The sequence below is a fragment of the Pipistrellus kuhlii genome, unplaced genomic scaffold, assembly GCF_014108245.1.
Source record: "Pipistrellus kuhlii isolate mPipKuh1 unplaced genomic scaffold, mPipKuh1.p scaffold_m20_p_2, whole genome shotgun sequence".
Taxonomy (NCBI): Eukaryota; Metazoa; Chordata; class Mammalia; order Chiroptera; family Vespertilionidae; genus Pipistrellus; species Pipistrellus kuhlii.
In genome coordinates, this window is record NW_023425515.1 from 173,606,569 (window position 1) to 173,722,279 (window position 115,711).

Sequence of the window (115,711 nt, forward strand, 5' to 3'; positions counted from 1 at the left end):
AGCTGCGATCGCTGGTCTCTCTCTCTCCCCCACGCCCCCTGGCCTCCCTGCGACCACCATCTGAGGCCTGAGCCCCTTCTCTCACTTCCTGTCCTCCCAGTGCCCTGTGGCAGCCCAGCCACCCAGCAGTCAGTGTGCCTTTAAAGGGATTATTTCCTTCTCCTCTACTCACACCCCCCTGATGGCCTCTGACCCGGGCCACCCAGAGACCTGTCTGAGGCTTAGACAGCTCTGCACCACCAGGCTCTAACCTGGCCTCCTCCCTAACTTCTCAGCCCCTCACGCCCCACCCCCCACCCGAGACCCAGCCGCAAGGGCCTTCTGGCTGATTCTGACCAAGCCAAGCCCCGCTTCCACCACAAGGCCTTTCATTGGCTCTTCTCTCTGGAAGGCTCTTCCCTGAGATTTGCATGGCCCCTCCCTCACTTCCCTCTGCTCAAAATGTCAACTCCTCAGAGATTTTGGTGGGAGGTCAGGGGTTGAGAGAGCTACACCTGGTCTGTAGCCCTTTATCCTCCTTCACTCTTCTTTGTGCTCAGCACAGCCCAACATTCTATCACCTATTCGACTAGTGAGTGCATGTCTCCCGGGCTCCAATGCTGAGCTCCCGGCAGGCAGGAATCTCCTCTGTGTGTCCATGTGGGGCTGGGGATTTGGGGGGCTGGCTGTCACTGTGACTTGGGGAGGGGGAGGTTGCCACTGGCATTGAGAGGATGGGGGCCAGGGACTCCAGACAACCCTACAAGAAAGGCAGATTCTACCTCCTGCACAACATGGGTGAAGACTTGTTTATAATCTCCAGAGCCAAGAATCTAACTCCTCTTTACACATAAACACACAAAGGCCTCGTGTGTACATAGCGTACACTGAGTTCTCGAGGAATGCAACTACTGGACAGAGTGGAAGAAGTCTGTACTTCTTGTTGTTCAGAATTTTACCAAGAATTCTTCACCGTTCCGACACTACCACCTCCACAGCAGCCCAGTGGGAGTGACTCTACACTCAGAGCTGCCGCCTTCGCAGATACGTATTGTTATCCTGTATTTCTTTTGTATCATGACATGCATGCGTGTGCATTTTAAAATTAGATGTGGATTCCGAAACCAGTTTGGCTCAGTGGATAGAGTTTTAGCCTATGGACTGAAAAGTCCCAGGTTCAATTCCAGCCAAGGGCATGTACCTTGGTTGCGGGCACATTCCAAGTGGGGGGGGTGCAGGAGGCAGCTGGTCGATGTTTCTCTCTCATCGATATTTCTAACTTCCTATCCCTCTCCCTTCCTCTCTGTGAAAAATAAATAAGGTATATTTTTTTAAAATAAATAAATTAGATGTAGAGGTGGGTATATCAGTCATACGTTTCATTCAGGAGCATAAAAGGGGCAGCACAAAGGATCATGACAAGGCAGCACTGGGGCTGACAGGGGAGAACCGTGACCTGTGAAGATGGTTGGGAACAGGGCTCTGAGGTTCGAAGTAAGGCCCCCCACCTCTGACACCCATGTGACTGCACAAATAAGACTCAACCTCTCTGAACCCCACTATCCTCGTCTGTAAAATGGAGTCACCCTACAAACTACCTGGTTCCTGGGAGGTTGTGAGGGGTTGGCAGCGCAGCCGTTAGCAGAGTGTCAGGTGCCGAGAGTGTCCTCAGTAGCCATTACTATTCTTCATTCTGTAAACTCTCAGACTGCCCTCCTCCCAGCAGCTGTCCTGGGTGCTGGGGCAGCAGTTAGAGGTCAGGCTGGGTGTAGGAGCCCTTGAATGAGTCCCTTTCTCTCTCCATCGAAGACCTAGGCAGCCTCTGACCCCTCCCCCCTACCCCCAGTGGGGTGAGGCCCCAGTGTCAAGAGCAGAGCAGCGGGGCCAGCCCCAGGTTGGCTGCTGGGGAGGGGAGCAGTCGGCTTGGCATTAGGCCCTGAATATGCCAGTCCCCGTAGGCCCCACCCAGAGACTCCGGCTCTCTCAACCCCTGACCTCCCACCAAGAACTGTCTTTCCCATGGTTCATCTGAGGATCACTCTGTGCCTCCCAAGGTGACAGATCTCTATCTCACACCAACAGGGGGGCAGAGAGGCGGCCAGCATGTGGGCAGCAGCAGGTCAGCCACAGGCCAGCAGACAGGACAATCAGCAGGCAGATAGAGGGGATGCGAGCCAGGCAGGCAAGGACAGACACGCAGAGATCAGAGAGGTCCCGGTCAGTCCCGGGAAAGCAGGTGGCTGAGCAGACAGGCCGGCGGGCAGGGAGAGGCAGGCAGAAAAGCAGATAGGCAGGTGGCCAGGAGGACACGTGGGCTGTGTAGATCGCCACACAGGCCAGAACCTGTGGGCATCTCCCCCTGGGTCCCAGGAGCAGCCCACAGCTTCTTCCAACCCTCCAGGGCAAGGCGGTCACTCCTCCCCCGGCCTGGCTTGGTCACATGCATCCCCTGCCATGTGTCACTTCCTGAAGGGACTGGCCACCATCTCAGCCCCCCTCTGCTCCAGCGTGGCCACACGCCTCACCCGGACTGAGTGAGACCACGCCAAACACAGGCCACCACCAAACAGACACAGCTTTGTCTGTGGACAGTGATTCCTAGGGATCTGCATAGCACAGGGATACATGGAAACAGCTTAGCACAAACATACCCAAATCTCACAGCTGCCCCTCACAGAGGGGCGCAGACACACATGGAGACAGGCACATGTATGTGCCACGCAAAGGCACATCCTCCCCCTCCCCCCAACACCCAGGCACGGCCAAAACACATTAATCTTCGCATGGATGGTAGGCACTCAGTGCATTGGTACAACCATGGACACCCACCAATATCCCCGCCAGGGGCCAGATCCTGGCCTCGCCTTCGCCTCGCGGCCCAGGTTGACGTGGTTGATGGCGTACTGGTCCTGGTCAGGTCTTCCTCCCCCGTCACTCGTCTCTCCTGCCTGACACCTCCTCCCCAGGACCCCTCAAGGCTGGAGCTTCCAGGGTTCGGGCTGCAGACCCTTTTTCTTCTCACCCCCTCAACGGTGTTCAGTCCATCTTGGGTGCCAAGCTCGCAAGCACATTTCCAGCCCAGACATAGGGCTTCACCTCCCTGCCTCCCCCGGCATCTACTGGGCACGTCAAATCTATCTGAAAAGAAACTCAGATGGCCCCAAACTTGCCCGCCTAGACTCCCCTCAGGTGTGTGGGCCCAGTACCAAGCAGCTGTCCTGTATTTCTCTCGCCTTGGCGTCCACATCCCAGGCAGGACGTCCTGTGGACACTCCCTTCAAAACGCCGCCTGAATGGATCCTGTCTCCCTCCTCCCCAGCCCAGCCCGGTCCAAGCCCGCACCCACGCTGAGCCCCCACAGGGATCTCTCCAACGCGTGTCACCAAAGTCTCCTGACTCCAGGGGCTCCATGACACGCACACCTAGCTCCTCCACTGGGTGCAGGGACCCTAAGACGGCCCTCGCCCTCCTTCCTGCCCCACACTCCGCCCAGATCCTGCATGGCTGCCCCCGCAGGATATAGCTCTCACCTCAGATGCCGCCTGGAGAGCCGCCCAGGAGTTCCCCATCACATGGCCCTGTGCCAGCCTCCTCCGAGCACTCGGCCGCTCTCCTTCACGTTCGTCTGTCTGTCCGCCTCAGGGTCAGCTCCATGAGACAAAGATTCGTGTCTGTCTGTCCACCGCTGACCCCCCCATTGCTAGGAGATGCTAACAGGGCGCTCAGTTGGCCTCTGTTGACTAGAGGCTGTACGGGTTTCTACACAGACATGCCCACCCCCACAAAAACGCTCACGCAGACACATTGAAAATAGATGCCCCAATATACACATACGGGCAGAAATAGTGCCGCATGCTCACAAAACAGACTACACGGTCAGAGACGCCCAGGGGTCCCTCTCCCACCCCCGGGGGAGCCAGTCCTAGTCCTTTCTCCACTTGATCTGCCCTCTGCATGAACCCAGGCTCAGGACTTGGAGTGGGGGGTCTTCAGCCTGGAGGGAGAGAGGGGGGTCACTGGCCCACAGGCCTCAGGCAGCGCCTTCAGCTATGTCTGCAATTTCCTCTCCCCCCTTCCTTCCCTCCTCCTCTCTGAGGCTCCCGCCAAGAAGGCCTCCCCCTCACCCCAGCCCCAGCACAGGAAGGGGGGCCCCCGGAGGGGGGGCTGGGAGTCTGGGCAGGAAGAAGACCTGGGCCCACACACTGATCACACCACACACTGCATGCACAGGCCCTGAGCTCGTGTGGAAACGCATGTGCACAGGCAGGCGTTGCCAGAAGGAAAAGGCATTTTCGCCACACACTCCGGTGCGGGCCATGGGGCCCTCGGAGGCCCCAGGCTGGGTTCTGCAAGGCTGGCCTTGCAGCCTGGCTCGCAGCCTGAGTCCAGCACTCATTAACCCTGCTGACCGCGCTCAGCCAGCCGGACACCCTCACCGCTGGGCCCTGGGAAAGGGGGAAGGGAGTCCCTTCCCTCGGCGTGGCTTGAGGGTCTGGGGGAGCTGACAAAGCAGGCGGTCCTGCCTGGGAGAGGCAACCTCCTGGGAGGAAGAGCTGGGCAGAGGGACAGGGTCAGGAGCCAGGCTCTAGGTCAGAGAACAGCGGGTTCAAATCCTGCCAGTTCGGTAGTTTTTCAATCCGTGACTCAGTTTACTTATCTGCCAAGTGGGGGTGACACGCAATACAGGATTATTAAGGATTAAATAACTTTGAAAAGGTTTTATTTAGCTCATTGCCTGGCACCTAGTCAGAACTCCATCCTCCTCGATATTATTATTGTTGTTATTAGTAGCCTGGGGGCGGGCCCCTGGACCCCGCCTCCCCTGCGGTTTCCTGCGGGGGTGGGGGGACCAGGCGCCCCGCCGGCCTCGCTCCCCCTCCTCTCCCCTTCCTCTGCCGGCCGTTCCCTCCCCGCCTCCCCCGCCGCCCCGCCCCGTCCCTCCTCTTTCCTCGGAGGAAACTCTCCGCGGCTGGTCCATCGCCGTGTCCGGCCCGCGCTGCGCGGCCTGGGAGCCCGCGGACCGGACCGGACGGGGCGGGAGCGCCGGGCCGGTGTGGGCGCCGCGGGCGCGGGGCCGGGCGCGGAGGGAGAGACGGCGCTCAGGGCCGGTGAGTGAGCCGGACGGCGGCCCCGGGGCGGGCGGGCGGGATGGGGAGGGAGTCGGCCTCCCCTCCGGGAACTCGCCCTGGGAGGCGGAAGGCACCGCGCTCCTCCTCCATCTCGCTCTCGGGACAGCGAACCCGGGCCTCTTTTGGGGGTTGGGAGGGGGTGAGGGGGGGGCCTCCGGCGGCCCACTCCCGGACCCCGGGTTGGCGGGGTGTCGGGGCGCGGGGAGTGGGGGGAGGATCCCCGGACCCGGCCCAAGTCTTCGAGGAAGTCGGGACGCCGCGCTCTCCGGGGTGGAACCCAGGGCCGCTCCTCCCGGGAGAGGACAGAGCGGGGTCAGGGGCGGCTGGCGAGCAGGATCTGATCAAACTCACTCGCAGGCTGGCAGGGGAGCAGCCCCCGGAGCAGCATGGATGCCCCCCGAAGAGACATGGAATTGCTCAGCAATAGCCTGGCGGCCTACGCTCACATCCGCGGTGAGGGCGCACCTCTCCCTGCCCCTGAGGCCCCACTGCACCCCTTCCCCCCTTTCCTCATACTCACCCCGCCCCCCCATAGCTAGCCCGTTACCACCAATTACCCACCTCGCTGTCCCATTGCCCGATGGCCTAATGTCCTTCCAACAGGAGGCACTGTCTTCGCCCCCAAACTTTAAACCCGGAGCCTTTTCCAGATGGAGTGACTCCCATCCGCGGGGCCCCTCCGTGACTTCTGCCCTCTGCCTCCAGCCAACCCGGAGAGCTTCGGCCTCTACTTCGTGCTGGGCGTCTGCTTCGGGCTGCTGCTCACGCTGTGCCTGCTGGTCCTCACCATCTCCTGCGCGCCCCGCCCGCGGCCAAGGCCCCCCGCGCGGCGCCGGGACCCGCGGGGCGCCCCGGAGGAGGACGACGACGAGGAGGACGAGGAGGAGGACACGGTGACGCGGCTGGGCCCCGACGACACCCTGCCCGGCCCGGAGCTGTGCGCCGAGCCCGACGGCACCGTGAACGTGAACGTGTTCACGTCGGCGGAGGAGCTGGAGCGCGCGCAGCGGCTGGAGGAGCGGGAGCGCATCCTGCGGGAGATCTGGCGCACCGGGCAGCCCGACCTGCTGGGCGCCGGCACGCTGGGGCCCGGGCCCGCGGCCACGGGCACGCTGGGCCGCGTGCACTACTACTGAGCCGCCCGGCCCGGCCACGGGCGCTCTGGTGCTGGATGTGCACCCGGGCTCACGGCGGACCGGGACCTCCGGCAGCGCTGCCCGCCCGCCCCCCGGCTCCCACGGTGCTACTGGGCGTGAACCCCCACCTCCGGGAGGCGCCCTTCCCCGTCCTGCCTGGAGACCCTGGGGGGAGGGCAGGACACAGGGTCCCCACCCTCGCTCTAGGGGACGGTAGAGCGGTGAAGTGACCAATGAAAGCTGCATCTGTTACTCCAGAGTCTCCCTCTGTTACTCCAGCGTCTCCCTCTGTTACTCCAGCGGCCCATCCTGCAGAGGGCCCCAGGGCTGAGGGCCGTCCCCGCCACTCCGTCCTCAGCACACTTGACTGACGGCAAAAACACTCTCTACCACGGCACCAGGCTCACCCAGAACAAGCATCACTCGACTTCCTTACTCACAAACGCACGCCTTACGCGCATGCTCCCGGGCACACGTCACCCCTGTCCCTCCACAAGCCCAGGCTCCACGCATCGCTGCGGCCACACAAACACCAGGCCCGGGCGCCCGGCTGTGACGCGAAGGTGCCCCCGTGCAGCCACGCGTGCCCGCGCTGGGCCGTGGAGTCCGTGTGGGAGCGGAGGGAGGTGTGTGTCTGTGACTCCTTCGGGACGGCCAGCGGGGAGGAGTCTGGGGTTGGAGAGCAGGGCTGCTGGCGCACAGCTGGATTCCGGAATCCGGCCGCAGGCAAAGCCTGACCCCGCCGGGCCTGGGCCCCTCCTGTTCGCTGGCGTCCGAAGGAGACGCCCCTCCAACCGCGCCCCCCCCCGCCCCCCGCCCGCCATCCGGTGGGTAAAAATAGCCGCGCACAAGCCTTGGGAACAGTAATGAGAGCCACATGTTGGCCAGATGTGCCAGGAAGAGACGGGCCCGGAATGCGGAGCGCCGGCCCCGCCGCGAGGGCCCGCCCCCCAAGGACCAGGCAGGCGGGGAGCGAACACAGCAAAGTTTACTTTCTCTCTAGGCTTTCCCAAAGTGGTGTGCCAGGACGTGGGTGCCCGGAGGCCGCCTTCCCTCCAGGCTCCACCTTACTGCGACTGCGAGGGGCTGGGGCTCGGGGTCAGGAATTCCGCGGCGGTCCTCTGGTTCACCTGAACCTGGTGGGGAGAACCTGGCGTCAGGGAGGGCCCGCCCCAGCCCCCTTCCTGCCGGGATCCGGGGGTTCGCACAGCACCCACCTCCAGCACCCGGCGCCTCTCCCTCTCGCTCTTCAGTTCCTCCCAGAGGTCCAGGAGCTTACTTCTGCAGAACAGAGAAGGAGGGGAAGGAGTGGGCCCGCCCTGCCCTTCTCCTTCCCACCCTCCGAATCCTCCCCCGACTTACTCCAGATGCTCCCCTATCCGCTCCAGGTCCTTCCTCAGGGACTCCACCTCCTCCTGTAGCCTCGTCACCTCCTCGTGTAGCCTCGTCATCTCCTCCTTGTCAGTTTTGCTGAGCCTGGGACTTAGTGAGAGCCGGGAAGGAAGGGTGGGAGTGCCTTGAGGGGCTGGAGCCGGCTTGGTGGGATGTGGATGCTTTTGAGCAGAGGCTACCTTTTTGGGGGAGGCCTCCTCTTTGGGGGTCGTTTCCTCCTTCGAAGGAATCTTCTCCTGGAGGGTGTGGGGCTCTTCCAAGGGTTGGGCCGGATTCTCGAGGGGCCCTGACCTAGCCTCCAACGGGAGCGCAGAGCTGTCCTTCTTATCGAGGAGGGATACCTCTGACTTATGGGCCACACACTTGGTCTTGGACTTGGACTTGGACGGGGCTGCTTCCGGAAAGGGACGGATCTGAGTGTTGTCCCCAGAAGAGGTCTCTTCAGAGAGCATCTGCTCAAAGGTCAAGGCCTTTTCCACGGACGAAGCCTCGTCTCCAGAAGAAACGAGCTTTGAGGAAAGGGCTTCGTCTTCAGGTAAGACAACTAGAGCAGGGACCTCGTACGCAGGAAAGTCCCCTTCTGGGCTGGGGGCCTTGCGTGCAGGCGGGGTCTTCTTTGGGGCGAGTGTCTTGCCCGGTGTAGCCGTTTTGTTCCCAGGGGGGGCCTTTGCTCGGCTTTTCCGCTCTTCCTCCTGTGGGGATGGGGATCAGGTCTCGGCTGAGGGCTCTCCTCGGCCTGGGATCCTTCACCTGCACATGCCGTGCCCCTGGGAAGCAGACTGCTCAGCCTCCCGCTCTGCCATGTTGCGGGCCTCTCACCTGAGTGTTTGCAGGTCGCTGCCGGGAAGCCTGGGTTCTGGATCGCTTTCTGCCAATTTGGGATGGAACCCCACCCAAGTGGCTGCTACTGGTGGCTATGAGAGCAGAATGTCAGGGGTCCGGGCGTAGTAGGATGCCAAGTCTCTTCCCATCGTCACCCAGTCCTCACCCAACTGAGAGAGGCAGCCAGACTTACCCAAGTCTCGGGTGGGGCGCTTCTGACCATCTCCACCAGGGGGCCTGCAACATATCCCCATCAGGCCCAGGGGTGCCACAGGCACAGCACTTCCTCTGCACCCTCATCCTTCCCCCAACCCCTCCCTGCTCCTTACCTGGCTTTGCTGGGCCCAGGCAGCTTCTTGACTGCAGGGAGGGCTGTTCTGGGCATCATCTTTCTTGATTCCTTAATAAGAGCTGGGAGGGAAGAGGTGAGTGCAGTATTTGTTCTCACTTACCCACCCGCCTCGGCCCTGCCCTGTGATGTGCACAGGGGTCAGGGACAGGTGGTGAGTCATGTGACTCTGCCTCTTGGGAGCTCTGGGGAAGCTGACCACCTTCATGCCACAGGAGCATAGGGAACTGGGGGACCACCCTAAAGGCTTCGTGGGGGAGATGGCTCCAAATACTAGCAGTTTTTCAATCCATGCTTTTCTAAGCCCTGTCCCTGCTTAGTGTCATGACTGGTTCAGACTTCATTTCTGTCCTGGACCATGGCAAGACCTTCTAGTTCACCCTCCCTTCATCTTCTTCGTCTTTCCATCTCATTTACTCCCTAAGAAATCCCACCCAGCCCTAGCTGGTTTGGCTCGGTGGATAGCGTCCGCATGCGGACGTAAGGGTCCCGGGTTCAATTCCGGTCAGGGGCACATGCCCCGGATGCAGGCTCAGTCCCCGGTGGGGGATGTGCAAGAGGCAGCCAATGAATTATTCTCTCTCATCATTGATGTTTCTATCTCTCTCCCTCTTCCTTCCTCTCTGAAATCAATAAGAATATATATTAAAAAAGAAAAAAGAAATCCCATCCAGTCTCACGGGCTTAATTATCAGCAATAACCCAAGGACTCCAACATTTCCATTTCTAGTTCCTTCCTCTTCCCGGAACTCCACACTCAGATCTGACTGTCCTCCCGTGATTTGCACTTGGGAGAGCTAACTGGCCTCACACACTTAACATGTTCAAAACCTATCTCTTGCTCCCCAAACTCCTGGTTCCCTGAATCTGCCCCTTTCCCAGTGTTCCCCATCTCACCCAATCGCCCACTGCTCATACGACCAAGTGAGGAGTGACCCTTGACCTCTTCTATACCTTTATGCTGCACACATCCAGCTCTTCAGTAAGTCCTGTCTGCTCTGTCTTTAAAGCATGTCCCCCCCCCACCTCTTTTCACTCCTAATCAAGTCACCACCATCTTCACCTGGACTAGCCCAACGGCCTCCACCCTGGGCTTTGGCTGTACTCACCCTGCCTCTGGCTTATTCTTTCCGCAGCAGCTTGAGTGAGCTCATGTTCTAGTGGGGAAGCAGGCACAAACAGAGAAGGGAAACACGCAGCGTGTTAGAGAGCAGGACACGTTGTTGACGAAGGATAAGAATCACTTTAAACGGGGTGGTCAGAAAAGGCCACACGGAGGCGACATCGGCGTGAACACCGGGAGGCCGTCACACACATGGACAGTCACACCCATAGGCACGCACGCAGCCACCTGAAACGTTACCCACGCACACGTCATCACACAGACACACGCACAAATCCCCGGACAATGGGCAAGAGCATGGGTTCTATAACCGGACACCAGGCTTTGAATTCTTGCTCCATGTCTTGCCAGTTAGGAGAAAACCTGGGTAGGTAAGTTAACCTGCGGCCCAGTGTCCTCATCCATAAAACACGGATGAGCACAGGACACATCTTGTAGGGTTATTGTGAAGTCTGAGGGACTTAATCCATATGAAGTACTGTGGATTAGTAGAAGAGTGTTTGGCATAGAGTCAAAGCTCATAAAAACGTGTTGTTTTTTAGCCCTCGCTGGTTTGGCTCAGTGGATAGAGCGTTGGCCTGCGGACTGAAGGGTTTGATTCTGATCAAAGGCACATGCCTGGGTTGCAGGCTTGATCCCCAGTAGGGGGCATGCAGGAGGCAGCCAATTGATGATTCTCTCTCATCCTTCATGGTTGTTTCTCTCCCCCCCCCCCCCCTTCCTCTCTGAAATCAATAAAAATATATTAAAATATATATATTAAAAATGTGGATGTTTTTTTAATCAGGGTGACATTGGTTAATAAAATTATATAGGTTTCAGGTGTCCAATGCTATAATACATCATCTGTATATCACCCGGTGTGCTCACCATCCCAAGTCAAGTCTCCTTCCATTAAAATGGTAACTTTGAAAAATAAATAAATAATAAAATAAAGTAAAATGGAAACTTTGACTTCTGCTTCCTGTAGAATGACTAATGAGGTGCCTTGTGGGGCTTCTCCACTAGATATAATTGCTATTATACCCTGCTTAGGATACAATTTGGGGACACTGTTGGACTTAAAAGAGGTAGGAGAGGTGCAGAGAAAGGGAGAAACGGGGGCCAGACATAGAAGGCAGTCCTCGCTGAAAGAAGTCTTTCCAGCCACGGCGTGCAAGACGCCCACAGACTGAGAGCAAGTCACGTGCCCCACACAACCATCATAACATAAAGACAGGCCAGTGAGAGCAGAGTGGGCAGACACAGCACACAACACACCTGGAATTGTCAGGTGGAAAATACAGCACAACCCTCTGTAACATATTGAAAGAAATACAGGATGAGCCTGCAACAAATGAGCCATCAGGAGTAAGCAGGCAGATATAAGGAAAGGGGAACAAAAGAAAGTAGAAAGCTAAACTACCAGAGGTGAAAACAGCACTCCGAAATAAAATACAATGTATAAATTAAACAGCAGATCAAACATAACCAAAAAGCTAGAGAGAGAATTACTAAACTAGGAGTACAGTGAGACAAGAAGTGAAAAACTTGAAAGCAATGTTTAAAAAAATGGGGAGTAGAAACAGGGATTGACTATGGCTGTTAGTGGACAAATCTGCACCCACACAGCTATAAAACTGGACAAAAATGACAAAGCAACCATTTCAGTGCTCTGGAAACTGACCGAAGGCTGAAATAATCTGAGAAGCATTCATGCTTGGTGGGTTCTTGCTCACTCCTCCCCTCCGCCACACTCCTCCCCGTCCCCCAGCCCACACTGACTTTTGAGTGCGGGGCAGGTTGAGGATCGGAAAGTTCACTGTCATGGATGAAGGGAACTCAATCAATTTGAGGTGTAACATTGGACTTGGCATGGTTTCATAGATATGATACCAAAACCACAAGCAACCAAAGAAAAAAATAGATAAATGGGACTTCATCAAAATTAAAAATTTTTGTGCATTAAAGGATGCTATCGAAAAAGTAAAAAGTTACCCTGGCCGGTGGCTCAGTTGATTGGAACATCATCCCATGTACCAAAGGTTGCAGATTTGATTCCTGGTCAGGGCACATACTTAGGTTGCAGGGTCCATCACTGGTCAGAGCGCATACAGGAGGCAATAGATCAATATTAATGTTTCTCTTTCTCTCTCTCTCTCTCTCTCTCTCTCAAGTCAATTAAAATATAAGTAAATAAAAATGCTAAAGGGACTGCTGTAATGAGAAGAAGAAATAGAGAGAGAAACCTAGGCATACAGAATTAAAATAAGTACCTATCAATAATAACTCTAAAAAAAATAATAACTCTAAATGTAAATGCATTAAATGTCCCAATCAAAAAGCATAGGGTAGCTAAATGGATACGAAAATATGACCCAACAATATGCTGTCTACAAGAGACCCACTTCAGAAGACACACACAGGATAAGAATGAAGGGATGGAAAAAATGTTTCATGCAAACGAAAAAGAAAAAAAAAGCTGGAGTAGCAATACTCATATCTGACAAAATAATTTCAAAATGAAGGCCATTATAAGAGATAACAAAGGTCACTACATAATATTAAAGGGATCGATCCAACAAGAGGATATAACCCTGGTAAACATATATGTACCCAATATAGGAACACCTAAATATATTTTTTTTTTTAACTTAGAGATCAACAACAATACAGTCACAGTAGGGGAGTTGAACACCCCACTGACTTCACTGGACAGATCCTCCAGACAAAACCTTAACAAGGAAACAGTGACTCTAAAGGACACACTGGACCAAATGGGTTTAACTGACCTTTATAGGACATTTCACCCCAAAGCTGCAGAATATACATTCTTCTCAAGTGCACATGGATCATTCACAAAGATAGACCACATATTAGGACACAAAACAAGTCTTACAAGTTCAAGAAGATTGAAAGCATATCAAGCATCTTCTCAGATAACAGTGGAATGAAATTAGATACCAACTATACTTGTCCTAGCTGGTTTGTCTTAGTGGATAGAGCAGCAGCATATGAACCTAAGGGACCTGGGTTTGATTGAGGTCAAGGCACATACCTTGGTTGCAGGCTCCTCCCCAGTCCAGGGTCTGGTCAGGACTTGTGCAAGAGGCAACCAATCGATGTGTTTCTCTCACATCAATGTTTCTCTCTATCTTTCCCTCTCTCTTCCACTCTCCCTAAAAAATCAATTGGGAGGTGGGGGTGAATATCCTTGGGTGAGGATTAACAACAACAACAAAAAAGAAATCAGCTACAATAAAAACATCCAAAAACATTCAAACACATGGAGGTTAAATTGCATGCTATTAAACACTGACAGCTACATTCTCAAGACATACAGAGAAACATGAACATATTGATACATACAAACATTGGTCTGCATACATTCCTATCAGATCCTTAACTCGGGAGGATGGAGCTCCCAAGTGGGAGTACTAGAGCACTGGGGAACTGTGGGCGTGTATGGACTGCTGGCCTCCCAGACAATGCCCCTCCAATCCCGGCCTCCAGGGCACCCACCTGAATCTTGCGATACCATTTTTCGTGGGAGCAGCTTCTTGATCTGTGCAAAAAAGAAGTATCAGAATCTGAAGAGAAGCCCCCACATTTCTAGGTCCACTCTCATTTAGGGGTGACCCTACAGCTGTATCCAATGAGCATCATGACCCCCAACTTTGTCCGGAGTAGCTTGCCTGCCCCCTGTCTCCGTCCCTCCACACACACACACACACCAGAGTGTCCAGCTCTGTACTCACTGGGGGGGGTGGGAGCACAAAGTTGTCTGGGAAAACTCCTCTTTTGCCTTGAGACTCTCCTTCCCACCAGCCCTCATCGTCTGTGACCTGGAGAGAAAAGATGCTGGGGAGAGGTGTGCCAGGTCCTCCAGCTCCTTCCTCCCCAGGCCTCACCCCTTCTCAGCAGGCCCTTCCCTACACCCTCCCCTGCCTGGGCCTCTCATACCTTCCTCAGCACCTTCACCTCGTCCCCCCTCCGCAGTGCCAACTCATCTGGGGCCTCCGGCTGGTAGTCAAACAGGGCCCTATAGGTCTCAGGGTAGAAGACTGAGGGGAGGTCAGTCCTCTGAAGCCAAATCCCCGCCCCAAATCAAGTCTTCAGATCCCTCCTCCATCAGCCTAGCGGGACCCTCACTTTCCGAAGTGAAAGTGCTTTGGGAAGGGGCTACCCAAGGGATTATCTGGCTGGGTGCTCACCTGACCGAAGGAAGTCTGGAGGGTTGTCACAGGTCAGGCTGTTCATCTAGTGAGAGCAGGGAGAGGGAGGAACAAGCTGAACCTCCAATCCCCACTCCTAACCCTCGCCAGTGCCCCATGAGGAACTCCCCACCTCTTTACCCACAATTTACCTTGGGCGGTTGCTTGGGATCAAGGAAGATTGAAGGCATGCCTGGGTTATCAAGGCCTGGTGAAGGAAAGGGAGGTTAGGGGTGTGTGTGTGTTAATTCATAGGTTAGGTCACAGAAGAGGTCAAAGGGGTCACAAAGTCAAGATGTGTGGATCAGCCACTGGGAAGGTCATGGGAGACTGCAGTCTGGTCACAGGGCTTCACGGGGTCATTGGGTCCAGTTCTCACTTGGGGGCCCACTGTCCTCCAGCAACTCCACGAAGTTGGATGGAAAGGCTCCCAGCTGCCCATTCTTCTTTCCCAGCCACCAGCCGTCCTCAATCTGGGGAGGGAGAGGACGCAGAGGTTTCTGGTTCTGCCCTGGAATCTTTCTAGACATCGCTCTTGGTTCTGCCCTGGTTCTGCCCGATGAGCCCCTCCATCCTTGGTCCCTCACCATTCCCATCACTTCACCCACTTCCCCTCACCCGTGGGTGTGCTTCATCCTCTCTCTCCCTCAAGTCCTCTCATCACCTTATCTTCTCACCTCCTTAATCACTTCCACAATCTCCCCAGCTTGCAACTTCAGCTCGTCTGCCTGCTCCGGGCTGTAGCTGAAGTTCACTTTGCACCATTTTTGGGAGCTCCGAGATTTGGCGGGGCGACCTGGGGTGGGAGGTGAATGAGAACGCGGAGGCAGAGCGGAGCTGGGGGAAGTGCGTGCCTCCACCCCCGCTCGGGGCGGGGCATTGTGCCTGAGAACCAATCACAGGCCGCAGAGCGGCCAGGCAGCCCCGCCCACAGAGACGCCCGCGGGGCCAGAGTGGGCCGCCGAGCAGCGATGGCTCCGCGCCCGGCCCGGCTCTTACCTCGGCTGCGCGCACGGCGTGGTCTCGGCGCCTCTCCCGCGCCGCGCAGAGCCTCCGGGATCTCCTGGAAATGAGGGCCCGGGAGAGGGGGCGCTCAGCTCCCCAGGCGGAGGGCTAGGACGCCCCGCCAAGTAGACCCCCCAGGGCTCACCTGCACCAGGCGCTCCGGGAAGAAGCCGCAGTGGCCCCCCAGCTCCCCGCGCAGCCAGCCCCGCGCGGGGCCCTGGCACACCTGCCGGACCACGTCCCCCGGCGCCAGGCTCAGCTCACCCTCCTTCTGCGCGCGGTACCCGGCCAGCACCAGCACCTCTGCGGGCGGAAGCGCGGCTCAGGAGGGCCCAGGCAAGGCCCCCCTGGCCCGGCGCGAGTCCGGGCCCCGCGTTGGGGAGAGCGGGTGGCGGTGGAGGTTTTTGTTGCCATTTCCACACGGTTGTGTAGAGGACCCACCCCAAGCCTTCCGCACATACCCATCGCTTCCGGGACGCCCTCCGGACCCGGGCAGGGAGGACAGAGCGATCCCGCGGGCGGCAGAGTACTGGGCTGGGTAGGCTGGGACGAGCTGCGAGACTGAAGCAAAAGAGGCGGAGACACAGGCGGATAGGATAGGTCCCGCTCCAGGTGCTGAGAGTGGGTGTGCGAGAGGGGGCGGCCCGGCTCAGCAGGTTTGACCCCCAACCCAGGGGTGAGGAATCCAAGGTCTCCGGCCGGCGCTGAGGTTACAGCTCCCAGGTCACAGCTCCCCCATTTGCTCTTGCCTGCCCACGCGCCTCAACTTTCAGTCCAGCTTCCTCCGGTCCTCCTAACCTTAGCCCCGAGGCTCCCACCCACCTCTGGCAGAGCCTCCCTGGCCTGTCCTCTCCCTGCTGGCAAGCCTTTAGCTGCAGGGGAATAAGTGGGGAGAGGCACATACCTGGGCGGGGCCCCCCTGCAGGCAGGAGCCGCTCCTTGGCAGGAGCCGAGTGGAAGAGGTGGTTGTTCTAGTGCCCACAAAGCTACTGCTGGTGCGCTCTGCTTTCCCTGGGAGGGAGGGCTCCCGGCTAGTGCAGAGGAGGAAGAGCGACTCTTCCTTTGGTTTCAGAAAACACCTCCAGATTCTTTCAGTGCTTCTGCTGGTTACAGCCAGCCCAGAGCTGGCCAGGGCTGAAACATAGGGTCCACCTAGTACCCATCCCATGTGGGCTAGGCTCACTTTCACGTAATATTTTCAATGTATTTTTATTCATTTCAGAGAGGGAGAGGGATAAAAACATCGGAGGGAATCATTGACTGCCTCCTGGATGCCCCCCCCTCCCCTTTTCTGGGGATAGAGCCAAACCAGGCATGTGCTCTGTGCTCTGACCGGGGTTCCAACTGTGACCACCTGGTTCATAGGTCGACACTCAACCACTGAGCCACGCCAGCCAGGTGCCTTCACGTAACCTCGCTGCTCAGAGGAAAACACACAAGGCCGCGTCTGTTATCCACACCCCTTGGCCTCCGCCCCAGCACCTTGGAAGCCAAAGTCCTTGCTCATGCATGTCACACCACAGTGAAAAAATCTGGTTCTCCTGGGGTGTCCAAGACACAGAATAAAGTAAAACCATTGGGATGAGAATGCAGTCATAAACTCCTCCCCAGGATGAGTGTGAGACTGGTGAGGTTCGGGCTGGGCAAGTTTGAGTCCAGCCCCCACAGACATTTTCTCTTCCGGATTCCCTATAGGAGATATCCGCCCCCACGAACATGCGACACACCCCCCCCCCTCCCCAATAATCAGAGTCCATTTACACCTGCCACTTCATTTATTTATTTTTATTTGCAGGAGGAGTTGAAACAAATCTTTAAGGGGGGGTTTCCCCTTAAACATGAATCAAGTAAAACCAACTTAACTATAGAAATGTAGCAAAGTAAGGGTAAAAGTAGCACAACCCAAGAGGCAAAGGTTGGGGGGACGGGGGGAGGTGGGTGCAGTCCCCATATACCATATGCGTAAGTGCCATATGATTCACCTGCTCAGGACCGCCTCCCCGGAAGGCAAGCACAAGGACCCATTTTAAGAGGATGTTTCCCCCCCCAAATATCTGAGAATGCTTCAACTTAAAGCTTAAGGTTAAAAAGGGAAAAAAAAAAAAAAGGAAAAAAAAAGAACCCCACAAACCACCCAGCCATACCACCTTCCTTAATCAATCATAGGAGTTTCTTTTCATTTTATAAAAAGATTAATAAAAAATATTGAAAAAATTATTTTCTCATCTTATATTTGTAAAGACAATAGAATCCAGAGTTTCTTAGAAAACAGACCAGAAACCGTCACCCAGTGCCCACCACTGCTGCGGAGGTCAGCGGGGCTGGAACACTGGGACGCCGGAGCTGCTGGTGGAGAATGGGAAGCCCGCCCAGAAGAAATCAGACAATATTGGGGAGGGGCGAGTGGGGTGTGGTTAGGAGCAATACCATGTGATACATGGCTACGCAGAAAAGGGGAACACAAGGTGGTCAGAAAGGCCTTGAACTCCTCCTCTACATACAAAACCAATTTTTATAAAGATCCAAGCAGTTGGTCCCAAACTGAGATGAACATTTCAATGTTTATTCACATGCTTTGTTTTCTCTTTTAAGAATCAGGATCAAAAGTTGTCCAAATTAAATCTTTCTGCTAATGTTACTACAATATATGCCTTAAAAAAAAGAAAAAAAAAAAAAGAGGGCTTTAAAAACCAGGAAAAGAAATTAAAAATCATCAAATTAGTCCTCTTAGCTCCAAATGAAATGAAATTAAGAAAACTGGTTTCTAATAGGAAACAAACCAAAATCCAAGTATCGCTCTCCCCTCCCTGCCCAGTCCCCACCCCACACACCAACAACAAATGAGAAACACAGCGAAAGCCCAATGTGCTGTGTTCTGCTCAAAAACTGGGCCTGACCAGGCTCCATGGCCAGCCGCCTCCGTCCAGTGGGACCTGCGCCAGGAGTGCTTTCAGCTGCAGCAGCTTTCTGCATGGCTGGTGGGGGTTTTCAGAATCTTCTTGGGGCTTCTGTTTAGTTCTCCAGCCATTTCCTAGCGCCTGTCCCCCCTGGGTAGGAGCTTCGATCACAACGGCCCCTACTCAGTGGTGGGCTGTAAATTGTCCTTCTCTTCTCGGTTCTCTGTCCCACTCTCGTCGTCTTCTATCTCCCCTTCTTCCCCACTGAACTTGTCGTGGGCCCATTTGGGGCTGGTGCTGGATTTCCGGAACATGAACCGGCCCCGACCTCGGGGGAAGGCTCCTCGGCCGCGGCCCCGGCCCCCCCACTTCTCACTGCCTTCGCCTTCACGGTCGTCATGCTAAAAGGAAAGAAAACTGCCATCAATACCAGAGTTAACAAGTAGCTAGAACCGTCCTCTGTACCTACCCCCAAATGTCCTTCTCAAACGATCCTATGTCCAGACCTCCCTTTGCTCCTTCTCCGTCCTCCTCCTCTTCCCCACTCCAAAGACACTACTGATTCAGATCCAACAGAACATTCAGGTGGTACGCTGGGAATGCTAAGGCAGTAGCTTGGGCTTTATAATAATAATGATAATGATAAAATCTTCACTGAGCTTTCAGAAAGACCTGTACATACATTATCTCATTTAACCCTTACATCTACCCTATCATTATCACCCTCCACTATGCAAATGAGTAAACAGGCTTAGGAACTTTAACTCATTATTTACTTAGTACACCACCTCGCAAAGGATGAATTTGAGAATGCCAATCACACCAAAATATGAAACTGTCTGATCTAGGTTGTCAGGTAGCTCACAGAAGCAATCCTCAAATACACATAGCTCCGCTACAGTTCTTCCCACCCAACCCCAGCCTCAGCCCAGAACAGACAGCAAAATCAAGAGTAAATTTGTTGCCCATGGTCTCAGACTTAGTGGCCAAGTCAGGACCAGAACGCAGTCTCCTGCCTTGTATCGCCCATCATCTTTAGTTTTATGTAAGGAGGAGGTGTAGCAAAGTAGGAAAAACACAACCTACATCTCTAACAACCCCACTCTGACCATTTCACCAGAAAGGAGGCAGCCAATGAAAAAATGAACGAGAATTTTGAAAAGTAGGAGTCATTGCTAAGTCATCAGCCCCATGGCTTCAACCACCCACCCATGCATTAGGGGAAGGCTCTTGGGGGTCAGCCAGGGAAAGGGCCAGCTGCTTCCTACCAGGGTTGCTTGTTTACCTGGCTAAATGCATCAGGTGGGTGATGCTCCCTTAGGTGGCAAGCAGGAGCAGGAAAAAGGGCTCCCCCTATAGCAATCCCACTCTAGGACCTATCCTGGACCCAGTCAACATTTCCCTAAATCCAAACTCAAGGGTTCTTGAGGAATCTCAAAGCAGCTCCCAGCAGCCCTAGAAAAGGGAAGGAGGCTGTGCAGAGCCATCTACACAACAGCCTGTTTCCTAGTTATGCAAATGACATCTCAGACCCATGCCAGCCCTTCTGCTAGACGATGAAGACTCAGCTCCAGGTTTACCTTCATCACAACACTCAAAGGTACATCTCTCTGTTTGGATTTAAGCCTGCTATTGACATACCAAGGCCAAGAGACTGGACTCACTAGCAGGTAATTCAGCCTAGAAGAGCCCTAACCTGAGGGAGGGGCGCGAAGTCCAGAGGTGCCTGGTACCTGACCCGGACCAACAGCTTAGACGAGAGAAGCCCCAGTGGCATTCCATTTTGGAGACAGAGATCCTGAGCTATCTTCCCTGTCAATCTTGCATTGGCAAGTGACTGAGTGGAACTGTGGCTTAAGGTAAGGATTATAGCTTTATTCCTGAGTAGAGACTGAAGGGAGGCAGAGATTGGGATGGGCGAGTAATAAAACAAGTCACAAACTAAAAAGGGAAAAGCAACCCTTCTTGTTTACCCTAGAATCCATGTATGTCTCAGGTGATAAACCCTTGAGGCCAGGGCTGCCTCTCTTAGAGAATACTCATCTTGCCAGCACTCTCTGCCCCCCAAGGACACATCCCGCCCAGTACAAGATGCCTCCACACGTAATCAGTTCTGAACAGACCGAACATACCAACCAAAGCCTTGGTATCAGCTATTATGTATGCCAAAGGCCCTGGCCCTTCCTGGTTATCCCGACACATACCAGGTAATACTTCTTGCTCTTGGGCGTGTACTCAGGGTCCCACTCCTCTTCTCGGCTTCTCTTTTGAAAATCATTGTTGCTGTTATTGTTGTTGTTTCCAGAGTAGCTGCCTCTGCCCCAGCCTCTACCTCTGGCTCGAAATTGCTGTGGCATAAAGAGGGAAAGGGAACACAGGACCATGTCAGGAACGGAGAAAATCAGTGCCCTGCATTCTGTTCAAGCACATTTCTGGCACGGAATACTGTTGTCCTGCAGTCAATATGCTGGTCCACTGGTTTCTAGCCAATTCCTTTCTGTTCACTTAAGGTGTACAGCCTAGAAAGAGGACAATATGGCACCACGGCCTCTGGGCACAGCAGAAGTCAAGATAAGTTGGGAAGTTCTGAGACTAAAAGCCCTAAGAGGCTTTCTAGTGTCTAGCTCAGCAATTATGACCAGTAAAATACAAGTAGAAAGCCTAGGTAACGGGGAACCACATTCTGATGGTTCTGGAGACTGGATTCCTTATATTAAGGGCAACAAACTGGTATTCTGATAAACACATAATTCGAATTGGTGGGAGCAGGTGGTGAGAGAGAAGGGGTGACAGCAGGGTCTTACAAAGGTCCCTCGAGCTCTGCCTCCTCTTTCATTTGGACCCACGAAGTCTTTGGTCCCCAGTCTTGATTTGTCAAAGCCAGTGGTGCTCTCCTCTCTCTCCTCAGTTTCTTCAGTGTACTCCTCCACTTTGTAGGAGTGGGATGAGTGGGAGGAAGAGGATGATGATCTGGACCGGTCTCGTGTTCTCCGGTGCTTCCTAAGAAAACAGAAGACCCAGGAAAGAGCAATAAACCTCTTGGCTAGGGCCTCCTGGCTAAGAAGCACAGGGCAATCAGGAATGTGTCTGTGATGAAGGCATTGAAAATGAGTAACCTAAAAACCTCAATTCATCCCACCTTACCCACCCGGGATACCTAGGGAGATCCTAATTCTGTCAGTCGTGTTCACTAACACATCCTCGCCTGAGCCTGTGATGAATACAGGACACATACATAAGAAACAAAACAATCCATGGCCTCTGGCAGTTCAGTTTAATGCATGTGCACGAAATAGAAAAGCAGAAGAAAGCTTACCCTGTGCTGAGAGTCCCATGTACATGGCACTGGGACAGAGGCTTCATCTAGCTGTGCTTTCTAGGACTTTATTTCTCATAGGAAGAACACTACCTACATCTCTTGTGGTTGCTCTGAAGACCGAACACTTTACACTGACATAGCAAGCACAAAGTAAATGGCAACTCTGATTATTCAGTAGCATTCCATTTTCCAGGTGACAGAGCTGAGCAGAACCTGGATTCAAACCTACTTCTAATTATACTACTGTTCCACATGCCACCTCACTCTGAGCTCAAATAGGGTGTTATTAAGCACAAAATCTGGCAGAACCCTTCCCAGTGATTTCCCTACCTTCCCTTCATCTGGTGGAAATTACAGACTACAGCAAAGGAGACTACTGCGATGAGTCACTGTCTACGTACTAAAGGTCAGGGCCAGCCCTGCGTCTAGGGGAGGTTGCCTCTAAGGTGGCAGAAAAGCCAGGCTCCCAGGGGTGGAAAAGGAGTTACAGGGAGAAGCCAAGCAAGTGTCAGTGGCCTATCACTCTCCTTCCTTCCCTCACCCTCCTCCATTAGGAAAAGCACATTGCCCGCTCCCACAATTTCTCTCTCTTACTCTCTGAAATCAATAAAGAAATATATTAAATTTAGCCAAAACCGGTTTGGCTCAATGGATAGAGCGTCGGCTTGGGGACTGAAGGGCCCCGGGTTCGATTCCAGTCAAGGGCATGTACCTTGGTTGCGGGCATATCCCCAGTAGGGGGTGTGCAAGAGGCAGCTGATCGATGACGATGTTTCTACTCTATCTCTCTCCCTTCCTCTCTGTATAAAATCAATAAAATATATTTAAAAAAAAAAAAAAAAAAAGAAAAAGAAAAAAAAAGAAATATATTAAATTAAAAAAAATTTTTTTTAAATAACTTCTCTGGTTTGGCTCAGTGGAGTGTCACCTGAGGACTGAAGGGTCCCAGCTTTGATATCCAGTAAGGGCGTGCAGAAGGCAGTGATTCTTTCTCATCATTGATGTTTCTATCTCTTTCTCTCCCTCTCCTTCCTCTCAGAAATCAATAAAAATATATTTTAAATAATAATAAAATAAAAGCTTATCATTTTCAAAAAAGAAAGGAAACAAATAATCTCTCTTGGAAATGTCCGCTAACTTAGTTTAAAAAGCACTAAGATCTACAATCTTGTCCTATCTAGTCCCACAGCTTGTTTGACCAGTGTTACCACCTGATGACTTTAAGCCATTTCTAAAACATAACCTCCGCATGAATATTTGTGATGAGAAAGAACATCTAAAACAGCTACAAAACGAATCCCCAAATGATTTCCCACCTCCCGTAGCCGAACTAGCTGGCCATCTCCCAGCAGCAGGCCTTCTTTGGAGAAGGTTCACACCCACTTTAATAGGTTTGGTGTAGAGCCTAAAGGGGGGCAGATGAGACTCCAGGAATCTGAATGAGGTGACAGGGGCTCACGTACTTCTGCTTCTTTGATCCTTTATGGGTTTTCTCTGTTTTCTCGGCTGATCTTTCCCTTGAGTGGCTTGAGTCTCGGGAATCCACTGATTCTCTTGATTTACCTCGTTTAAGATCTCTCTCCTTATGTTTTTTACGACGTTCAATATCAAGGCGGAGATCTACAGGATCATCTTTGTACTTCCCCTCAGCCTGGCAAAAGAAAATCAAAATGAAGGTTTCTGGGGTTCAGGGCTGCCAACTCAACCACCCCATAAACTGTGGTTACTACTCCAATGGAGTGGTGCAGAGGGAGAAATGGGAGTGTGAGGCACCTCACCCAAGCTTGGGAAGGATGCAGATGTCCCAAGAAGTCCCAACAAGTCACTTCATAAGGATCCCTCCCGCAGATCCCAAATCAGTTCTCCAAAGTAATAATGGCAGCCTTCTAAACATGCTTTATACTTGGGGGGATAAGGACATATAAGTAATACCTTAATCAATAAAGAATCTTTAAAAAAAAAATAAATCTAAATATGCTCTATATTGATCTTGCTTCATTTCCTCCGCAGCCTCGTAATGACCTGGCTAGCCTACAAGTTGAGAAGGCCAAATCAGTTCTAGAAAGTGGTTGGCTAAGGCTGACTCCTGCTTATTCACCAGCAAAAGTAGAAAGGCATGTGTTACCCTTTTCCTACCTTCAATGTAGCAGCCATCCCACACTTATCCTAGACTTGGAATCATGTCTAAGTACTGAGTCCAAAGACAGAGAATGGGAGCCTTAAACAGCCTGCCTAACTGGTTGATTATACTGAGAATTTCTCTAGAGAAGAAGTATCAATAATGTAGGGTGTACCATAATTTCATAAAGTGGCAAAATCAGGTCAAAGTTTTTTTGGGTTTTTTTTTAAGGAAAAAGAAGAAAAAATCTTCTTCTAGGAAGTGTAACCACCAGGCCAGGGGAGTTGCAGACAATATGACCAGCCCTGCAGGGGTCCCACAGTTCTTGGGGAAACTTAGTGAGAGCAGAGATGCAAGGTGATTTCAAGAACATTATACACTAAGCCTTGTCTCCTGGGACTAACACCTCCCTAAAAGAGCAAGAACTGGGCAGTTCACTCTGTATTATAAATATTTCACTTATACTAAGCTTTTTGTTAAATAAAAGTTTAACAGGAGTGGTAGGTATTAAGTTTATTTTATTTCCATTGTTTTTGAGGGGGGAATCTCTGCACCCTCCAAAGACTAAAGAAACACAAGACAAAAGCAGACGCTGCTCCCTCAGGCGGTGCACATATCATCTCTAATGAGCTGGCTTTGTGAGGCAGAGATGAGGTGTCTTCTGGGTTTCAAAACCTTGCTTTTCACATGTTAGTGTCAATCTGGTGGACACTTCAAGAAAAAGAAAAAGGGATGGGAGAGAAGAGAGATTGTGCAAGAGTGCCTCTCATCACATTAGACCAAAAAGACAAATTTGTTTAGAAAACTTGAAAAGTAATTAAAATTTTTAGAAAGGTTTCAGCAGCATTGAAAGAGCCAACTTTGAATTTTAAATTTCAACTGCATATGTGAATGAAGGTCAATAAATACTAAGATTTTTTTAAAGCACCAGATCTAGTATTTCACATTAAAAAAGTGTATATAAGCTTTAATCTCTTAAGAGTTTTTACGTGCACATCATTGCAAATGTAGCTGGGCTATCAAAGTAATGTTTAGCTTCAAAGTAACAGTAACCAACAGATGATAGATATGGTACAATGTTAGAAAAAACTGGACTAGCTGTTTAAAACAGTCTAATAAGTTAAGATATGAATATTTCACTCTCCTCTGACATGCATGTCTTTTTTAAATCATGGTTGGAAATAGTGCATGTATATAGTTGATTTGATAATACTTACAAGCAGAAAAATATCACAAAAAGTTTCTTCTCTCATCATGGGCACTTGTTCCAAAACTCCTTTTTTTTTCTCAAGCTCACCTCAATAGACTTTGGGGTCATTTACCATATTCTAACCACTTCACAAAGGTTGTTGATACATTTAATAAAAATTAACCCTTTGTAGTTCATTTTTAGAATTATGCCCATCCTTAAAAGAAAAACACAAACTTAAGTAGAGAGTAATTTAAACAAACACATTTCTGTCAAGTTCATGCCCAACGCACTCATTTTGTCGGAATTACTGATCAAAGCAACAGTTCACCTTGTAGCCAGGTTCCCGGGGACTTTTCATTTCATCATGAGCCAATCCATGTTTCCTGAACGTACTGGGGGAAATGTCTATCCTCCTACAAGTGAAAACACAAAAAAATTAATATCCACAGTGTGACTATAATACAGGTAATATTTTAGTTTAGAAGTTGGTAATGGAGTCATAGGCATTCCTTTTTATGTTTCATAACTTACATATTACTTATATTCTTTGCATTCTTACCCTCTCCCATAGGTGTGCACAAAGCACACAAAATCTAAAACTTCTCAAACTCAAACAGTAATGTTACATCCAGGAAGGCAGACTCACAGACAAACTTATGATTTCAAGTTCATGTCAAGATTATCTCTAGAATCCTGACCCGGAAGCTCAATTAGTTAGAGCCGTGGTCTGCAAACTGCGGCTCACGAGCCACATGCGGCTCTTTGGCCCCTCAAGTGTGGCTCTTCCACAAAATACCACAGCCTGGGCAAGTCTATTTTAAAGAAGTGGCATTAGAAAAAGTTTAAGTTTAAAAAATTTGACTCTCAAAAGAAATTTCAATTGCTGACTAATGAGTTTGCCCATCACTGAATTAGTGCATCGTCCTGATAAGCCAAGGTTGTGAGTTTGATCCCCGGTCAGGGCATATACAACCAACTTAATGCATAAATAAGTGAAAAAAACAAATCAATGTTTCTCCCTACCCACACACTAAAACCAACCAATCAATCAATAAGTTGGGTGTTTTTTTTTTAAGGACTATCTATATGTTCTATTAACGAGTTTCACGTTGGAAATTAGAATGGCCCATTATTCACCAATGAGATAGGTCTAGAGGAGAAACATTTGCCCAGCATAACCCTAAATCCAAGACTACTGTACAAACGTGGTCCTACCAACTATAGGTAGCTCCATTCACAACTACAAACATCCACTTCTTTCCTATAATCTGCAGGGTGTTACCTTAAATTCTACTGCTAATGTGGCAAAGATAGTTTAATATCTGATGATAAGTCTTTTTTTAAAATATGTTTTATTGATTTTTTAGAGAGGAAAGGGGAGAGAGAGAGAGCCAGAAACATTGATGAGAGAGAAACATCGATCAGCTACCTCCTGCACACCCCCCACTGGCGATGTGCCCCCAACCAAGGTACATGCCCTTGACTGAAATCGAACCTGGGACCTTTCAGTCCGCAGGCCGACGCTCTATCCACTGAACCAAACCGGTTTTGGCTTGATGATCAGTCTTTTATGACCACCTCCAATGTAGGGTTGAGGTCCTCACCTGTGTATCTCTGGGCTTTTCTTGTTCTTAGCTGCCTCTTGCTCAGTTCCTCTCTTTAGGTACTTAGTAAAGCGTTCATGCAATGTCATTCCCGAGGACCCAAAGTGATGTTCTGTGGGGATTCGAAGACAAACACATTATGCCATCAAAGGCAGACATAAGATTCATAATACTCAACTCTTTTATATGAAGCTGCAGCTACAGAGATGTGACTAAAATTTGCAAATCTACATAACAAACATACTGAAAAGAGAAAGGAAAAAAGGATGGTTTGCACAATCCAATGTTGGGCACTAGAATACCACTGTAGCTCCCTTATCTTAAGACATGGATACAAAGAAACCTGAGCTTACTATCATTTGCATCACACCACCAACTCCTGCTTAAGTTTAAATTTCAGATGGAACCTATAACTGGCACAACCGAGCTTCTATATCATCTCTCTGTCATTCCCCAACCCGCCTACCTCTATTTGCGCCCTTATGGTGGAGGAAAAAATTCACACACAGCATAAAGACAACAAGAGGCTTCTTCTTAGTGGACAAGAGAAGACAGAGGTTTGGGTAAAACCACTTTTCATACTTGCTTTTACAAGCATTTTAAGCCTTCATGTGGAAGATTTTACCTATTCTTATCAAAGAAGACAACTAACAATTCAAAATGTTCAGCTCTGTAATTAAAAAATGGAAGCTCCTTGCTGAAATGGATTTCTTACAGCCAGTCCCTTACTTCAAAGGCCCTTTAATAAGATAAAGGGCCTGATAAAGCTCCCTTATTCACCCACTCATCCTTCTGCTTGCAATAGAGGAAGCTAAGCTGTGGAAAGGGATCCTGATCAGACTGGGGTTGGGACTTACCTTTAACGTGGTGAACAATGGTCACAATGTGCTGGGCAAACAGTTCTGAGGGGCTCCGCTGAGACTGAGCTGACTGTATGTGCTGGAAAATGGAACGGAATTCTTGTTCCTTTTTGTTGCTATGAACTAGATCCCGAGAAAGCTTGCGCTCCTGAGCCAGTAATCCACTGGGTCTGTTGGGGGGAGAAAACACAAGGGGGTTCCATTTAACAAGATATACAGAAAGTCAATGAATATGTATACAATGCCTTTGTTCAAAGCGTTTTAATTTTATCCACAAAGTTCTGTTTTAAATTCAAAGTAATCTCAATGCACAGCTATGGAAAAAGGCATCCAAAATCTATCGCTTCCCTTTTTTTCACTGGTACTTTTTAATAGAAAGGGTTAATCCTCAGTGATTCTGTTTTTGGCATCACTGCTGGCTTTACCATACACAGCAAATGAGAATGTATTTAAAAGATCGACTAGACTGGCCAGCCAGAGCTATTCAGTGAGTTAACACAATGAAGCAGGAGTGAAATGTGGCTCCTGCTGACTTCCAATAGGCTGCAGAGTTTTTACATTACCCCAAGTTAAAAATAGCTTGGCCTCACCCTAGCTGGTTTTGCTCAGTGGGTAGAGCATCGGCTGCAAACTGAAAGATCCTAGGTTCAATTCTGGTCAAGGGCACATACCAGGGTTGTGAGCTCAATCCCCAGTGGGGGATTTGCAGGAGGCAGCTGATCCATGATTCTCTCTCGTCATGGATGTTTCTCTTCTCTCCCACTCTTCCTTCCTCTCTGAAAAGAAAGGGGGAAAAAAGAAAAGAAAAAAAAGGCCTGGCCTCTTCCTCCTCCAGAATGCAGCCAGAGGTAACCTCTGAAAATGGTTGCTATTCACTTGACCCAGAAACCCCCTACAAAAATCATTCAAATCATGAGGTTCAAATCTTTGTGTTCACTTTAAGAACACTTGTGAAACTGCCAGGTCATCAAGAGTACACATGTCCAAAAAACCACCAAGGATCTGAAGGATGTCACTTTCCAGAAGCAATGTGTGTCATCCCGTTGTTACACTGTAGAGCTGGTAGGTGTGCCCAGGTGAAACAGTGGGGCTGGACACAGGGTCGGTGGCCCAAAGAGTGCTGAATGATTGCTGCACGTGCTAAACAACACAGAAAACCTCTAATGCTGAGTTTAAGGGTTTAGGATGTAGAGTCTCTGGTCATTGAGCACATCCAGGTGCTCAAGATGTGTTGTGGAACATACAGAGCTCATGGGCATATTAACCCATACATGAGCTCCCCTTGCCTCATTGAGAGGATCCTTAGGGAAAACATGCAGATTGTTTCAAAACCACAAGAAGAGGTTGCACAGAAGAAAAAGATATCCCAGAAGAAACCAAAGAAACAAAACTCATGGCCGGGGAGTAAGTTCAACATAAATATTAATAAAAATAAACAACAAAACCAGTCTTGCCATCACCACACTAAAAAAAACTAACACAAATTAAAAATTTTTTTAGAAAGTCCTAAAGTACTACTCCTACTCACAGCCCCAACTCAAAACTGTCACATTATTTCTTGGTGAAGGCCTATAATAATAGGCTCTAGGAGCCTACTAAAAATGGAAAAATAGATCTTGGATGGCTGTACAGGCCAAAGGCACCTTAAGCAAATTCGGGGCGGGGGGGGGGGGGGGGGGGAAGGAGGGGCTAGGGGCTGGATAGAGGGCCGGAAAACAGCAGAGGGGACCCAACACCAAAACCAGTCACTGAAGAAACACCCTTCACCATCCCTGTGATACTGACTTCAACAGGTAATATTGGGTCGGCAACTAAGTAATTGCGGGTTTCACACATATATGGCTTCAGTTGAATTTTTAGGTTTGCAGACGTAGTACAAATGTAAAACACATTTTGTTATTTGATAGTTGGCTATTCAGCTGTTAATCAGTAAAAAAAGTTTTTTTTATCTGTTTTGTAGTTTTCGTTTGGCATTCATTGAAAAATGGAAAATCAAAAGGAACATTTTCGTCATATTTTGCTTTTTTATTTCCGCAAAGGGAAAAACGCATCGCAAGCTCATAAAAAGTTATGTGCTGTTTATGGTGATGAAGCCTTAAAAGAACGGCAGTGTCAAAATTGGTTTGCCAAATTTCGTTCTGGTGATTTTTCACTCAAAGATGAAAAACGCTCTGGTCGTCCAGTTGAAGTTGATGACGCACTAATCAAAGCAATAATCAATTCGGACTGTCACAGTACAACACGTGAGATTGCAGAGAAGCTTCATGTATCACATACATGCATTGAAAATCACTTAAAACAACTTGGCTATGTTCAAAAACTCGATACATGGGTTCCTCACGAACTGAAAGAATCACAGTTAACGCAACGCATTAGCAGCTGCGATTTGCTAAAGAAACGTAATGAAAATGATCCATTTTTAAAACGACTGATAACTGGCGATGAAAAATGGGTTGTTTACAACAATATCAAGCGGAAAAGATCGTGAGCAGGCCAGGTGAACCAACTCAAACACCATCAAAAGCTGATATTCATCAAAAGAAGGTTTTGTTATCAGTTTGGTGGGATTACAAAGGAATTGTCTACTTTGAACTCTTACCACCCAACCGAACGATCAATTCTGATGTCTACATTGAACAACTAACGAAATTAAACAATGCAGTTGAAGAAAAGCGGCCCGAATTGACAAATCGAAAAGGTGTTGTATTCCATCATGACAATGCAAGGCCACACACATCTTTGGTCACTCGGCAAAAATTAATGGAGCTTGGTTGGGATGTTTTGCCATATCCACCATATAGTCCTGACCTTGCACCATCTGATTACTTTTTGTTTCAATCTTTACAAAACTCCTTGAATGGTAAAAATTTCAATAATGATGATGATGTCAAATCGTACCTGATTCAGTTTTTTGCTAATAAAAACCAGAAGTTTTTTGAACGTGGGATTATGATGCTGCCTGAAAGATGGCAAAAGGTCATTGATCAAAATGGGCAATACATTACAGAATAAAATTATTTAGTTCCATGAAAGTTTTAAAATCCGCAATTACTTAGTTGCCGACACAATAGCTTAGTGACACACACTCCCCACTGACAGGTGTGGACCCGAGGGTATCTATCAGCTGTGAAACTTGGGACAGTGGGAAAATACAAGAGGGGCCTGTCTCGGTTCCAGAATGTTCTCAGGAACAGAGGATAGGAGGCACCATTTAGGCCACTGATCAAGGACTAAACCTCACCTTGCAAGGTCCTCATCAAAAGAGTCCATCCGGACATTGACCTGGGCCTCTCGAGTAATAGAAAAGGAAGACTTCCCTGTGGAAAAGTCTCCTTTGGCTCCTAGTTTCTCCCGGCTCTCAGAGGTCTTCCTTGGGGGAGGTGATGAGCTTTTCTCCTGGACCGCTTTGTAAGCAGTCACTCGGAAATTCTTTTCAGGAACAAACCCCCTGTGCCCACTTTCGGTTCTCTTGACTCCTCCCCGATCCTCCTTTTTGGATCTCTCTGAGAAAGAATCTTCCTCCAACTCCTCTGTTTTCCTTTGCTTTTCCTTCCCTGAAGGTGCATACACTTCCCATTTGCCTGACTTCTCATCCTCCTGGTTTTTGTTTGCACCGGCTATGACTTTCGACATAAATTTGGGTTCATCATCAAACTCAGATTCCTTCCTTCCTTTGGCTTTGTCCTTATCTTGGTCATCCATGTCTTCCTTGTGGAAATCAGCCATCTTCTTCTCAAAGTCATCTCGGAGCTTGTATCTTTTAGGGGACTGGCTACCCCGAAAAGGCTTGTCAGAATCAGTTTTGGGAGCAAACATATCAGATTTTATTTTCGAATCACTCAAGCCTGTGTCAGAGAAGCTCCCTTTCTCTTTCATTTTCTCTTTATCAGTATTTGTTTGTTTCTGTTCCTTATCTTTTCCATTCTCTGTCTTCTGCTCATCTAGATACCTGGTTATAAAAACAAAAGGGCGACACACAAGAGGCTTCTTAAGCAACCTGATCTAAAACAGCACCACTGGTCTTGGGTTTTTGAATCTCTAAATAAGCATGTCTCGTGGATTCCAGTGTTACCACCAGACTTTCTCCTTGGCTACTTTCTAGTAATTTAAGAGAAAAATACATAGTCCATGGAGTTGTGTCTTACAAAAGCAACCAAAAAGAAAATAACAAAGGTAATTTTTAGGATACTAAAAAACAAAAACCTACTTACCTGTATGTAGTCTAGGAAAAAAAAAAAAATAAGGTCTTATCCAACCTTCAGTCACTTATAATCTGCTTTCAGCAAAATTAACATAGAATGTTCAACCTTGGATTGTTTTGCTTTTATATAACTCACATTTGGAAATACAAGTCTCAAAAGAGACTTCAAATTTGCTTCAAGTCACCTAGAAGATCTAAATATGAAATATACTGCAAAAACAAATAAAAACAAAACATGTGTTAATTGAGAGCAGGGGGGGATCATCCTACTCTTTCTTATGGAAAGGCAGAGCTCATACCCAAGTCTTCTAAAGACATTCACAGTTCTGGCAAGGAACCAACCTTACATTTTAAAGTAGACTTACTTAAGGCTAGAAAGTAGATTCTCAACATCTCATTTGTACCATTAATGGATAATATGGTAAAACAGAATCAAAGGACAGCAGGATATCAAAGAATAATGGGAGAAAAGAAAAAGGGAAAAATACCCCTTGCTCAGTAAATCCCTCTTGACAACTGGTTCCAAGCCAACATCCCTGTTATGTCTCTGCTGTCCCAATCCATACAATCACACAAAGATTCAGGTTCCAACTCACCATGTCCCCTAGGGTATAAAGATGAAAGCATTGTCCCATCCTCTCCTAACATGCAGCCCAGTTGGCTTCTCCTGGGAATACACCCACCTTGTGATTTTAAAACAAGGCCTTCCTGGACTAAGCCTCGGACTTTCCCATTCTGCACAGTCTCCTCAACTGGAGGGTGTGAGGGTGCAGCTCTTCACCACGAGGGGCTGATGCAGATCAATCACAGTAGATGGTGGTTCTTAGCGGGTCTAACAGCTCCAATAGCCATTCATTTTGGCAAAGATCATATTTTTTGATAGCTGACCCACAAATCTCTACTGTTCTCTGGCTTACATTGGTAGAATCCAAGGCAAATTTTTAAATGTGAAAACATCATTTCAGAGTAGTTTAAAGAAACTTTATGCTGCAATACAAATTCAGGAAGGTAGGAAAGCTAGAGTTAAGCTTAAGATGTCCTTAGGTGATGCTTTTTAATTTTGCTAATGAAAAGTTTAGGAATGGGGATTAACTTTTTACCATTAATCACAGCTCTTAGATTACATTACAATCAAACTGCCAGCTGGTGAAATAAAAACATAACCAGGACAGGCAAACAAGATACTTGCCTCTTTGAATAGGCTGCTCCTCCTGAAGCAGCCTCCTCCTTCTGAGACGAGCCATATGTGGAGCCAGTGGCTGGTGGACTCTTACCCACAGGGCTCTTCTTGGATGGACTCAAGGACCCAGAGCCATGGTCAAACTGACCTTGGTGTGTCCCAGCTTGGTACCCAGAACCACTCTGCAGACCTGAGCCCATCTGGGATGTGCTGGAAAGTGGAGGGCTAGGCTTTGGCACAGGGCTGGGACGGGGAGATCGCCGCCTCACTACCACAGATTGGAGGGGGCTTTTAAGAGCAGGGCTCCGCTCCCGGGGACTCAGCTCAGAAACCGATGCCCGTGATGCAGAACCAGCACTGTATGTGCTGCCATCTGCCCATGGCTTTGAGCTCTCAGATGCTTTTGTATCTTGAGAGGTGCCTCCAGAGAAACTCTGCTCCTTGGCCTCTTCTCCTTGGTTATCTCCAGCAGACTGAGATGGACGGCTATCCTTGGAAGAGGACTTTTTCTCCTTTGCAGACTTGCGCTTGGAAGATTCAACTCGGCTGTGGTTGGAGGAAGAACGAGAGGATGATGAGCGCCTTGACCTGTCAGAGGAAGACTTATCGGAGTTTCTAGAATGGCTCCTGGATCTTGGTGAAGGAGACCTTCTCTTTGGGGACCGGGATCGGGACCGGCCCCGTCGAGGACTGTATGCCTGTCGATAATTCTGCCAATTTGAGCGGTAGTTTCCATAGCCTCCTCGGTTATACTGGCCCCATGGATAAAAGCCTCTGTTGCGCCCACGGAAATAATAGGGCCTTCTATAGCCTCTGTTGTGACCTCGGAAATCCCGATTCTGATAGACTCTTGGGTGATTCCTCTCTCTGTTATGAGCTGGAGAATATGATCTGGAACGAGACCTAGAACTGAAAAGGGGATGAAGGGAGAAGAAATGTTAGAATTTTGACATAAACATATTTATTCTTGAAAAACCTGTCAAGAAAAAGTAACGTTTTGAAATTCCTGCTCATAGGGAGCACACTTAAATATTTAATCCCACTGCTTATGAATCATATTAAGTAAAAAATAAATAAATAAAAAAGACAAATAAGAATCATTTTAACAAATGAGCTGCCAAGAATGTTTATTATTGAACATTTTATTTTTATAAGTCTTTATTACTGAATGTATTATATATGCCCCCTTTTTTCTTTTTCTTTTTTCTTAAAATATATTTTATTGACTTTTTACAGAGAAGAAGAGAGGGATAGAGAGTTAGAAACATCAATGAGAAAGAAGCATCGATCAGCTGCCTCTTGCATACTCCCCACCAGGGATGTGCCCGCAACGAAGGTACATGCCCTTGACGGGATTGGAATCTGGGACCCTTCAGTCCGCAGGCTGACGCTCTATCCACTGAGCCAAACCTGTTTCAGCTGTCCCCTTTTTTCTTCCATTGACCCCTCATAGTCTGCCCCTGTCCCTCACTCCAGGTATAACACATTTAAGTAAGTAAAGCTATATTTCTGCAGTGAAAGAATAGCAAAATGTTCTTAATGCAATAAACTAAACAAAGGCTATCTAGTGTACTAATTGCTTAGGGTTTCACACCACAGGGATTTTACAAGAGCCTACATCACTGGAAGCAAGGAAGAACTACAAGCTACGACATCCAGTTAACTGTTCAGGTCCTTTGGCCCCAATACTGTTATAACACTCTACTGCCCATCCTATTCACCTCTATCTGTGCAGGGCCAATTTCTTAGATTCCACTAATGCCAGGTCTAAATTAAAGCCACTTAACTAAGGACTTAGAAAAGCTTTGAACACAAAGTTTAAAAGATTTTTAACTGAAATCATTATCAGCAAGACATACAAGTATTAGTTTTTTACTGGGGACCTGGAAATGGTCTCACTATTTAGGTCAGTAACTGTGGCTGAACTACAGGAGATTAACTGGGTGCCACAAGAGGGCACTACTGACTGTAAGACACACAAGCGCACTGGAGATCAGCAGAGAAACTATAAAACAACCCTTCCTTACCATGTACATCTTTCAAGTCAACCTAAAGCCTAAGATGTGTTCTTTATTGTTTAAAAATATATTATAGAACTCTAGCCGAGGCCGGTTTGGCTCAGTGGTGGAGCGTCGGTCTGCGGACTGGGGGGTCCCAGGTTCGATTCCGGTTAAGGGCATGTATAATACATTGGTTGCAGGCACATCCCAGGTGGGGGTTGTGCAGGAGGCAGCTGGTCAATGTTTCTCTCTCATCAACGTTTCTAGCTCTATATCTCTCTCCCTTCCTCTCTGTAAGAATCAATAAAACATATTTTTTAATATATCTATCTATCTATCTCTAACTTGGCAAAGGTACATTTCCAGAATCATAAGTACTCAATAGTAACCTAGCTTTGTAAAAAAATTTATGTCCATGAATACTAGGCTTATCAATGACAGGGAGCTTCATTGATCAAAAAGCTAAAAACTGTATTTGTTGGTGTAAAAATCCACTGGGGTTTTTAGATAACACCTGTCTTGTCAACTAAAATACAGATCATTAACCACTACTCATAAGTAGTTAGTAGAAATATGTAGAATTGCTACAAAATGCTTTCCAAAAATATTTCTTTACATAAAGAATAAAAACCCTTCAGCAGGCCTCATAGCAGGTCTGACTGCAAACCGGTTGTTTTATAAATAACTCCATTTAGCAAATGTGACAGGACTTAACAAAAAGACATTTAAAAAAAAAAATTACACTATTTTAACCTAAAGACAAAGTGGGTTTGGTTTTCTATTATTACCTGCTGTGCTCAGGTTCTTTATCTATCCCAAGAACAAGAGCAACTGGCAAGATGCATAACACTGGTCATTAATGGTTGCTATTTAAGTCCAATTAAAAAACAAAACAAAAAACTTACCTTCCACACTTTTCATTCGAAAATAGCACAATATTAAGAAAAGGAGGAGGAAGAGGTAGATGCAGGCTATGCAACTGAATGTGACCGGATTAAGTGGCTACACTTGAGGGAGGTGCTGTACCACCAAACTAAGGAGGGTTTAATTCATGTTGCCATCCTCAGAGGCTACTGTTGCTTCTGTCACCAATTACTAGTGAGGGCCCTGTGGCATAGTGCATCCAAAACCCGCAGTCACTGCAGATGCAGGAACATGATTCTCTGCAGATTGCAAATGAAGTTATTTACAAAAAGTCACTTTAAAGGATACAATCTGTGAAATACAAGGAAACAAGCAATTTTCTCCATGAAACAGATAAGCCTGAACTGAATATCCATGGCAAATTTATCTGTTTCTAAAAGAGAAGTCACACTAGAATAAAGTCTAAAAATATGTTTTCTAGTGGAGAAATTCTAGGTATAAGGTAACAATAAAGGGGCTCTAGACCTACTCCAGCACATACTGCCTGCCTATATTTTTTTCCTCATTTGCCAAGATGATGACCATGCCAATGATTTGTAGAATAAGCAGAAGAGATCTGTTCAGACAGATCCTCCCAGTTCTATTTATCACAAATACCTCAGAGGTAGTTAACATTTTTCAATTTGGCTTGTGTCAGTTCTATTTTGTCTTTGAGTTTTGGTTGTATAGCCTCTTATTTTTTAACCAATTACTTAGTTTCCATTTACTAAAGTTCTAAATTAAAAATATTACCTTTCAGAACCAAATAGGCTAAAACAGATTTAATCAGCCCAAATAAAGAACTCTGGGTGCTAGGTAGGAGTTACTAAGTCTTTTGCACAGTCCTAAGTCCTTGATGGTAACTTCCCAAGGTAGATATAAATTTACTTAGTGGGTTTTCTCTTCTTTTTCGGAGGGGTTGAGAAGGTGGGATAGAATTTTATTCATATTAGACTGACATGATTGGGCAACAGACAGACACTATTTAGTCTAGGCCTGGAGGAGGTGGGGTGGAGGGGGGTATGAATGCATGCCCCAAAAACATGAGAGGAAGAAAAGCTAAGAGTTGTTACTTTCAAGGTGTAATGTTATCTTTAAAAAGAAGGGAAAAAACCTAGTATTTATTTTGTTTGAGGGGAAAACTACAGATTTATAACTTCCTGTTCTATATTGTATTGAAGTCTTCAATACTTATGCACACTTACTTTTTGTTCATCCTCTGATCTAGAACTAATTTTTAGGTAGGCTTCTCACGGATTCCATTTAAGAAATTAACTTGTTCTTTGGGGGGGAGAGGTATCCCACCAACTCTTTTAGAAGTACTATGAAGCCATCAAAAAATAAACCTTTTAATAGCACTTTTTCCTGAGGTTTATTTTAAATTTCATAATCAATTCATTTAAAAGAAAAGGATTATAAAGACTTATCAGAAATGACAGCAAGAGTACCAAGTGGAAAAATTGATAAATTATCTCCTTGCCTAATGTAATTCTGACAAAAAATGTAATTGTGCAAAAATCCCCCTTTTGGTTTAAATACATCAGTATTTTCCTAATGCACATACAGAAACGTGTATCTACTGAGAGATTCTTATCTATTCACAAAAGAAAACTAAAACAGTTTTAAAGTCTGAAAAACCCAATTCACAACACATTAAGTGGAAAAGATGCCGGAAGTTTGGCATCCCATTTCAGGATATAACTGAAATAGGGAAATCCCACTCAAAGGTGTGAAAACTGAATGAACTAAAGAATATTGGTAATAAAATTGAAAGAATTACTTGCACATTTAGTAAGATCAGGTGATGTCTACATAGTTATTTGTAGATTAGGTTTAAGATGTATTTACTAAAAAGATACAGTTTATTAGTAATTGGCACATCAGTGTATACAAATGACTCCTGATACTTTTTTAAGGTCTATTTAGTGAGTTAAGGCTTCTTTTCCTTGCATGTTGATCATACTATTAATCCTCTTAGCTATCTTTTCTTTCACGATGAAAATAAACTTTGTTCCAAAACTCCAAAATCAGTTCAATGAAAAATCATCAGATGTAGAGATTTAAAGTAAGCAGCTTAAATAAATATAAAATGCTCTTTCTTCCAAAGTAGATGAGAAATAGTATGTTCTGGCAGAGGAGAAAAGGAATTAGGCAAACAATATGGCAAGAGGAGCTGATTTAAATTTGTAGCATTTAAAGAAACCTGAAATTACTTACAGCTCAACCTCCCTTCACTCAAGCCAAACCCTGCCCCCTCCCCACCCTACCACCACCATCTGACATTCACAGAAAGAAACTAACAAAAGATCTTCAAAAACCCATCTGGCCTGATACAACTATTATCTCAAAAGACAATCACACTCGCTTACCTCAGCCTTCGTTTCCTGGAACGAGAGACTGATCGACTTCGGGATCGAGACTTCGAAAATGACCGAGAACGAGATCTTGATGCAGATCTTGAGCGAGAAGAACGAGATCCAGACTTGGATTTGTTTGTTTTTGACATCTTTGAAGGAGGATCAGTCACTTTTCAATGCACCTAATGTAACAAAAGAGATTCAAATAAATTTTGTGCCTTTGCAAACCTGAACTTCTCTTAGAAACAGGTTTGGTTTTTTGTTGTTTTTTTTTAATGCAGATGAAATAACTGGTGTGTGCCCCCCCCCCTCCACTTTCCTTAAGAATCTGTGGTTTAAGCAGTACAATCCAAACAGACCCAAGCTACAACAGCAGATGGAAAACCTGACATATGATGCAAACTGGGTAAAGCTATAAAATACTGGCAAAAACAAGGAGTGCTAACAATATTTGGTGCAGTCTTTTCGCAGTAAGCAAACAAGCTTTGCCAACTAAGATAGCTAACCTGAAATGAATGACCTGAGACAGGATTCCCAGTTCTAACAGAAGAAACCATATGCAATGATATCTTGGTTATGGCCTATCTTGGAAATGGTACACATCTGACCATTTCTCTAACCCCCAGACCTTGAAATCATGAAGCATAGCCTTAATATTTATCTCCAAGGAAAAGGTTTTAAAAGTTCAAATATTTTAATACCACAACATATAAGTACTGTATCTTATAAAAATACAGGATATTAATCCATATACATGGGACTAAAGTAATTTATAAAGTGAAGATCCATTACTTTCTTCTAGCTAGTTAGTATCACCTTTTTTTATGGTCGTTTTCTCTCATTAAAACACACACACACACACACACACACACACACACACACACCAAAATTATCTTTTTCCTTCTCTTTCTCCTCTACAGGAATGAATAGAGAACTTCAAAGTTGCTACTGGGTTTGGTCAGTAAAGTGCACTGTCAAGCTAACTCACTTATTCTCTTTATATCCTACTAGAACTTTGGGCATCTTCCAAGTAGCAAAACATTGCAGTGCTAAAGCATGTGTCTACCAAAGACCAGGAAGAATAAGGGATCTGTCAAAGATCACAAAGCTAGTAAAGAGCCAAACCAGGCCAAAATGCCAGGGCTTTTCCCACCACACCTTGCCACCTCAATGCTTAGCAAAAGCTTCTAAGTGATGCTACTCCCAGCTTCTAAGGGAAAAATAATAATAAATATTTCACCCTCCCCTACTCACATATTTTGTTATTCAGATCTCAGCTCAAAAGCTATCTGCTCAGAGGTTTTGCCCTGGCCACCCAATCAAAAGTTGCCACCAGTCATTCTATAGGATCTAATCCCATATTCCTTGGGGATTTTTTCCTTCTGAGAACTCAATTCAGTACTTGAAAAATATCTTGCTTACTTTTTTGTTTTCTATCTTTACCCAACAAGAAGGTAAGCTTTCCACCAGCAGAAATCTCATCTTTCTTATATACTTCATGCCCAGAAGAGACCAGCTTTGAAATTTCTTTAAGCAGACAAAACCAGTTCAGTCAAACAAATAAAGCTTAATATAGTATTTTGCAAGTCTATCTTGACAGGTGCATTTCTTGCTTATGCCTCTGGAAAATCACAAACAAAAACGAACTGTTTCCCAAGGTTAATAGGAAGTATCACTGAACATTCTATTATAGCCAAACACTGCAAATCACAGTCACTGCTTTCTCACTATATAATAAGCTGTTTTATGATAACATAGACCTGAGCCTCCCTCCATGTTTTGGTTTGAATTCTCCCAGCTTATGAACTGTGTTTTTGGTGTGTGTACAAGAAACTTTTACTAATAACTGCTTTGGTAATTCACTGGTTTTATTTCTGCTATTTATGAACTTCTAGAGGCCCAATGCACAAAATTCACGCAAGCATAGACCCTTACAGCCTTGGCTTTGTCCGGAAGGTCGTTCTGCCATTCGGTCTAATTAGTATATTAGCTCTTTAATATATTTGTGAACAAATTAGAGGATATTTTCCCCATTGATTTTATTATTTTTTTTAAAATATATTTTATTGATTTTTCACAGAGAGGAATAGTTAGAAACATCGATGAGAGAGAATCATCGATCAGCTGCCTCTTGCACACCCCCTACTGGAGATGTGCCCGCAACCAAAGTACATGCCCTTGCCCGGAATCAAACCCGGGACCTTTCAGTCCGCAAGCCGACGCTCTATCCACTGAGCCAAACCAGTCCCGGCTGATTTTATTATTTATTTATGTATTTATTTATTATATTGTTATTGATTTCAGAGAGGAGGAAAGAGGGAGAGATAGAAACATCAATGATGAAAGTCATGGATAGGCTGTCTCCTGCACGCCCTCACTGGGGATCAAGCCTGTAATCCAGGCATGTGCCCTTCACCAGAATTGAACCCAGGATTCTTCAGTCAACAGACTGATGCTCTATCCACTAAGCCAAACCAGCTAGGGCCCATTGATTTTTAGAGAGTAGAAGGGAAGGAGAGAAGAGAAGGGAGGGAGGGAGAGTGAGAGAGAAAAACATCAGTGTGAGAGAGACACATTGTCTAGTTGCATCCCTGCAAACCAGGTGCCCTTGACAGGGAATTGAACTTGAGAATATTTTGGTTCATGGGCCGGCGCTCTAACCATTGAGTAATACCAGCCAGGGCACAAAGAGGACATTATAATGTCCCATTTTACAGATTTAAATCCAGCCAACCAGGCTTCAAACCAGTATTGGTTTTTTGTTTTTGTTTTAAAGCCAGTGTTTTCAACCATTATTATTCCATCTCTGTAGAGCAATGTCTGGCACACAGAAGTCATTCATAGATCTAAGTCTTTTCTCCGCTCTTACCAAGTTTAGGATCTGGTAAAGGGGCAAGAGTTAGGCAAACTGAAAGATCATATTTGGTTCTAATTACTACATTCATAATTTTAGTAACTTCTGGAAAGGCAAAAGTCCAGGAAGCTACTATAACTCAAGTTCATAGGAAATAATCATAATCTCACAGTCATAATTTAGAGGTCTGAGAAAGTGCCAAAAAGCCAGAGACAAAGGGTGATGAGTAAGAGATTGCATAAAGAGGACACCAAAGACCTACAGTCTAGATCCTGCCAAAGGATCAAACTGTTATGTACTCTACCAAGGTCAAAGATACTTCAATTTGGAACTGACTTTTGGCAACAGTATCGTTATACAAAGCCAGGATAGAGGAATAAGTTACTTGGGGATAGAAAGTAGAGATGCACACGAACAATTTATAGAAACTGAATACTGAAAATACATTTTGTTTTGCTAGTTGGCCTTCAGCATATTTTGGGATTTTCTCTCTGGGTTCACTCTTACTGAATGGCTTTCTTCTGTTACAAGTTTAGGGATAGTCTTGCCTAGCAACATCTCTGCCCAACCTTCAATTTTAGCTTGGGCCAGAAATAAAAATCCTTTTAGATCATTTACACAACAGGTGGACAATATCAGACTTTAGAAGAAAAAAAACAGGCAACAGTTAGTGAAAAAGAAACACTCATTACAACCACCAGAAATTAGAAAATTAAGAAGCTCATTCTCATTCAGAGAAAAGGTTGTCAATTAAAAACATACAGACCCAAAGTTAACACATCTACATATATTAAACTTAATAGAATTGACAAGTATACTGAAGAGTGGCAATACTGTGATACCATCCCCAATCCTACTCCTGGAATTTCTTTAATGTGAATTGAAACTAACAGTAAAAACATCACTATACCTTGAGTATTACGTGGAATAACTTTGGATGAAACAACTCTCAATTCTATTTTGAAGACCTACAAACTTCATATACATACAGCTTTTCCTATTTCTAACATTTCTTCATTGTTGGTGCTCTAAAAATATAATGGAAGTGAGATAAACAAATACTACCTTGGAAATCAATTTAGTACCTCTTATGTTACAAGTACGTGTTATTTAGTTTCCGTTCGAACTATCATTTCCCCTAAAAGTTTTGCTTCTTCAACAATGATGTTTGCTTCTCCCTGGCTGACCATGCTGTTTCATTTAGAATATTATGAAAAAGCGCAGTCCCTACAGAACTATGGCATAATATGACAGCTCATGGCTATATGTGCCTGGGGTAAAAACATGTCTCCTCAAACACTATTTTGGACAAAAAGATTCTCACACTTAAGATAAGATAGCTATGTTCCTACATCAGGATTATGAAAGAATCCACCAAGTAACCAATACTGTCTATTTGATAGGAATGATCAATAAATAATATCTATTGATAATAATAATCAATACTTACTATTTATTATGTAAGGATGCAGAAATATAATAAGAACTAGTTCCTGAACTCACCATTAAGGGCCTGTTATTATCCAAATATCCTCAACTTTCCAACATTCTTCAGATGTCATGGTTTCATCTCTCACATTATTACCCTCTTTGCCATGGAATCAATTTCTGTTTGTTCTCTTTCATTAGGATACACTTAATGTGATTCTCAAAATGTGACCTAATATAGTACTACTAGAGGCCCAATGCATGAAAATTCATGTAGGAGTGTGTGTGTGGGGTATCCCTCAGCCTGGCCTGCCCCCTCTCACAGTCTGGGAGCCCTCAGGGGTGGAAGGCCACCCAGCGATCAGAGGAAGGCAACACCCCCATCACACCTCTGCTGCTGCCACTGCCAACAGAGCAAAGCCTCAGCTGGCCGCCCTGGGCAGCTGGGGGGCTGAAGGCAGGTCCGGCTGGACAGTGCACCTCCCCTCCCCCCACTCCCCTCCACACACACACCAGTGGGGCTGAAAGGACTGGGGGACTCTGGTGGGGCTGAGGGAACTGTGAACCACCATCTTGTAGCTATGGGTGCTGCCATCTTTGTGACAGAGTGATGGCCAATTTGCATATGCCCTCTTAATTAAATACCGTAAACTTTAGATTTTTCTTTCTGGCAGGCACACTACATGTTGACTCAAAGTGAGCTCTGAGTCACTAAACCCTGAAGTCTTTTTTCATAAACCCTTCTTCAGTTGCAAGATGTCCTTCTCCTCCATCTTATATTTATACAACTGTTGTTTTATCCCTCACCTTTTTTATTTAAAATCCAAGTGTAGCCTACTGAAATCATTTCAGATACAATTTAGTCACTTGGAGCAAGGGCTCGTTTTCAAACTATTCTGCAGAGCCACTTGAGAGGAGTTTCCCAACCCATCACCTTTCAAAGACCAGCCCTCTCCACCTAAACCACTTGTCTAATTACCAAGCACATCAAGGGTCCTTGAAAGAACATAGCTCTTGGGAGAACAGATGTATTTTACTTACAACAAAACACAACAAAGGTACTACGATATATAATTACTTGGCTTTAATATCACTAAAAACACATCTTATTTTTCAACAAGTAAAAGGAATATTGGCAGAGAAAGCCAAAGAAGTTTCTCTAAATCAAAACCCTCAAATATAAGAATTAAATTACTCCTCTCCCCTCTCACTCCAGATTAAGTTTCTTCTTAGTGTCCCTAGTGTTATGCCAGCATTGTGCTTGGCACATGGTAGATGTCTGTTGAATTCACCAGAACAAACATTTTAGGGGTATTTACTACAGTTTGCCCCATGTTTGGAACCCTGTGGGTTACACTGGTAGGACACGGGGTTCCTAAAACTAAGTTATTGCCAAATAAAACCTCTGAATTGACCACCCAGGAGTTCCAACTGTCGCTAGGTTATAGAAACTACACAAGTATCCTTCAATACCTAAATATTAGGCTCATATTCTAAAAGTTCTCAGAAAATACCTAACTGCATTTAAAAAAAAAGTTTTTATTGACTCTAGAGTGAGGAAGGGAGAAGGATAGAAATATAAATATCAAGGAGAGAATAACATTGATTGGCTGTCTCATGAATGCATGCCACAGCGGATTGAGCCCACACCCAGGCATGTACCCTGACCAGGAATCAAACCAGTGACCTTTTGGCTCCTGAGTCAATGTTTAACCACTGACCACACCCAGCTGGGCTACCTATTTATTTTTATAGAAAGACTAGAGGCCCGATGTATGAAATTCATGCAAAAGTAGGCCCTTCTTCCTCCCGGCTGCTGGCACTGGCTTCCCTCTGGCACTCGGGACCTGGACTTCCCTCACAGTCCCGGCATCACCTGGAAAGTCTGGGTGACTTTGAATTTTCATTGGAAATTGATTCCCTGACACTTGATCAATAACAATTCTAACATTAAGATGTGACAGACAAGGAGCTACATACCATCAGCATTACATCATTTATATACACAAACTTCATTAAGTACTATGTTCTGTACCTGTTCTACAAAAGAGGAAATGGGATTTAGAGTTGTTAACTTGCCTCAAAGTTCTACAGCTGGTTAAGTTCAGAATTCATACATAGACATTATGGCAGAGTAGCCATTACCTTATGGGCTACCCCTATGGTATACCCCACCCATCAGTCTCTTGTGAATTTGATCAGTTAAAAATAAAAATCAGCCCTAACCAGTTTGGCTCAATGGGTAGTGTGTCGGTCTGCGGACTCAAGGGTCCCAGGTTCGATTCTGGTCAAGGGCATGTACCTTGGTTGCGGGCACATCCCCTACTGGGGATGGCAGCTGATTGATGTTTCTAACTTTCTATCCCTCTCCCTTCCTCTCTGTAAAAAAATCAATAAAACATATTTTTTAAAAATAAAAATCAATCTCAGAAGCATAATTATCTTGAACCAGGAGAGTTCAGATGCTTAACTAAAGCAGCCAGTATCTCTCTTCCCTAACCCCTAACCTGTAACTCATAACATACACAAAAACTGAAAGCAGGCTCTGCCTGAAATGTTTGAGAACTTTAAGTGCAAAACACATCCCTTGCCAAAGATAGAAGGGATGTTTCTGCTAGAGAAGATTTTAGAGCCTAAACTAAGTATGCTACAGCCAATTGTAGAGAACAAAGAGCTTTGTGTAACAAGAGACTAATAACAAGAAACATGAACATAACCACAAGGGTAATAAAATGGATCTTGCGTGCCTATGATACCAGGTTTTTCAGTGCAGCATTGCTCTCAAGATAAATCAGAAGAGAGCAGAAAAATAGTGTGAAAAATTAAAATAGTAAACCTGGTTTCCATGCACACCATCTTCCCCCAGTGCTAGGCAACCATGTTGTCTTTACGTATTTGCCTTTGCCTGATACTTCAGGGGTTTTGTGACTAGCCTCTTTCACTTAGCATGTTCTCAAGATTCATCCATGTTGTAGCATGTTATCAGAATATTCCTTTTTCATACCACAATATAACCCACTTTATTTATTCCTTTATCAGCTGATGGGCATTGGGATTGTTGCCATTTTTTTTTTTTTTTGCTATTATGCATAATGCTGCTATAAACATTCATGTACATGTTTTTGTGCAGAGATGTTTTTCCCTCTTGGGTACATACCTGGGTGTGGTACTGCTGTCATATGGTAACTCTACGCCTAACTTTGTGAGGAACTGCCAGACTATTATTCCCAAGCAGCTATACAAGGTTCCTAAATCTCTGCATCCCCCAATACTTGTCAGCCTTTTTTTTTTTTTAAACAGCACTTTTCTTTTTCTTTTCTTTTTTTAATATATTTTATTGATTTTTTACAGAGGAAGAGAGAAAAATAGAGCTAGAAACGTCGATGAGAGAGAAACATCCACCAGCTGCCTCTTGCACACCTTCTACCGGGGATGTGCCCGCAACCAATGTACATGCCCTTGACCGGAATCGAACCTGGGACCTTTCAGTCTGCAGACCGACGCTCTACCACTGAGCCAAACTGGCTTTGGCTGTCAGCTTTTTATTATAGCCATCTTAGTAGGTGTAAAGTGATATCTTACTGAGGTTTTTATTTTTATTTCTCTAATGACTAGAGATTTTGAGCATCTTTTCGTGTGTGTTGGCCAATTGTGCAAACTACTTTTGGATCCTTCATTTTTAAATTGAATTATTGGATTATTTGTCCTTCTATTGAGCTATAAAGTTCTTTATAAATTTGACATAAGTTCCTTATTACATACATGCTTTGCAAAGTCTCTCCCATTCTTGGCATTTTCTTTCTTTCTTTTATTTTTTTAGTTACTTTGTAGAGAGGAAGGGAGAGGGAAAAAGCGAAACATGGATGTAAGAGTGAAACATTTGATTGGCTGCCTCCTGCACACACCTCTACTGGGGATCCAGCACAAGTGTGCCCTAACACAGAGCTGAACCAGCAACCTTTCAGTGCATAATCAGCCAGGCCTATTTTTTCATTTTCTTGATGTTTACCTTTGAAACAAGTGTTTTTAAATTTTATTTTATGAAGTCCAATTTATCTTACTTTTTCTTTTTTGTATATGATGTCATGTCTAAGCAGGGTTTACACAAAGTCACAGAGATTTACTCTTTGTTGAAAACTAAGAACTTTTCACTTTTAGCTCTTATATTTAGATCCATGATCCATTTTGACTTAAATTTTGTTATAATGATGTGTAATACCGGGTCAACCTCATTGTTTTGGATGTCCATATGTCCCAGTACCATTTGTTGAAAAGACTGTTTTTTCCCTACTGAAATGTCGACACGTTTGTCAAAAATCAGCTGACTAGCCGAAACCGGTTTGGCTCAGTGGTAGAGCTTTGGTCTGCAGACTGAAAGGTCCCAGGTTCGATTCCGGTCAAGGGCATGTACGTTGGTTGCGGGCACATCCCTGGTGGGAGGTGTGCAGGAGGCGGCTGGTCGATGTTTCTCATCAATGTTTCTAACTCTCTATCTAAAAAAAATAAATAAATATATATATATATATATTTTTTAATCAGCTGACTACAAATGTGAGGGTTTATTTCTGCATTCTCATTTTATCCCATTGATTTGTCATGTACAGTCTTAATTAGCATAGGTTTATAGTACATTTTGAATCAGAAAGTGTGGGTTCTCCAACTTCCTCCTTTTTCAAGACAGTTTTGGCTATGCTAGTTCCCTTAGAAATCTTGTGGTGAAAAGACACAAATGACTAAGATAAAGAAAAATTAGGTGCACAAATTTACCAAGAAAGAAATTCACTATTCATAAAGGATTATAGACAAAGCAGTGGGCCCAATTTGTGCTCTGTAAGCATCTAGGTAGCTGGGGAGGAGGGGCAGGGGAGGAGAGCTCAGGTGAAATATTAAACATGTTTATTGTTTCATGCTTTTCTCAGATTACCCTCTCCTGTGTAATAGGAAGAGAAAACAGAATTAACAACTGTGCATATCTCTAGCATTAAAAAATTATGCAACTTAGAACTAAAATACTCAAACTTTAAAAACTGAATTAGCTCTAGCCAGGTAGTTCAGTTTGCTAGTGTCATCCCGATATGCCAAGGTAGCAGGTTTGATCCCTAGTAAGGGCACATACAAATATCAACAAATGAATGCATAAATAAGTGGGACAACAAATCAATGTTTCTCTCTTCCTCTCTAAAATAAAATTTTAAACAACAAATAATTAGATATTGAATTATATGGAATTTGGTAGAACTTGATTTAAATATGTAACATGTAGGGATATATATGAATGATTCCGTTTTGTTCCTTTTAAAAAATATATGCATATAAGTTACCTTAGGAAATAGACACTTCCCTAGATATTGGAGAGAAGGGTCTGGAGTGCACATAGATTTAAAATGCTGACTATGCTATGCAGTTCATTCTGTTTCTTCAATGATGCAAGTTTAATTGCATAGATCCTGAGCAAAGCAGACCTCCATTGAGCAAATTCTCAGAGGATACAAGTTACTTGCACTGGGGATATTGTGATGAATGTCTTCCAACTGAATGGCCCCTCAGGTTGCTGTTGATTTCCCTGCTAACATCCAGCAGCAAAGGGATTTATTCTCCAAAGGTCATGACCTCAGAATATGCCCTTCTCTTGCTTCTATACACCTCTTCAGTGTAGCACATGCCAACTTAGCCAGTAAAGGTATAAAACACTTTATTCTGTGTAGGAAGATCTGATTACTTATTACTAATATTAGGAAAATGGAATCAGTGGTAAAATCTGCTCTCATAGAAGCTCAATCTCACTCTGCTGTTATAGCTAACATAGCTTATGGAGTTCACCTACTGTATGCCAGGCAGTTTACATACACTTACTAATTTAATTGCCAGGCTGGTCTTGTGAGGTATAGGTCCCTTTTTTGTAAGACTGAGAGAGTATCTTCTTCAGTTAATGAATGGAAGAGCCAAATTTGAACCCAGTTCTTTTTTGGTGGCAAAGCCACTACTATTTACAGAACCAATATTATAAAGTGACTCAAGGGTTCTGTCTATTTGGAACAGGGCATTTTAGGTTGAGTATTTGCTTCAGCATATTCCTTCACTTATACCCACTTTTATGCTCACATCTTGAAGTAACATATTATGGAAAACTCTGAATGAAAACTGAATTCTAGTCCTAGCTTCATTGCTTATTGTGTGTTGGGATTTTGGGTTCCCTTCCAGCAAGCAGGGATTTACCAGTTATCTGTCTACCTTGGTCTTCAAATCTGTGAGATATGGACACCATTAATCCTTTTTTTAAAAATAACCTTTTAGGCCCTGGTGCTGTGGCTATGTGATTAAGTGTCGACCTATGAACCAGGAAGTCACCAGTTCTATTCTCGGCCAGGGCACATGCCTAGGTTTTGGGCTCAATACCTAGTAGGAAACATGTAGGAGGTTGCCTCAATGATTCTCTCTCATCATTGATGTGTTTATATCTCTCTCTACCTCTCTAAAATTAATAAAAATATATTTTAAAAAATAATGAACTTTTTGTGTGAGAATAGTGTCAGATTTACAAAAAATTGCAAGGATAGTATAAAATTCCTATATCAGTCTGCTAGGACTGCTGTAACAAAGAACCACAAACTAGGTGGCTTAGGCAATAGCAATTTATTGATCCACTGATCTGGAGGATAGAAATTTTTAAAAAATCAAGGCATTGGCAGAACTGGTTCCTTCTGAGACCTGTGAGTTCCAGCTTTCTCTTTTGCCTTACAGTCATCTTTTCCCTACGTCTCTTCACATCGTCTTCCCTCCACATATCTCTATGTCCAGATTTCCCTTTTTATAGGGGTACCAGTCCTATCTGTGAAGAGACTCTATCTCCAAGTGATAGCACACTCTAAGGTACTTACTTGGGTTAGGAACTTGGCGTACAAATTTTGGGAGTGGGCCACACAATTTAAACATAATCTATATTCCTTAGCCTGATTTCCCCTATTAACATGTTACATGCTATGGCACACAATGATCCAATATTAATACATAATTAACTAAATTACCTTATTTCTAACATACATAAGAAAATTTCAGTTCGAAGAGGGGATGTGACTTAGAAAATTCTCACTACTTTCTGACTTTACTCTCTGTAAAGCAAAAGAAAACTTCCAAAGTCACATGAACCTGAAGAGATAATAAGATAATTTTCTACCTATAATTACATTTACAGTTTCAGCATCTTATACTTACCATTGTTTCCACATAAACATTCTTTTTTATTTTTTTAAATATATTTTATTGATTTTGTACAGAGAGGAAGGGAGAGAGAGAGTTAGAAACATCAATGAGAGTCATCAGCCAGCTGCCTCTTGCACACCCCCTATTGAGGATGTACCCGCAACCAAGGTACATGCCCTTGACCGGAATCGAACCCGGGACCTTTCAGTCCCCAAGCCGACGCTCTATCCATTGAGCCAAACCGGTTTCGGCTCTACATAAACATTTTCTACAGCCTCTAGCATGGGGCTCCTTTCTCAGCCTTCAGAACTCAGCTCAACAACTACTTGAAAGGTCTTCCTTTAATACAATATATTATCTAGTGAAACCTCACTGCTGCCTCACTCCCAAGTTATCTTGTGGGCCTATTTCTTTCCTAGCATCTAGGAAAATCTGAAAGTACCTTCCCTGCCTTCCCAAACTAGAAAGCAAGCTCCTAAGAACAGGGGTACTGTCTCGCTCACAGAGAACAAGCATAGTAACAAGTGCTCAAGTATCTACTAATTGAATCAAAAAACAAAAGCAGCCTTGAAAGACAAAGATAAGAACCTTAAGTGGTTAAAACCCAGTATTATGTTAACTTATTTCCTATGTAATGGTCCTCCTAATCTTTGTTTTTAAACTAGAGGCCCAATGTAAGAAATTTGTGTACGGGGTGAGGGGAGATGTCCCTCAGCCCAGCCTGCACGCTCTCCAATCTGGGACAACCCTCTCACAATGCACTGCTCGCCTGCCTGCCTTCCTGAGTGCCCCTAACCACTTCTGCCTGCCAGCCTGCTCACCCCCTAACCACTCCCATGCCAGCCTGATTGATGTCTAACTGCTCCCTTGCCAGCCTGTGTGCAACCCTAACTGCCCTCCCCTGCAGGGTTGATCGCCTCTAACTGCCCTCCCTTGCAGACCTGGTCTCTCCCAACTGCCCTCCCCTACTGGCCATCTTGTGTCCAAATAGGGGCAGGATCTTTGACCACAGATTCTCTCTCATCATTGATGTTTCTATCTCTCTCCCTTTCTCTCTGAAATCAATAAAAATATATTTTAAAAAATAATAAAAATAAATTAATAAAAGTGGCCGCCAGGTGGCTCCTGACAACTGGAGCAATGTCAGCAGGATGGATCCAGATCCCGGGCCAGCAAGGGCATCCTGGCAGCCCCCAACATCCCTTTCAGGACCCCACCCATGCATAAATTCATGCACCAAGCCTCTAGTTATTAATAACGAACTACAGCATTTGTTAATGACTGATTACTATAGTCATGTTGCGTTCATTTCCCTTGAGCACAGTCACACCATGTCTCTCCACTAATATGACCAGTGAATATTCTAGCAGCCAATTTCCACGTCATTAGTCTTGGACTGACTTGTTTGGTGTGGGCAACAGAAAATTTTTTGCTTTCAGAGAACAAGAAAAATAAGTTTATTTGTGTTATGCATATTAATTTGTGTGGTTATTCAGTGTCCAGTAAGTAACTGTTCAAGAAAAAATATTACCAATTGGTTTGGTTTGGCTCAGTGGATAGAGCATGAGCCTGCGAACTGAAGGGTCCCTGGTTCAATTTCGGTCAAGGGCATGTACCTTGGTTTTCTGCACATCTCCAGTAGGGGGTGTGCAGGAGGCGGCTGATCAATGTTTCTCTGACATTGATGTTTCTAACTCTCTATCCCTCTCCCTTCCTCTCTGTAAAAAACATCAAAAAATATATTTTTTAAAAATATTAGTTTTTATTAAAATGTTCTATTATTTTGTTAATAATTACTCTTTTATTTCAGCCCTTTGTATTCAGCATCTCTCTACTGAAATAAACCTACATTTCTTTTTTTTTTTTAATATATTTTATTGATTTTTTATAGAGAGGAGGAGCGAGCTTGAAGCGTCGATGAGAGAAACATCGACCAGCTCACTCTTGCACACCCCCCACCGGGGATGTGCCTACAACCAATGTACATGCCCTTGACCGGAATTGAACCCGGGACCCTTCAGTCCGCAGACCGACCCTCTATCCACTGAGCCAAACAGGTTTTGGCAAAGGTTTATAGTTTTGAGCAAGCATGTCAAACTCAGAGGCAAACCCAGGCCAAATAAAAAAGATTTAAGTTTATGTGGGCTGCAAAACAAAAGCTTCAATTTTCATAGAAATGTAGGTTTAGCCGAAACCGGTTTGGCTCAGTGGTAGAGCGTCGGTCTGAGGACTAAAGGGTCCCGGGTTCAATTCCGGTCAAGGGCATGTACATTGGTTGCGGGCACATCTCCAGTAGGGGGTGTGCAAGAGGCAGCTGATTGATGATTCTCTCTCATTGATGTTTCTAACTCTCTATCCCTCTCCCTTCCTCTCTGTAAAAAAAATCAATAAAATATATATATTTTTTAAAACTATAAACCTTCTTTTGCCTTCCTTTATATATGAATTTATTTATATCCACCACATAGTTATCTAAGACAGGGGAAAATGATAGAGAAGCTTAAATATCTACCAAAAAGAACTAATTAAAATTATATAGCACATCAATGATGAAATGCCACTTGGCCCTGGCCAGGTTGCTTGTGCAGCTGGAGCATCATCCTATACACAAAAAGGTTGCAGGTTCAATTCCAGGACAGTGCAATCCCAATCTTGATTAAACACACACATATCCAAGTACCATATGCATGAAAAGAGGATACACCAAAACATTAACCATAATTACATACATCAAGTTTATAGATGACCTTTCTTCAATATTTCCAAATTAATAAATGTATAAAGAACTGAAAAGTTAAAATTAAAAAGTAACTGCATGGACTGGGAGAGGCCAATGGGAGGGGTGGAGGGAGACATATGTATTCCTTTCAAAAATAAAGAATTAAAAAAAAAAAAAAGTAACTACTGTCCAGTCAGGGCACATACTGGGGTTGCAGGCTAGATCCCCATTATGGGGCATGCAGGAGGAAGCCAGTGGATGATTCTCTCTCAACACTGATATTTTTTTTTCTCTCTCTCTCCTTTCCTCTCTGAAATCAATAAAATATATATGTATATTAAAAAAAAAAAAAAAAAAGTATTGGTAAGCTGTTGGTTGAGCGTCTTCCCATGCACTGAAAGGTCAAGATCAGGACACATGCTGATTCTACAATTTAGAAAGGAATCAAAGAAGAGAGCTGGCTACTTTACCACCTTATTTCAGTTGGTTAAACTGGCAAACACTGCTTAATAAAGTCCTATTAAGGACTCTTATGAATATACAACTCTTAAATGATATGACTGGCTTTAGAAGTCAGTCAAGTTACTAGTTTCTTTTACCACCATGCATTTACCTTATATGAACAATAATTCGACTTGCAATGGAATCCCAGACAGACACTTCCTCAAACAAACACGGCAATGCTGCTGGCTTCTCCAATGTACAAAGTCAAGATATGACTCTGGAAGGAGAGGAAATAAGCAGTGATAAAATAGCTACATAATCCTTGCAGATTGCATCTTAAAATTCAAACACTTGAAATCTATAAGCAAAAATTCTATTGTAGCCCTGAATTTCATTCCAAGTGAACAATGGCTTTATTCTAAGTACTATACTGACTGGCCTGAGAGTCTCTGTCTGCCTGTCTCCCTCTCATACAGGTTTTAACCCATTCAACATCTTCCACTAAGGATACAGTACAGAAAGCCAAAGCCTTCTTCCTATAACTTGATATTTTCATTGGCAACATTTCAGGTGTTACAGTTTGCATTATGCAAGACTAATTAATTCACACACTCCATAATTCAACCTGGAAAATTACTTCAGAATAATTAGATATTTGAAACAAAAATACTTAACTGAGGTATGCTAAATTTAATACATTTCAAATTAAAATAACTCCCTATCCTCATCCCTCAAACACAAAAAAAGACCTTTCTGATCCAGTTGTTTAAGTATTCCCAGAGCTAAACATTACAAACATGGACATACGTCAAAACTATGTCTAAACTATGTTATCTAAAACAAGAAATCCAAGATCAACAAGCTCATGTATGTAGTTAATGTCCTCACTCCTAGCTTATTAACGCTTTATCATTCATTCACGTTACTATAAAGTAGGAAGGCATCGCAATTTAAAACATCTAAAGATGCAGGCTTGACATTAGTTTTTTCACTTAGTATTCACTCAAAGATACCCAACTTAGCTTTTTCTGAAACCTGTAGCTTACATATAGCTGAACCCTTGCCTATTTAGCCAGGAAGAATGTGATGTGTTTTCTTAAAGAATGGTCTCTTGGTACATGTGGAACCCTCAGCTTAGAAAGCCTCTTCCAAACCCATTCATATGATGGTCTCCTCCCCCAGCCAGCTGTCCCTTGCTTACCCAGGCTGGGTTAGGTACTGCTCTGTGTTATCCTAGACATGTCTCTCCTTACACTCATCTCATTCTATCTGTTAATATGCCTATTTTCCTAGAAGTGATACACCTGCTGATAACCCAAGCAATAAACTCTTGACCTATACCAAAGGTAACCAGGTCATTTACATTACAAAGAGGCAACAAAAAACTATCTTAAAACAGGATAAAACTGTTCTATATAGATGAAATTACTACTCAGTCAGCCTGTTACCAAATTAGTGATAATGTTGATGTATATTTTACTTAATTGGTAAACAGTAAAAACACAGTACTTTCAAAAACGTATTCAAAATACTTTAGCATATATATTTTTTTCTTTTGCATATATTCTTGCAGCTTATTCGTAGAATTCATCCTAGGTTACAGTATCCAAAATCTCTTTCCTAATTTCTAACTGCAGAGGCACAGGGACTCACATCAGTTTGAGGGAAATCCTGATGACAGTTGTAGGACTGAGAACTGCTTATTCTACAACTCACTGAATTAAGAAACTATTCCAATTCACCCATCCTTAAAATTCTAACCACACACACATATTCCATTTTAGTATCCCATCATGTTTCTTTCTTATTAACCTCTTCCTGCATATTGACAAGAACCTTATCATCCCAAGTCTTCAATTTCCCATTGTCCCAGTGGATAGAGATATTAATGAGGCTCTGGCCCTTCTGAAAAGGAGACACCTGAAGCCCTGAGTCATCCCTGCCACCACAGTACTGATGCACCACCACCCCAGCTTGTCCTGCCTGTGTCATTTGGACGGTCATAAGTATGCTTCTCTGCCTCTATCTGCTGTTAACAGGGGAAATGCACACGTGGTATACATATACTATTTCCGGATTATCTGAAACTGTTCCAAAATTAGGCATTTGTTTAAAAAGAAAAAAAGACAAATGATTTTGAGTGATGTTCTCTGACTCTTCTTGATGATTAGAAAGATATTTTTAATACTGCTCAGTTGTTTATTGGAGACCTGAGTTTTAGGTGACAAGAATTAGCCTCTATGAAGAATCTGTGTGGAACAACAGGCAAGAATTTTTCCAAAGTTGAGAGCCCTAGCCAGATTTGCTCAGTGGAAGAGCATCAGCCTGAAAAGTCCCGGGTTTGATTCATGTCAATGGCATATGCCCGGGTTGTGGGATCGATCGCCAGTAAGGGCTGTGCAGGAGGCACATTCTCACCACTGATCTCTCTCTCTCTCTCTTCATTCCTCTTTGAAATCAGTAATATACATAAACTATTAAAAAAAAATTTTTTTTAAATAAATTGAGAGAATACTAATGCAATACAACTTGAATTGAAATCTGCTAAAATGTGTCAGAAATGATGATGGTAAAAATGTGTGGAGAGGGCTTAGACAAATTTACAAAGCTTGTTAAAATGCCCAGTATTTAAAGCATATGGTTATTCTGTACTATTTCTGTTAGCAGGTACTCTGCAAAAAAATTTTTAAGCTATCCTATATTGAGCCAGTTTTGTCAAAAGTGACTCATTCTCTCACAATTCAATTTTGTAGACTTTACCATCATCAATCAATAATAAGTAAGTCCTAAGCTGCTCTACCAAAGAGCAGTTCGATTGGTTCAACAGCAGTAAAATTTTGATTCTTTTTTAGCTCTGGGCTAAATCTGAAATTTTTCTGAACAAAAAAAGGCCCTTAAACACTATTATTGAATATTGAATGACTATGGAAATTAGCTTAAGCTGCAGATTTGATGTCTGTAAATTCATTCAATTGAAAATTACGAAGCAAGCCCTAGCTGGTTTAGCTCAGTGGATAGAGCATGTCGGCCTGAGGACTGAGAGTTCCAGGTTCAATTCCAGACAAGGGTACATGCCCATGTTGCAGGTTCAATCCCCAGTGTAAAACATGCAGGAGGCAGCCAATCAATGATTCTTTATCATTGATGTTTTTATCTCTCTCCCTCTCCCTTCCCTCTCTGAAATCAATTTTTTTTAAAACATATTTTAAAAAAAGAAAATTAGCTGAAACCGGTTTGGCTCAATGGATAGAGCGTCGGCTTGGGGACTGAAAAGTCCCGGGTTTGATTCCGGTCAAGGGCATGTACCTTGGTTGCGGGCATATCCCTAGTAGGGGGTGTGCAAGAGGCAGCTGATCGATGACTCTCTCTCATCAATGTTTCTCTCCATCTCTCTCCCTTCCTCTCCGTACAAAATCAATATATTTAATAAAAAAAAAAAAAGAAAATTACAAGGCAAAATAGCACTTCTTTGGAAAATACATATTGCAGCAAATAAATTTAACACTGTTTAAACACCCTTTTTAAATCACAAGTAATATCAAGTTACTTTATTTACTCCTGTGCTATCAAATGTTAAAACAAGCAATGAGATCTCCATTACCACACAAATTTGAAGCAAACATATTTTTAGTTCAAACTACAGTTCCAGAATATTTCCAACTTCAATGCAAATATAAAGGAAATCTTTGTATTTCAAAATCCATCTATAACAACTTGCAACTTTAATCTTCGATTGGAAATGGCCAGCTTGCAGTATGACATGCTAAATGGGAAATATCAAGAAAAGAATCTAACAATTCTATAGATGAATATACTATACTAAAATCATACTCAAAAAATCATATGCTCATGAATTAATAATTTTTGGCAGTGCCTCTCTTTGTAAGAAGACATTTTCATAGATGTGTAAACTGTTGGTATAGACTTCAGCATTCACATGAGTACAGTCAAACTTCTCCCATCTTGACCAAGTTGTTCACGGAAAGAATGTTTCCGTTGTGAAACAAAACTTCAGTTCTCGACCCAACAACACTTTCATGCTGTTACAGTGAAATCTTGGTTCTCAAACTTAATTCACTTTGGAAGGCTATTCAAGAAGCAATTGTTCAAAAACTGAGTCATTTTTTCCCCATTAGAAATAATGTAAAATGAAAGAATCCATTGCAGACTCCCAAATGACTCCTTTCTCAATTGCCTAAAATCCTTGTTTCCTGAGTATTTTCACACCCTTATAGCAACTTCAGCACTCTTGACAGCCTCTTCAATAAAGTTTTTAAATCGTGCTAATCGTCACCCTAGCTGGTGGCTTGGCACAGTGGATACATCAGCCCATGGACTGAAGGGTTCCCAGGCCCAGAGCAGGCCCTTGTGGAAGGAAAGCAATCAATGTGTCTCTCTCAGAACGATGTTTCTCTCTATATATCCCTTCCACTCTCTCTAATACTCAATTTAAAAATATCCTCAGGCTCTAACCAGTTTGGCTCAGTGGCCTGAGGGCTGGGGAGTCCCAGGTTCCATTCTGGAATGTGCCTTGGTTGCGGGCACATTCCCCGTGGGGGGTGTGCAAGAGGCAGCTGATCAGTGTTTCTCTCTCATCGGATGTTTCTAACTCTTTATCCCTCTCCCTTTCTCTCTGTAAAAAATCAATAAAAAATATATTTAAAAAGAAAAAGATGGAAAAGATTTGAGAACCCAGGTTTGAACTACTTAATTAAATCTCACTATCTCGCTGAAACCGGTTTGGCTCAGTGGTAGAGCATCGGTCTGCGGATTGAAAGGTCCGGGGTTTGATTCCGGTTAGGGGCATGTACATTGGTTTCGGGCACATCCCCGGTGGGGGGTGTGCAGGAGGCAGCTGGTTGATCTTTCTCTCTCACTGATGTTTCTAACTCTGTCCCTCTCTCTTCCTCTCTGTAAAAAAAATCAATAAAATATATTTTTAAAAATAAATAAATATATAAATCTCACTATCTCTGTTTCCTCTTATGTAAAACTGGTTCCTACTACACAGGATTGCTATGAAAATTGAATAAATTAATATGTATGTAATGTTCTTGAAACCGAGCTTAGCACATTATTTCATAAAAATTGCAGGCGTCTTCAAACTGCGGCCCGCGGGCCACATGCGGCCCGCAGAGGAGTCTGATCCGGCCCGCCAGGTTTTTTGGGCAGTGAGCGCAGCCGAGGTGTTACAGTAGGAATTAGTAGTTCATATAGTCCGGTCCCTCTCTGAGGGACCGTGATCTGGCCCCCACTTTAAAAAGTTTGAGGACCCCTGCATTATAGTATCAATCAGGCAATGTCAAAATGAGCTAAAAGACAAAGACTTCACCCAGCTGGCATGGCTCAGTGCTTGAGCATAGACCTATGAACCAGGTCACAGATCGATTCCCAGTCAAGGCACATGCCCTGGGTGCAGGCTCCATCCCCAGTGGAGGACTTACAGTTGGAAGCAGTGATTCTCTCTCATCGTTTATGTTTCTCTCTCTCCCTTTCCCTTCCACTATGAAATCAATTAAAAGGACAAAGACTTTAACCAGCTGGTAGGGGTAGTCAGTCGTATGGTCACTTAAACAATTACCTTTTTTCTCTTTGACAATTCAGAATTTGGTTTTCTGACAGAATCAGAATATATGATGCTTACTACATCTTCAAAACCTCTTAAGCAATGTACTCTGGTAATAAACACAAGTCTATATTTGGCTGCAGGCTGCATGAGTCTGCCTCCTAAAAGATACCATTATTCTGTGCCACAGGTTCTCAGTTTACATGAGAAGGATCAACATGCCATCTGTGCATATGACACAGTTTCTACTTAGACTGATGATTTTTAAAAATATATTTTATTGATTTTTTACAGAGAGGAAGGGAGATAGAGCTAGAAACATTGATGAAAAACATCGACCAGTTGCCTCTTGCACACCCCCTACCGGAGATGTGCCCGCAACCAAGGTACATGCCCTTGACCGGAATCGAACCCGAGACCTTTCAGTCCACAGACTGACGCTCTACCACCGAGCCAAACCTCGGCTAGACTGATTTTTTTAAATCATGCTCTCACACAATGCAGACACTCAGTACCAAATAACAACTCATTTGAGTCCTAGTCATCCACCAGAGGATAAGACTATCTTATCTAAAACCCTAACAGCTATCTTCCCAGAATTTATCATCTTTTTAATCACATTACAAAACTTTTATAAGCTACCACCATTTGCCTACAACTTAAGCCTCTACTTCCTAGAAAACTATTGGTCCTGCAATATTACTATGCTAATATTGGTAGTAATTATCACATCAAATTCCTTTTTGTATTCCCAGCGACTAGATACATGTTCGTTGAATGACAAATGAATTATGGTTTCTTTTTTACTATCATCAAGTATACCTAACACAAAATTTACCAGTTTAAACATATTTTTAACCCTCACTCGAAGACATGCTTAAGAGGGGAAGGGAGAAAGAGAAACATCAATTGGATGCCTCCCATGTGCCCCAACTGGGGACTGAACCTGAAACTTAGGTATATGCCCTGACCAGGAAACCTTCTGGCGCCTGGGACCATGCTTCAACCAACTGAGCCACACCGGCTAGGGCCATTTTAGCCATTTTTAAGTGCATAGTTTAGTTTAGTGGCATGAAGTACATTCACATTTACACAACCATTACCATCATCTAACTCCAGAATACTTTCATATTCCCAAACAGAAACTACATACCCACTAAACAGTAATCACCCACAACCACCATTCTACTGTTAATGTCTTATGAAATCAGTGATAAACATTCCCAAATAATCCATTATTTGGCTAAAATGTGCTCTACTGCAAGCTACAGGGAATGCTAAATAAGACTAAATCCGTCCTGGCCCAGTGGCTCAGTTGGTTGGAGTATCCTCTTGTACACCAAAATAAGGGTGGGTTCCTTCTGGGTCAAAGCACATACCCATGTTTATGGTTCCATCCTCCTGTTGGGGTGCGTGTGGGAGGCAACTGATAGATGTTTCTCTCTTCCTTCCTCTCTAAAATGCATTTTTTAAAAGAAATCTGTGAATACAATGTTGTTTTTTATTTATTTGAGAGAAGAATAGAGATAGAAACATCAATGAGATGAACATCAATTGGCTGCCTTCTGCACGCCTCCTACTGGGGATCCAGTTGCCACCTGGGCACATACCCTGACCAGGAATCAAACCAGATGCCTCTTGGTTTATGGGTTGATGGTCAAACACTGAGCAAGATGGCTGGAATAAAATAAAGTTTTAAAAATTGGGCTGTAGACCTATCTGGTTGGCTCAGTGGATAAAGTGTCAGCTTGCAAACCGAGGGATCCCAGGCTTGATTCCAGTCAAGGGCACATGTCTGGGTTGCAGGCTTGCTCCCCAATAGGGAATGGGCAGAAGGCAGCCAATGATTCTCATCATTGATGTTTCTCTTTCCCTCTCCCTTTCTCTCTGAAACCATAAAGATATATATATGGTGTGGTGTGTTTTTTTTAAATGTACTGTAGCCCCACCCGTGTAGCTCAGTGGTTGAGTGTCCATCTATGAACCAGGAGGTGATAGGTATGATTGCTCCTCAGGGCACATGCCCAGGTTTCAGGCTGGATACCCAGTGGGGGATGTGTAGGAGGCAGCCAATCAATGATTCCCTCTCAACACTGATGTTTGTTTCTCTCCCTCTCCTTCCAATCCTAAAATCAACAGAAATATATATTTTTTAAATTGGACTGTAGCCGAGACCGGTTTGACTCAGTGAAGAGAGCGTCAGCCTACGGACTAGCGCCAGCGCCCAGAAGTTGGAAGCCATCAGTGGGAGTACGGCGTTGACAGGGAGGTGGTTAACGGGATTGGAAGAAAAGCCTCTGAGTGTGGGGACCCTGGCGGGAGAGAGCTCGTGAAGGAAGCTTCTTGTGGCATTAACAGAAATAGCTTAGTTCAGCGTGCCTGCGTTCAAGCCTAAATAGCTGCCGAAAATGTTTGTGATATTGCTACAGTGAGTATACTAGGTCACGAAACACGTTTCCCAGTGAAGGACAAAGCCCAATTTTACTCCGCAAGTTGTTCAAAGCAGCAGCCGTTTTTTAATCCTTATAAGGCTGTCTAGAATCTAGATAACAGGACTGACTACTACAAACAGTATTTTTACTACAGACATATTTTTACAAACAATGAGAGGACCACCTGAAAGGGAAGGAAAATGATGGCGTGATACATGCCTTTCTACTCTGGTCCCACAATCTAGAAACCCTATAAATGATGGTGACAATAATAATAGTGTTTAATACATATTAGGTAATGAGCTAAGCGGTTTTCAATTTAATCTATTTAACCTTCATAATAATCCTATAAAGTGGCCACCATTACTCACAAGCTATTTTGCAGATAAGGAAACTGGGGCCCCCCTGACCTAAAATTAAAAGCTTAACAGGGCCAAATTTTGAACGCAGGCACGCTGAACTAATCTATTTCCGTTAATGCCGCCACAAGAAGCTTCCTTCACGGGCTCTCCCCCGCCAGGCTCCCCACTCTCTCAGAGGCTTTCCTTCCAATCCCGTTAACCGCCTCCCCGTCAACGCCGTACTCCCACTGATGGCTTCCAACTTCGGGGCGCCGGCGCTACTCGCCAGCTCCTGCCGCCATGCTCCTCCCCTAAGATTCACAAAGGCAAATACAACAGCTGATAAAAGTTGTTTAGATGCTAAAGCAGGCAAAAAAATTTTTTTTTTTTTTTTTTTTTTTTTTTTTGCCTCACGTAAGCAGAACACACGCAGATTATCGCTGGAATGCAAGTCAAGTCGGCCTCACCTCCAGTTGAAGAGATTGAACTAAACGTGGGCGTACAAATGTTCCGAGGCAGATACGTTTGGACCGTGCCTCCTCTGGCCACGCGGCAAAAAGGACGGAAGAGGCACTAACATTCAGAGCCAGCCACATGCGCCCTAGGGGGAGGCAGAACCAGGCCAATGGAGGCTATGGGGGGAGGGGGGAGAGAAGGGCACTCCAGAGTTCCGGGAAAAGAAACCCAAATAATCTGGTTCATGCCACTGGGGGGAGGGGGGTAAAGGGGGGAGCCCGCTCCCAGACGGCTTGTAACGAGGAGAAAGAAGGGTAGATAGAAGCTGCTTCGGAGGAAAGGCAGCCCTGAGCGTCGGGAACTAGGCCGGAGCGCAGGGGAGCCCAGTAGGCGGGGAGAGGGAGGAGCCGAAGGACGAGGGCCCGCTCGGAGGCCGGGGGTAGGCGCGGGGGAGCCGCTTCGCGCCAGGCGAGCCTGGGGACCCTGACCCAGACACCTCAGTGAAAATATAAAAGATTAAACGACTGGAACCGGTGAGACGGCCCTACACCCCACCCGGGACCCTCACTCACCTGGGCCCACCGCAGCGATCGCAGCCGCAGCCTCGCAACGGCACAACCGGCCCAAACCTCGCCCCCGCCCGACAGCGCGCCCGCGTCCCCGCTCTCGACGACGGCAGCGGCAGCGTCGCCTCGCTCCCTCCTGGGAAATGTAGTCGTAGACCCGCCTTGCCTCGCCCACTTGACGGTGCGCTGAACTACGTTTCCCACAAGGCAGATCAAGCGTTGGGCCCGCCGTTTGCGTCACGCGCCGGGTCGCCGTCGGTCACGTGGGTTGCCCCGTTTCATTCCCCTCCCCCCGCCTGGGTGGCCTGGGGAAGAAGGGCGGAGGTGGACGGAAGGGGCGGGGGTGTTGCTGACGCCTCAGCCCGCACCATTTTGGAACCAGCTTGGAGGGAGGGCCGGGCCCCACCCACCCGCGGCCTGCTTTCGCTGTTGAAAGTCACAGAGCTGAGAATCCGGTCTCCTAGCTTTCATTCCATACGGGCTCTTTATCGCTTTGTGACCTTGAGCAAATCGTATACCTTCCCACGAGCCTCGGTTCCCTCCCCAGGAAACGAGACTCGTCATTTCGGCCCCACGGACTGGCTGTGAGGCTCTCACAGTAAGGCACGTGAGAGCAGTCTAGTACCCTGAAAGCGCGATTCAAAATGGAGTTGTTTTTATTATGATGGTGACCTTCCGAGATCCAGGAGCTGAGATCTCCCGCCACCGCGCCTCCCCCACCCCCGCCTTCACTAACAATGAGAGCCCTAAAAGAGGTTTTCCGATAAAGTGGGGGTCCTGGGAAGCTTCTCAAAATGGGTGCCGGAAGTTTCCTGGGGAGTGTGGCCTTGGGATCTACATTATAAAGAGACTTCTCCGGAAATAACAGGGTTTTGCGCAGGCTGATTTGCGCTGGAATTCCTGGCCTAGTGAACTGGAACTGTTAAAGCCTGAGCTCCGATATCACCTCTGCTGTGAAGCCTTAGAAGTTTACGAGCTCCTTCCGGTCTCTATACTCCTGCAGCACCTTTGACCTGCTCTGGTCCTATATTATCCTATATTATCACCTGTGTTTGTCTTCCCCGCCAGAGATGAGCTCTTTGAGAGCAGAGATCAGTTGTGATAGATTTCTGCATCCCCAAGGCAGAGTAAACAAAGTAAATATGAATAAATATCGAAGGAACCTACTGTTCTTTTGCGAGGAAAGCTCACCAGTCTCAAGTCTCAGACCCTGCCACATCTTCCCTTGCCCTGCTGACCCCAGCAACTTTTCCTTCCACACTGCTTACTCTTCCTTCTTTGAGCACTTCCCGTGGACTGCTTTCTGTGGTGCTTCTTGAAAGGTTCTGATTGAATTTACTTTTAAATTCACGGATTTTCCTGAGTGTCTAGTATATGCCATTCCCAATACAAAATACTAGGAACAACAGAGGTAAACTGATGGATACAAAAATACATAGTCTTTCCACTTGGTTTCTAAAATACTCTGTGCTTCATGAAAACATGCTCTAAGTAACTAATTATCCGAGAGATGCAAATCAAAACAACAATGCGGTACCATCTCACACCTGTCAGAATGGCCAACATCAACAAATCAACAAACGACAAGTGCTGGCGAGTTTGCGGAGAAAAAGGAACCCTCGTGCACTGCTGGTGGGAATGCAGACTGGTGGAACCACTGTGGAGAACAGTATGGAGTTTCCTCAAAAAACTGAAAATAGAACTCTCATTTGACCCAGTAATCCCACTCCTAGGAATATATCCCAAGAAACTAGAAACACCAATCAGAAAGGATATATGCACCCCTATGTTCATAGCAGCACAATCTACAATAGCTAGAATTTGGAAACAGCCTAGGTGCCCATCAGCAGATGATTGGATCCAAAAACGATGGTACATCTACACAATGGAATACTATGCTGTCATAAAAAAGAAGGAATTCTCATCATTTGCAGCAACCTGGATGGAATTGGAGAACATCATGCTGAGTGAAATAAGCCATTCAATGAAAGAGAAACACCACATGACCTCACTCATTTATGGATAATAAAGAACATTATAAACTGATGAACCAAAAGATAGATATAGAGACAGTAAAGCAACAAGCAGACTGTCAAATTACAGCAGGTAGGGTAGGAAGATCTGGGGGAGGTAATAGATCAACCGAAGGACTTGTATACATGCATATAAGTACAACCAATGGACATAAAACTCTGGGGAGGGAGGGTACGTATGAGAGGGGGGGCAATGTTAAAATATGTACACAGATAATTTAATAATAAATAATAATAAATAAATAAAAGTTAAAAAAATAAAATACTCTGTGCTTGATCTTTTCTTACCTCTGTGGATGACAAGCTCAGGGAAAGCCAGGCAGGACCCCTGTAAGCACAACCACATCGGAGCAGGAGACCACAAATCCCCTTATTGTTACTGTTATCGTGTAATTGTTAACTATCCTGTACCCAGCAATGGAAAAGAAGTCTGTGTCTGTTAATTTTTCTTTTCATCCAATCCCAGAAGTCCCCTCCCTTTTGCTTTCTCCTGCCTCCCTAATCTATCATCAGTGGATTTCATGTAAACCCCTTAGGCCTCCTCTTTTTACTGTAATGTATAAAATAAGATGTATAACTATCATTCTCCAGAGCATTTTCTCAAACCCTTGAGATTTTGCTTCCCAGCAATTGTCATCAGTTTGGCTCAAATAAAATTTAAAAAATCTTACAGGTTTGGATGTTGACATCTCCCACCTCTGCCTCTTCCCTGGCCCAGAAACTTACCCAAAGTTCCAGCTTCCTCCCTCTCCTCTCCTCATTCAGCCTTCCTCCCTGAGTTACATAGCATTCTCGGATGGGTAGCTTTTACATCTGTCCTATGCTTTTTACTCCCTCTCTATATCTCAGCTTCCACTCAGTTCCAGGTGTTTGGGAACCATGAGTTCCCACTGGTATCTCAAAACTAAACCTGCCCAAAACTCTTCTTCCTCCAATACAGCATTACCTAGTTCATTGTAGAGTTGTTTGCATGTCTGTCTTCACTAACCTTTGAGCTCCGTTCAAGGAAAAGAACTCCTTGTTCTCCATTCACTTATTGAGCACCTACTATGGGCAAGGCCCTATATTGGAAGCTTGGAGGAGAACATTAAACAAGACAAATGTGGTCCCTGCACCGAGCATACTTCCAACTGGAGAGGCAACATTAAGAAGTCTAGCATATGCATAACTAATTACGATTGTGCTAGGTGCAACACAGGAAACTATATTGTGTATTCACTATTATTACCATTGTAAGTAGTTATTAATAACAGTAAAGGAACAAAAATAAGCATGGCCATCTGAGCTGCTTCACCAGAAAGTTGCAATTTCATAATCCCCAGAGAAATCACTAGGTAAAGGGACTGGACAAAGGGGAGATGGATATGGATGCATGTGCAGTGAAGTTAGGATGTCATGGATTGGCTAGAGGGGGTGGAGCCAATGCAAACGCTCGAAAATTTGAGAATACATAATCTCCCAGACAAAGGAGCTCCTCAAGCTCTTTTCTCTCTTGTTCCTCTGGCTTTGCTCTTGTCCATGTTCCCTCCATAGCCTGATAGACTGGACTATGCTCCAACATGGAATGGAAACTCTGAGTAACACTTTAATCTTAGCCCTGCTAAAGGCGCAGCTGGCTTTCTTCCTTGGTGGGATGAAGGGAAATGGTACCTTGGAAACTCAGGGATACAATTTCACACAAATAAAAAACACTTGTTCGCCCTGGCTGGTTTGGCTCAGTGGGTAGAGCGTTGGCCTGCGGACTGAAGGGTCCCAGGTTTAAGTCCAGTCAAGGGCACATGTCCGGGTTGGAGGCTGGATCCCCAATGGGGGGCGTGCTAGAGGCAGTCTATCAATGATTCTTTCTCACCATTGATGTTTTTCTCTCTCTCTCTCTCTCCCTCCCTCCCTCCCCTTCCTTTCTGAAACCAATAAAAATATATATTTTTTTAAATCACTGGTTCTCCCATGCCAGTCTCAGAAAACCTTTTCGTGTGACATTACAAGAAGCCATTTCCACTAGCAACAGATAGGACAAGGAGCACCTGCCACCCATAACACTATGACAACTGACAGCATAGAGCAGGGATAGCAAACCAGCATATGGACAGATTCCAACCCACCTCCTATACCATAACCCAGTGTTTCCCAAAGTGTGGTACGCGTACCCCCAGGGGTACAGGAAGAGTTTGGTGGGGGTACGCATTGCACCGGAGTTTGGTGGGGATATGCACTGCACCGTGCTTAGCTGCGCCTAATTCTACGTTCTCATAAGTACGAGGGGTACTCAGCATTACGAAAATTATAGAAGGGGTACACATATGTCAAAAGTTTGGGAAACACTGCGGCATAGCCAAAAGCTAGGAATTGCCTTTACTATATATATATTTTAGAGGAGGGAAGAGGGAGAGATAGAAATATCAATGATGAGAGAGAATCATTGATCGGCTGCCTCTTGTAGGCCGCCCACTGGGGATCAAGCCCACAATCCGAGCAAGACTGGAACTGAATGCAGGCCAACGCTCTATCCATGGAGCCAAACCAGCTAGGCCGCTTTTATATTTTTAAACGACTGGGGGAAAGAGAGGAGATCAAAAAAAGACTAATATTTCATGACATGTGAAAAATACATATGAAATTCAAAGTTCAGCATTCATAAATTCATTTATTGTCTGTGGCTGCTATTATATGAACCAGTTGTGATATTCTATGACAGGCAAAGCCTAAAATATTTACTATCTAAGCGATGCAGAAAAAGTTTGCTGACTCTTGGCATAGAATCTGGAGGTTTTGACTTAGGTTAGAAGGTCCGAGGAGGTTTCCCTGAGAAAGTGGCCCATAAACTTGTAGTAATTCAGGCCAAGAATTGGGGAAGAGCATTCCAGGCAGAAGGAAAAACACATGGGAAAGCACTGAGGTCTGAAAAAACCTGGCACATCCTGAATAGTGTTAGGCCTGTCGTTGACTCTAGAATGTAACAGGAACTAAAGCTCATGAGCCTGGTGAGGAGCCAGATCCTTCTGGGTCTGATAGTCCAGGTCCAGGATATGGCTCTTACTCTGAGAGCAATGGGAAGCCATTGAAAAGTTTATAAGCAGGAGAGGGATTCAGATTTCCTTTTTTTTTTTTTTTGTATGTTTTTTTAAAGATATATTTGTATTGCCCTAGCTGGTTTTGCTCAGTGGATAGAGCTTTGGCCTGTGGATTAAAGGGTCACAGGTTTGATTCCAGTCAAGAGCACTTAGATTGCAAGCTCCTCCCCAGCCTGGGCAGTTGCAAAAAGCAACCAATCGATGTGTTTCTCTCACATAGATATTTCTCTGTCTTTTCCTCTCTCTTCCACTCTCTCTAAAATCAATGGAAAAATATCATTGGGCAAGGATTTAAAATATATATATAATTGCTTTCAGAGAGGAAGGGAGAAGGTGAGAGAGATAGAAACATCAATGACAGGAGAGAATCATTGATAGACTGCCTCCTGCACACCCCCCCACTGGAGACTGAGCCCTGACTGGGAAGGGAATCTTGACCTCCTGATTCATAGGTTGATGCTCCACCACGAAGCCACACGGACCAGGCCAGATTTCCTTTCCTAAAGGATTATTCTGGCACAGTGTGAGAATGGATTAGAGCAAATCAGAGTGAAAGTGAGAGATCATTAGGAAATTATATTACAGTAATTCAAATGAGAAGACTCAGTGGCTTGATCTAATGTGTCTTCGATGGGGATGAAGAAAAGTTGGCAGATTCAAAAGTTGCTCAAAAGATATTTAGGAGCCCTAACCAGTTTGGCTCAGTGGATAGAGTGTCGGCCTGGGGACTGAAGAGTCCCAGGTTCGATTCCTGTCAAAGGCATGTACCTTGGTTGGGACACATCCCCAGTGGGGGGGGGGGGGGGTGTGCAGAAGGCAGCTGATTGATGTGTCTCTCTCATCGGTGTTTCTAACTCTCTCTCCCTATCCCTTCCTCTCTATAAAAATCAATAAAATGTATTTTTTTAAAAGATATTTAGGACATCAAATCTACTGGCCTTTGCCGAAATTGGTTTGGCTCAGTGGATAGAGCGTCGGTCTGCGGACTGAAGGGTCCCGGGTTCGATTCCAGTCAAGGGCATGTACATTGGTTGCGGGCACATCCCTGGTGGGGGATGTGCAGGAGGCAGCTGGTTGATATTTCTCTCTCATTGATGTTTCTAACTCTCAATCCCTCTCCCTTTCTCTCTGTGAAAAATCAATAAAATATATATATATTTAAAAATCTAGTGGCCTTGGTGATTGATAGGGTGAAAGAGTGGGGGAGAAGTCAAGGTTGATCCCCAGGTTTTTAGCTTGAGCTGCCATATGGATGGAGGTACATTTACTGCCTCCCTCCCCTCTGTGCTTGTACAAATCTGCACACATATCATCCATTATATTCCTTTGTCTCCCACAGAAAGCCATATCTCAGATGGGAACAACTAACTTTTTTTTTGTGTGTGTGTGTGTGTGTGTGTGTGTTTGTGTGTGTGTGTTGTTGTTGGTTTGTATTTTTGTTTGTTTTTTATATATTTTATTGATTTTTTTACAGAGAGGAAGGGAGAGGGACAGAGAGTTAGAAACACTGATGAGAAAGAAATATCGATCAGCTGCCTTCTGTACACCCCCTACTGGGGATGTGCCTGCAACCAAGGTACATGCCCTTGACCGGAATTGAACCTGGGACCTTTCAGTCTGCAGGGTGGCACTCTATCCACTGAGCCAAACTCATTAGAGTATTCTTGACGGTACTCTGGGCTTCCTGCCTCCTCCTGACAGCTCATACCCTTCCTCCCAGTTGCCCCATCCATCAAAGGCTTATCTCGTCAGTTCAGGATCCCCCTCTCTCAGACGTACCTCAACTTCTCTTTTTTTTTTGTTAATCTTCACCCAGGATATTTTTTCATTGATTTTTAGAGCAAGTGAAAGGGAGAGGGAGAGGGAGAGACAGAGGAAGAGAAAAACATCGATGGGAGAGAGACACATCCATTGGTTGTCTCCCACACATGCCCAACAAGGTCAGGGATCCAGCCTGCAAACCAGGTACATGCCCTTCAGTCTGTGGGTGGATGTTCTCTCCACTGAGCCAAACGGGCTAGGACATCAACCTCTCCTCTGCGTTTGTCAGATTCTCCCATACATTGTTGTGGCTTCTGCACATCAATTCCTCCTCTAACCTAAAAACAAACAGAGTGGCCATCTATTGCTGTGCCTGCTCAGCATCCTTCCAGTCCTCCTCCTCTGGTAGCAGCACTCTGACAATCCTTCAAAAAGCCTTCCATCCCCCACCCTGGCTCCAGAGTGATCAGGTGACTCTGGCCGATGAGCACATTTCGTTACTTTGACTTCATTGATCGGCAGGTGACTCAAACCAGGCAAGCAGAGGGAATGAGCATCAGTCTGAGATCTGTGCTGGAACACTATCTTCCTTCTGGGATGGTTACTGGTCACCTTTGCCACTCTTGGAGAGAGCCTTTCTGAGAATGAAGCCTAACACAGTTGGAAAGCAGAGCCATGAGCTGAGAAAGACATATTCCTGATAATACCATTGAGCCCTTGGATTCAGCCATGCCACAAGTCAGCGGCACCTCTGGACTTTTCCATGCATGAGCCAATAAGTGAATTCCTTTGAGTTGGGTTTCTGACACTTCTAAGCTCAAGCCGTGACTAGCAGAGAGAAGCGGTCGGAGCGATCTATGGTGCACAAGAGGCTTTCAGGGCAGCAAGGCAGATGGGAAGGGGAATCAGAACAGCCCCAGACCAGCACCATGTGTGACCCTCTAAACTTAAAGGAAAGGACCCCATGGGAAAGAGGAGCAGTGACTACTGCTATTGCTCAGACCACCCGAAGTACCTTTCCCTCCCTCGCTGCTTTGCAGAAGAACCACACCCAACATTCTGGTCGGGGGAACCATTGGTCTGAACTCAGGAGAGGGTGGGGAAGGGGTGAGAGGTTAAGTATCACTCTCGAATCCTAAAACCAGTGTTTGTACCAGCTTCTGTTCATGGGTTCTTCTCACAGCACTGGACTGTGTATCACGTTCTGTGTCCTCTGTATTCCCCTGGCACAGAGACCGCCAGTTCTCAACACAAATCATATCAGTGACTCAGATCTTGATTGAATTCCTGCCCCATTCCTGAGACAAGAAGGGATACCACATATACAGGTGAGATGCAGTACAATTTCTGTTCTCAGGGGTCTCCAGTGACCAACAGCCTCACAGGAGCCGGGAAAGCCTCCCAAAGAGGAAGCATTCCAGCTGGTTCTTGGAGGATGGGAGGGGTGTTGCCAGAAAGGGCAAAGGAGTGGCGTTATGACAGGTTCACTCAAGAGGATGTTGTACCGAAACCGGTTTGGCTCAGTGGATAGAGCATCGGCCTGCGGACTGAAAGGTCCCAGGTTCGATTCCGGTCAAGGGCATGTACGTTGGTTGCGGGCACATCCCCAGTAGGAGGTATGCAGGAGGCAGCTGATGGATGATTCTTTCTCATCGATGTTTCTAACTCTCTATTCTGCATTCCTCTCTGTAAAAAATCAATAAAAATATATTTAAAAGACTGTTCTGTATGACACCCCCCCCTCACACACACACACACACACACACACACACACAAACATCCCTTGAGTGAACCAGAGACAAGGGTTTCACTTCAAGTCTCTTCAATCCGCTCATGTGGGCAGAAGAATGGAGACTGAGCACTCAATGCCAGACCCTTCCAGAAGGAAAAGGGGCTCATGGAATAAGTCCTTCCTGTGGAAAAGCAGGATGTAACACCAACCACCAGTCACTACTCTTGCCCACCTTTGGCTCTGTTAGCAAGTTCCTCTTGCAGTTGGGGCGCCCCCTTTGGGGTAGCTGTAAGTGTAACATCAATGACCCCTCTTGGACTCAGCAACCCGGAGAGGAGGTTGGGGGAAAATGAGGAGGTGCTACTGACATCTGGTGGTCAGAGGCTAAACATTCTACTGCATGGGGTGGCCCTGGCTGGTTTGGCTCAGTGGATAGAGCATCGGCCTGCAGACTGAAGGGTCACAGGTTCAACTCTGGCCAAGGGCACATGCCCGGGTTGTGGGCTCGATCCCCAATAGGGGGCGTGCAGAAGGCAGCCGATCAATGATTCTCTCTCATCAGTGATGTTTTTTTCTTTTTCTTTTTTAATATATTTTATTGATTTTTCACAGAGAGGGATAGAGAGTTAGAAACATCGATGAGAGAGAATCATCGATCAGCTGCCTCTTGCACACCCCCTACTGGGGATGTGCCCACGACCAAGGTACATGCCCTTGACTGGAATCGAACCCGGGACCTTTCAGTCTGCAGGCCGACACTCTATCCACTGAGCCAAACCAGTCCCGGCTCATCAGTGATGTTTCTATCTCTTTCTCCCTCTCCCTTCCTCTCTGAAATAAAGAAACATATTTAAAGAAAACAAAAAACAAACAAACAAAAAAATACACTATATAGGGTGGCTCCCACAGCAAAAAATATTCCGGCCCCAAACAGCAATAAGTGCCAAGGGTCAGAAACCCTTTATCTTGCTTAGAGAGAAAAAATTCAGTAACACTGAGCTTCAAAAGATCCCTAATGTCTGACCAGCAATAACCAGCACAAGGTTGTTTTTTACAAACGATCAATAAATTCATACTTGCTCTCCTTTCCCCAGCTCCTGTGTGGGGAGATGGGGGAGTGGGTGTGGGGGGTGCTACAGAGGTAGGTTAGGGTTGGGTGGAGATGAGAGATGGGGGTCACCTAGGGAGGACACAAACTTTAGAGTCACATCTGAGTCACATTCCAGCCTTGACTACTTCTGTAGCTGTGTGCTTTCAGGCAAGGGACGCTTTCTGAGCCCGTTTTCTCGTCTGTCAGAGAGGACCACGCCCAGTTCCCAAGGTCCAGGCACTCGCTAGTAACATGACTTCATTCTGAGGCTGTGAGGGAGCCATTAGGGACAGAAGATGTGAAGTGTGTCAGGTTTGAGTGGTTGCTGGGGCAGCCTGGAAGGGGGACTACTTACCCTCACAGTGTCTGTTTAATTCCCTCCAGACGGGCCCCAAAGTCCTTCCTGATGTCTAGCTGGAGCCTCTCCTTTTCCTTTGGTTTAGCTCAGTGCCTCAGCTGGTTGTTGCCGCCACAATGGTCTGACTATGCTGCTGAGAAACATATTGAGGTTATAATTTGTATTTTGGTCTCCTGGCTGTGGGTAGGTTTCCTCCTTTTTTTGCTTGGGGTGAGGACTGAGGCTCTTCCAGGCATTGGGGTTGCCAGGCCAAAAGCAGAGGTTGCCAGGCACCGAAAGCCATCCCTCAGCTAGGCTTTTGTTTACCGAAGCCAGGCTCTAGGGGACATGGAGCAGGGTTATTCCAGAGCACAGGGCTCCCAGGCCTGGGAGGGGCGGAAGTGGGCCCGTCAAAGGAGGCTTGAAGAGTTTTCCCAAGGCTGAAAAAGTGGTGTCTTCGCTGCTGCTGTTGTCTTAACTTGAGTAATAGCAACTTTTCACCACTCCCACACGGGGCTCCCAGGACCTTGGATGGGGCTGCGTAGTTGCTGTTGGGAGGAAGGAATGGATGTGTGAGTGCTGGGAGTGGTGGTTTGAGAGTCACAGCAAAAGAGCACTGTGGCCAAGCCAGACATGAGAATAGCACAAAGTTGACATGATCAGAGTCCTCTCCTGGATGTTACAGACTGGAGAAACCCTCAGGGGTTTCAGAGAGGTGGGGCATTATAAAATATCAAATTATGGCCCAGCCAGCGTGGCTCAGTGCTTGAGTGTCAGCCTATGAACCAAGAGGTCACAGTTCGATTCCCAGTCAGGGCACATCCCCAGTGTGGGGCATGCAGGAGGCAGCAGATCAATGATTCTCTCTCCTCGTTGATGTTTCTCTCTCTCTCCCTCTCTGAAATCGATAAAAAATATATATTTAAACATTAAATTATGTAAATGTAAAACTACTAATAAATAAAGTATATTCAGAGGTAATAGCATTCAAAGTGCATTACTTCCTAATTGTTTTGCTATTATCTGTGCTCTTGGGGTTTTTCACATTTGTATGATAAAAATATTACACGATGGTGCACTGCTGCCTACCTCTTCCAGCAATACTGTCAGTGAAATCGTGTTGACAGTTTGAGATTGGCACTGGGAGTATTTACACCATAGAAATTGGCAAATGCTACAAATCAAGTTTCTTCCTAACATCTCCCCTTCCCCAAGCTGTTTGTAAACATTTATACCACTGGGTAGAGAATTCCAAAAATATGATTGTGATTGAATTTGGGGTGAGGGGAGGAGGGTTGGAGCAGATAATGTGATTTAGAAAAATAAGTAAATGAGTCAGGTCTTACAGGTGGATATTGTGGGTAAAATGCATACTTACTACAAATACCTAGTCCAGAAATATTTGGGGGTTCATCTCTTCCTCCTCCGATGGAGACAAGAGTGCACACCACTCATAAAGCACCCCTAAATACGCCTGTGGCGCCTTCTGGATAGAACAAGACCAGAAACATCATGAGGGCAGGGGCTCTGTTCCTATGGCTTTAGCAGCCCTTGAACCCCTTCTCAGTCTCAGCATCTTCCCCAGTTTCTCTGGCTTCCGAGGCCATGCGAGGGCAAGGCGATGCACAGAGGCTGATGGGAGAACCAGGAGCTGCTTCTTCTCAGCACATGGATCTACTCAGGAGCCAGGAAAGCTGTCAGTCGGGGCCATTCCTCCTCAGCGAACATTTGGCAATGTCTGCAGACATTTTCGTTTGTCACAACTGGAGGGAGAGGGTGCTACTGGCATCTGATGGGCAGAAGCTGCTAAACATCCTACAATGCCCAGAACAGCCCCCACTCGCAACCCCTTTACATCAAAGAATTATCGTGCCCCAAACATCAATAGTGCTGAGGTTGAGAAACCTTGGGTTAGGAGACACAGTGGGGAGAAGTCCCCAGGTCCTAGGAGAACCAAGTGGGGGTGGGGTCCGGGAAGAGATAAGGCGAAGGCCCGCCTGCCTGGTAGCTGCTGATCCCTTCCTCCCCTATGACACCATTTCTCTGTGTGGGTCATTCCTTCTGTCTCTCACTCCGAGTCTCGCCCGGCTTCTCCAATCTGCCTCTGGTGTTGTCCCAGTTTATCTCGTGTTTATCTCTTGGTCTCTTTTCTCACTCTCAGTTGTGCCACCGACTCTGGCTGGCTGGGTCCTTGTGTTCTGAGACATGAGACAAGCCTTTGGCATCCGTCCTCCCTCGGCCCACACTAATCACTCCAGCTGCCTTGGTCTGGGAACGGGGCCAGGAGGCTGGTGAAGGGGGAGAGTACAAAACAGGGGAGGGGGCCTAAAGGTTCCCATTCTCCCACCGCCCATCCTGCCTTTGACTCTGGGGAGCTACTGCCTGCCTCCCAGAGGCTAGAGCTCCAGCCAGCTCTCTCTCTCTCTCTCTATTTATTTATTTTTTTGCCTCCAGAGCCTGGGTCCAATGTCAGCCTGCCTAAGTGGCCTTGCCCTGCCCACAGACCCCTCCCTCCCCACCCAGCTTCTTAAATTCCTCCTCTAGCCTCGTCCAGCAGCTGTTACAAAACAACTGGGGGCTGGGCAGCTCCTTTCCGCAGTCCTGCCCTGGGCGGTAAGGGACACAGGCTCATGACTGCTTTTGAGCCCAGAACCCTCTGCCTAGTGACTAGTGGCCTCTGCTCTGACCCTAGTCCAGCACTCAGAGCCAGGACATGGTCCTCTGTGCGTGGAACCCAGTGCTCAGCATCCAGGCTCAGTTACCAATGCCCAGCACCAGGACCAGATCCCAGCCCTCAGTGCCTGCTGCCAAACCTGCCACCCTGCCCCTTTCCTCACCTCACTGCAGAATCCCCGGGGGCCTGGGCTGCCGTGGGCTGGGCCAGCAGCACCCACAAATGGGCATGGTGTGAGGCCAGGGACCCTATAGAAAAGCCTGGTGGAGAATTTTATTTTTTATTTACTTATTTAAAGAGATAGAAACATCAGTGATGAGAATCATTGATTGGCTGCCTCCTGCACGCCTCCTCCTGGGGATCAAGCCCACAACCCAGGCATTTCTAAATATATTTTATTGATTTTTTACAGAGAGAGAGAGAGCCAGAAAGAGAAACATCCATCAGCTGCCTCCTGCACACCCCCCACTGGGGATGTGCCTGCAACCAAGGCACATGCCTTTGACCGGAATCGAACCCAGGACCCTTCAGTCCGCAGGCTGATGCTCTTTCCACTGAGTCAAATATATATTTTTAATATATATTTAATGATTTCAGAGAGGAAAGAAGAGGAGAGAGAGATAGAAACATCAGTGATGAGAGAGAATCATTAGTAGGCTGGCTCTTGCATGCTGGGGATCAAACTCACAACCCTGGCACGTGCCCTGACCAGTGGCCTCCTGTCACTCAACCACACCAGTAGGGCCTGGTGGAAAATTTTAAAACAAACGTGAGTGACTTTTAAAGTAAAAATCATTCAAATGAGGATTTAAAATAAAAACTGGGGAAAGGGCAAAAGGGAGCTGGATTTCAGGTAATAAACTAAGATAATTTATTTTGTTTTTAATTTTATTTTTTAAATATATTTTATTGATTTTTTACAGAGAGGAAGGGGAAGGGATAGAGAGCTAGTAACATTGATGAGAGAGAAACATCGACCAGCTGCCTCCTGCACACCCCCCACCGGGGATGTGTCTGCAACCAATGTACATGCCCTTGACCGGAATCGAACATGGGACCTTTCAGTCTGCAGACCGACACTCTATCCACTGAGCCAAACCGGTTTTGGCTGTTTTTAATTTTATTTATTTATTTATTTATTTTTGAGAGAGAGAGAGAGAGAACCATTGATTTGCTGTACCACTTATTTATGCATTCATTGGTTGCTTCTTGTATGTGCAAGACCAGGGATGGAAACTGCAGCCTTGGCACCAACTGAGCTACCAGGACAATAATTTTTTTTAAAATATGTTTTATTGATTTCAGAGAGGAAGGGAGAGGGAGAGAGAGATAGAAACATCAGTGATAAGAATCATTGATTGGCTGCCTCCTGCACGCCTCCTCCTCCTGGGGATCAAGCCCACAACCCAGGCATTTTAAAATATATTTTATTGATTTTTTACAGAGAGAGAGAGAGCCAGAAAGAGAAACATCTATCAGCTGCCTCCTGCACACCCCCCACTGGGGATGTGCCTGCAACCAAGGCACATGCCTTTGACCGGAATCGAACCCAGGACCCTTCAGTCCGCAGGCTGATGCTCTTTCCACTGAGTCAAACCAGTTTCAGCTCTTCTAGTACATTTAGGTGAGTAAACAGTATTTCTAACACAGCTCACTTTCAGGTAGAAGGAAATTCAGGGGATTCTGCTTTGATTTTGATTATTTTTACTTTTATATAACTTCTCATTTTCTTTAAGGAGTCAGCATTCGTGTACCATTAAAAATCAAATAATATAGAATTTATGTCTTGCCTAGATTTTGCAACATACCCCTTGGTCCACTCTTGAAGATGATGTTTTGACTAAGTAATATGGTCACATGATTCAAAATTCCGTGGGTATAAGTGAGCATGCAATGAAATGCCCCTCCTGCCCCTGTTCCTCCGACACCCAGCTCCCTTCCCCACTTCTGTCTCCTTCTAGAGACATTTTGTGGCCACAGCCTTAAAACTGTCTTCAGCCTTCAGCCTTGCCCACCTGCCTCTGGCTAGGGTTCTATTTCCAATCATGTTACCTCCTGACTTAGAACCCTTCTCTACCCGGCCGGTGTGGCCCAGTGGATTGAGCGTCATCTCTTGTACCAAGAAGTCACCAGTTCCATTCCTGGTAGGGCATATGCCCGGACTGGGGGCTTGATCCCCAGTGTGGGGCGTGCAGGAGGCAGCCAATAGATGTTCCCATCTATTCCTCTCTCACTAAAACCAATAGAAACATATTTAAAAAAAAATAAATTAATTAAAACCCTTTTGTGGTTTTCCATGCTGTTGGAGAAAGAACAAACTTCCCAGCTAAGCCAGGACAGACGGCGCTCAGGGCCTAATTCCTGTCCAGCTTCTGGGACACTTGGCAACCTCTGAGCCCGTCTCACATGGCGCCACAGAAACATGACCTGCCTATTAGTCTCCCTCACTCCCCCACCTGTTCTGGCGTCCATGCTCTTGCTCATGTTTCTCCCTGTCAGACATGTACTGCACGCAGACAACATCCACTGTGTGCCAGGCGTGGGGGCTAGGCCGGACACAGCGAGCAGACTGAGTGGTCATGCTTTTGTGATTCCGGTTCTGGCAGAGGAGCATTTAAGGGACAAATAGTTAGTTACAATGAAGCCCTTTGTTGTGTTAGTGCAGGTACAGAGCTCTGGGTCAAAAAAGGCCTCCGGGAAGAGGCGATATTTAAGAGTTGAACAGTCATCACCCAGCCACTGGTTGGGGGTGGGGCAGGTAGGGGAGAGTGTCCAAGCAGAGGACACAGTTCATGCAAAGTCCTGGAGACCAGAGAAGTCACAAATGCAGGGTGGTGGGCGCACAGAGAAGAAAGGAGGAGAGTGAGAGGCACAGGGTGAGAAGCCCCAGCAAGCTGCTCTACAGAGTGCATTGTATGCTGAGGGCCGGGAGAAGGCCTGAGGGGGGCATAGCAGGAGAGTGTGTGTGGGCAGATTTGCGGCTACTGGGCAGACTAGATTGGAGAGCGCCTTGCTGCTCTTCCTGAGATGGAAGAAATGACCGCAGCCTGGGCTGGCATGAGGGTGCTGGGGACAGAGTCAAAGACACTTCATCTTTTAAAAATATATAATTTTATTGATTTCAGAGAGGAATGGAGAGGGAGAGAGAGATAGAAACATCAATGATGAGAGAGAATCACAGGTCAGCTGCCTTCTGCATGCACCCCACTGGAGTTAGAGCCCGCAAACCAGGCCCTGCCTGGGAATCTAATCACAGCCTTCTGGTTCATGAGTCAACACTCAACCACTGAGCCACAGCGACCGGGCAAGTCAAAGATATTTCAGAGGTGAGGTAGTGTGAGGAGTGACTTCCCAGGGATTTATCTTGCTTGGGAGACTGGTGGATCCTGATATTTTTGGTGATGGAATTTCTGAGTCCAGTTTGGATATGATGAACTGGTGATGCTTGCAAGATGTCAAGTAGACAGTTAGATACACAGGCTCAGGAAAGAGGTCTGGGCCAGATTCTTATTTGGCACTATCAACTTAAAGATAACAATAAACGTGCTGCCTGACTGTAACTGAGCACTTACTAAGTGTGCGGCACTTTTCCAAGTTCTTCACGTGCATTAACTTATTGATTCCTCACAACAACCAAACGAGGTGCCTTCATTTCAGAGCAAGGATTTGAGCCCTAGCTGCCCAGCTCCAGATTCCAAACTCCTAAAGCCCACCATTCAGTCTTGTACCTAAACAGTAGCTTAAGCCCCAGAAATGGATGAGATCAACCTCACTGTGAGGAATACTAGAATCCAAAGCCAAGGCTGCAACCTGGTGGCTCAGGGCCTGAATCTTGCTCTTGGATAAATTTTCTCTGAAATGATTAGTATTTTAATTTTTAAAAATGAATTGCTGCCCTAGCTGGCTTGGCTCAGTGGATAGAATGTCAGCCTGTGGACTCAAGAGTCCCAGGTTTGATTCTGGTCAAGGGCATGTACCTTGGTGGCGGGCACATCCCCAGTAGGGGGTGTGCAGGACACAGCTGATTGATGTTTCTCTCTCATCAATATTTCAAACTCTCCCTCTCCCTTCCTCTCTGTAAAAAATCAATAAAATATATTTTTTAAAAATGAATTGCCATGCCGAAACCGGTTTGGCTCAGTGGATAGAGCGTTGGTCTGCGGACTGAAAGGTCCGAAGTTCAATTCCAGTCAAGGGCATATACATTGGTTGTGGACACATCCCCAGTAGGGGGTGTGCAGGAGACAGCTGGTCAATGTTTCTCTTTCATTGATGTTTCTAGCTCTATCCCTTTCCCTTCCTCTCTGTAAAAAATCAATAAAATATATATTTTTTAAAAATGAATTCTATACAAAAATTAACTCAAAATGGATCAACGACCTAAACAGAAAAGCTAAAACTATAAACTCTTAGAAGAAAACATAGAGGGAAAGTTTCATTGGATTTGGCAATCATTTCTTGGCTATGACACCAAAAGCACAAGCAACAAAAGAAAAAATAGGTAGGTAAATTAGATTTCATTGAAGTTAAAAACTTTTGTGCATCACACACTATTAACAGAGTGAAAAAAACAACCAATAGAATGGGAGAAAATATTTGTAAATCAAATATCTAATGTGATTTATGTCTAGACTGGATAAAGAACCCTTAAAACTCACTAACCCATTAATAAATAGGCAAAAGACTTGAATAGATATTTCTCCAAAGAAGATATACAAATGGCCCATAAGCAAATAAAAATATGCTCAACATCATTAATCATTAGGGAAATGTAAACCAAAATTACAATAAGATACCACTTTATACCCATTAGGATGGCTACTAGGGGAAAAAAAGTGTTGGAGAAGATGTGGAAAAATTGGAATTCTTTTGCACTGCTGTTGGGAATGTAAACGGTATAGCACTTTGGAAAACAGTATAGTATGGCAATTCCTAAAAAAACTAAACAGGATGATCATATAATCCAGCAATTCACTTCTGGCTATTTACCCAAAAGAACTGAAAACAGGAACTTGAACAGATATCTGTACACTCATGTTCATAGCAGCATTAGTCACAGTAGTCAAGGTGGAACCAACCTAAATGTCCACTGACAGATGAATGGATAAACAGAACGTGGTATTTACAAACAGTGGAAGATTATTCAGCCTTAAGAAGGGATGGAAGTCTGGCCCCTCACCTCATGTATAATCCTTGAAGAAAAAAAAAAATCCTTGAAGACAATCACAAAAGGACAAATATTATACATTCCACTTATATGAGGTACCTAGGTACTCAAATTCATAGAGACACAAAATAGAATGGCGGTTGCCAGGGTCTGGGTGAGGAGTTGGTGATAGTAAGTTAGTGTTCAATAAAGACTAAATTTCCATTTGGGAAGATAGTAAAGTTCTAGAGATTAATGGTGATGATGGTTGCACCACAATTTGAATAATGCCATAGACCTGTACACTTTAAAATGGTTTAAATGGTAAACTTTATGCAATGTATCTTTTATTTATTTATTTATGTATTTATTTTATTTTTATTTTTTTTTAAGGAAAGACTTAAGATTGGTCTCTTTATATATTTTATTGATTTTTACGGAGAGGAAGGGAGAGAGATAGAGAGCTAGAAACATAGATGAGAGAGAAACATCGACCAGCTGCCTCTTACACACCCCCTACAGGCGATGTGGCCGCAACCATGTACATGCCGCTGACCGGAATCGAACCAGGGACCTTTCAGTCTGCAGACCGACGCTCTACCACTGAGCCAAACCCGTTTTGGCTGTTATGTATCTTTTTACCACAATAAAAAATGATGAAATAAAAAGATAACCTTTACTTTTAAAGATATTTATATTTTGAAAAAATGTTACATTTTAAATTAAATTTGCACATTCTAAACAAAAATTACACTTTACAGTTCCCACTGTTTTTTTTTTTTAAATATTTTATTGATATTTTACACAGAGTAAGGGAGAGGGATAGAGCGTTAGAAACATTGATGAGAGAGAATCATTAATCAGCTGCCTCCTGCACACCTCCCACTGGGGATGTGCCTGCAACCCAGGTACATGCCCTTGATCGGAATCAAACCTGGGACCCTTCAGTCCACAGGCCAACGCTCTATCCACTGAGCCAAACCAGTTAGAGAAGTTCCCACTGTTTTAAATTTTAAACCCAAATTTTGGTTATTAAGTTTTGTAAGCTTTAAATTAGCACAAGTTATCACATAGAATGATAGTGTTGAAGTAATTTAAGCTGTTTCTTAGCCTTTGCAGTCATTGTGTTATTGTTGTTTATTCTGAAACTACTGTTTAAACTCAAGAATATGTAGTGTCATAGAGTTAGAGACACCAGAGCAAGCGGGAGTGATTCCAAACTATTAAGAAACTACTTTTTTTTCTTTTTGTTTAATCCTCACCTGAGAATATTTTTCCATTTTTAAAAAAATATATTTTATTGATTTTGTACAGAGAGGAAGGGAGAGAGATAGTTAGAAACATCGATGAGAGAGAGTCATCAATCAGCTGCCTCTTGCACACCTCCTACTGGGGATATGCCCACAACCAAGGTACATGCCCTTGACCGGAATCGAACCCTGGACCTTTCAGTCCCCAAGCCGATGCTCTATCCATCGAGCCAAACCAGTTTCGGCTATTTTTCCATTTTTAAAAAGAGAGTAGGGGAAAGAGAGAGAGAAAGAGAGATATGAGAGATTTGTTGCCTCCTGCACACCCCAGTCAAGTGCTGGGGATTGAACCTGCAACACAGGTATATGCGACCTGAGACCCTTTGGTCCATGGGCCAACTCTCTAACCACTGAGTCAAACCAACCAGGGCAAGAAATTACTTTCAAAATGAACGTGTGAAGAAGGGGCTAAGTGAGATTTCTCCTTATTAACTTCCATTATGGAACATAATGTTTATTTTTATTTATTTTAAATATATTTTTATTGATTTCAGAGAGGGAGAGAGAGAAAGAAACATCAATAATGAGAGCGAACCATCAATTGGCTGCCTCCTGCATGCCCCCCTACTAGGGATCAAGCCTGCAACCCGGGCATGTGCCCTTGACTGGAATCTAACCTGGGACCCTTCAGTCTGCAGGCTGATACTCTATCCACTGAGCTAAACCGGCCAAGGCCATAATGTTTATTTTAAAAGGTAAACAATAAATTTATGCTAATTTGAAACTTCTTTACTAAAACTCAACGGTATGTGTAGCAGCAATTTAGAACTTAGACCAATAAAATATTTTTTTCAGGGAGAAATATTTTTTGACTGACATTGTTTAAAATTGCCAATGGACGGTGATAATAAAAAGCAACCCACTTCTGGTCATTTTGTTAAAGTGCTTAAATTCTCTACAGACAATGCACCTACACTGCTCTTCCCTTGGGCCAGACCCCTGCCACCATCCTACTTTGGTACACAGTTCCCAACATATGGAATCCAATTCCACCTGTGGACCAATTACAACGGTGAACTACTAGCATAGCTGAGTGCCCGGGGCTGCCCTCTGGAGTCATTCAAGCTCAGCCCTCGATTTCAAGGACTTCCCAGGTGTTGTTTCCCACAGGAAGCCTCCCTTGACAGTCTCTACCTCCTTGAATCTGGATGAAATATTTCTCTTTTATGTCCCCGTAGAGCGATTACATTGCATTATAATCATCTCCCTTCACTTCTCCGCTGAGCGCTCTAGGGATCATCCAGTACGCGAGGTGTCGGCCTCCCAGGATAATGTCTCACTGGGTCCCGAAGTGACATGCTTTGGGAAGTGCTGGTAGTAAGCACACAGGAGCTGGGCTGCACAGGAAGTCAGGGCCCCTCCGGGAGGAGAGAAGGCCTTGCAACTATCAAAGCTCTTCTTCTAAGGCATCAGCTTAAGAAATCGATCACCCGTGTCAGTGGCCCTCATTTCCACCAGCTCACAGTCAGGGGCATTGCCCACAGCTACCAGGCGAGTAAGTCAAGCCTGGATGCGCCCTTCCTGGCCTCTCGGCAGGGCCTCCATCACCCAGGGCCGGTGCCTGCCTGGTCCCTGCCGCTCCGACCTCGCCCACCGGGCCATGTGCTCGTCTGACCACCAGGGGGCGCCGGACGCACGGTCCTGGGGACGCCGGGCCGAGCTCGGGGTGGGTGGAGTGACTGCTGGCCGGTGGCGCTGGGGAGTCCCGGAGAAGAAAGGGTGTGGGGGGCGGGGGCGGGTGTTGTAAGAGCCGCAGTGCGGGAGCGTTGGCGGCGGGGGAGGGAGGCGGAGGGAGAGCAGTTGCTGCGCCTCCGGCGCTGCCTCGTCTGGCCTGCTGGGGAAAGGGCAGCGATGGAGAAAGGGAGGGCTCCCCGCAGAGCGGGGCCGCTGCCTCCGCCTCGTCGCTCCTCCGTCTTGCCCAGGAACAGACCGGACATTCCTAAGTCTCCGGCGGAAAACCTGGAAATAGAGCCGGAGGCCGCCTCCTGCAGCCCGGCCCGTTCTACCCAGCCCAGCCCCGAGCCCCGAGCTCCCGCCTGGAGCTCCCCCTGCACTGTCCCTCCCTCCAGCCGGGGACCAGCCTGGAGCCACCGACCTTATCCAGCCACTTCTAGGTCAGGGTCATGATCTGTCAGTGTCCACATCGTTATTTGGCCACGAAAGCTGGGACTCATCCTTGACACCTTCCTTTTTCGTCCAATCTATGTCTTCACCTCCTTTCTACCTCTCGGTTTCCTTCCACCACTCACTGAACCAAGTGCCCATCATCTCTCGCCAGAACTGGTGCTCTTTTTTTTTTTTTTTTTTTTTTAAATATATTTTATTGACTCTTTAGAAAGGAAGGGAGAGGGATAGAGAGTTATTGTAGAAACAGATGAGAGAGAAACATCGATCAGCTGCCTCTTGCACACCCCCTGTTGGGGATGTGCCCGCAACCAAGGTACATGCCCTTGAACGGAATCGAACCCTGGACCTTTCAGTTTGCAGGCCCATGCTCTATCCATTGAGCCAAACTGGTTTCGGCAGTACTGGTGTTGTCTGGACTCCCTACTTCCAGGCTTTGCCCCTTCTCCTCTTAATCCTTTCTCAGGTGGTAGGTAGCCTTGATAGTATTTTCCAAGCCCGTTTTCACCCCCTTTTGACATCTCTCAATACCCTTCCAAACTCTGGGCATGGCCCACCGGGCCCTAAAAGGCCTGGTTCTTTCTGCCTTCCTGGCACCACCTTCCTTCTCTGTACGCTCCAGCTACCCTTTCTGTGCTCAGCATGAGCCTTTGCAAATGCTCCTGCTCCTTCAGGTCTCAGCTCTAGCGTTGTTTTCACCCTCCCCGACCTCCCTGAGCAGGCCAGATCCCCTTATTGCTGACTCTCCCAGCACCCCGTACTTCTCCTTTATGCATCTGTCATAGTTACCACCCCCGCCCCCCTGCTGCAGTTTTGCTTTCCACAGTTTCAGTTAGTTACCTGCGGTCAACTGTGGTCCAAAAATATGAAGTGGGAAATTCCAGAAGTAAACAACTCATGAGTTTTAAAACGCATGCCATTCTGAGTAGCATGATGAACTCTTGCCACCCTGCTTTGTCCGCATGGGGGTATGAATCCTCCCTTTGTCCAGCGTATCCACGCTGTACGTGCCGCCCGCTCATTAGTCACTTCGTAGTCTGTTAGATCGACTGTCATGGCCTCACAGTGCTTGTTGCTCGTGTTCAAGTGGCCTTTATTTTACTTCATGGCCCAAAAGCACGAGAGTAGTGATGCTGGCAATTTAGATATGTCAAAGTGAAAAGGTGAAAGTGTATGATTTAATTAAAAAAAAAAAAAATCCTATGCTGAGATCTACAGTAAGAACTAACCTGCCTGGGAATCTCTGAAGGAAAACGAAATTGGTGCTAGTTTGCTGATAAGAGACAACATTTATGATAATTATTCTATTTTATTAGTTATTGTTGTTAATCTCTTACTGCTCCTAGTTTATACTTATCATAGGTGTATGTATAGGAAAAACATAGAATATACAGAGTTCAGTATATCTGTGGTTTCAGGCATCCACTGGGGTCCTGGAATGTACCCCCTGCAGATAGGGGGACTACTGTAATTATAATCGTCCATTTATTTGTAACATTATTTAATTAATGTTTGTTTCTCCCACTAGACTGTAAATTCCATGAGGATAAGGACTACATCAATTTTTGCTCACTTGTAAATCTCCAGCACCCATGCACCTGACACACAGTAGGTGCTCGGTATTCCTTGAATAAATAAATGTTGCATGTTGCACACTTTGATGTTTCCTGAGCCCAAGCCTGTATCATCTCCTCTCTGGACTCAGCAATCACTTTTAACTGATCTCCCAGTTTACTGTCAAGTCCCTACTGGTTTCCTAGCCAATAGCCAGAATGGTCTAATAAAGACGCCAATCTGACTATGTCACCCTTCCCACCCCCTTTTTAATAGCCCTCAGTGGCTTCCCGTGACTCTTGGGATAAACTCCAAACTACTGACGCAGCCTTAAAAGGCCTTGTATGGTCTGGCTCACCTCATGCCCAGCTCCAACTCCCCGATGAACCTTTCTTAATTCCAGGAATATTGAGAGCTGTTTTCCAAGGCGCCGAGGAGTCAATGGTGAGTGACAGCATGCTCCTTCAGGTCTTACAGCCTCCAGATCTGAACACAACTCCTCTCCATGCAGGACCTTTGCACATGCTTTCCCCTCGTCCGCAAAGTGCTTCTCTCTCCTTTTTGTCCTGACTTTGTCCCAGCAAACTATCAGATATCCGGTCAAACACCATCTATCCAGGGGTAGCTGATTTGACCCCCAACGTAGTTAGTTCCCCAAGTTAAGATGCTTTTACTGCTCCTCTTAGTCCACCTCATAGCCCTGACCACATTTTTATTTTTACATGTTGGTGTGGTGATGGCCATCTTCCCCACCAGGGAGCTTCTGTCTGGTTTTTACTTCCCATCACATCTTAGCTGAAACTTAGCTGGTCCTCCACAATTTATTGAACGAATTGATGATTGATTCCCTTGCAGAGTATTCAGAGGGTGTCGCCTTCAGGAACCTGTTGGTGCCTCAGCCTCATTGGAATATAAGCTGGGGGCTGGGAGGGGTGAGTAAAGGAGCACGCACCGAGGAGAGGCTCCTAGAAGCTGTTCTGTTAGTCCTTTCCCTGCCCCTCCTCATCCCCAACACCTGTGACTTGGCCCCACTTTCCTCTCCTCCCCCACCCATCTCTGCCTTGTTCTTGAAGCCACACTTACCCCTCCAGGGCTTCCTACATACTGAGCCCTCTACCTGCAACTCTCCTCCCTGCTCTTTCACATGGCTGGTTCCTCCACATCCTGCAGGTCAAGTTTAATGCTGCATCTGTAGAGGACACCTTCATTGTAGCTCCCAATGGAAGCACATTTATATACTTATTGTCTGTGTCCCTAGATGCATTAGCTTTTGACCACACATCACAGAAAATCCAACTCCATTGGCTTAAAAAAGGAAGCTGTGTAGGGGTAGGGCTGCTTTGGAGGTTGGTTAACTCAATGATGTCCTCTTGGATATAGGTTCTTCCCCTCTTGCTGCTGGCTGGTTGGTTAGCAGGTTGGATAGCAGGATGGATGGAGCAATTCCAGGCATCATAGTCCGACCTCATATCAGACAAGCAGGGTTTTCCCATCATTATGCGTCTTAGTTGTCTCTTGCTGTGTAAGAAATTATCACAAAACTTATCAGTTTATAACAACCTTTATTATCTGTTTCTGAGGGTTAGAAACCCAGGAGTGGTTTAGCTGGCTGGTTCTGGCAGAGGGTCTCTCAGGAGGTTATTGATGAGCTGTGGGCCAGGGCCGAAGTCATCTGAAGGATTAACTGGGGCTGGAGAACCCACTTCCAAGCTTATTCACTTGGCCATTGGCAGGGGCTTCGGTCCCTTGATCGGGTTTCTCCATCAGCTGCCTATATGCACCAACTGCCTTCCTCCAGAGGGAGTGATCCAAGAGCGACAGCCACCAAGACAGAAGCTGTGGTGTCTTTAGTGACTGAATGTTGGATGGGACACGCCATCACTTCTGTTGTATTCTGTCGGTCACTCAGCCCAACACTGGTACAGCATGGAAGGGACTACACAGGGTGCGAACACTAGGAGGTAGGGACACTGAAGGGTCGACCGAGGCTGACTACCATGGCATCTTTTTTAAAAGTGAGGAAGGCCTCACCGGTTTAGCCCAGTGGATAGGGCACCAGCCCGCTGACCAAAGGGTCCAGGGTTCAATTCCGTACCCTAGGCCCTGGTCAGGGCATGTGCAGGAGGCAACCAATCAGTGTTTCTCTCACATCGATATTTCTGTCTTTCCCACTCTCTTCCATTCTCCCTAAAAATCAATGGGAAAATATCTTTGGGTGAGAATTTAAAAATAATAATAAAATAAATAAATAAATAAATAAATAAATGCCTCTCCTAGAAGCCCAGAAGGCTTTTCTTTCTTTTTCCTTTTTTGGAAGGCTTTTCTGTATAGGTCTGTGGCTGGAATTGTGTCACAGGCCCATACCTAAACCATCACACAGGAGGGGGTGGGACCACCAGTTCTGGCTCATTGCAATCAGGATTCACCCTGGGGCTAGGTCCATCTCCCCTGGAGCACAGAGTGGGATCCAGGAGGAAGATGGCCATCGGAACAAAGTCAGGATTCTGTTCGGAATAAGGAAGCGGGGAGGGGAATGGAGGTCGAGTTGGCAACGCAGTGTCCACGACGCTCAGCTGCTCCCTGAGACGAGAGCTACACCTCTTCCACGGCTGTACCCCCAGCACGCGACCCACTGCCTGGCACATGTACAGATATGTATGTACTCTCCCTAAAAACCACCGCGGGGCAGTGTGAGATGAATAAATGAGTGAATTCATGACTAAACTGGAGGACCACTAGGACTGCTGTGAGGCAGGAGCAGACACCCCCAGGCCCTGGCTCCTTAAGTTCTTCTTAGGAGACATCCCCAGGTCACCTGCTACCACCCCCACCGCCAGCCCCAAGGAGAGACAGGACTGGCAGGGTTATTCTCACTTTATTTCTGGAGAAGTTTGATCAGACGCAATAACACTGATTCCAGGCGAGGGCAGGGGCATGGGGACCCCTAAAGCAACCAGCATCCTGTGGCCCAAGGTGCTCCCCATCCCCAGACCTGGGCTCCCCCTCAGTTACAGTTAAATAGAGAGGAAGATCTCCCCAGGGAGTCTTGGGAGGGTCTGCCTCCTGCACCCGCCCCCTCCAGGCAGAGGAGTCTGAGCACAAGCTATTTACAGTATTCACATCCACTGTACCCCACCAAACCAAGGCAAATACTACAGGCGGCCCTTCCCCAAGGAAGGAGGCCGGAGAGGCTGTGAGTGTATGTGTGTGTGGGAGGTTTCCGCGCGTGTGAGCACACAAATGCACTGCGGGGCAGGGCCTGGCTCCGGCCAGAGACAACAGTCTATAAGGTGCTGATTAAAAATAACAGAGGACCCACCCCCAGGGGCCCAGGCCACTTCCGGCTTTGTTCTGTTTCTTTCTTTCCGACATCCCGGTAGACGATGCAGAGGAGCCCTCATAGCTGTGCCTGGATCCAAGGCAACCCCTTAAAGGACTTCTGGGGGGAAAGCGGGAGGGGAGACAGTCAGGCAAGCTATGCCTCCAAGCCAGGCCAGCCGGGGTGGGGCGGGGGGGGGGGGGGGATGTGGGTGTGAGAAGGCCTGGGCGGGGCTGCAACGGAGGGCAGGGCTGGGGAGCTCTGGGAAGGCTCCCGGGAGGGAAGGCTGTGGGCCTGGGGGGCAGGGGTCCCTACCTGTGACCTGTGGGGGCTGCACCACAGCTTTCTTGAGGAAGGCTTCTGCCTCTGCGAAAGGCAGGAGCGCCTCTGCCGTTCGGCCCAGGCTCTTTTCGCCAGAGGGTCCCTTGGGGGAGGAGAAGCCATTCTCCTGGTGTGCCGGGGGAGGCTGCAGGCCGTTCACCAGGGACTCCTTGTTAGGCAGGCTGTGGATGCAGGGACACACTCAGGCAACTCACATCCCAGCACAGCCCAGGCACCCCCCCAGCTCCAGCCTGCCCCTGACTGCCTGCCCAGGACCCCGGGGTGGGGAGCTGGTACCTCCACTGAGGCTCCTGGGCGGCCAGCTCCTCTTTCTGCACAGCCTCCTTATGCAGCTCTGAGGACCGGGAGTCTTCGGCTCTGACAGTGTCTATCACAGGGAAGGAAAGGCCGTCAGCTGCTGGCTGGTGAGAGGAGGAGGTATGATGATGGGGTGGGGAAAGGGACAGAGGGGGACAGGGCCTTTACCTGGGCTACCATTGTTGGTGTTTGCCTCCTTTCTTTCCAGCTTTTGCTGTGAAGAGGAAGAGCCATCAGACTCAGGTGTATCTGATCCCGCCTGACTGAGGTGCTGAATTCTCCCCTCCCCCACCCAAGACCCTGAGCAGCCTGCCTCAGCCTCCTTCCTCCACCCTGAATGCTCTTCCCCAGCCTCCTCCTCACCGACCCCCACTCCCAACACTGCCCTTTGGGGAGCCCTGACCTTGGCTTCAGCAGCTTCTGACTTCCGAGTCCTCTTCATGATCTCCTCCAGACGCTGTTTGGAAGCCCCACATCGGTTAGGCCCTAGAGCCGCCCCAATCCTAAACCTCCCGCCATCCAGCCCCAGGCCTGGGGTCTCAGGGCCCTTCCAGTTCATACCAGTCCTTTACACGCCAGGACCCAGAGCTCACCCCAATACCCTCGTGTCCTACCTTTTACAAGTCCAAGGCAGCTCCCACTTCCCTAACCCCACTAATACCATTAACCCAAACAGGGACTGGGCCCGAAAGGCTCCGCCCCGTGGAGCCCCGCCCACCGGGGCCATGGCCCCGCCTCCAATACCTTTTTGCGCTCCTGCCGCTCCTGCTCCTCGCGCTGGAAGTGCTTTTCCCGCTCCAGACGCTGCCGTTCTGCCTCCTCCCGGGACCGGGCTTCGGCCTCCTCTTTCTGCCAAAGACTGCAGTGAGCTTTCAGCAGCTGGACCCCAGCCTTCCTCCCAGGCCAGGCCTTGGCCCTCCAGCAGGAGGCGCCCACGCCCAGCCCCGCCCCGTCCGTCTGTCCGTCTGTCCAGGCACCTGCTTCTGCAGCCGCTCCTGCTCCTCCAGCTCGGCCTGCGCCTTCTCCCGGGCCTCCTGCTCTTCCCGTCGCCGGGCCTCGGCCTCCCTCTCAGCCCGGGCCTCGGCCTCCCGAGCCAGCTGCTCCTCTCGCATTCGCCTGGGGGAGAAGGAAATTCGTGCTGGGTCCGTGCTTCCTTAGCAGCCTCCATGCCTCCATAGGGGCCCCCTCCACCCGCCTCCGTCCCGCGGTGCACGCACTTGTCCCTTTCTGCCTGCAGCCGGCGCTCCTGCTCCTCGCGCTCCCGCTGCTCCCGGGCCTGGCGCCGCTTCTCGGCCAGGAGCCGAGTAGCCTCTTCGCGGTCTGTAGTGCCGGCCATGGGTTTGCTGGGAGTCACTGGGGGAGCAGGGGCTGGGGGGGCCGGGGCTGGGGGTGAGGTCAGGACAGCAGTATCTGGAGTGGAAACAAGGCCCAGGAGTCAGCTCAGGCACCTCCAGCACCCCTGCATGCCTGCTTCCTGGACCTTAGGGTGGCCCATCCACTCAACTTCTGCCATCAACTTAGACATGAGCTCCTTTTCCCTGCCTGTGCCCCACTGAAGGTCCTATCTTCCAAATCCCAGTCCACAGTCACCTCTGGGCCCACACAAGGCAGGCTGTCTCCCCTTGCCCTGCCCACCTTTCCGCCTCCTCTCTTCATGCCCACCTGCAGGGATCTCGGCTGTGGGCTGTTCCTTCTGGGGCGGGGCTGGGGTGGGTGAGGGCACAGGTGAGGGCGCCGGTGAGGCCAGGGCTGCCGGCTCCTTCTCTTCACTGGTCTTGCCCTTGTTCTGGTTCTTGTCCTCGGGCCCTGCAGCGCTGGGGCTCTCCTTTGCCTCATCCTTCCTCCGAACCCGGCCCTTGGGTGATGCAGTGGTGCCTCGAGGGGATGGTGGTTTTGGGGGTAGAGCGTGGTTGGGCCCTGGGCTGGGGCAGGGAGAGGCAGGCCTGTGCCAGGATGTGGACGGAGAGGATGGCCGGGCCTTGGATTTGGGACTGAGAAAAAAAAAAAGAGAAAAAAAAAGGAAAATGTTAAGCCTGGTGGGCACAGAGTCCACACGTACATATACCCTCCCTGGGGTGTCATTCCTCAGGGAACTGTCCCTTCCAGGCTAGGCCAGCCCCCCACCTTAGATGCTCTCACATGACCATAGTATTTCCTTCGAGAGTGTGTTTTCTTCGAGAGTATACATCCCCAATTACACATTCTTACATCAATCTGTAAGATTGCAGCATTCAGCACACCCCCTACTGGAGATCAAGCCCCCTACTGGGGCATGTGCCTGACTGGGAATTGAATGGGGGTGCATGGGACGTGCATGGGATGAGCTCATGCACTGTTCCCTGAACCGCATCAGCGAGGACTACACATTCATTTGATTAATGTCTGTTTCCCCAGTTGTCAGCAAGATTAATCAGAGCAAGAATGAGGCGCGGTTTGGCTCACCAAAGTGCCCTTAGCACCCAGAACAGTACCTGGCAGGTTCCTTCGTTCGCTCAGCAGGTACTGGTTGAGAGCTTACCAGGTGCCGGGCCCTGTTCTAGGTGCTAAGGTACTTTGGTGATCAGAACGCTTGAAAGGCGGTGCCCACCTGAGCTCAGAGGCCGGGCCAGCAGGCAGGCGAGGGCGGGGAGACGCAGGCAGCGACTGGCGCTTCTTGCTGCGCTCCCGGGCCAGGGCACTCTTCTCCTTCTCATTTTCCCGCTCCTTGTCCTTCTTCTCCTTTTTCTGCACCTGGTGAGGAAGGGCACGGAGAGGGGGAGGCAGGGAACAGAGGTCAGTGGTGCCCACACTCCCGAGCTCGGCTCCCTGTGCCACCGGCACGGCTACTCACCGGGGAGGACGGGGGCCCGCGGCGGGCGGGGGCGGGGCTGCCCAGGGAGCTGGGCTTGCGGCGCTCCCCGCGCTCCCCGGAGGAGGGGGTGCAGCGGTGCGCGCTGCTGCGGGGGGCGCTGCACGGTGGCATCAGGGGACTGGCAGAGGCCGAGCGCGGGCACACCGGCACGGCTGCAGAAGGATGAGTGCGGTTGGGATGCGGCCCACACGTGAGGCTGGCCACTGCCTGGCCCCTCGTGGGGGCTCTCCCAGGGCCGCTGCCCCTACCCTGGTCCCGGCCATTGCGGGGCAGTGTGACTGCACTGCGGCTCCGTGCCAGGAAGGAGAGGGTGGGCGTCATGAGACGGTCCACGATGCTGCTCTCCCAGGGGCTCAGCTGCAGGCTTCGATCTGGGGGGAGAATGCCAGGGGGGGCTGGTTACCGCAGGGGAGCTGCAGGGCACAGGCAAAAGCCATCCCGTGCCAAGCCCAAGGAGTCTCCCCAGGAGGGCTCTGTCCTGATCACCCCTGGCCACACTCCTTGCCCTCGAGTCTGACCCCCACTGCAGACCACGGCAACAAGACACTTTCCAGGGCAAAGTGCTGTACAGCACGAGGGTCTGCCACCGCCACTCCCACAGACGCAAGGGCCCTGCGCTGCGAGGACAGCGAGAAGCCACCAGTATGGGTCCCACCGTGGCGCCCTTTCCCTCCTGCCATCAGAGGGCAGGGGAGGCATGACCCCAAGGATTTGGGACAGTAAAGGGTCCTGTGCTCCTCTGACTCGGGAGAGTCCTAACTGACAGGGTGAGGCTGCCAGGAGGTCTGGCTGCCCTGGGCCACCCTCCTCTGTCCCCCCAGCTGCTGAGATATTTTTAAGTCTCAGTCAGGTGGGCTTGGTACAACAGCTGATTTGGTTGCCAGGCAACAGAGCAACCAAATAAAAGCTGGAGAAACTTATAAATAGCTCCTCCCATGGCCCTTCACATGTGAGCAGCAGGGCAGTGAGAAGCAGGCGCCGTGCCACCCTGGTGGGCCACAGCTCCGGAGCCGGCCACGGCCATGGCTGGGGTTCTACGGCAGAGAGGGCAGGGTTGCATGGACCCTCTAGGGTGGAGCCAGAAAAAGGGGGCCCCTCCACACATAGCACCCAGGCCAGTCTGGTACCCGGGGGCAAGGCCACCTGCCTAAGGCTGGCCTAGGCCAGCTGGCTGTGGCTGGAGATGAGGCTGCCTGCCCGTTCCCACCCCCACTCCCACCCCCACCTGCTGTCGGGGCCCTGCCAGGCTCTCTGCCCTTTGTCTCTGTCCTCCCTGCAGGGCACATCTCTGTCCTCAGGGTCCAGACCCAAATGCCGGCTCCCCCGAGGGGCACAGACCCCAGGTGTGGCGGAGTGGGGATGGAGACCTAGAGTGTGTGAGGACTCCGGGGACCTGGGCTCTGGCTGGGCTCTGGAGGCTTGTTGGGAGCTACAAGGGACTCTGGAGGGAGCAGGGCTGGGCCCTCTCTTACTTCTACTGGGGGAGTTCCAGAGCGTGGCAGAGGACTTTGAGAGCCGCTTGTTGATTATAGAGTCCACGTGTTTGGGCAGGTTTACTGCCGACACAGAGCACCTGCTCCCACCTAGAGGGGAAAAGACACGGCATTAGGGCCGGGCCACACGGGAGCCGGGCACACTGGGCCGTCCATGCAGGATGCTCCGCGGGCAGGTGGGGAGGGAGGAGTGGGCAGGCTGGGAAGGGGAGGAGAAGGCAGACTTGGCTCTGGGAGGAGAGGTGGGTAGGTGATCAGGGACAACCTGCATTGGGGGAGCCGACGGAGATGGAACAGAAGGAGGAGATGGAGTCAAACTAGAGAAACTACAGATTTCCTGGCCCAGAAGCCATTCCCCAGGGCTGGGCGCTGCGAGCCCCCCAACAGCCCCCCAGCGCTGCGCTTGCTGACACTGCCCAGCCAAGGCGCTCTGGCCACACACCCACACGCTGGGACGATGCAGTGCCGCTCCTACACAGAGGAACCCACAGTCACAGTCGTTTGCACAAATCCACATATTCATACGGACACAAGAGACATGCGGGCACAGGCATATAGAGGGATAGGCATTTTTGCATGCACACGTGTGTGCAGACATGCACAGTTATAGAAACACAAACACCGAGAGAGAACATGTCAGACCCAGATGCACACAGGCACGAACACATCGAAGCAGCTTAATGATGGCATTTGGAGCGGCCACTTTGTTGGAATGCTTACCATGTACCGAGCACTGTGCTGGACACCACACACATGTTACCTCACTTGATTCTCCCAAACATCTACCTACAACCTCGGAGGCAAGCAGTAGTGTTATCCCCATTTTACAGATGAAGGAAGTGAGACCTCGAGAAGTTAGAGGTCACACCACAAGTGCCAGGGCTTGGAGTCCTCACTGAGGCCCAGAAGGCCACGAACACACCAAGGCAAACATGTTAAGACACACAATGCCCAGATCCAGGAGCACATACACCAAAAGATACACAGCTGGGAACACTGAACCTTGCCATTACATAAAGATATCCAAACATGCCAGCAAAGAACCAGACCAAAATCCATGATGGCCCTACGTGAAGAAAACTCAGAGACAAAAATCTACCCAAGACAGGTACATAAGGGGTCGGGGCGTTGGGGAGTGTGACATTTTAAAAAAATATTCCATGTCTACAGGGCACTAGAGTCCTCTTTTACATATCACCAACCAATAATAATTGTCAGGAGCAGAGAAGGCTAAACCTAAAATGACAGGTTTGACGAGCAAACCAAATGAAGAGAATCCATCTCTGAATGGATAATGGATGTCCAGGAGAAGGGACAATTTGGTCCATAGACCATTCCAGAAGCCACAAGTCACACAAAGCAAGGCCTACCTGCTGCAGGGAGCTCCCTGCAGTCCTTGCACTGCAGCTTGCTCCCTTCCCCCACCCACCCACCCACCTGCCCGCCCGCCCACCAGCCCCTCCAGCCCACTCACTGGTCTTACGTCCTGGGGAGCCATGGTGCAGGGCGCCTGCCCAGGACCAGCGCTGCTGCCGGATCTCAGCCCACGTTTTCTTCACGGACCGCTGGATGGCTGCTTCATAGCGCTCCTGGCGGGGAGGGCGAGAGAAGGGAAGTCTGGGTTCAAAATCCTTCATCGCACCGGGGAGAAAGAGCCCTCTCTCCCCTGGGACAAGCCCTTCCCCAGAAGTTTTCTCTGACTCACTGCAGGTAACCAAGGTTACCGAATCCTTGCTATGATTAAGGACCATCGGCAGCAGATCCCTTGTTCTTGGGGAGCTTTTCACTGTTCTTGAGTCATTTCCTGAGTGTATGAGCTGTTTCTCCGAGCACAGGGTGGGACTCTCCCTGCCTGGGGCTCCCAGGCGGGGTCACGTCCCCTTGGCACTGCGGGTCCTGACCTTGAGGCAATGTTTCCCTTTCAGCCTGAGGCCGATGGGCAGAGCCAGGCCACACTTTCCTTTCCTCACTGATGCTCAGATCAAGGCTCTCCTCACTCGTGGAGCTCAGCACACTCATCCAGATTCATCTCTACATGCAAGCACACATACACACACACACACGCACGCGCACACACACAAATACTGTCTGACAGCACACAGTTACAGGTGCCCACCTTGACAAGTACTGACCCGACCATGCCTGCTGTTGCTCAGATGCTCAGATATCGAGCCCACAGAGACCCAATGACAGGTGTGCACACAGATATAACCATGTAGACAGAGGTGACTCAGAGGCGCAAACACCGATGTGTACACACAGAGCCCGTGCACAGATGTGTGCGCACATGGGCATGCAGATCCAGGCACAGAAGTCCACGTAAACGCACCTTGTTTTTCTCCAGCTTCTGCCGCTGCCGCTCCTCCAGGGCTGCCCGGCGCTGCTCGGCTTTGAGCCGCTGCTCCTCCAGCCGCCGCCGGCGCTCCTGCAGCTGCTTCTCCCGCAGGGCCTTGGCCTTCTCCTCCTTTTCCAGCCACACTGCCTTCTTGGCCGCTGTGGGAGAGGGGCCCGAGGGGCGTGAGGGATTCTGCAGCAGGACCTTCCTGGGTGGGTCTTGCTCCCGCCTGCTTTTGGGGAGGTGCCTCTGCGCTCAGACTCCCCCTCAAATGAAAGGGTTTCTGTTGGCGGGCTCAGGCCTCGGAATGGGAGGCCTGGTTCTCCCCCACTGGCCTCACAGTCACTTGAGAACAACTGAGTTCTTTAGTGTCAGACCCATCTGACTTTGGGGCCCGTTGGGCTGATTTCCGTGGGCTGTGATTGAAAGCATGAGCCTCTCGTCTGAATCTTGGGCACTCCATGAGCTATATGACTTCATCTCCCTGAGCCTCAGTTTCCTCGTCCTCAAAATGGGTTGAGGACACCAGCTGGGATCATCCAGGTACTGCTCTCAGCACAGTCCACATAATTAAGTATCCACAGTGTTATGTTAACAGGGCGTTAATGATGATGGTGATGATGATGAGGAAGATGATGTTCCCTAAACACTCACCCAGGTACTTGGCCCGCTCTTCTCGCCGCTCCTTTGCCAGTTTGTGTCTCTCTCCTGCCTTCTTCGCATCTTAGTAGGGGGACAAGAATAGATTTAGATCAAGTGGCTCTTCAAAGGGTAGTCAGCCTCGGGGACCCTCCCCACAGGATCTCACCCCATCCCTTTCCCCATCTCCTCCAGGGTGTCAGTAGGGCTGGAACCCTGAGCTAAGGGGTCTGGGCCAGGACTAAGGACATCACACCCACCTTGCTTGGCAGAGGGGCTGTCAGAGGCTGGCCCTGCCGTCGGGGACGGCTGGCTGCTCCTTCGAGGAGGCCTGGAATCCCGTGGGCCTGTGGCCGGTGGGGTGGGTCCCCTGGTCTTGGCCTCTGAGAAAGGGGACTCTTCCTTCTGGGGGGCTGGTCTAGGCCCGACCTGCCCTGGGGGGCTCTCTGGTTCCAGTGGGAGCTGCTTAGAGCCAGTGGCATTCTTCATGGCGGGAGGGGTGTCCGGGGGAGTGTCGGGCACCAGGGCTGACGTCGGTGGCGGTGGTGGCGGCGGAGAGGGGTCACCTTCTGGAGAAGGTCTTGGCTCTGGGGGCGTCCTGGCTGCCATAGCTGGAACACCAACACAAGAGAGGAGAGTCAGACAGCACATCTGCACCATCAATTCCATTCGAAGCTCTTTCCTTGCCCAACCGACTTGTTCATTCATTCACCCAACACGTTCATTGAGTTCCTTCCATGTACCAGGCCCTGTTCCAGGCTCTAATGATATAATGGTGAGAAAACAGCCACGGTCCCGCCCTCCAGCAGGGCAGACAGAGAGCCAGGCAGTTACAGTAGAGAATGAGGACTCTGTCGGGGGGAACATAGCGGAGATGGTTAACCTACATTTGGGGGTTTCTGGAAGAAGTAACAATGAGGCTGAGCTCTGAAGGATGAGCTGGAGTTGGCAGAATCAGGAGGAGAGGGTTCTGGCAGAAGGAGCGTTTGCCAAGGGCAGAAGGGAGCAGGCTGTGCTGGAAAAACTGAGGAGCCTGCCCAGGTGGCTCAGTTGGTTTGAGTGTCGCCCCGATACACCAAGGTTGCGGGTTTGATCCCCAGCCAGGGCGCATACGAGAATCAACCCAATTAATACGTAGGTAAGTGGAACAACACAGCGATGTTTCTCTTTCTTTCCCTTCCCCTTCTTCACTCTCTAAAATAAAAATTTTAAAATACCACAAACAACAAAAAAACCACCTGAGAGGTTTGTAGCACTTTTTGACGCGCCAAAGGTCATGACTGGTTTCCACGTCTGCCTCCCTCACCTTTCTGCTTTACCTCAGGGTCACGGCGCCCAGCCCTGGTCTGGTTCTCAGAGGGTGCCAGTGCTGGGCACATGGGACTGGAGAAGAAGAGGGACACAGCATGGGCACAAGTAGGATCCCCAACTGGATGGGCAACCAGCTATGTCCACTTTGTAACCTTCTCTTCTTTCCCAACCACCCTCAGATTTCTTCTTTTAAGACATCAGTGTCTTAGGGACTCTGTAGAAGATACCGAAGAGCCACGGCAGGAGGCCACATGCCTTGGTATGTATGCACCTGTGTGTGCACACATGTGAGCACATGCACACCATGGGGCAGCTGAGGGCCCAATTCTAATGTCACTATCCCAGACAGGACAGGAGGGCCCACTGCCCTGGCAGGTAACCTTGGGCAAGTGAATCAGTTCCTCTAAGCCTCAGCTTTCCTATCTGTAAAATGGGGCAATGATCCCAAGCCGTCAGGGAAGTGCCAGGAAACAGAACTTTCCTCCCTTTCCCTGTGGGTCTATACAAAGCTCCCGAAGAGAAGCCTCCACGTGTGGAGCCCTAGTGCCACCTGCTGTGACTCTGGGCCCTGAAGAGACCAGTGGGGGGCACAGCCACCAACCTGGGTTTGGGCAGTAGGGCCATGCGACGGTGAACCTAGGGAAGCATTGCTTGCTCCGATTGGGTGCCTTCTCTATACTGGGTCCTCTCTTCTGGGAACTCTGGCCCTTTGAGGAGGTGGCAGACTCCCCATCCTTGTGGGTGGCAATGTACGTGCAGGGACCCCAAGGTACCGCCTTTGGGATGGGGTGCCTTTTTTTTTTTTTAATATATATATATTTTTATTGATTTTTTATAGAGAGGAAGGGAGAGGGATAGAGAGCTAGAAACATCGATGAGAGAGAAACATCTATCAGATGCCTCCTGCACACCCCCCACTGGGGATGTGCCCGCAACCAAAGTACATGCCCCTGATCAGAATTGAACCTGGGACCTTTCAGTCCGCAGGCCAAAGCTCTATCCACTGAGCCAAACCGGCTCTGGCAAGGGGTGCCTTTTTTAGAGGGGACGGATGTCCAGTGGCTGAGTATGGGCTGTAGCGGCAGACTCTGTGAATGTGAATGTCTGGCTTTCCCATCTGTATGACCTTGGGCTATCACAGACCCTCTCTGTGCCACAGCTCCTCCTCTACAAAATGCAGGCAGAGCCCACCTCACAGGACCGTGAGGAGTGTTAGCGATAAGAACAACCACTAACGCTTATTCATTTCCCAAGAGCTTCCTAAAGTGAAAGCACTTTACACATATTAGTTTAGTCCTCACTGAAAATACTTATGAAGGAGACATTATAAATATCTCTCTTGTACAGATGAGGCAAGTAAAGCAAAGAGACACTGAGTAAAGTGATTTGAGGTCACTCAGCTGGTAAGCGATGGAGGCTGGACTTGAACCCAGCCTCTGTGACCAGAATCCATGCTCTTACTCATTTCACCAGCCTGCCTCTGTTTGAGCAGTATGAGGTCATACGTGTTACACAATGGAATTATGTAAGGCTCATACTATTTTCCTCTCATTCCTCCCCTTCTAGCTTCCTGGGCTCCAGGCGAGAGCCTCAGCTGCCGCCTGTCTCCCCAAGAGCCCTGAGACTCCAGGCCAGTCCAGCCGGCACCCCCCGTGCCAGCTCCCGGCCGCCTGGTCATGGCTGTTCTATTTCCCGGCCACCGGCAAACTCCCTTCCAGCTCCAACCAGCAGTACAACTACCGCGGGCCCTGGAAGACAGTAATGTAGTTTCATACAACATGCTTTTGTTATAACACGGATGAGGTGCCACAGGAACGTAACTCTTGTTTCTATCAATTAGCCTATGATAAAACTGGTCTCATTATATGCTGTTTCCCTTAAAGTCACAGAACCTATTGACGGCGTGGAGGACTTATTGCGGTGGGAACTATTCAGTGAGTGCTTACTGCCCACCAGGAGTTGAGCTAGACCCTCTGTTTCTCCATCCTGCATCTTCACATGAACTCTGAGAGGCAGAGATTCTGATCCTCCTACACACAGGAGACAATCAAAGCTTACCCGCTGAGCAGATCTGCCAGGGTCCTAGAACTAGCACGGGGCAGCATTTGAACCCAGAACTGTTAGGGCCCAAAAGGCCTAGGCTTGTAAACACTGAGCTTGAAGGCTGAGGGTGAGGCCCGTATGTTGTCATTCTCCTAGCGCCTGTGCGTGCTGCAGGTGTTGCAAGGAAAACCCGTAGGCCGATGTTTGTCTAGACCTAGGCAAATCACACCCACCAGGCAAGACAGAATCTCCACCTAGGTGCTGATAAGCCGCGCAAAGGGAACCTGGGAGGAGGGCGAGAGGGAGGCTTCAACGACCTGGACCTGGTGTCTGACGCAGGGAAGCAGGAAGGTCTTAGAGTCGGATAGGCCTGAGTGGGAAATCCTGGCTCCGCTGTGGGACCTGGGGCAAGCCCTGAACCTCAGTTTCCTTGGCAGGTTGCTGGGACCGATGGTGAGTAGGTATATCATGTCTGGCACCTGCCCGATAGAATCTGTCCACTTCTTCCCATCACTGCCACTGGAACCCAAGTGGTCAGGCCTCCACTCCCATTGCGCCAAGATACTGCTCTCTCAAGGTCACCAGTGACCTCCGCATTGTTAAATCCACCCTGTCAGCCACATCTAACACGGCGGGTCCTTGTTGCTCCTTGAACACTTCCTTGATTAGGCTTTCCAGACACATCCTCTCCTGATTTTCCCTATCTTGCTGGCTATGACTTTTCAGACTTCTTTGCCGATCCCTCTTTAACTTGCTCACCTCTCGGTGCCCAGTGCCCCGGGCTCAGTGGAGGACTTCATCTCCCTGCTGTCTGCACGCACTCCCTCGGTGACCTCATCCAGACTCACCGCTTTAAATACCGGCTCTCTGCTGACAACCAAGTTTGCTTCTCCAGCCCAGACCTCTCCCTTAAGTTCCAGTTTCGCTCATGCAACTCCCTGCTTGACACCCCTGGATATCTTACAGACACCCCGAATCTAACACATCCAGAACAGAGTTCCTGGTATTCCCTCCCCTAAACGCCGCTCCTCCCCCAGTCTTCCCCATCTCAGTCAATGGCAACCCTGTCCTTCGAGTTTCTCAGGCCAAAACCCTCGGAGTCATTTTAGAATCTCTTCTTATCTCACATCCCACATCTAATCTCTCAATAAATCTTTTTTGGCTCAATGTGCCAAATACATTCTGAATCCAATCGCTTTTACTGGCTCCATTTCTAGTATTTCAGAAGTGTTACCAGCCCCTACAAAAGCCCACCCAGGGCTATTCTTTGTTCCCCTTTGGCCATTTCTCAACACAGCAGCAAGTGATTCTGTTTAAAAATAAGTCAGATCAAATCACTCCTCTGCCAACATTCTCCAAGATGCCCCCTCTGCCGGGGAGGAAAAATCAAAGGCGTCACATGGCCTCCGGGGCCTGTCGGGATCCTCCCTCGCCAGCCCATTGCCTCTGAGACCTTGTCTCTTCCTCCTCTTTGCCCCCCGCTCAGTCTGTTCCATCCACTGTTCCTTAAACGTGCCAGGCAAGCTCCTGCCTCAGGGCTTCGCACTTGCTCTTCCCTCTGCCAAGAACCCTCTGCCCCGGATTACGCAGGTCTCACTCCCTCACCTCCTTCTTCAGGTCTGGACTCCGATGTCCCTTCTCAATGCGCCTTCCCTGACAAACTGCAGTGGGTGGCTCCTTTCCCTCCAGCAGTACTTCCTTCTTTCCAACTCTATTATTCTCCACAACGTTAACACCATTTTAACAGTCTCTTCCATTGGCAGAAGATAATCTCCACGAGGGAACACATTTGTGTCCTAGATCTAAGGCCCCAGGACGCTGGCACACAGGTGCGCCACAGCTGCCCGTTGGATGAATAAACCGATGATCTCCCCGCTGCCAGACAGCACCGGCCTCTCTCTCACCTGGATGACTGCAAAGTCCCCCACTGCTCTCCTCACCCATTCTCACTCCGCTCTCCATGGAGCAGTTGTTCCCAAATGCAAATCTAACCAGGGTGCCCCTGCCACCCGAAACCTCTCAGTGGCTTCCCGCTGCTCTGAAGATAAAGATAAAATTCTTGAACCCAAGCTGCAAGGCTGGCATAGTTTATCGCCAACTACCCCCAACCTTTTGAATCTCCACTCCATGTCACCTACCCACTTGCTCTCTGCACTCCAGCCATACTGACCTTTCGGTCCGACAGTCACCCCTGCTCTCTCCAGCGTGGGGCCTTTGCACATGCTCTTCCTCCTCTTTTCTTTTTTTAAAATATATTTTATTGATTTTTTTACAGAGGGGAAGGGGGAGGGACAGAGAGCTAGAAACATCGATGAGAGAGAAACATCAATTAGCTGCCTCCTGCACATCCCCCACTGGGGAGGTGCCCACAACCAAGGCACAAGCCCTTGACCAGAATCGAACCTGGGACTTTTCAGTCCATAGGCAGACGCTCTATCCACCGAGCCAAACCAGTTTCGGCATCGTGTGGTTAGTTTTAAACTGTCAGCCCTACCAGGTCTGGGCCATGTCTGCTTCGCTCAGGGCTGCAGCACCAGCAGACACCACACTGCCAGGTACGAGACAGTCGCGAAAGCCTGTTGAATGGGGATCTAGTGCTGTATTGGAAGTCACGCTGGCCTAATGCGGGTGCAGAGACAAGGAGACGTGTACTCTAACAAAGACTAAATCCAGGTGGCAATTTATTGCAAAGAAATGAAACTGGAAGGAAGGCAAAACAACAGGCAGTTCCATCTCAGCTGAGTTCGGGCAACTCCCTGGGTGAAGGCACTCAGGTAGAAGTTACTAGAATAATGAGTGTTTACTCCAGCAGCTCAACAAGAAAGACTTCTCTCGAGAGGCAAACAGGACTTTTGGGACGCTTTTTTGGACCTGGCGGACTATTGACCTGGAATACAAATATTTTCCTCAGAATTATGCCAGCCTGAACAAAATGTCATTGGGACGGTGTTATCCGGAACAAATGATACTAAGCCAAATTATTTCCTTGGTTAGTTATCTAGAAGGTATGATTGAACCAAGTTCCGGTGATCCCCGTTGTCGATCCTGAAACGGGATCCTTCATTTTATGTTTGGTTTGTGTCAAAATGTGAGCTGTTAGCCACTGTGAGTTTCATTCGGCTACACCGATATCTCCCAGAAGTATTTGTTAAGAACTGGATAAGAGGCAGACAGTTTGTATTTCTTTCCTGGCACAAGTTCACAGGGCAAAGGTGCAGGCGCTGGTCACAGGGTCAAACGAGGCTTGTCTTCTCACGAGCCGCAGGGAGGGCTGACCCTGGGTCTGCAGGAGACTCAGCGAGTCTCCGGAGGGCCTGTCACCTTGCTCGCCTTCCCCACCCGCTGGGAGCCGGCAGTCCTTGCCTCTTTTTTAAAATTTTTTTTTAAGTGTTTTTATTGATTTCAGAGAGGAAGGAAGAGGGAGAGAGAGAGAGAAACATCAATGATGAGAGGGAATCATGGATTGGCTGTCTCCTACAAGTCCCCCACTGGGGGTCAAGCCAGCAACCTGGCATGTGTCCTTGACTGGAATCGAACCTGGGACCTTTCGGTTCACAGGCCGACGCTCCATCCACTGAGCCACACCAGCCAGGGCAGTCCTTGTCTCTTGTCCCTCTCTCCTCCCACCCCAACAACTGCTGCCCGGCCAGGTACTCCCAGCATGCTCACTCAGTCTGGCCTTTCTGGGTGCCTCCCTGCCCATGTGAGAGCTCGTGGAGAGAAGAGACGAGGGTCTCGATCCTTCCCTCAGCCCTATGCCTTCTTAGGTAGCACCTGCCCAGCACAGAGTAGGGAGTTCTACGTCTGTTTATTGAACACCTGGGTGAATGGGTGGGTAGATGGGTGGACAGATTGCGGAAAGCTACTTAGCCAGCACACAGTCAACTCCCAAGCTGCTCCAAAGCCCAGCCTCTCTAATCCTAACATCTTGATCATATCAGAGCCCTGTGTTTGTCCTGCCAGCTCCTAAGCCCAGGAAGGGAAACAAACGAATTTATTGAGGCCCTGTCATATACGAGGCACTCTCCCTCATCTCATTTAATTCTATGACAACCCTGAGGGGAAATGCCATAGATGGCCCTCGATTTGCAGGTAAGACAATTTACATAGACAGATTAAGTGAATTGCTCATGTCGGTGTCAGAGGTAGGATATAAATCCGAGCTGTCTGGTGACAAAGCCCTTGTGTCACTGTCGCTGATAGACATCACCCCTCCCCCGGGCTCTGCCTGTTCCTTGAAGAAGGAAATGATGCGGTGTTCCCCAGGGAGGTTTCCCCCAGACGGTGAAGGGTGCAGGTGGGGCCCGAAGGCACTGAGCTCAGGGAGCAAGAATGCAGGGAAGGCAGGCTCCTGCCCAGGCTGGCCACCAGGAGGCAGGAAGTGAGGCAGCAGGGCAGAGGGTGGGGAGTGCCCCTCCAGCAGGGGGCAGAGCCAGGGAGAGCTGGCGGGCAGGGGGCGCACAGATAACACCCCCCGAGCGGGGAGCTTGGGGAGGCAGAGGCATGAGGCAGAGAGAGGAATTAGGACAGAGATCAGCGCCTCTAGCCAGAGCCCCTCCTGGCTCTCACAGAAGCTCCTTAGGTGGTAGCACTGGGCCAGACAAATGAAGACAGTGAGGCCGACAAAGGGGCAAAGACACACAGAGAGACAGAGTACACGCCGCAGAGAGAGACACTCCATGTGGACAGAGCCCACACAATGGCAAGAGACAAGACACATTCCTCTCCCTCTCTCTCTCTCTCTCTCTCTCTCTCTCTCTCTCTCTCTCTCTCTCACACACACACACACACACACACACACACACACACACAGCCCGGGATCCCCTGTGTGCTTCAGACACCCACACAGCACTCAGAGACACAATGTCCCCAGTATATTTACACAGCCACATCCAGGTCACTCTGCCTTGCCCCTCGGGGCCCAGGGAATGGCCAGTTAACAGCCGCAACAGCTAACGCTGTCAGTCACCACTGGAACTTTAGGCACATCAGTCCATTTCATCTTCACAGCCCTGAGCGGGGGACGCCAGTGCTCCATTTTACCGCTGAGGGCGTGCATTCAGAGAGGCCGAGATGCTTGCTTTAAGTCACACAGCTGGTGAGCAGCAGAGCTGGGGTTTGGACAGGAATTGGACGGTTTGTACTTTCACTCTGCTACCCTAAGGGCCAATCTCCTGGGTTTCCTCTCCTTCTGAAGAGATCCGCTGGGAGGATGGGGGTAGGCAGGAAGGACCAACCCTGGGGGATGCCTGACTGTGGGGCTGGGACAGAGGGGCCCTTAGGGGGCAGCCTCACTTCCCGCTGAGCTGGGTCGCTGGGTCGGAGGGAGTGAAGCCGAGGGCCAGCCTGCTCCAGCAGTCGGGGACCGAGGCCACAGACCCTTGGCAGGACAGGGGGCCAGGCCACGGGACTCTGTGCATGATAAAGCCGGGAGCCCAACTGAGACTGCAGAGCTGAAGGAGCTCTCTAGCCCGGCTGGCGGCCATTGTTCCCAGCCTCCAATCAGGAGCACCCACTTCCTGTTATTTTAGGCGGCAGGAAATGACCCCATCCTGCAGTCCGGCTCCACCACGGCCCTCCCTCAGCCCCAGCAGGGCCGGCCTCACTGAGGCCTAGGTGCTGAGGGCAGAGGCCCAGCCCGAGGCCAAGGCCTAAGGATGGCCCACTGGCTGGACTGTCACCACCGCTGAGGGCCAAGGCCGCCTCTGGTCAGACACTAACTTGGCAGGATGTGTGTGTGTGTGCGAGGCGGGAGGGGGGAAGCGGAGGGGAGGCACGTGCCCTACCTCTGCCGGCCAGAGAAAAAAGATCACGGGGTCCCCAAGACCAAGATGCTAGGGAAGTGGCCAGACTGTCACCAGCTAGCTTGGCCACGATCATTCAGCAGAGGTTCGGTGCACACAGGCTTTGGAGTCAGACAGACCTGGGGTCGAGTCCTAGCTGTGTAGCTTTAGACAAGTGACTTTGCCTCTCTGAGCCTCATCTGCAAACTGGAGATAGCACGAGTTTCCACTTAGTTGTTGTTTTTTGTTTTTTTAAATTTATTTTTATTGATTTTTTACAGAGAGGAAGGGAGAGAGATAGAGAGCTAGAAACGTCGAGGAGAGAGAAACATCGACCAGCTGCCTCTTGCACACCCCCTACCGGGGATGTGCCCGCAACCAAGGTACATGCCCTTGACCGGAATCGAACCTGGGACCTTTCAGTCCGCAGACAGACGCTCTACCACTGAGCAAAACCGGTTTCGGCCTACTTAAGTTTTTGAGGATCAAATGAGACAATGCATGTGACATGCTGAGCACTGGGCCAGGCACAGGGAAGGCCCTTCATGGACAGGAGCAGGAAGTAAGTCGGTTCACCAGGGAGTCTACTGGTCCACATTTGCTCTCGTAAGTGGCAAAGAGTGCTGGTGGGGGCGGCTGAGAGGTGATGGAGAAGCCGCTGAAGGCTGTGCCCGGGGTGCCAGGCAGAGCTGCCACTTGTCAACAAAGCTGCATTATCTGGGCCTGGCTCCTTGGCTCCCTCACTGGCCCCAAGGCCCAGCGGGGGACCCAAGGACACAGCTCCCAGCTGCTTGCAGCCTAACTTCCGGCCTAGGTCAGACCTGAGACCTGTCCTGACTGCCCTCAAGTGCCATCACTTCTATTCTGGGCCTGCATTCAGCTCCTTTCCCCACTCCCTCAGCCCTGCCTCACCACCAACAGATGCCCATCCTGCGGGCAAGCAGGGGGTGAACTGGCCTAGGGATCTTTCTTTCTCCTTTGCATTTGCGTGACTACACATTAGAGGCTCATTAGAGACCTCATTACTGGGCCCACCAGTCCACTGAGGGAGGAAGCCGTCAGTGGGAGGTGCTGGCACTGACGGGGCTGGCTGCTGTATGCAGAGATGTGGACCACTGTGCCAGCCTCACCAATGGCTACTCATCCTTTCAGGCCCCCACAAATGCCTCCTTCTCTGTGAAGCCTTCCCCAGGTGGAGCCCTCTGGCCGCTGTAGCACCATTATACCTGGGTTTCCCTGCAGGGAACACATCTGCCTCGCCCACTGGGTCAGTAGCGACTCTGTCTGATTCACTTCTTTGCTGTCAACACAGCCAGCAGCGAGCTGGCACATGGCAAGCATGGGTGTGCTGGATGGGGACTGTCTCCCATGTCCTCTCCTGCTCCCACTGCCCCCTCATACCCCCCTTGCCCTGTCCCACGTTTACCTCCTGAAGTTCTAATTACCCTATTCCTCAGGCCTCCAGAGGAATTAAAAATAATAACAAGAAAACAAATAGTGTTTATTGAGCACTAACTATGTGCCAGGGCTAAACTGTTTATATGCTCATCTAATATAATGACCCTAGGGTCCCTAATTTCTAGCATTATTCTCATTCTATGGATGGGAACATTTAAGACTTAGGTTAAGCAACTTAACCCGAGGTCACACCGTAATAAATTATGAAGTGAAGGCTTAAAAATCTTTGATTCTAGAGTCTACATTCTTAAGTAAACTAACTCCCAATTCCTGCCTTCTCCTCCCCTATACATATTTCATACCTGCCTGCTGGCACCAGTTCCAATTAGTATAACCATAATTATGGTGATAACACTGTCCTGAGGGTGTCTGTGTGCCAGGGCCCTCTAGGTACCCCACCTCTAACCCGCACTTGACCCCATCCCACACGACTGATAACACTGCCTCCCTTTTTCAGAGGCATCAACTGCGTGGGGAGCAGACAAGTGGCTTGCTCTACTCCAGTTGCCAGGAAATGGCTCGCTGGGATTTCCCTCCCAGTTCTGCCCCAAAGGCAGGTGCCACACTTGTCCCCTATTCCATGCTGCCTCCTGTAAATGCCCAGTGTGCGAAAGGAACTCAGAGGGCAGGGATCCTGTCACGTGCACTCAGCCTGGCAGCCATGTCTCAGACTCCCCCGGGGCACACGGAGTGGGCAGGACCTTTATTCCTAGGAAGCCCTTGGCTCAGAGGGGGCCTCTACCACTTTTGACTTCTCTCTGTGATGGAACAGGCTCTCCAGACCCCTGTACATAGAATAGTCTTCCCAGTAGGGTCAAGCATCCCACCCATTCCTTCATCCCGTCTGGGCATCCCACTCATGTCCCTAATTATAGCCACTCAGGCCCTCAACTGCGGCCTGGTCACCACCCCCACTCAGGTTATGATGAACACCCCAGCGATGGGGACCCTGAGGTGCAGAGGGCCGGTCACCTGAAGGCATGGACCCAGGCTGGGCCTCACTGCGTGTCCCTTCTCAGACTCAGCAGAACCAAGACAGACCCAAGCAGCCTTGTTTCAGCCCAGCCTACAAACCTTCCGAACCGCACCAGTCTGATGGCCTGCCCTCTGCGTCCTCCGCTCCCACGCCTACAGGGTCCCCCTAGAAGCACCCATGCTGCATAGGGAGGTGCCCACCCACTGCCAAGCGGCTCCACCTTGACCTGGGCTCTCCACACCCAAGACACTGCTTCATCCTGGGCCCACGCCCCAGCGGCTGGGGAGGTGGCGATGGGGATTAGGCAGCAGGACTCTATGGAGGTGTGCACGGATGGGGCCACCTCCCCCCTGACTCAGTGGGAACAGGACTCGGGTACTCAGTAATCATGCTCTTCCCTCCCCTTCCAGGAAGAAAAAGAGAGAGAAATCCCTCCCTCCAACGCCAGGCCCAACCAGAAATCTGTCCCCACCCCCTCATCAGCTGCTCCCAGATCCGAATGGGATTTGCAGAAGTCCAGGGCGCTGATGGTTGGTGGGGTGAGGGGAGGGAGAGCTTTGATGGTCAGGGGCCTGGAGAGAGGAGAGAGAGAGAGAGAGAGAGAGAGAGAGAGAGAGAGAGAGAGAGAGAACGAGACTATATGTGTGTGTGAGGGGGTATGTATCCAAAGTCTCAGGCTGAGCAATGATGTGGTAGGTCCCCGGAGTGCAGGCCTTGAGCCTTCAAATCATTCTCCAGGGGGGGAGACTGAGGCCCAGAGAGGCGGGGAAGGAGGACGAATGGAAAAAGCAGACTTTTTCTGTCCCCTTCCTCCCCAAATCGGGCTGGGTGGGCTCCAGAGGCCCACTCCCCAGCTCCCGCCCTCGCGCCCCAAACAATGCTGCCTCCCCCTCCCCCTCGCCTTTATCCGGCGGGTTACTTGGCAGCCGCAGCTCGAGACCTCGCCTTCCCTCCCTCCCTCCCTCCCTCCTCCCCTCCCAGCCCGCCCGCAGCAGCAGCAGCAGCAACAGGCCCTTTGCGCGGCAGCTGGAGGGATGGGGTGGGGGCGAGGTCTGCGCCCGGGCCTGGGCGTGGGGGGCGCCGGAATGCGCGGCTCCAGGCGCCTGAGGATCTGAACCCCCGACACACACTTTCAGGCTTGGGGTCACACGTGCCCACTGGGCTGGAGCGAGGCCGGCGCCCCCGCCCCGCAGAAGCGGATCTTCGGGGCCCGGGAGGACGGGAAGGGGGTGGGGGCGGGGAAGTCGAGGTGGCACTAGGCTGGGGCGGAAGGGTCACCCGACGGCGGCTCCGGAGCGGGGTCCCCGCGGATCCCGCCGCCCAGGGCGCCCCGGAGCTCGGGGTGGGGGAAGGGGGAGCTGTCAGAAGATGCACCGGTGACCCCAAGTCCCCGCCGCCGCCGCCGCCGCGGCAGCTTTATTTTTAAACTTCAAGCGGGCAGAGGGCGCGGAGGGGGAGGGGTCCCCGCCCAGCGGGCCAGCCTCGTCCCCGGCTTCCCCGAGGCCCCTCCATCTCCCCCCACGCCGCCTCGGCGCGGCTCCCGCGGCTTACCTGGAGGCGCGCCGGCGCCCGGCTCCGCCCGGGGGCCGCTCTCCATGGCTGCGGCGTCGCTGGGGGTCTCGGGGGTCTCAGCGGCGGCGGCGGCGGCGGCCGGCGGCCAGGGCGGGGGTCCCGCGGCACATCACGCCCAGCCCGCCCAGGCGGCAGCGGTCGGTGTCGGGGGCGCTCCGGGCGAGGTGGAGGCCGGCTCGGCTGGCTGGGCCTGCGAGGCTCAGAGTGGCCGGCCGCCTCGAGTCTTGATGGCCCGGCCGCGATCTGCTCCCTGCCCCGCGCCGGCCCAGCCCCGGCCCCGGCCCAGCCCTATTGTACCGCCCGGGCTGGGCCTGGCCTCGCCGCCGGCGCGTACCAAGTGCGGCGCGGAGGGGAGTCACCCCCGCGGTGCCCGGGGAGCGAGCCGCCGCGCGCCCCTCCCGCCCCGGCCTCGCCCCCGCCTGGGCTTCCAGAACTCGATGCTTCCGGACGCCTTCCCTGGGGTCCCGGCTGCGGGGCCGCTAGGGCTCCGGGAGGACCCCCGTCGAGCTGTCTCCCCCCTCGGCCGCACCTTGGTACGCGCCGCGGCGCGAGAAGACTATGTAGGGAGCGCTCTGTGACTCACCCGCCGCCGGGAGTGGGGGGAGCGGGGATGGGAGCCCCCGATCCCACCGCGGAGCCCTAGAGCTCTGGCTCTGCGGCCCTGGCGGTAACTTCAAGGCTAAATTCTCTCCCAAACCCACGTCCAAAGCCACCCGGGGGACGGCGGGAGACCTGAAGCGGGGTCCCAGGGAGACCCCTGAAAGAGCTAGGCTTTCTCTCTCCCCTGGTCACGGCTGGATGGGGGAGGCCCGAGAGTGCCGCCGCCGCCCTTCCTCCAGCATCCCATGGTGTGTCCTCCCCGCGCCTCTGGGGTAATTACAGGCCTGCACCGCTGCTTACCCAGGTCTCTAATCCGCTGGGTCCCTCCCAGCTCCAAACTGGGTGGTCCTGGCCCAGAACCTCCCCACCCCCACAGACCCCTTAATCTCCTCCGATACCCCCCCCCCCCCCGTGGCCTGATGAAGGAAGGACTCTTCTGACTCCCCTCCACCAAGGAGCCCTGCTTCCTAGCCCTCGGAAGTGGGTCCCCCAATTCCCGGTAGTGCCATTTGAGGTGGGGCCTACTGCAGCCGGGGCAGACAGGGGGAGCCTGCTGGGAAGGTGGATCGATGATGTGGTGCTGCAGAGACTGACAGAGGCCAGAGGAGGTGCAACCGGGCCTGCCCACCCCAGCCCTGCTGCCCTTTGTCCTGACCTCTGGAAGGTCAGTTCTCCATTGTCCAGAGAGGCTCCTTCCTTTGAGCTTCTCCAGAGAGCAGCCATTTCAAGGGGAAGGGTGGAGAACAAAGAGGTCTGGCTCTCGGGCAACCTAAGAGGGAGTAGTTGGGGACCTGAACCTTCTGGGGAGGGGATGGGGAAGGAATAGTTCCCCCTCCAGCCCCAAAGTGTCTTAACTTTTCTGAAACCCAGTGTGCTCACCTATAAAGTTAAGGAAATAATGTTATCATGGGGTGGTTATACAGATGAAGTGCTTAGCAAAGAGCCTGGCACATAGGATGTTTAATAAATCAGTACGACGACGACGATGGTGATGATGATGGGGCTTCAAAGGTGAAAGCAAATTATGGAGAGGAGCAGATTCTCCATCTTTGTTGTCAGTTACTCCCCCTGCAGGGTGAGGGTGAGGGGACGGGGGGGGGGGGGGGGGGGGGGGGGGGGGGGGGGGAGGCGGCGGCGGTGGGATGAGGTCAGAGAGGCCTCAAGGCCTGCATCTTCCACAGCTGAACAGGCCCACCCTGAGTCAAATAGCGAACTAGACTCAGGAGAATTCATTAATGGAATCTAAGGGGGGGGGGGGGGCTCTTTGATGGGTCTTTCCCCAGCCCCACCTCTGATGTGAGCTGGCTGCAGGGATGAAGACATATACTAGTAGGTGGGAGTGGTGAGATACCCTCATTGACTAGAGCTCAAGAACAGTGAAAGGGAAATGGTAGCTAAAAATGAAAAGATAGGCCAGGGATGGATTTGAATGTACAGAAACAGGCCTTCTGTACAGAAACAGGCAGGAATGAGCTTGACATTACAATCTACATCAAGCATGTCAAACTCACGGCCCACAACGAATATTTTTGTGGCCCAGCCAATATGACAATATGTAAGAAACTTTTTAAAAATATATTTTATTGATTTTTTTATAGAGAGGGAGAGGGATAGAGAAAAATGTCGATGAGAGAGAAACATTGATCAGCTGTCTCTTGCACACTCCGTACTGCGTATGTGCCTGCAACCAAAGTACATGCCCTTGACCAGAATCAACCCAGGACCTTTCAGTCCGCAGGCTGACGCTCTATCCACTGAGCCAAACCAGTTAGAGCTGTAAGAAACTTTTTAATAAAAATTTTGTAACTTAATTTTTTTAATGTATTTTATTGATCGTACAGAGAGGAAGGGAGAGAGATAGAGAGTTAGAAACATCGATGAGAGAGAGTCATCGGTCAGCTGCCTCTTGCACACCCCCTACTGGGGATATGCCCACAACCAAGGTACATGCCCTTGACCGGAATTGAACCAGGAACCTTTCGGTCCCCAAGCCGACGCTCTATCCATTGAGCCAAACAGGTTTCGGCTGTAACTTAATTTTTACAATATCCTGATATACATAATAATAACAAACTGTAACGTTTACTAATGACAGATTACTATAATCGTGTTGCATTAATTTCCCTTACCCGCCTTACGTGTAGGCGCACCATTTCTTTCCACTAATACTAACAGGGAATATTTTAGCAGCTGATCGCTATGTCATTAGTCTTGAACTGACTTGTTTGGTGTGCGCAACAGGAAATATTTTGCTTTCAGAAACCAAGAAAAATAAGTTTACTTGCATCACGCTTATTAATTTGTGCAGTTATTTAGTATCTGGTAAGTTAATGTCCAAGAAAAAAATATTAATTTTTATTAAAATGTTCTATTATTTTATGTTAATGATTACTCATTTATTTCAGCCCTTTATAATCAGCATGTCTCTATTTAAATAAACCTATGTTGCTATGAAAATTGAAGCTTTTGGGTTTTTTTGGCCCACATAAACATAAACATAAACCTTGTTTATTTGGCCCCTGTTAGCCTTTGAGTTTGACATGCTTGATCTACATGGAGATTCTTCAGAAGGAGAGGGGCAAGCAGTGCTATCGAACTGGAAAGCCTCTGTTGTGTCTAATGATCTGAGACTGACTTTGCAGAACTCACTGCAAAGAGACAGTGGATGGTATTAGCCTCCACCAGTGATCCTCAAAAGAAGGCAATTTATCCCCCTAGGGGACACTTGGCAATGTTTAGATGCACTCTTGGTTGTCACACTGGGGTGCTACTGAAATCTAGTGCTTAGATGCCAGGGATGCCACTGAACATCATACAAGGCATAGGACTTCCCCCAGAACAAAGAATCATCAGGCCTCAAAACATCAATGGAGCCCTAACCGGTTTGGCTCGGTGGATAGAGCGTAGGCCTGCGGGCTGAAGGGTCCCAGGTTCCATTCCGGTCAAGGGCACATCCCCAGTAGGAGGTGTGCAGGAGGTAGCTGATCAATGTTTCTCACTCATTGATGTTTCTGACTCTCTATCCCTCTCCCTTTCTCTCTGTAAAAACCAATAAAATATATATATTTTTTAAAATCAATGGAGCCAAGGGGAAGGAACCCTTCCCTAGGTTGAGGGTGGGGGCACCTGCACCCCCTCATAAGATGCTAGTGGTGCCCCTTCCTGCATGCTGAGGGGTCCACAGTGAGTATGGGAGGATGGAGCCTGGAAAGTGCCAGTCCTGAGATTGCTGCCATCAGAAGACACAGATGGAGGGGACTTCTCTTCATTCTCCCCCTAACTGACCAGGATCCCTGCCAGATGCCAGGCCTCGGCCACTGAGGAGGTTTAGAATGGACGTCCCTCTCTGAGTTTGGGGCTGGGTGACAGTGCTTGAGGGCCCCCGCTTGCCCCCAAATATGGAACATCCTGGAGTGGGGGCCACTTGCAACATCCAGAGCTAAAACTCGGACAGGCTGCCCTGACCTCTTAGATGAGGGACAGGGAACTCTGTGGCCCTCCAGTGCCTGCCCTACCTCCAGGGCTCGCCCCCTGTACAGAAACAGGCATGAATGAGCTGTTCCATCTCACCACAGCCTGGGCTCTGGGGCAGGTCCTTAAATGAGGATCAGAAATATGTCCCCTTTCTGATCCTTTTCCAGGAGGGCAGGAGTTCATACAACCTCTTACTAGTAGGTTCCGGGAGGCAGGGTCCAGGATGAGCCTGATGGAGGGGTGAAGGCAATCACAGGGAGATTTGACACGCGGCTATGAATCAGGAGCAAGGCCCTGGAGGCGGCCTTCACACCCACAAAGTAGGAAGTGGGAGGGGCCTCATGTTGGGGTGGTGACGGCTGGGAAGAACAGACACCAGATTCTCCTACCCCACCCCCGAGGTACTACTGCCTGAAGAGAAGGGGGACTGCTTTCCTAGGGAGCCATGACCTCTAGGACCCACTCCCAGGCGCTGGAGGTGGAGAATGGGATGTTGGTGATATCAACTGCAATAGGCCTCCCTCTCTCTGAAGAAACGAGAAGGATGGGAGGGGCAGAAACTCAGATCCAAGACTAAATAGGTTCAACCCTTTGGGTTCCCTGGAAGAGGTCCTTATCTAACGCCTTTGCTAGCGAAGGGAAGTTGTCCTTGCTGTGTTCTTTTCTGAAAAGAAGGAACCGAGGGTGGGGCAGGATGCCCGGTGTTCCTAAATCCTGGCCCTGAGGGGTGCTGGGGAGGAACTGGGATTTGGGAAAACGGTGGAAGCGGCACTGAGAGCCCTCGGAGTGGCTAAGGAGCCTTTATTTATTAAGCTTTATTTTTAAAATCAATTTTAGAGAGAGAAAGAGGAAGAGATAAAAAACATCAGTTTGTTGTTCTGCTCAACTATGCATTCATTGGTTGATTCTTTTTTTTTTTAAAAAAATATATATTTTATTGATTTTTTACAGAGAGGAAGAGAGAGGGATAGAGAGTTAGAAACATCAATGAAAGAGAGTCATCAGTCAGCTGCCTCTTGCACACCCCCCGCTGGGGACGGGCCCGCAACCAAGGTACATGCCCTTGACCGGAATTGAACCCGGGACCCTTCAGTCCGCAGACCGACCCTCTATCCACTGAGCCAAACCGGTTTCAGCTCATTGGTTGATTCTTATATGTGCCCTGACTGGGGTGGGGAGGGTGGAGTGGTGGGAGTGGTGTTGAATGCAAAGTAGTGTATTGGGACGATGCTCTAACCAGCTGAGCTACTGAGCCAGAGCTTACAACTATAAGGAGCCTTTAAATTCTCATGTAAGCCAGGAGGAGACCCTATAGATCAGCCTGAGATGGACCCTGCCCCACCCTCAATTTAAGATTGATGACACTTTTGAAGAGTTCCCCCAAAAAAAGACGCCAAGAGGAGGAATCACACACACACACACACACACACACACACACACACTAAAATAAAAGGATTCACAGGCAGAGAGGAAGAATCTCAGAGGTTGAAAGATAGGCAAGGAGAGACTCCACCTCCAGTCTCTCCAGAAGCTCCCTGCTTGACAGCAGGCTGGGTGGGGTGGGGCTGGTGGCTGGCCGTGACTGTGACTCAGGTTTCTGTGGGCAGCCAAAGGCAGGCGGCAGGGAGGAGCCCAGACCAACAGGCAGGCCAGCCAACTGCAGCTTTCACCTCAGCTGTCCTCTCTCCTGGGAATTCGGGATGCTCTTCTCTGGCTGTGCTGGCCTCTGGGGATTGCTGACCCCTGCTTTCCCCACCCCCAACCCCCATGTTCCTTCCCAGAACCCTCAGCCCTTGGCCCTCTGCCAGAAGCACTGACACAGGAGGGAGAGTCAAGGGGCACTGCCTCTCGGGAGGCCCCAGAATGTCTGGGCCACAGGGTGCAGGGTGTCATAATAATCCGGCCTGCACCCTGAGGGGAGACCAGGGGAATCCTGAGCACTAGCTTTCAGCCTGAGCAGCGGAGCCCTCCAGTCTTCCTCAGCCTGGTTGGCTCAAGTCTGGACAGGCTGGTTGTTGTGAAGAGGGTTAGGGGCTAGAATTCAGCTTCTGCAGAGTCAGGCCTACGTGAGGAGAGGGTGCCCAGCTACTGCAGCCCTGCCCCTCAGAGCTGACCAGCCAGGGAGGAATTGTTGGAGCTGAAACCAAAGAGCTCTGGTCGGGGACAGTAGGACTTCCCCTTGTGAGGGATGCGGGTGTGGCCAACATTCCCATGGTGTTTCTGGGACCTGTTTCTTGGGCTGTTTTTTGTTTTGTTTCCCTTCCTTCCTTCCTTCCTTCCTTCCTTCCTTCCTTCCTTCCTTCCTCCATCTTCCTCTCTCCCCCCCTTTTCTTTTTAAAATATATTTTATTGATTTTTTTACAGAGCGGAAGAGAGAGGGATAGAGAGCTAGAAACATTGATGAGAGAGAATCATCAACCAGCTGCCTCTTGCACATCCCCTACTGGGGATGTGCTCGCAACCAAGGTACATGCCCTTGACCTGAATCTAACCTGGGACCCTTCAGTCCACAGGCCGACGCTCTATCCACTGAGCCAAACCGGCTTCGGCTTGCTCTTCCTTCCTTCCTTCCTTCCTTCCTTCCTTCCTTCCTTCCTTCCTTCCTTCCTTCCTTCCTTCC

General features: G+C 48.2%; 4 protein-coding genes and 1 long non-coding RNA gene across 15 annotated transcripts; 2 read left to right on the plus strand and 3 right to left on the minus strand.

Annotated features, from left to right (window-relative positions):
* Positions 1-4,910: 4,910 nt before the first annotated feature.
* Positions 4,911-6,505, plus strand: EVA1B (eva-1 homolog B). Its single transcript, XM_036447445.2, has 3 exons — positions 4,911-5,087; positions 5,466-5,561; positions 5,814-6,505. Exons 2-3 carry the CDS (start codon positions 5,495-5,497, stop codon positions 6,242-6,244), a joined length of 498 nt encoding a protein of 165 aa, XP_036303338.1. The 5' UTR covers positions 4,911-5,087; positions 5,466-5,494; the 3' UTR covers positions 6,245-6,505.
* A 709-nt stretch (positions 6,506-7,214) lies between these two features.
* On the minus strand, positions 7,215-16,335 carry SH3D21 (SH3 domain containing 21). The gene is made up of 16 exons (XM_045584845.1): positions 16,033-16,335; positions 15,590-15,689; positions 15,274-15,431; positions 15,123-15,186; positions 14,801-14,919; positions 14,503-14,596; positions 14,276-14,331; positions 14,124-14,169; positions 13,873-13,973; positions 13,668-13,754; positions 13,432-13,474; positions 8,788-8,869; positions 8,652-8,695; positions 8,456-8,550; positions 7,607-8,328; positions 7,215-7,525 (listed from the first exon to the last, which is right to left on the minus strand). The coding sequence occupies exons 1-16, from the start codon at positions 16,294-16,296 to the stop codon at positions 7,312-7,314; spliced, it is 2,289 nt and encodes a 762-aa protein (XP_045440801.1). The 5' UTR covers positions 16,297-16,335; the 3' UTR covers positions 7,215-7,311.
* Positions 16,336-16,884: 549 nt separating this feature from the next.
* On the minus strand, positions 16,885-61,908 carry THRAP3 (thyroid hormone receptor associated protein 3). 3 transcript variants are annotated; one of them, XM_036444209.2, is made up of 12 exons: positions 61,773-61,908; positions 52,575-52,682; positions 37,773-37,942; positions 32,510-33,409; positions 30,361-31,068; positions 27,117-27,289; positions 26,260-26,371; positions 24,984-25,068; positions 22,808-22,995; positions 20,830-21,025; positions 20,230-20,373; positions 16,885-18,426 (listed from the first exon to the last, which is right to left on the minus strand). In XM_036444209.2, exons 3-12 carry the CDS (start codon positions 37,907-37,909, stop codon positions 18,205-18,207), a joined length of 2,865 nt encoding a protein of 954 aa, XP_036300102.1. In that variant the 5' UTR covers positions 37,910-37,942; positions 52,575-52,682; positions 61,773-61,908; the 3' UTR covers positions 16,885-18,204. The 3 variants fall into 3 exon arrangements, with proteins under 3 accessions (XP_036300102.1, XP_036300104.1, XP_045440805.1); XM_036444211.2 differs by lacking the exon at positions 20,230-20,373; XM_045584849.1 differs by lacking the exon at positions 52,575-52,682 and having other exon boundaries at positions 61,773-61,884.
* A 19,868-nt stretch (positions 61,909-81,776) lies between these two features.
* Positions 81,777-93,875, plus strand: LOC118722752. The gene is made up of 3 exons (XR_004989115.2): positions 81,777-81,788; positions 84,081-84,083; positions 93,781-93,875. It is a non-coding gene; the product is annotated as an uncharacterized LOC118722752 (long non-coding RNA).
* MAP7D1 (MAP7 domain containing 1) lies at positions 87,455-109,319 on the minus strand. 9 transcript variants are annotated; one of them, XM_036444635.2, is made up of 18 exons: positions 108,997-109,315; positions 96,135-96,485; positions 95,890-95,958; positions 95,230-95,393; positions 94,375-94,489; positions 92,880-92,990; positions 91,656-91,778; positions 91,387-91,559; positions 91,144-91,286; positions 90,219-90,547; positions 89,774-89,966; positions 89,534-89,672; positions 89,301-89,405; positions 88,960-89,013; positions 88,725-88,770; positions 88,536-88,626; positions 88,233-88,420; positions 87,455-88,037 (listed from the first exon to the last, which is right to left on the minus strand). In XM_036444635.2, exons 1-18 carry the CDS (start codon positions 109,040-109,042, stop codon positions 88,027-88,029), a joined length of 2,451 nt encoding a protein of 816 aa, XP_036300528.1. In that variant the 5' UTR covers positions 109,043-109,315; the 3' UTR covers positions 87,455-88,026. The 9 variants fall into 9 exon arrangements, with proteins under 9 accessions (XP_036300528.1, XP_036300526.1, XP_036300527.1 ...); XM_036444633.2 differs by having other exon boundaries at positions 90,219-90,553; positions 91,150-91,286; positions 91,387-91,778; positions 108,997-109,317; XM_036444634.2 differs by having other exon boundaries at positions 91,387-91,778; positions 94,384-94,489; positions 108,997-109,316.
* Positions 109,320-115,711: the final 6,392 nt, after the last annotated feature.

Coding starts and splice junctions, on each gene's coding strand:
- EVA1B (XM_036447445.2), top strand. CDS start 5,495: ATGGATGCCCCCCGAAGAGACATGGAATTGCTCAGCAATAGCCTGGCG. Junction 5,562..5,813: donor GGCCTACGCTCACATCCGCG/GTGAGGGCGCAC, acceptor CTCTGCCTCCAG/CCAACCCGGAGAGCTTCGGC.
- MAP7D1 (XM_036444633.2), bottom strand. CDS start 109,042: ATGGAGAGCGGCCCCCGGGCGGAGCCGGGCGCCGGCGCGCCTCCAG. Junction 92,991..94,374: donor CTCCCCAGGACGTAAGACCA/GTGAGTGGGCTG, acceptor TTTCCCCTCTAG/GTGGGAGCAGGTGCTCTGTG. Junction 88,421..88,535: donor GCCCAGGAGCCTCAGTGGAG/GTACCAGCTCCC, acceptor CTGCATCCACAG/CCTGCCTAACAAGGAGTCCC.
- THRAP3 (XM_036444209.2), bottom strand. CDS start 37,909: ATGTCAAAAACAAACAAATCCAAGTCTGGATCTCGTTCTTCTCGCTCA. Junction 26,372..27,116: donor CATTGTTCACCACGTTAAAG/GTAAGTCCCAAC, acceptor GAATCCCCACAG/AACATCACTTTGGGTCCTCG. Junction 25,069..26,259: donor AAAAGCCCAGAGATACACAG/GTGAGGACCTCA, acceptor TTTCACTTGTAG/GAGGATAGACATTTCCCCCA.
- SH3D21 (XM_045584845.1), bottom strand. CDS start 16,296: ATGGGATGGGTACTAGGTGGACCCTATGTTTCAGCCCTGGCCAGCTCT. Junction 14,920..15,122: donor ACGCCGTGCGCGCAGCCGAG/GTAAGAGCCGGG, acceptor CTCCCACCCCAG/GTCGCCCCGCCAAATCTCGG. Junction 13,475..13,667: donor TTGTGCTCCCACCCCCCCCA/GTGAGTACAGAG, acceptor TTTTTTGCACAG/ATCAAGAAGCTGCTCCCACG.